At 42.2% G+C, this 142406-nt stretch overlaps 8 protein-coding genes, 5 long non-coding RNA genes and 1 pseudogene across 17 annotated transcripts in view; 5 read left to right on the forward strand and 9 right to left on the reverse strand.

Moving 5' to 3' along the window:
* Positions 1-11454: 11454 nt before the first annotated feature.
* LOC143524351 (zona pellucida sperm-binding protein 4-like) lies at positions 11455-13315 on the reverse strand. The gene is made up of 8 exons (XM_077018273.1): positions 12999-13315; positions 12735-12919; positions 12560-12657; positions 12327-12484; positions 12054-12246; positions 11831-11978; positions 11680-11755; positions 11455-11595 (listed from the first exon to the last, which is right to left on the reverse strand). The coding sequence occupies exons 2-8, from the start codon at positions 12735-12737 to the stop codon at positions 11510-11512; spliced, it is 762 nt and encodes a 253-aa protein (XP_076874388.1). The 5' UTR covers positions 12738-12919; positions 12999-13315; the 3' UTR covers positions 11455-11509.
* Positions 13316-17023: 3708 nt separating this feature from the next.
* LOC143524124 (CD209 antigen-like protein C) lies at positions 17024-29238 on the reverse strand. 2 transcript variants are annotated; one of them, XM_077018256.1, is made up of 5 exons: positions 28840-29238; positions 20406-20627; positions 19954-20096; positions 19706-19806; positions 17024-19521 (listed from the first exon to the last, which is right to left on the reverse strand). In XM_077018256.1, the coding sequence occupies exons 1-5, from the start codon at positions 29012-29014 to the stop codon at positions 19380-19382; spliced, it is 783 nt and encodes a 260-aa protein (XP_076874371.1). In that variant the 5' UTR covers positions 29015-29238; the 3' UTR covers positions 17024-19379. The 2 variants fall into 2 exon arrangements, with proteins under 2 accessions (XP_076874371.1, XP_076874370.1); XM_077018255.1 differs by having other exon boundaries at positions 19879-20096.
* On the forward strand, positions 22152-23010 carry LOC143524479 (uncharacterized). Its single transcript, XR_013133480.1, has 3 exons — positions 22152-22296; positions 22370-22501; positions 22590-23010. It is a non-coding gene; the product is annotated as an uncharacterized LOC143524479 (long non-coding RNA).
* A 1972-nt stretch (positions 29239-31210) lies between the features above and the next one.
* Positions 31211-33396, reverse strand: LOC143523726 (uncharacterized; annotated as a pseudogene). Its single transcript, XR_013133467.1, has 2 exons — positions 33212-33396; positions 31211-32544 (listed from the first exon to the last, which is right to left on the reverse strand). The product of XR_013133467.1 is annotated as an uncharacterized LOC143523726 (transcript).
* A 6445-nt stretch (positions 33397-39841) lies between these two features.
* LOC143524501 (uncharacterized) lies at positions 39842-56470 on the forward strand. 2 transcript variants are annotated; one of them, XR_013133483.1, is made up of 4 exons: positions 39842-40035; positions 42427-42513; positions 54069-54245; positions 54425-56470. It is a non-coding gene; the product is annotated as an uncharacterized LOC143524501 (long non-coding RNA). The 2 variants fall into 2 exon arrangements; XR_013133482.1 differs by lacking the exon at positions 39842-40035 and having other exon boundaries at positions 42388-42513.
* Positions 44127-63686, reverse strand: LOC143524166 (uncharacterized). Its single transcript, XM_077018259.1, has 8 exons — positions 63533-63686; positions 61923-62050; positions 61372-61713; positions 60921-61063; positions 60574-60674; positions 60431-60483; positions 59036-59140; positions 44127-44265 (listed from the first exon to the last, which is right to left on the reverse strand). Exons 2-7 carry the CDS (start codon positions 62044-62046, stop codon positions 59118-59120), a joined length of 786 nt encoding a protein of 261 aa, XP_076874374.1. The 5' UTR covers positions 62047-62050; positions 63533-63686; the 3' UTR covers positions 44127-44265; positions 59036-59117.
* On the forward strand, positions 63023-68198 carry LOC143524617 (uncharacterized). The gene is made up of 2 exons (XR_013133493.1): positions 63023-63997; positions 64547-68198. It is a non-coding gene; the product is annotated as an uncharacterized LOC143524617 (long non-coding RNA).
* Positions 68199-82502: 14304 nt separating this feature from the next.
* Positions 82503-84406, reverse strand: LOC143523806 (zona pellucida sperm-binding protein 4-like). Its single transcript, XM_077018235.1, has 8 exons — positions 84047-84406; positions 83783-83967; positions 83608-83705; positions 83375-83532; positions 83102-83294; positions 82879-83026; positions 82728-82803; positions 82503-82644 (listed from the first exon to the last, which is right to left on the reverse strand). The coding sequence occupies exons 1-8, from the start codon at positions 84354-84356 to the stop codon at positions 82559-82561; spliced, it is 1254 nt and encodes a 417-aa protein (XP_076874350.1). The 5' UTR covers positions 84357-84406; the 3' UTR covers positions 82503-82558.
* A 4888-nt stretch (positions 84407-89294) lies between these two features.
* Positions 89295-91209, reverse strand: LOC143523742 (zona pellucida sperm-binding protein 4-like). Its single transcript, XM_077018230.1, has 8 exons — positions 90837-91209; positions 90573-90757; positions 90398-90495; positions 90165-90322; positions 89891-90083; positions 89668-89815; positions 89517-89592; positions 89295-89432 (listed from the first exon to the last, which is right to left on the reverse strand). The coding sequence occupies exons 1-8, from the start codon at positions 91144-91146 to the stop codon at positions 89347-89349; spliced, it is 1254 nt and encodes a 417-aa protein (XP_076874345.1). The 5' UTR covers positions 91147-91209; the 3' UTR covers positions 89295-89346.
* Positions 91210-103632: 12423 nt separating this feature from the next.
* LOC143524550 (uncharacterized) lies at positions 103633-107615 on the forward strand. The gene is made up of 4 exons (XR_013133487.1): positions 103633-103724; positions 104574-104672; positions 106493-106600; positions 107023-107615. It is a non-coding gene; the product is annotated as an uncharacterized LOC143524550 (long non-coding RNA).
* On the reverse strand, positions 104338-108054 carry LOC143524182 (uncharacterized). Its single transcript, XM_077018260.1, has 5 exons — positions 107811-108054; positions 106346-106597; positions 104810-104952; positions 104563-104675; positions 104338-104485 (listed from the first exon to the last, which is right to left on the reverse strand). Exons 1-5 carry the CDS (start codon positions 107977-107979, stop codon positions 104344-104346), a joined length of 819 nt encoding a protein of 272 aa, XP_076874375.1. The 5' UTR covers positions 107980-108054; the 3' UTR covers positions 104338-104343.
* Positions 108055-123404: 15350 nt separating this feature from the next.
* LOC143524383 (CD209 antigen-like protein 2) lies at positions 123405-126262 on the reverse strand. The gene is made up of 5 exons (XM_077018275.1): positions 126014-126262; positions 125284-125469; positions 124831-124973; positions 124565-124677; positions 123405-124480 (listed from the first exon to the last, which is right to left on the reverse strand). The coding sequence occupies exons 1-5, from the start codon at positions 126183-126185 to the stop codon at positions 124339-124341; spliced, it is 756 nt and encodes a 251-aa protein (XP_076874390.1). The 5' UTR covers positions 126186-126262; the 3' UTR covers positions 123405-124338.
* A 6362-nt stretch (positions 126263-132624) lies between these two features.
* The window catches only part of LOC143524273 (uncharacterized), a 31705-nt gene continuing 21923 nt past the window's right edge, over positions 132625-142406 (forward strand). For both annotated transcript variants that reach the window (XM_077018266.1, XM_077018267.1), the window contains exons 1-5: positions 132625-132842; positions 133360-133536; positions 136950-137092; positions 137207-137313; positions 137667-137785. In XM_077018266.1, the coding sequence (XP_076874381.1) occupies positions 132683-132842; positions 133360-133536; positions 136950-137092; positions 137207-137313; positions 137667-137785 (706 nt within the window). In that variant the 5' untranslated portion in view covers positions 132625-132682. The remainder of the gene's footprint in view (positions 132843-133359; positions 133537-136949; positions 137093-137206; positions 137314-137666; positions 137786-142406) is intronic.
* LOC143524583 (uncharacterized) overlaps positions 136970-142406 on the reverse strand; it is a 17136-nt gene continuing 11699 nt past the window's right edge. Inside the window, exon 3 of the long non-coding RNA XR_013133490.1 lies at positions 136970-137106. This is a non-coding gene — a long non-coding RNA (uncharacterized LOC143524583). The remainder of the gene's footprint in view (positions 137107-142406) is intronic.

The raw sequence follows: 142406 nt of genomic DNA on the forward strand, positions 1-142406 counted from the left end.
AGCTGTTTCAACTTTATGTCACCGAACAGCCGGAAGTCACAGTGGAACTTTTTCTGTGGTGTCTGTCACTTTAAAAACAACTGTTGCCTAATCTCTTTACAGTATTTAGTGTACTTTAAATAAGATAAAATATGGCTGTTAATTTTAATTTGAATTTACAGTAATTTTCTCTCTGTCTTTCTCTCATTCTTTAAGTGTGTCAACGGGCGTGGGGGGTACACCAGTCGCCCTCAGGTCCCTTGTGTCCAAATACCTCACTTTTGGTTGTAGCGTTTTCTAATTGGAGTGCTGAGTTCGTGTCGGAGAGAGATCAGGAAGGGCTCGAAGGATACATTTTAAATCCCAAAGGGTATGTTTATTCACACAGCACATGTGGAAAAAGAAAAGAAAATCTTGTAAAAAGAGAAAACAAATGAAAGTAAAAATTTTGGGGAGAGGTTCAACAGAGGTTCATCTGCACCACCGCATGTTAAAGCATCCTCTCTGTTACTGACTCATTTCCACCAGTAAAGAAATGGGATTTTAATGCCCCAATGACGACTCACCCCGCTAGTCTCCTACCTACTCTAGAGACTAAACCGACCTCCATTCCTCACTGCACTCCCTATAAACCCATAACCCCGCCCTCTGTCTAATTGGACCAAACCAATTACTGACTGAGGTGCGTTCACAGGGATATGCAATAAAATAACTTTAACATAAACACATACATATGACATATAGTTACACATACACAACATAGGTACCTTCAAACAATATTTACATGTATATCCATTTTGTATCTTTTACCTTTGTGTTTTCTTTTCCAGGATGCTTCAGCTGCCCCCCCCCATGCTATATGACCATGGGCTCTTATGGCCTGCATAAAGGAAGCCCTGAGAGGTGCCTGCACTCCCTTGCATTTCCCAACACAGGTAAGTATACATTTCCCAAGTGCACATACATTTCTCCTTCAACACAATTCACAAAGCATACAACACCGTTAATTAATCAAATCACAGAGTCTTTGCCGTCATGGGGATGAGACAGGTTCTCTGACCTCATCACAAAGTGGTTTGCCATTTACTGGGGTTGTATTTATATAAGCTGGTCTGTCTACAGAAGATGACTGGTATGTTTGAGCTGAAGTTGAAATGCAATGTGTATTTAACATACAGAGATTGTGTTACTGATGCCCACAATAGACTGTGAGATTGTGACAGTCTCTGAGTGGGATGTTTCATGTAGTCATCTTAAATTTTTTTATTTCATTTATTTAGATAAATAGAGCATGGAGCAGATACCAGGAGACAGGCCAGTACACCAGGAGACATGGAGGAGGCTATAGGAGGTCAACAACCCAGCAGCAGGACCACTACCTCCTCCTTTATGTAAGGAGGAACAGGAGGAGCTGTGCCAGAACCCTGCAAAATGACCTCCAGCAGGTCCAGAAACAGACTCCATGAGGGTGTTATGAGGGCCTGACGTCCACAAGTGGGGCTTGTGCTTACAGTCCAACACCGTGCAGGGCGATTGGCATTTGCCAGGGAACACCAAGATTGGCAGATTTGCCATTGATGCCCTGGATGAGAGCAGGTTCACAATGAACACATGTGACAGACGTGACAGAATCTTTAGACACCATGAAGAATGTTCTGCTGCATACAACATCCTCCAGCATGACCTGGTTTGGCAGTGTGGCAGTAATGGTGTGAGGAGGCATTTCTTTGGAGGGTCGCACAGACCTTCATGTGCTAGCCAGAGGTACTGGGATGAGATTTGTTGTGATTGTAGTGGAGAAGAATGACAGAGCAAACACATATGCAGAAACACAGGAAACTTTTACTAACTCGTCTCAAGGCATGGTGAAGGAAGACTCCCACGCACACAATGGGCACACGTAATCACATCACTTCCTACGCAACATTTAGTCTGCTCCAATTCAACATCAAACACACTTATGCACTAGACACAACATCTTCCCTTTCTTAGAAGAATTCTATGCATTACATAGAAACATAATTATTATGCATTCAATGCAATTACCTATACTGTAATAATCGCAATAAGCACAACAGAAGAAACTTCAACACCTTAAATGAACATTAATTGCAACATGTTGAATAACAGCATTTGGTAGAGAACACAATAGTAACATGTGCTACATTAAGTCAAGTTATGTAGTCTTTTAGCCAGCTTGGCTTCCGAATGTCTCGTTTTGGTCTGGATATGTCTCCAGAGTCAGGTGGCATTGTTTCAACCTCTGTGGTACTGTCCATAGCATTCATTTTTGGGAAAGCAGTGAGGTGAGATGCATTCCAGATTTTTCCATTGCTCAGCATATATGTACCTTCTCCAACCTGCTCATGTATGGTTAGAGGGTCACTAAACCTTCTATCAGAGGTGGGGACTCGAGTCACATGACTTGGACTCAAGTCAGACTCGAGTCATTAATATTAAGACTTTTGACTTGACTTGAAAAAATATTCAGAGACTTAGACTTGACTTGGACTTTTACACCAATAACTTGGGACTTGAATTGGACTTGAACCTGTTTACTTGCAAAGAATTGATTTTTTTTTTACCCCAAATCTAAATTTTAAAACGCATATTAATATTTATAAAGTGCGTCCCATTAATTTCATTTCTGTCCTTCTGACGCAGACCGATGTTACACCAGATTGTGTGACCGTCGAGTTTTGTGACCACAGGGGGCGCTATTTCACAGTTTCTGTTCAGAGGCACAAATGCTTTACGAATGCTACGTAAACTACGCTGATGCACTTTCTTTACTCGTTTTGTTGGTGTCCACGAGCCAAAATATGACAGATGTTTATATTTACATTTATCGTCTCTTAATTACATAAATGTACTTAAACAAGATTTACCATCCCCTCACCATTACAGCCAACAAAGAAATCATGAATGGGATGTACAGGTGAGCCTTTTTAACTGGGGTCACCAATTCTGACGGCAGCCATCAGAATATGTGACCCCACTGAATCTCCAGGTAACAATAGTAGCCTACACCGTGACCCCACAATAACAGAAAACAATGAAAAAATAACCCTAACCTTTTATTAGTCTATATTTAAACATTTTATCCAAATGTTTAGAATAACCATTCGTAATGACAGCATCTTGATTACGATGAAGCTTGTTATTTTCGTGTAAAATGATGTAACGAAACATTCTTGTTTAAGTACATTTATGTAATTAAGAGAAGATAAAATGTAAATGATCTGTCATCTTTTGGCTGGCGGACACCAACAAAACGAGTAAAGAAACGCATCAGCGTAGCATTCATAAAGCGCTGGTGCCTGTAAAAAAAAAGACTCGAAAGGACTTGAAATTCCAAGTTTCAGACTTGGGACTTGACTTGACTGTTGCCTGTCTTGACTCGAGACTTGACTTGAGTTGACTGTCTTTGCTTGAGACTTGACTCGGGACTTGAGGATAAAGACTTGGACTTACTTGAGACTTGCAAAACACTGACTTGGTCCCACCTCTGCCTTCTATGTCCTTTATGTACATGTAGTGGGTTTCTCACACGCACTCTTTGAAATGAAGGAGAATGATCGCCCCCGTTTAGCATACGTGTATGCCTTCATTTTATCCTGTTTGTGTTGAACATGAGGACGTATGTCCACCCTTGTTCGCATTGAAGAATCAGGCGGCAGCAGAGACAACCTTGTATGCATTTTTCGTCCACAGAGCAATTCAAAAGGCGAAGTACCAGTAGTGGTATGTGGAGTAGCTCGCTAGACATGCAAGAAGTCAGTAACTGCTGGTTTCCATGGTTGGTGTTGCTGAATTGCAAGCTAAATCGTCTGTTTAAGCACTCTGTTGAACCTTTCTATGGCACCATTGGCAGCAGGATAGTAGAGAGAAGAGTGGTTATGACAGATCTGTCTTTCCTCTAGGAAGGCAGCAAAGGCTGATGAAGTAAACTGAACTCCATTATCTGTTACAATGCTTAGTGGATTCCCATGCTGACTAAACACAGAAGACAGGAATGTAATCACCGTCCCTGTAGTAACGTTATGAGCAAATGCAACTTCAGGCCATTTAGTGAAATAATCAACCAGTGTGATCACAAATCTGCATTCTGAAGCAGCTTTATCAAAAGGCCCTACGATATCCACGGCAACCTTTTGCCAGGGTCCATCCGGTAGTGGCTTCGCAGTTTTGTCATTTGTCTGGCAACAATGGCAAGAACTTATTGTACTGAGAACTTGTGCATCCAATTTCGGCCACCAGTAAAAGTCACACTGTCACGGTGACAGCTCCGGACCCTTCCCTGTGGGTGTGTCATTATGTCGTCTGCGTGCAGTTATGTCCATGTTTGTAGTTCCGTGGGTGTGGGTCGTTTGTGAGCGTGTTCATAGTATCACCTGTGCCTTGTCTCGTGATCACTGGGGAAGGTGTTCAGCACCTATTTAATGTGTGTTCGCGCAATGTCTCGTGCTCGTCTTTGTCTAAAGCTTGTGTCGTGTGAGTGTGCTTGTGAGAGTGCTTGTGCAATCCGCGCCGCACTCTGTTAATTGTGCCACATAATAGAGTTATATGTTGACGTTACCCGCTCGTGATGCCTGCCTCCTCCCTCCGTAACAAAGACGAGCCGGCAGGATGCCGGGATACGCTTTTCGGGCGAAGAAGGGAAAGAAGGGCAAACGTCGCCATTCATCCCACCCTGCACATGCCCGAGAGGAGTTGTTGGAGAGGGACGTCTTCTTCGAAGCGGCGTGGAGAGAGGGATACCGCGCTTTAGTGACGGATGGGTCCTTTCCCCCGGCAGACCTGGAGGAGGACACTAAGCCATTCATAGTGGGAACATGTGCGTGGGGTTTAACCCCCCCCCCCCCCCCCCCCCCCCGAGTATGAGTTTGGGAGCAAGGAGTCTGGAGAAGAGGAGCGTCCTCCTCCCTCTGAAGACTCAGAGGAGGAGACGGAGAGAGAAGCCAGCTCCTCTCTGTTGGAACACTCCACTCCTCCCATAACTACGGAAGTCAGCCCTCTGCCCTCTGCTCTGCCCCAACCGAGCACCACAGCGAAGGCGAGGACGTCTGCCACCCTCCGTCCGTTTACTTGGCCCTGACCGAGTATTACGGAGAAGAGGTGTTGTGTCTTTACTCCAACATAGTAAATAAATGATTCAACTCAGAGGTAGAACGAACACGACTTTACTTAGCTTAACGGTAGTCTCAATTTTTACACATATCACTGCACTGGCAGATAACCTATAGGTAAACTAGGTAGCTAGGGGAGTGGATCCGCTGAAGTAAATAGATCCACTTAATATACTACAAGAGGAATCCGACGTCAGTCCTCCCCCGTCCGTTTACTCGGCTCTGGCCGAGTATTACGTAGAAGAGGAGCATGACGTCAGACTCCCTCCATCCGTGTGCGCGCAACTCTCCGAGTCCGACAACGAAGGCGAGGAGGTAGCTAGCTCTTCCTCCTCTGTGCGGTCAGAGGTGACCGTTCGGTCCGAGAAGGGAGAGCAGGTGGAAGAGCCTTTTCTTTTAAAGCTCCACAACTGTGGAATAATCTTCCTGCCTCTATTCGGGACTCAGACACGGTCTCAATGTTTAAATCTTAACTAAAGGCTTATCTGTTTACTTTGGCCTTTGAATAATCTGTTACATATTTACCACATCACATATCTTTCTTCTCTGAGGTTCACCTGGGGAGTAACACTGCAGTCGGAGTCTACGATACCAGTATCATCGCTCCGACATGGAATGAAAACCTGGCGTTCATCACAAGACATTTACATTGACAATATCAACACCCAGAACTTTCATTCTAGTTACCTTATACTTAGTCTGATTGTGTGATTTGTGTGTGACTTGTGTATTCATCTGTATAATTTGATTTTGTGTAATTTGTGTGTTAACAGGCCACCCAATGGGGGATGGGTTCCCTTTTGAGTCTTGGTCCTCCCAAGGTTTCTTCCTATTCCCCACCGTCTAGGGAGTTTTTCCTTGCCACTGTCGCCTCTGGCTTGCTCATTAGGGATTTGGGCCCATACGATTGTTAAACTTGTAAATCCTGTAAAGCTGCTTTGTGACAACATGTGTTGTGAAAAGCGCTATACAAATATATTTGATTTGATTTGATCAGCCCAAGTTCAGTTTTTCTGACCATACAAGTCTGCACATCAAGTGTCATCTACATCTATTGTCACTTGTCTCCATTCTCTTCTGATCCTGTGAATTTGAATAACTTCAGATTAACTCATGTATCTCCTGTGTCTCCTGTATCTAATGTAGAATACACAAGAGCAATAACCACCCAAATCAAGCATTTGAGAAGACAGCCGACATTTGAGAAGTCGGTAGGCTATTTGTTGCCACCGTTGTTGTTGCCAATTCCTCTTAGCCTGCCTTGTTTAACCTGTCTCTCGTTTTCCCCTCATTATCATGTGTGAATTTAAACCCTTGTGTTTTGTCTTCGGCTGTTAGTTTTTGAATTGTCATTTGTCTTATCTTCTGTGTATTTGTATTTGTTGTGTTACAACCCCCTCAAGCTCTGTCTAGGGCAGGGGTCGGCAACCTATGGCACGCGTGCCACTGGTGGCACGCCGAGGGATAATCACTGGCACGCGCCACGCTGGACCAGCATCAGCAAAAAAATTATAATATCCTCCATTCGAAATCGCTCCTTAACGCTCTGCACTCAGCTCCCACCACAGACCCATGCTTAAATTTAGCCTAAATTTTGGCAAAATCAGACAGCCAACCTGATAGCGTTACAAGAGATGACAGAGCCTCCGGTTAAAAAAACAAAGCGAGGGCATTTCAACCCTGGACGGAAGACTATGGTTTGGTGTATGTCAAAGATCGTGCTGTGTGTACACTGTGCTATGACAACGTTGCGTGCCGAACTTCCAGCATTAAGAAGCATTTCAAGACAAAATGACAAGACGTATAAAGACCCCGCCGAAAGAGCAAACAGTCCAGCTCTCTTAAAGTAGGGTGACTAAACGTCCGTATTTCCCGGGACATGTCCGTATTTCACGTTCTGTCATGGGGTTTTTTTTAAGTGAGAAAACTTCCTGGTTTTTAAATTACATTCATTGGACCATTAAAATTTAAATTTACAGGTACTACGGCCGCACGGCGCTGCGTGTGACGTAATCCCTGAGCCGTGTCAAGGCTGGATTATTTATTATGAATTATACTTTCGCTGGGTGTAAAAGAAAGAACACAACATTTTATACATTATATTCATTATTTATAGCCCTACCCCCTTCTGTCTGTCTTGTCTCATGTTTCCTTGTGCTTCTGTTTTATTTTGGCCATGTACATTTGTTGTCATGTTACACAAACTCCTCAGATCTATCGCACTACTCAGTGTAGGAAGGAGGGGTTGGGGAATCCCCCTAGGCAGGAGTCCCAGGACTCTTCATCCCACGACCTACAGCCACACTCACATTTCACTCCTGCTTATGACCACAATTGTCTCCATTTCTCCAGGAGACACGTAGGACAGATAACACTGTCATGGAAATTTCCTGAAAATAGATTCAGGCGGCCCCACTCCTGTGTTTGGAGGCCATTCAAACACTATCTCAAAGGCGAGTGCGGCTCTGACACAATACCAGAGGCAGGCATTTTCACCCAGTATAGTCCTGTTTCCTGAGTCAGTTTAGAAAGCCCTCCTTTTATTGTGCCATTGGCTCTCTCTACTGCTCCTGTGCTGGCAGGGGGGAAGATGCGGTGCTTTCAATGTCTATTCCTATGTGTGTTGTGCACAGACTAAACATCATGTACAAAGAATTAAAATTTTGGTTGAGTGTGGTTACTCCTGGTGCATGCTAGTGCATGCCACTATCGCCCCTTTGCTCATTGTGACTCCTCCCATGAGCAATTTCTCATGTAGGCTGTTGGAAGACACGGCTTCCTTGTTTCTGTGTGTGCAGCACATTTGATTGCAATTTGTGATGGCAATTGCACAGCCTCCAATAATTGTGAAATTATTGTTTTTTATCTTTGACATTGAGCTCGTAATGGTGAGGGCTATCAGCTCAGCTGCTTGGGCAGAATAATGTGATGGGAGTGATCTTGTTTCCAAAACTTTTGTGTGGATAAATGTGCTACTTTCTGGTCCTGTAAAATTTGAGAAACTGCATGTTTGACCAAAGGTGTGAGTTGGGCGTACCCCACTACATCTCTGGATGTTACCAGTGACTTTTCTGCAGGTGAGGATCCAACTTGTAAGCTATGTGCAGGAAGTGGTACATTGAAGCACATCCTGTCGGCATGTAAGGTGAGTTTGTCACAGGGACGTTACACATGGAGGCATAATCAGGTCCTCAAATCATTGCGCTGGATAAGAAGCGGTTGGAAGTTAATGGCATGCCAGTTGCTAGTTCCAATAGAGTAATGATTTGGGCATGTGACCTATTGTAATGGATGAGTTAACTATATGAAGGAATATTATGTCTTTTATACTCATCATGTATTCAAAACCTTGTGAACATTGTGTCCTCTCCTATGTTCTCTGTGACCCTAGTCACCTCATTTTACCCCCCCTGTCTCACTGTATGTGAAAGGTCCTTTCACCTTGTATGTGAAAGCTCTTAGTATGCCAACGCAGGCTTATCATTTCCTTTCAGGTATTGTGCTTCCTGTCCACTATGCGACATGCAGAAGAATTATGCTCGGTCTGCAGAATTTTCTTGCTTGTGAGAAGAAGGTGTTATTTCCATATAGGGTAGAACTTATTACCTATGTTAGAATAGCAATCTTGAGCCCACCCTGCTGCTTGCGTGCACAGGGATGGTCTGTGTATGTATAAATGAGAGGAGCGCCCTCTCATCTTTGAACATTTGAGATACAGCCTGCCTGTGTGAATAAACTCCTCCTATTTCCAAGAGAGTTGTTTGTTCCTCAATTGTTCCGGGAGCTCCCTGCCACACACTTCTCTGCAGAGTGTTACACTCAATTGAAGATTAGTTTCAGGTGATCCTCCGTGACCCTCCGCTCATTGCCGAACACAAGAAGGTGCTTTCTACTGAGAAAGAGACATACCTTTACACTATAGTTAGAAGAGGTTCAGTTACCGCGGGTAATACCTCTTTTAATAACTTCGAGGGAACCGAGTCTAGTGTGCAGGTAGCACAATTTAAGGAAGAAATTATTTTCTCTAATTCTGATTGTGGGAGTGGATGAAAAGCATCAAGTTTGTAATTTAAATCAATATCAACCAAACCAGATGACATACCAGTTGTATTGCTAATAAAAGGTTTTATATTTTTTCCAATATTCTCTATTTTATTATCAAAGAAATCTATAAATACATTACTAGTGAGGTTTACTGGAATCTGAGGTTCTGCGCCTGCTTGATTTTTTGTAAGTTTGGAAATAGTATTAAAAAGAAATCTAGGATTGTTTTTATTTTTCTCTATCAGTGAGGCTAGGTATGCTGAGCGTGCTGTAGCGAGTGCCCGTTTGTAGTCAATAATGCTATCCTTCCAGGCACAGTGGAATACTTCCAACTTAGTAGATGGCCATTTCCGCTCTAATTTACGTGCTATTAGTTTTAAGTTTCTAGTTTGGTCGGTGTACCACAGGGTGAGCTTTTTAGATCTAGTCTTTTTATATTTGAGTGGAGCTACTATATCTAGAGCTGATCTGCAGGTATTCACTATGCAGCTGGTTATCTAACTCTCCTGGGTCGGATGGCGAGTGGGCTAGAGCAGTTAAATCAGGGAGGGCTTCAATAAACTGTGTTGCTGTTAATGAATTTATCGAGCGCTTTATACACTGCCGAGGAGACGGGCGGGTATTTATGCCAAGATGAATCTCAAATTGGACTAAATAGTGATCAGAGATAGCTACGGTTTGCGGGAGTATATTTATATTATCTACGTCGATACCCAGCGTTAAGATTAAATCTAGGGTATGATCAACTCAAATCACTGATCAACCACTGATCAAACTGATCATTCACAGTTTTTCTGCTAGGCGGAAGGACATGTACTAAATCATAATGATATGTGATCTTAAATGACCATTAGCAAATTTTCCTGACAACATACACAAGCATACAATTCCTGTTCAATGTAATGAGATATCGTATAACTAGTTTCTGGCTAAAAATCTACAGAGTCCCTGCTTAAAATGTTAGTCCAGAAACACTTCCGTTTCCAAAATGTAGCATAGGCAGTCATTTGCTTTGTGCATTTTCAGCACATTTCTTTTGCCACTGTACTATCCAACATGTGAAACAAGTCACATCCCCGAGTCATTTTAAACCAAAACCTTATGTAGATGGATGCTACCTAATTGACATTAGTTCAATACACAGCTCATTTCCTGCCCGTCATCTCCCTAACCATGCCACTGCTTACTTCAAAATAAACTCAGATTCAGTAAAAGTACCAATTTATCAGGAATAAGCAAGGCAGGAAATACATTATGAAGTGCATGCAAGCAAAATGGCACCGTCACGTGCCTCAACGATGTTCAAGTCTTGATTCAGCAAGCCATTAAAGCAGTAAGGATGAACACTATTGGAGTAGAATAATGCTCCAGAACACCTTACAAATAAACTGAAATATAACCCCCCCCCCAAACTCCAGCTGTAGTACAACTTGGAGAATAAGCTTCAAAAATGTATCACTCACTACCAATTGCCCAACTATTTTTGCTGTGCATATGAGCATACTAGCCTAAGTGCAGTTTTTCTGGACCTACAAGTCTACAGCTCAGTGTTCATATCCATTCTTACCATTGTTACATCCTGTGCTGCCGGATCCATCTCCTGATCCTCCGGGCCGGGACTTGGCTACCACCTCGCTCTGGCTCCACCCCTCCACTTAGGCCTTGTGGATAAAGAGGACGAAGATCCCAAGATGTAGGGAAGAGATTGAGAGGAGATAGAGAAGCTTTGTGTGTGATACTGCTGTTTGGATATTTTGTGCTAGCTCTTGTGTATAACTTTGTGTCTTGGTGTGTGTTGTCTTTGATAAGTATTCTGTCTCGTGTGAGCCCTGTGGGAGAATATTTGTGCTTAGATACTGGTTGTAGGGAGTGGTGCCTTTTTTTTGTTTTGTGATTGTTGTCAGTGTAGGTAAGCATTGTACTTTTGTTTTAGGGGTAGTTATATTATTTTTCAAGGGGGGGGGGGGGGGGAATTGTTATTTTGGCCTTGCCACTCCTGATGATTGCCAGTAAAACTTCTTGTTTCAGAAATCAGATAACTGTCCTGGATTTACATTTCTTCCATTATCCATATCAGTACAGATCATACACATACATACCGTTGCGGCCTTTACCTAGACAAGGGACGCAACACCATCTAAAGACCAAGTGTCTTCCACAGCCATTTCATTTACATGCAGTCACTCATCTCAATCTTCTGATCAGACAGTGAATTATTGAATAATTCTAGATTAAGCAGTTGTCAGTGGAAAATGCAATCTGCAGTATAGTAGAACACAAGAGCAATAACCACGGCCGATCAAGAATTTGAAAAAACAGCCTTTATTCCATAAGGGTTTGATCTGAGGTGGCGAGTTTCAGGCCATTTCTGTAAAGACAACTCTTCCACTGGACACCACAGCAGATTCAGGAGGAGCTTCCCAGTCTTCTGGCACATGTCTCTCTGGTGAGCAGTAAAGGAGAAACGAAGTTCAGACCATGTAGGCAACATGGGGAAACTGGGAACTGCACTGGGGATTCTACTCACTTTGCCTCCCACAGCTTGGCTCACAGCTGTCTGTTGCACTTGGATAACACACAGCTGTACTGCAGTGGATATAGACCTGGGAACAAAGTCAAAACTAAGCAAGGGCCAATGTGCATTGTACAAATGTCTGGGACAAGGTTAAAGCCATTACCTGGTTGTGCAAGGGAGCCATGGAGGTAGGATCCACAAAGGTGAACATCTTGAGGACAAAGCGCTTGTAATGGGTGGGGAACGGAACTGCAGACGACCCCTCAACTGGAACCAACTGTGTCAGGTAGCGGTCATCCTTGTAGGGGCACCTTTGGAATACACCAGGTCAACACCAGCCTCTACTGAACACTGCAATACCCATGGGAAGCAGTTTTGGAACCTACCCATTCACTAGAAGGTCCCACTCAGGAAGGCTGGAGGGGTTAGGGGAAGAGGTTGCCCAGCAACGTCCCAGGGTCAGGACAATATGGGGGTCAGACCTGTCCAGGACACGCACTTCCACATAGACCGGCTCCCTCAGCACCTTGGTCACAGGGTAATCAGCGTCCGTGTAGTAGGTGGTGTAGGCTGCCTGTGCTGTTGGCAGACAGGCAAAGTGGTTTTAGAATCCCTGCATAAACCAAGCTCATACCAGCATCCAGACTGAGGATACTCACCTTCCACACAGCCCTTTGTGGTGCACTGACCATTTGCTATTCTTAGTTCTACCCTGAGGGGTCCAGGAGCAACTACAGGTAGAGGCGGCTCGTTGGCATAGTGCTGAATAGGCAGTGTAGCAACACTCATACCGTAATACCTACACTGGAAGTAAAGCCTGGCAGAAGAAATACAAAAAGTGATGAGGACAAACCCTGCATGAAACTAAGCCATGCAGTCATGGTCAACTCACTCATAGTAGCTGTCCCTTGTGATTGCGCCAAGGGGACCAAATCCAACTTCATACGAAGAGGTCATCTTGTTCTCGTACACCAAGTAGTCACCCAGCTCCTGGAAGGAAGAAGGTTGTGAGGTTACATTCCAAAACATCCCACATCCAACCCAATGTAGAAGCATCAACCACTAACCATCACATGGGTACCACAGGCAGTTACAGGAAACTGGTAGATAGCAAAAACTGCATTGGAGTCTATTGCACCACAGGGTCCATTTTCTCCCAACAGGCTGACAGTTTCCAGGCTCAGTCTGGGCAGGGTTGTGTCCTTGGCCACCACCAATACGAACTGGCCATCTCTCGTGCACTAGACGGTCACTGCAATCAGGGAGAAAAGCAGACCAAGTTCACCTCCCAGTTTCAAAAGCAGCAAGGTTAAACAGAGGCAAACCCTTACCTGTTCTTCCATAGTAGCAACGTCGTCCATCAAAACAGCAGTTTATTTCTTCACAGTGGGTGGCATTTAAGCCAGGTTCACCACAAGCAATCTTGACAGACTCATCTACATTACATTTCTGAGAAGCTCCAGTCTTGGTCATCTGTTGCTGTTGGTCATGTACCTCAGGAACATGGAGCTGCAGAAGCTGGGAGTCTGTTGGTAGTTGTTTAGTCTCTTGTAGACTCCATGGAGATGCAGCTTCACTAGTCCAACAAGTTAAAGAAACACAAAGACCCACAGTGGCCAAAACTCCTGCCATAGCCTTTAAATTGCAGAGATCTGCAAGTAATTTTTCCCCCTCTCTGTGATCTTTTTATTTTGTCTTTCCTCCTAATTGTGACCAAGCCCTCCCCCTATTTTGTTAGCTGTTAATTATTTCCCAGCCGAGTTCAATCATGAATTGTTAGTTTCCGAGAAAACTCGGTGCTAATGGGGGCGGTCACCTGCGAGTCCTGCTCAACGTAATTTGTCGTTTGCTGGTTGAAGTAAGACCTTCAGGAGCTAACCGTTTAGATCTCCCCCTCAGGTGTGCCATCCTCAGTCGCGGAGTCCCATCTAAGGTTCCAAATTGTGGTTGAAATTCTGTAACCCTTAAATGGTGAGCACAATAAAAGTCAGAAGCAGTTGGGTAAGATAATAGAGTAAAATAAATTTATTAAGCAAGTATAGATTTAATGTCCACACCAAGAAAAAAATCAATGGAAATTTGTGTGTTTTTATGTATGTTTGGGGGCAGTAATAAAAACAACATTTCATTCTTTTTCACAGACCTTACAGTTTTTTAAAAATATGCCTCTACCAAATGGTTGAGATGGCAGTTTATGGTAAAAACCAAAACACAAGCAACATAAAAACTTTTTGGAAATGTAATATCATGGTACATTTTTAACTTGTGTAACATTTAAAATAGACAATTTTAAATAAAATAGACAATCATATGAGCTGTGGTGCAATAGCAGCAATGTTTTTTTCTGCATTTCTGTCAGCTTATCGGTGGTATGCTGTGAAGCATTGCTGGTTTCCATTTAGACACAAAAAAACATTGCACTTCTCACACTTCCATCTCGATACACCCTTTGGACATAGACTGCACCGTCCCCGCTTGTCACTATGGAGTGGCATGTGTCCACAGTGGTCATGGCGCACATCTGGTTGTGGTTCTGAGGGTCGTGGGATGTAGCGTTTTCTCATCATCAGTGGTGGAGAGCAGGATGGTGGTCGGCCAGCCTTGGATGTGGTCTTGTTGACTTGCTTCAATGTGTGAGCAACTGCCAGCCGGAATCTTTTGAGAGGCATTGGTTTCTCTTTCAGTACCTCACAGTCTCTCTTGTAGACCAGCCAGGAATTTGAGATGCACAGGTCAATGATGTATCCAAACAGGTGGAAGTACCATCGCCGTGACTTTGCAGGGGTCTTGTACATGTGTACCAGCATGTCAGAAAGATCAATGCCTCCCATATGTTGGTTGTAGGCATGAATAAGCGATGGGCAAGGGACAGCAATCTTTGCTCTGTGAACTTTGCTCCATCGTTTGACAGATGAAAGAGGTGTGATCCCAGAGGCATTGCTGAGAAGATTGACACATTTGTTGTCAAGCCATTTCACTGCGATCACTCCATCAGAGGCCCTGTAATCAAAACCTCCACGTCCTTTCTTCTTCAGCTGCTGGTCTGTTATCAAAGGTATTCCACTTATGCGGTTTGATCGTACAGTCCCAATGAACTTGACACCCAAGTTTGCATGCAGGTTCTGGATCAAGGTAAGACTGGTGAAATAGTTGTCACAGAAGACAACTGACAGTCGTGGTTGCACTATGGTTTTGCACAACACCGTCACCAGTTTGGCTCCTAGAGGTAGCTCCTGCTCCTGCTCACTGAGGACAGTGTTGAAAAATGTGGATGCCCCTTGGTAGAGCAGTAGGTCATGGATGATCCCAGATGAACTGGCCCTGCAGAACAATTTAAAGCCCCACTTGTCTGGTTTGTTGGCAATATACTGGCGGAGAGTGCCAGCCCTTGTACCTTTATATGCCACCATGACTTCATCAATGCTGTGTTTGTACGTAGATGGGATGAGGAGACACTGTTCACGAAGCATCTCAAAAAGGGGCCGGATTTTGAAAAATCGGTCAGGACTGTCATTCCATTGCAGATTATCATTAAAATGAATGAACCGACGTAACAGCCTAAATCTTCTCCTTGTCATGATATCAGCTATCACACTGAAACGTGACTCATGATGCCAGTAGTCCTCAATAGATGGGAAGCTGAATACACCCATGAATAGTAGTACTGCCAAGAACTCTTCAATTTCTTTTGGGCTAGTCTTGATTGGATCTCCCAGCTCTTGGGCAGAGTACAGATTGGTCTGTTGAGCAATATGTTCAATCATCTTGTCAGTGAAGAGAGTTTTGAAATACTGGTAGGGCGTCTTTAGAGCATCAGGGGGCTCGAACCTTGAATCAGGAACCTGGAAAGCCTCAATGTCCTCATGTTTCCAGATTTTCTCCCTGCCTTTGTTTAGGGATGGGGATGAAGAAGACTCACCATTGTCTTCTGGCTCTTCCACTGAAACTGTTTTTAGGGTGTTTTTCCCTTTTCTCTTCTTCTTCTGGAGTGGCGGTTTAGAAGAGCTTGTTGAGGGAAAATCGTCCTCATCTAAAGATTCAAAAGATGTTCCCCCAGCATCTTCTGCTTGCATAGGTGCATAATCAGGATCTCCTATTTGGTCATCTTCATCACTTAAATCAATATCAGAGTCTTGAGGATTTTCTGGTATAAAAGCCAGAACGGTCCGTGGTCATGCACAATAAAAGGTTTTAGTGTCCATCTGTTATTTATACAACAAAACACAAAATAAGTTAGAAATAATATAGTCTCAGTAGTTATATGTAATATGTCTAGTAATATGTTGGTATACCACTTATCTCACTTATTACCATTAGTAGTACTATATCCACATATTCACTCTAGATCTACTGTATTTACAGTAATATTATTCGGTTAGCATAGCTACCAATAAAAATCAAGTAATCTTACACATTATACATATATATCTGCAGTACTTTGTTAGTATTCTACATATGTAAATTCATACCATACTATTACTAGTAGTATTTCCACATATTTATTCTAGATCTTCAGTATTTGAGGTAATGCTAATAAGGTCTAGCAATCAGCATTGTTAATTTTACCATAAACGGACAAATCAACCATATGGTAACGCATGTTTTTCAAAAATTATTTTACCCATATAAGACTTTTTTTATTGTATAATGTTACATAATTCTGTTCTTCAAAGCCTTTAAAACTATAATATTACTTACAAATATGCTTACCTTGGAAAATTCCACCAAAATCGATCCTCATCTGAAGTGTGATTTACTTGTTGGTACTTTTCTCTATGGACGATAGCTAAAAGTGCCCATTATTAACAGCCACAGTGACCTCTGGTGGATTTTTTTAGTATAACATATGTCTACCGATTGGTAGAGATGGCACAATCAGGTTGAGCTAAATTCAACACGAACTCTAAAAGAAACAGTGACTCAAAATGTAGTCTACCAAATGGTTGAGCAGGACGTTTTAAGCAAGTATGGATTAGTTCCAGAGACCCCTGTTAGAAATGCACAAGGCGTGTGTCACAGAGAGCTAATTCCCCACTCCGAACTCTCATCTTTTATACTTTAATCATAAGCACACACGGTGGGGCAGTCATGGCCTGGTGGTAGGGAACTGGTCTTGTGACCGGAGGCTCGTGGGTTCGATTCCCAGACCTGAGGCCATGACTGAGGTGGCCTTGAGCAAGGCACCTAACCCCAACTGCTCCCCGGGCGCCGGGCTAGGGCTGCCCACCGCTCTGGGCACGAGTGATCCACAGCCCCCTAGTAATCACTAGTGTGTGTGTTCTAGTGTGTGTTCTAACTGCACAGAATTTTGATTGCGGTGTAAAAATCACAATTGACAAAATACGGCACATTTACACATTTATTTACATGTCCACGAGGTGAACATGAGGTGATCAACAGAATCTGATTGGGTAAACATGACATAATTAACACATGATTTGACAGATGCATATTGGCCTCTCCCCTCGCATGCTCCATCCACGCTCAGCATCCTCGTGATGGCATGATGGACTGAGTGCTGCCGTGGCCCTTCACAAGTTGAGATTAGGGGGGACCGGCCGGCGCCTCCAGCAAGGTCAGTTTAGGAACATCAGAGGAACATCAGATTAGCAATGAGCCGAGGCCATTCAGGGAGAAGACAAACATTTCTGAGGCCTACTGAAGTCATGAGGATTCAGTGCCATGATTAACACACATATATGGAAAGAGCCCTAACATATACATCTAATGTGTTAAATATATACTAAAAAAGCCTGGCATAAAGGGAAATCATAACATTTCCATCACAATCTCTAAATGTTTTGAGGGCACAAATGCACAATATCATGACGTTGGAGCATGACAGAATGTGGAAACAGGATTGTGAGCAAAGGCTTGATGGTTTTGCTAAGATTGTTCAATCAGAAGTCATCTTGGCTGGATGTCCATAGAAAAAAGAAATAAAACTGAATCGTGTATGCTAAAGGATAATGAACAGTATATATGTATATTTTCATGTAATACATGTTGATGGGAAATTCATGACAGAAGAGAAAATGCATAATTTTCATTGCTCGTATTCATGCGGCTGACCACATTGTATGTTTGTGGATCATAGATGTTCTGCTCAAGTTAGCAGGGCAAAGGATTCCTAGAGCAACTACAAGAACGTGAGTGGCTAGGACCATATAAAAATTAGGGTGTGTCTTTTTCGGGTAGACTTTAGGACCCAGCAGACACCAGTGATGTGGACATGGAACAGCTGACGGCTGCAAACTCACATTTGTCTGGGTTAGTATGAACAGTCTGATTGAAGTTTGAATGTGGGGATATTTTAGTAGTAAGTGAACTTCAGCATAATGTTGGGTGCCTGTTGGTTGGTAATACATGAGTAGTTTCTCTCTGTCGCAGGCTTTAAACATTGAGTGAATGACTCAGTTTCATTAATCTATAATGCTAAAATCTAAATCAGCCTTCTTTAACCTTCACAATGAAACTGGCTTGCTCAAGTTCATTCTCTGAAAAACATCTTCAGCTCCAGAACTCCTCCATGTGTAATGTATCATTCGTGTGTGTGTGTGTGTGTGTGTGTGTGTGTGTGTGTGTGTGTGTGTGTGTTTCCCCCTTAAGTCATCATACCCTGTATTAGCCCATCATCTGTAGCCCCTCACCTCAGTGTCACTCTGTTATCTAGTGTATTTAAGTCCTTGTATTTATTTTGTTGGTGTTTAACAGTTTGTGTGGTTTGTCTAACCTATCGTGCTTAATGTTCCTCAAATTTATTGATCATTCATTGGTACATACTGTACGGTCGTGTCTCCATCACCCGACCCTGGGAGGAGCACCTCACCTGGTGCACTTCACTCCAGAGCCTGTGTGCCCTCCACTGGCAGAACCTGAGCCAAACGTGAGCCCTTTATCTGGTGTGTCCCTCAGACAGAGGTGTCCCCACCACCTCGATCAACAAGGACTCACCTCAGCATCCTGCCTCTGCCTTTCACAACATCACACCTACAATCACCTTTACATTCTACTAATAAGAAAACCCAGCTCTTTCAAAATCATTTACCATATTTAATTTGTGTAGGTAGAACTAGCTGTATTTGTATCCCATCTGGTGAGTTTTATCTTAAAGTCTGTGTTGCTCTGCTGGTCTGATAAATATGGTGTATAAAGACATTTAGCATTTACAGAAATTTTTATTTGGCTGAGTACATAAACAACACATATTTTATGTATTACGACCAACAGAGGGCAGACATGAGCCATTATTTGGAACCAGAACTCCACTCTTGTACATCATAACCAAAACATTTAACGTCAAACACAACAAGAGCAGCAGGTTAATGATTCTAGTGCTCTCCCCATAATTATACAGCCTATAGAACTCACTTTGGTGCAAAATATTGCTGTGACTTCAGTGTAAGCATTTAGTCAAATATTGAATTAAAATACGTTAAACTACTATTTCTGTGCAGTGCAGCAGACCACAGAAGTTAACACTGTCATACGTGGCTCCTCCCTCACCTCCTTAGATCCTTAATCTGTCCCTGTTTTCTCTGTTTTGTGTTTTGGGCTTGGATAACATTACAACTGTTTTGTCCACATATGCTTCTGCTAATCTGAAAGTCATTTTCAGAAAATGACAGAAGGGAATCCAACATGCAGTTCAACATGTATTCTTCCAAAATAACACTGCCAGAAAAATATCAATTATTAATTCTAATACAAGTTCATCTAAAAATGCTCTTTTCACAGATCCAAAAAAAGGAGCGAATACATTGATAATCAGCCCAGTTTTGTACACTGTCAGAGCCATGGCCTGTAATGACACAGTGTTCATTTGGTCCATTGGGTTCCCCAGTGTTCCAGTATCTGAAAGAAACAATCAGACTGTTTTGTAGTGTAAGAGACATTAATTTTCAACAGGGCTCAGATCAGTGATATCTTCCACTGGGGTTCCAGTAGCTAAAAGAAACAATCAGAGTGTTTTGTCTGCATTGTAGTGTAAGAGTCAGTAATAACATCTTCAACAGGGCTCAGATCAGTGATATCTTACTTAGTCATCAGTGCTGTGCCATCCACCCACTTCCAGCCCTGGTTTGTGTTAGTCAGACCAATCCAAACTTGCTTATCTCTCCTCATCATGGAAACAAAGTTCTGTAGAAGTGTAACATTAATTTATATGAAACTACCACTTACATCACACCATCACAAAACATTCTGCCTCACCTGTTCCTCTCTGCTGTTTATGATCACCAGGTCTGCTCCTCTCTCTCTCTCTCTCTCACTCTCTCTCTCTCTCACCTGTTCCTCTCTGCTGTTTATGATCACCAGGTCTGCTCCTCTCTCTCTGCAGTCCTGTCTGCTCTCATTCCAGTTCTTCAATTCAGTAGAGATGTAGTAAAAACTGGAGCTGAAGCACATCCATCCCTGCTCAGTGGCCTTGTCTATTCAGATTATAATAAACCAGAGCAGATGCATCTGCAGCAACACAGCTGGTGCTACTGTAGTTCTCTGCAGCCTTGAGTCACTCTTACCCAGTGTTAACATTATGATCCTAAGTAGTTACAAGTATGATATATGTATCATAAATATCATCAAATATTTAGACATTATGGTACTTGATATGGCAGTCCTGCTATAAATGCAACATGCAGTTACATTATCCACACCATTACTGCCCTTTCTGCAATTATGTGCATATAAATTCCAGCATACATTTCTTAATGGATGTAAGAGGTTAATTAATCTCTTACCTATTTCAGAAAGCCTCAGCTGGATTCTGTCTCTGTTCCTTTGTACCCTTTCTCTCTCTATAGTCAGGTTATTGTATCTGGTCTGTAGGTGGTCTCTCTCTGCAGTGAACTTGACCCACAGCACTGTGATGACAGTCAGCAGGTGAACACACAGCAGGCCCAGACACACTGCAGTCATCTGCAATCTTCTTCTGGGTTTTCTTCTTTCTGTGGTGTCACCTTCTATTTGGTAATGCACAAAGAGAATCATGTGCCTTAATTTTATCTCCACATTCACAGCCAATCCCAGCATCATCGGGCAAAGGTAGGGAACACCATGGACAGGTCGCCAGCCGCCACATGGAGAACATGCAAACTCCACACAGAGTGGACCAGACCAAAACTCAAACCCAGACCACCTTGCGGTGAGGTTGGCTGACACCAGCGACACCCAGAACTGACGTCAGACTATACGCAGTTTTCTATATTACTACGTTTCATTGTTTGCACCTGTGTCCACCTGTTTATTTATAATCATTGTGTATCATAGATTCACCAGGACCTAGTCTTTCCTAACCAGAAAGTATCACCTTTGGAATTTGCAAACAGACCTATATCCAAGAATGCCAGAATTGACCATGATTCTTATAACCCTGTATTCTGGGATAGGTACTGGATAGGTACTGGATCCTAGTAATGTAATCTGGTTATTGTTACTACTGAGTTTATTACCTCCTCAGCTCCAGCATGGTGAGTTAAGGAAGCATGTTAAGTCATAGATGGCTTTGGACGTGTGAATACTAATGAAATGCCTTAACTAATGTATCCTGACAAACCAACTCTTCCTTATTCCTAAGTGATGTACCTGTAGAAAAAGTATACACTTTTCCATGTCTGTTGATATGTAATTTAACTTTCTCTATCTTTGTCATGGTTCTGTATCTTAGATGTTGCATTGCTTTTCTTTCCAACTGGAGGGAAATGCCTTTACTTTGAATATGCATAGGCATGACATTTAGTCCCTCCTTTCTCGCAACGCCCTTGGATCAATACTAAAACTCTGTAACGTAGTAAGAAAGTTAGTTGAAGTGGAAGTCGTAATTAGGAGTTGGAAAGAAGCCAAAACATGTCTACAAGAAATGTGCCTGGATTTCCATGAAAACGTCAATCTCACGGAATCCAAGAACGAAGTATATTAAGTAAAGCCTAACATTCGTTTAAACTCACGTAATTTGCTATAATGCGTGTTGCAAAGTTTTCTTGCTTCCCGTGTTCATTTGTGGAGTTGGGATTTGGTCTGTCTTTGGAAGAAATTAATGCAAATTCTGCAGTAGCACACAAAGACTGGCCAGCGAGCAGACCTGTCCAAGTCCAAGAAGGTCTGGATTACTCAACCAAGTGTATAGCGGTCCGGAACGGACTCGCTCATATGTTGTTGCTCAACTTCACCGAACAGCTGGGTCACTATGAGTGTGTGGCAGAGTGGGATATTTGGGCAATCTCACTAATTCCCCCCTAATTGTAAATTGCGGTGGAGCTGGGTAAGTCACTGGGCAGATTTATTCTGGCATTATAAATAACGGGGGTGTGGTTACTGGGGCAGACTTCCTTCTGTCGTCCTGTTTTCCCCGCACCTCAAACGGTGGCAAGTGTGATCGTTGTTGGGCCTGGGTTCCTTTGGTGAACTAGTGTAACAGGCAGAGCTGTCACAGGGCTGCCTAGTGGTTTCTGGGCTTGGGCAGCCACCGTAGTTAGGGAGTGGCTTCTCCCCCTCCCCTCTGTGTTGCGCGGGTTGTTTGGTCATTTAGCACCAGTATATATACACGGTGAGCACGCTTTGGGCTAAGCTCGTGCTTCCCTTATTATTTGGGCCGTGTTACTGCGGGACTTGCTGCTGAGACGGTGTGCTAAGGTATGTCTGTCGTTTCCGTGCCTTGTATATGTTTAATGTGCTTTTAAAGTGACGCGAACCCATTGATGTATAGGGGATTCTGCCGGAAAGCAGGCGTCCTCCCTCTGTTGTCGCACCACGCTGCTAGCCGTTAGCTGCAGCCTAAACGTGGAACGTCGCGTATAAAGTGGCCGTTTACATTGATGTGAGTGCTACTGGCTGAAAGGTAGGCATTTGGAGTTACTTTCCACCTATTTGTTTGGGATTTAACCATTATAGGATGTACAACTTACAGCGAGTTACGTCATGTTTAGGTATATCCCTTGGCGTGCTTGAAAACGGGTGTGTTTAGAGAACCGCGTCGTAAGGCACGGGAATCCTGGTTTTATTATCTCAGACACTGGAAGCATTGCAATTGGAGCAAGGGGTCCTATGTAATGGTAAATCAAGCTTGAAGGTATGTGGGCTCAGTAGATGTGGTTTTTCATATCACTTGTTTAAATATAGCTTATTTTTAATTTACTTAAAATGTTGTTTTTAATTAGGAGTTCTGGAGTGTCGCCACGGGAAGGGCCTAGGTGGCGCTGAGCAGAGCCTCCCCTAGTCTTCTGCTGTTTTGCCTTGGTTGTTTTTGTGGGGGTTAAATCAGCGTTATAATATTGTTTTAGTTATTTTGTTTATTTGATTATAATTAAACTTTTTGTGATTCTTCCGTTTATTTAGTTTAGTTCTCTTGATTTTGTTTCTTTTGAATTAACCCCCGAGCGGTTTTGGATTTCTTTTCTTTGTTCTATGTGAACTTGATCTCTCTTTTTTTTTTTAATTAACATTAGGGATACTGGCTGCAGTGAGTTTGAAGGTTATAATAGTGTATTAATCATTCATGTCTTTTATGACATGAATTTTTAGAATACTTTTAGAATACTTTTTTTTTAGAATACTTCTTTTTAGAATACTTCTGTGCACGGGTGTTTCCTGGATGGCTGGTTACCCTTTGGGGATAATCTTTTACCTTTACACTTTGGTCTGCTGTGGTTGGAGTCATCACCTTTTGAGGTTTTTGAAAGCTGGGTGTATGTGTGTGTGGTACAGTCGTTACCAGGATAATCATTGAAGGTCTGAAGCCAGTTTTAAGTATATGTATGATAATGCTACAATGAGACCTAGCACTGCCAGTACCCCTGTGTTGGTATTTTAACAATTTTTACTTTATTCTAAATTGTGATTTTCTTAAAACCAAGTTATTAATAAAGCTGTGCATTTTAATGTTATTTCCAATTTTACCTTTAAGTAAAAAGTTGTACACTGAACCAAATTTTACGTCTCTGCCCTTTTCTTTAAATGAACCTGTGTGCTTTTGGGTGATATTTCCTGGGGTGAAACTCCCCAGGTGGCGTAGTCGAGCTTACAGCTCACCTTAACAAGGGTCACACTAGCTTAATACCTTGGTATGGTGCTTCTTTTGGCGTCAGACTATTGGTTGGTGCTATGGGCTGAGAACTAACGTGCTCTGTTTCGTCGCAGTTCGGTGGGTGTTTCGTTGGAAATACTGTCCCGATATCTACCAATGGTGGGCTGTTGCTATTTGCACTTTGCGAACAGCCTTGTTAGGTAAGGTAGGCCTGCTTATTATCGACACTTTTAACGAAGGGATTTATTTTAAATTTATTCTCCTTTTTTAAGTCATCACGCTGTATGCTGAGGAATTCGCAGTGGCTGTTGGGAGCAATGAGCGGATCCCGGTCGCAAGGGGGAAGGAAGACAACAACTTTATAGACTTTTGCCCGAAAATAAAGTTTGCTGCATGGTTCCAGTAGCCGGCAGTGCTGCTGTTTTGTTTGGGGGTTGTTGATGATTCGCGTTGTCCGAGTGATTGTTCGTTTCGTGCCTTTTATTGGTTGTTCTAATACATTTTTATGCTTGGTTTGGCAGCGACTTTTTGTTTTGTATGTTGGATTTGATTGAGTGAGTGGTTTTTTAAATTAATTTTTTTCTTTTCTGTTTTTTTGCGGTGCGATTCCATCTGTCGTTTCTTGAATTGGTTTTGGTGCCAAACTGCGCTGCAAAGCGTTTAGTCTTCTGTGTTTTGTTTGAGGAGGGTGTTGAGTTGTGTTGGTGTATCTGTGAGGAAGTTTTCTTTTGTTTGTTTGTTTATTGGTCCTTCCTCAGTGTTTTGGTTTTGTTTAATTATTCATTTTGTGCAGGGCAGGAGCTGCAGGCCGGACAGAGGCAGATGTACCAGGTGGTGGAATCTCGTGTATGGGTTTGGTAGCGGGGAGTATTCTCGGTGTGAAGTGTGGTGTGGTCACGGTGAGCATGTAGTATAGGTGTGATCCCCTAGCTCCCCTCTTAATGACCAAGGCCGCAGCCCTGTTCCCTCTTTTGTTTTACTTGTTAATTGTGAGTGTCACGCCTGGCTCCGCCCCCTCTCTGTCTGTCTAGCTCTGCTCCTCCTCCTCTGGTCTTCAGTTCAATTCCGCCTCTCGTTTTGTTTCATTGGTGTCAGCTGTCGCTTGTTTGAGTGTTCGTTAAGGTTTGTATTTATTCCTTGTGTTTCAGGTATTCGTTGTGGGTCAATGTTCATGGTGAAGTCAGTGTCTCGTATGGCAGTAGTTTGTTTTGTTCCTGAATATTCATGTTGGAAGTCGTGCTTCAGTTTGAATCTTAGGTCTTGTTTATGTTTCAAGAACACGGTCGTTCTAGATGTTTGTCTGCTGTGTGTCACTTAGCTAGAGTCAGTGTGTAAGGTTTGTTTCTGTTGTCACGTTTCTCTTTATTGTGGTTACGTTTATTGCCTTGTGTTGTCCATGGTTAGTTTCTGATTCGTCACGTTATTGCCTGGTGTTGTCTGCGGTTTGTTGTCAATGTCGTTATATGTCTTTGTGTTGTAATCCAGCGGTGTATTGTCCTGAGAGTTTACGTTTGGTCTTGAGTAGCCTACACATTCTTTGTCCCCTGTGTCGGATTATATTACATGTATTCTATGGTCTACGTTTCTGTTTGGTTTGATTCTGTTTTGCGTTTACTCCTGGTGTCGTTTGTATTTCCTCTTGTCTTGTGTTTTGGTTTGTTGAAGATGTTCATGGTCATTGCGTGTTTTCAATAATTATAGTTTGTTCGAGTTCACCTGGTTTGTGTCACGTTCTCTTATTTGAGTAGTCGGTAGTCTGTGTCTGTTCCTTTATTCAATGCCACGTAAGAGTAGAGTGCTAAGTGCTAACTCGACACGGTTAGCCAGGATGGCTAAATCAAATAGCTTAGATTCCTGCTCTCCAGCGCCTGTGCGTCCGCCCCCTAGTCATGGTACCACCCCACCGTTACAGTGAGCCTGTGAAATTAAATTAAAATTATGGATGGGACTCGATAAAAAAAAAATTTATTATAAGCTTTGTAATTAATTATTCAAAATTAATCACATTTTAATCGCATTTCAGTATTTAACATGAGAAATATTAATTTAAGATTCAATGATGAATGAATCAATGAACATAAGCATAAACTTCAACATCTTGTTTATTTTTCCACCAGTCTACTACACAGACCAATAGATGAGTGCAGAAAACAGCAGTTTTCAGAACACTGGAAATTGTGACCAAAATGTTGTTTCATTTTGGGAGTTTTGCTCAGGACATTGGAAGAATAAGAAGAACTGAAGTAAATCAGAAGATGTTTTTAATACCATTTTAGACTTTTAGGAAATAAAACAGGTTATTGTGAAAAACGCCACAAATGTGGCTCAGACTGGGAATAACTGGACCACTGTTTGCTAACAATAACCTGTTTTACTTCCCTTTTCCCATCATATAGCTGCTGAATTTTCTTCGACATTGTCTTTCTAGATGGCAGTTCGTAACTTGCATCAGCTGCAATTTGCAGCGCTTCTTGTAAGCATTTATGTTCGACCACAGAGAGCGATCTACAGTCCACAGCAATCCATCTCGCCAGTGAATTGGTCAATTTGTCTGACTTGGACTTTGACATTTTGTTTCTTAATTTGAACCAGACATGTGGTTGAGTGTTGACTGGCTACACTGTTTGCTCGTACTAGGAAGACATTTATCAGCTAAGTTATCATTACTGACCTGCGCGTTAGCCCCAACATGTTTTGCGTTGAGGTGGTAACGAAGGGTGGAAGTGCTCCGGTGATAAGTGAACTTCTTCCTGCATAAAGTGCAAATAACACTATTTTTGTTTGTACTTCCATCTGGAAGTTTCTTATATTTAAATGTCCCATCCACCAGCATAGCGTCTTCAGTCATCTCCATCATGCTCATCTTGCTCATCTTATTGTGCGTCCGTCTGTATGCCTGGAACTCGTGCACTGAGAATCATTCCATGGTGCAAAAGTGTCTTGTGCGTTAAAATGCGTCAATTTTTTTTGTTCGTTATTTTCCCTGTAATTAATTATTTGAAATTAACGTGGTAAAGTCCCACCCCTAATTAAAATGTAAATGTGCCATATTTTGTCAGTTGTGATTTTTCACCACAATAAAAATTGTCCTCTGCTTTTTACCCATCTGTGCACTTAGAACACATACACACACACACACACACACACACACTAGTGATTACTGGGGGGCTGTGGATCACACGTGCCCAGAGCGGTGGGAAGCCCTAGCCCAGCGCCCGGGGAGCAGTTGGGGTTAGGTGCCTTGCTCAAGGGCACATCAGTCATGGCCTCAGGTGTGGGAATCGAACCCACGACCCTCCGGTCACAAGACCAGTTCCCTACCACCAGGCAATGACTGCCCAAAAATGGACCTACAAGGCATGAATGGGGAACGGGGCATTATCTACCAATCTACCAATGGTGGGCTGTTGCTATTTGCACTTTGCGAACAGCCTTGTTAGGTAAGGTAGGCCTGCTTATTATCGCCACTTTTAACAAAGGGATTTATTTTAAATTTATTCTCTTTTTTTAAGTCATCACGCTGTATGCTGAGGAATTCGCAGTGGCTGTTGGGAGCAATGAGCGGATCCCAGTCGCAAGGGGGAAGGAAGACAACAACTTTATAGACTTTTGCCCAAAAATAAAGTTTGCTGCATGGTTCCAGTAGCCGGCAGTGCTGCTGTTTTGTTTGGGGGTGTTTATGATTCGCGTTGTCCGAGTGATTGTTCGTTTCGTGTGTTTTAGTGGTTGTTCTAATAAATTTTTATGCTTGGTTTGGCAGCGACTTTTTGTTTTGTATGTTGGATTTGATTGAGTGGTTTTTTTAATTTGTGTTTTTTTTCTTTTCTGTTTGCAGTGATTTGCGGTGCGATTCCATTTGTTGTTTCTTTAATTGGTTTTGGTGCCAAACTGCGCTGTAAAGCGTTTAGTCTTCTGTGTTTTGTTTGAGGAGGGTGTTGAGTTGTGTTGGTGTATCTGTGAGGAAGTTTTCTTTTGTTTGTTTATTGGTCCATCTCAGTGTTTTGGTTTTGTTTAATTATTCATTTTGTGCAGGGCAGGAGCTGCAGGCCGGACAGAGGCAGATGTACCAGGTGGTGGAATCTCGTGCACGGGTTTGGTAGCGGGGAGTATTCTGAGTGTGAAGTGTGGTGTGGTCACGGTGAGCATGTAGTATAGGTGTGATCCCCTAGCTCCTCTCTTGAAATTATATTTTTATATTATTAAAGAAATAATTGGAACTACATCTCTGGTCCAGTGGTGTTGAACTTGCGCACATTTTTCTTTAATTGTTTTGTGCTGAGGCTTTTATTTGCCCCAATGTAATTCCTTGGGGTGAAATTCCTGTAGGTGGCATAGTCGTGCATTTCTTTCTTTTTCCTTTTTTGTTTTTGTTAGTCCTGTTTGCCACAAGTGCTTGGTACAACCTCGGAAAGTACGCATGGGTTCATTTTGGACCTCAAAATACCGCGTATTCCTACCGGCACCAGTGGACAGCCATCCGAGCCTGGAAGTCTCTAGCCCTGAGTAACACTGCCTTCATTCATATTCTCACTCGTATACTCACTATAGGACTAACATCTCTAACCAAGGTACCGCGATACATACTTTTTAGCCTGTTCTTACATTTCAGACCTAGCTTTCATCTAATTTTGCATAGATATAAGACACGCCAGTATCTTCCAGATAATAGCTTCATCCATAAGGGATTTTCCTCCATTTTAATTTACTTTAATCATTGTAGCTTTTGGGTTGGTTAACGTTGGTTTAAATTGTCTGGAGTTTTATGTTTCATAGTTAGTTTAACTTCAGTTGTTTTTTGCTTCCTCTGATTCAGTTAGTAGCTTGATTAATTCTCTGAACCTAAACCAAGTTTTCATCTATTCCAGTTATCAAATACACATTTCCCTAAAATTTCAGGGTGGTGCCCTTTATAATTATTCATAATCAATCAATATATCGCGACAGTTCTAACGTTGAACATATCGATATGTTGATTTTAATGTAGCTCTCGTCTCGGCATCCTGCTTCATTCCTCGCACAATACATAGTGTTGTGTAGTGCCGTATATAAAATTTACATTTAGTCTTTACATTTACATTTATCTTTCCTTTCAACTTTTATTAAACATCTCACCTTGCCTCAAATTAATTTGCATACAGAATTTATAACTTTACCAGAGGGTTGCGTCTGTAGTTTCTGGTCTGAGTCTGTGTCCTCCAGTTTTGTGCTGATGTCATGGTCTCTAACAGCGTCTGTACTCTCATAGATATCCACCGCCATCTCCACTTGCTCTCCTCTCTTGCTCTCTCTCTCCACAGTGTAGATCACATTATCATAAATCTGAGACATCACTGTGTTCTGAAGGATTCACTAAAACACTGAACTACTGTTTCTGTCTGTGTGTGAAGACACCAGATAGAGCTGCACCTCTTTACTCATGTGGTGTTTCCTGAGTTTAACTGAAGTACTGATGTCAGTTAAGGAAGTGACCAAGCAACAGTCTATAAATGAAATCTAAATGAACTTCTTGTGTCAGGGTGTTAAGTAAAACTGGTCCTTTTTTATGCTCACAAAAATTAGAACTTCTACTGGAACAGAAAAGCTACAGCTAAAAAACTCTGATTAACAGACACACCTGCTGAGTAGAGTTTGTAACATAATTTAATTAGATGGATACCAGTGTGCTTTGCTGCAGGAGGTCTGGGTTGTGCACAAAACTGCAACTAATGAAAACAGCTTGATTCAGGAGACCAAATCTCACCATGGGCGTGGTAGTGGGGGGAAATGTGGACCTGACTACCCAGGGCCCGAGTAGGGAGAGGGGCCCATTTTGCTCATGTGCCTCATTTACTGGCATTTATAGGGGCCCACTGACATTGAGAGTGTACAGAGCCCAGAATTTGCTGCTACGCCCCTGAATCTCACACATGATATTTTCAGTGTACTTAACATGTTCTCAACATGTATATGTCTTTGATTACATTAAAGACATTATTTTTAACAAATGCTGTTGACACACACACTGTGAGCTTGTGACTTGTCTGTCATTAATAGAGTGTCAATGATGACAGAAGAATATGTGGTTGAGGTGTGAAGTCAACACCCAGCCCACTTGCCCTTGCAAACTCATTGTCTCACTTGAGCTTGAGCAGACTAGACACTTGTTTCATTAACGAAACAAAGATAGTAAAGGAATAAAGGACAATGATCCTCTTTTGTCCTCTCCCTTCCTTTATTTTAAATTCCCTCTCTGTTTTGAATGTTTCATTTTCAATGTATGTGTTGTGGCTAGGACCATTTAAACATTAGGTTGTGTCTATATCGGGGAGGCTCTAGGACCCAGAGGACACCACTGATAGTGACAGCAGTCATTTAGAGTAGCCGTAGTATTAGTGTGGAGTAGCGAACGTCTGAAAACTCACCTTATCCGCTTGTTAAGTGTGACGACAAGTGTGACGACACGCGTGACGTTTCAGCCGCTTCCGGGTCCAAACAAACAAGGATGGCGGAGCCTGTAAACCTGTTTACGATAACTTCGTTCTTTAGTGAGGCACCATTGAGGGTTAAAAAAGGTCTAAACTCTTTCAACTCCAATAGAGTACTAAGTGTATCTGTTCTCCCAGGTGGTATATTTAGGGGTAGAGTCCAGGCGTCCATGAAAAAGACGATTTACGAGGTTGAGGTGAGTTGAGGTGAATTGAGGTTGAGGTGTGGTGACTGAAGTGAGTATGGGTCAAATAACGTTTAATACAGGTACACGTTGAGGGTCAGGCAGTGAGGTACAGCAGCTGCGTTTGCCCAATCGGTAAAGACAAGTGCCATCATATGGCAGCCTTGTTGATTTGGGTGGAGAAAAACGTGTCCCGCACCGATGTAGAATGCGTGTGGAAAAGGGCGAAGACACCGAAAACGGACGAAATTGCAGCCAAGAGAGTATCTGAGATGGCCCCATCCACATCACGAGGTTAGTAAATAATTTGCAATTGATGTCAATGTTGCATGGTTTATTAGCTTAACGCTATGCAGTTTTAAGCTGCGGTTTCCAAACCTGGAAATCTTACCCCCCTTCCTTATTCAAAACACTGCTTGGCCAGTACAACCTCAAAGAAGGATCTAAAGTAAGTTGTGGGTCTTCATGAATATTTCAACTTAAGTTATGTGTATCTAAGAGTAAGTGACTGTGTTTTTATTAAAGGCATGTGATTGGGGAATCCTACATGAGTCGCGGGCAAAGCAGCAGTACACAGCGGACGCTGGTGTGGTGATCCAGGAGAGGGGATTGTTCCTGTCTGACAGTGGTCTACTTGGTGGATCTCCAGATGGGACAGTGTCTGATGACTGCATCATTGAGGTGAAATGCCCATGGTCCGCCAGAACTAAGACTGTCCAGCAGGCAGCAGAGAGTAAGAGAGACTTTTTTCTAGAGCTGGATGAAGAGACAAGTTCCCTCAAACTAAAACAAACTCACCACTATTGGCATCAGATCCAAGGCAACCTACATCTGAATGTACATTTACCTGAATGTAAAAAAGACAAACATTTTAATCTGGTTTTACTTTTTTAATAAAGGTTTTCTGCAAAGTTGTGTAAATCATTCTTCAGTCACAATAATTGTAAACATGTTTTAATTTGCCACTGTCCTGCTAACTGATTTACATACATCAGATATTTCATTGAATTTCACGGAGAATTGGGGTTTGCAAATTTGTAAGACACACATACTTTCAGTATCTTGTTAACATTTTTCCTGTACTGGTAAGGGATGTGGTCCAAAATGCAAAACAGTTTCAGCCTCTGAATAGACCGCTCCACATGTATCCTTGCACAGGAGATAAGTCTGTTATTGTTTACTTCCTCCTGTGTAAACTGTCCGTTGAGCAAGAAAGACGGGGTGTTAAGAAGAACTCCCTCTGGCAAAATGTCCCGAATTGTGAAGCCCTTGTCTGCAATAACCAGATCACCTGCTTGTAGATGTTGGAGAAGTCCACTGTCAGCTGTTATTGACTTGTCTGAGGCGCTCCCACCGTACAGGTTACTGGCAAAAGTAATCACACCATTGGGAGCCACACCAATTAGAGCCTTTAGCGTGGTCCGTCCTTTGTAGTGGCTGTACAAATGACACTGTGTGTCAAGCCTCTCTGTGTTGGAGACAGCAACCTCTGTGCAGTCAAGGACTATTCTACAGTTAGGAAAAGGTCGGAAGCAGTCTGGCAGCGAAGTCTGATTCTTGGCCGTGGAGGGGATGTTTTCAAGTAGACCGACATACAAAATATCATACAGAGCACAGATGATGGTGGTAAAGATGTTAGTTACAGTTGCTGTGCTACAATTAAACCTTGTTGCAAGGTCTACATGGCCACAATTCAATTTAAGCTTCATCAAAGTAAGGAGTAACTGATCAATAAGGGGCATAATTTGGACAGTCCAATCAGAATGATACTGTAGCTCAAATCTAGAAAGAAGTGCTTCCAAAAAAAATACTGTGGCAGCATCAGGTAATCCAGTGTAGTATTGGACTTTGTTAGGATGGGAGGAAATCTGACTGAAAGAAAAGGTTTGCTTTTGTTTCTCCAACTGTTCTTTCAATTTTTTGTTCTCTTCTCTAAGCATGTCATTCTCAACCTCAAGCATGACAAGACTTGGTTGGGATGTAGTAGGGGTTTGTGGGGTTGCCATGTCAGCTGTGTGTCCTGTGTCTGTTGCATCATCACTGGAAGGGACAATCTGCTTCTTCTGCTTAGGGGGATTGCTGGGGGTGGTCAGGAAAATGAAAAGCCTTTCCCTGGTTCCAAGCGAATCGCGAAGGTCCAGCAGCTTTGCCATTGGGAAAGTGCCAACTACACACCCTGGAGTTGCAGTTTGGGGTGAAGTTTTCACGTCTGTAAAAGAAGAAAAAATTATCATTAATCATTAGTCACAGCTTACTTGGGTTCCTCTAACAAAGTGCTAAAGAAATAAGGACCTTATAAAATTGTGTGTGTATATATATATATATATATATATATATATATATATATATATATATATATATATATATATATATATATATATATATTGCAATAAAATGTGAGAATTATGTATGGTAAGTGTACGGCAGTAATAAACTAATGGAAACGGGCTAAGCAGTAATGTATATGCATACTGAAAAAGGTAAATATAGGATGCAACAGTAGCATCAGCGGTATTTTTACGGACACTCCTGATCAGCTAACCGTTGTGTGTGTATCCATACAATATATCAAGGATATCCAAAAAGATATCCTGGTGTTGCCTTTTACGAGCTAGCTAATCTAGCTAGTGTTAGCGCCACTAGCTAAGTTAACCAGAGCTATCTTTACTTTAGTTTTACTTTAGCTGGACAACAAATAAAACAAAACAAGAACTAAAATATCTGTATGTGGCAAGAAACATTGTATTAAACCCATAGCTAGAATATCAAGCAATCCAAAAAGGGGCAAGTTGGCTTTTTTTTCTCTGTGGGGTTAGCTAGCTAGCATTAGCGCCCACGGAGGCACTGTCAAGATTTTTTTTAGAAATAGAACTTACCTTATCAACTGCACCCATTTTCTTCTCTCTTTCTCATTGCAAGGAAAGCGGTAGAAAGACAAAAGGGTCGTTGTTTTAGACTCGGATCTGTTAAAACAGCAGGGCACACAGCACTGCGGCATATTAAGGGACTCAATGCAGCGAGTGTTTGGACCCGGACGTGACGTTTCGCAAAGATGATGCGTCACAGCTTAACAACCCCATAGAGAATGGGAATCTACGTCACGATGCATTGCATGCTGGGTAGTTGCCGCCATATTTTAGGACACGGATCCAAGAATAAATGAACCGTGTAAATAGTAAACGCGATTTTGCTTATCGCGACAAGTTAAATACAGAATCAATATATGTATTATTATAGAGAATGGGAATGTGACGTCAGCAGACACGAAAGACGCAATGCATTGTAGACACAATTGTATTTTTTTGTAGGTTTTGCACTCTCAGCACCTCAGGGAACGTCCGCTCAAACCATGGGTGATCATCAGTTCTATAGTCCCTGACATAAGTTCTGTGTTCATTAAATGATCAATATTTCTGCAGTAAAGCAAATTTATTTGCGTAAATTAAATCTCATTTGGGAGGGTTTCAGCTTTCATATGAGTCATTTCTAAAACCAGGTTATAATTTTTTTTTCCACAACATGGATAAGCGACAGAACTTGTGTCAGGGACTGTAGTGGTCAGGTGGACTGCGCACACTGCACCTGCATGGCTGGTGTCACAGAGTCCTGTACACATATTGGGGCTCTGCTGTTTAAGATTGATGCAGCAGTGCGGATACGGGTGACCAAAACGGTCACTGATGTTCCAGCCTACTGGATGATGCCTACCAGAGGTGGGGACTCGAGTCACATGACTTGGACTCGAGTCAGACTCGAGTCATTAATATTAAGACTTTTGACTTGACTTGAAAAAATATTCAGAGACTTGGACTTGACTTGGACTTTTACACCAATAATTTGGGACTTGAATTGGACTTGAACCTGTTTACTTGCAAAGACTTGATTTTTTTTTTACCCCAAATCTAAATTTTAAAACGCATATTAATATTTATAAAGTGCGCCCCATTAATTTCATTTCCGTCCTTCTGACGCAGACCAGTCCTCTGCTTTTCCACACTCTGTACGTGTGTGTGTGCATGAGCTGCAGCACAACCAATCAAATGGGGGTTGGCGAACGTAAATTTTTACCGGGCGGGGTGTAAAATGGACACAAATTAAGTATTATATCGCGATCGATCGATCGCCAGTGGTTGGTGCCAGAGCGAACTAGTAACTCATTGAATCATAGATGTGGATCAGAGGTAAATAAACTAGATTTTTTTCCGGCGTGAGAAATCGGATGTGTGGCGTGAGAGCGTGTGAAGACGGTCAAATGCGTGTGTCTCACGCTCAATGCGTGAGAGTTGGCAACCCTGGGTTCTGTATCTGAACTCGGGGAAGAGAGCCTCTCTCTGTCACCATCATAATATCCAGTTCTATCTCAGCATGGATTGTGTATTTGAAGACATCTACGTCGAGAAAAAAATATATTGACAAAAGTGGAGTGAGTTTTCAGCTATGGGGACATCATTCATCGTGCACAAATGACATACAGACTTTTGGCCAGCAAATGCAATGCAGAATAGTTTACTGAAATGTCTAAAGTTGCAGATTCCTGTTAATTGTTCAGTTCTTATATTTGTTTGTCTTGTGTCACTCACACATTTTCTCCAAGAAACCAGATAAGAGAACAGAGGGAAAATGCTGTTATGGTTCTTTGTATTGTACTGTGAAAATATCAGCACTTTTTATTTGAACATGGAGTTCTACTTATGACTTTTTCACAGAATATTTATTTATGGAAAATTGTAGTTTAAAGTATGAATATTTTTGCAGCTAAGTTGAACAAATTGAACTGTGCAATAAAGAGGTGTAATTTTAATTTTTTTTTATACTTCGTGTTTTCAGTTGCACATGTTTTATCAAGATTTGAGGAGAATACAGATTTAAAAAAGAACGCATGTCTGTTATTTACATTTAAAATATACCTGCAACATTGTTAAAAAAAAAAGACTCGAAAGGACTTGAAATTCCAAGTTTCAGACTTGGGACTTGACTTGACTATTGCCTGTCTTGACTCAAGACTTGACTTGACTTGAGTGTCTTTGCTTGAGACTTGACTCGGGACTTGAGGTATAAAGACTTGGACTTACTTGAGACTTGCAAAACACTGACTTGGTCCCACCTCTGATGCCTACTAATGTTGACAAGGTTCAAGCAGAGGTGGCTCACAAGATTGACTTCTCCACTGGTGCAGGTAAGAGGAAGGCACTTGACAAGTGCATCAGAGGAGAGAAAATTAAGCCGGGTATACATACTCGTGTCGGTTCCAGAAATGTGTGAGCATAAACCCACACTCTCTGATTTGTCTCCCTTGCCTCAGCGTTTATACACTCATAGCAAAGCTGTTTGTGTTTCTGGGATGGAGGACTACTACCATCATTATGCAGACCCTGTTAAGCCAGTGGTAGTGAGGAAGTCATTATTGCATCTTCATGACCACGTAAAGGATGGATGTGAATTGTCTGTTCTGCAGCAGCACTGTGAGAATCTTACACATCTGGTAGTGTTAGTGTTATGGTTAGCGCTAACAGAGGATCAGGCAGCGGCAGTGCAAGTTCAGACCAAACAGCAGCATCGATCAGTTTCAGCAGGAAGACTGAAATAACATACTCCATTTTTTGTTTCCCTCCCCCGTCGTGAGAACGATTGTGGCACTTGAAAACACAGCAAGCATTCACCATATTATCATAATTCGTAACTCTAAATTTGAAAACTGCCTCGTAGTTAACCAGTCACTACTGTAGCTTCTGTGTCCTAAACTCCAGTAATGCATTGCGTCTTTCGTGTCTGCTGATGTCACATTCCCATGCTCTATTCTGGGTTAGTGTAAACTTCCTGGTCGACGTTTGACTGTTTTAGTAGTAAGTGAACTACTAAACAATATAATATTGGTTGATACTACATGAGAAGTTTCTCTTTGTTGCAGGCTTTAAACATTGAATGAGTAATTCAGTCAGTAACCTTATATGCTAAAACTTAAATCAGCCGTCTTCAACCTTCACAATGAAACTGGCTAGATGTGTATTCATCAAATAATTTCGGAGATACAGAAACACTGGTTCATTCTTTACAATGCATCTTCACCTCCTGGACTTCGCCACGTGTAATGTGTCATTGGTGTTTGTGTGTCTTTGCCCATTAGGTCATCATCTGTTGCCCTTCACCCCAGGGTGATTCCTTGTTACCTAGTGTATTTAAGTCCTTTTTTAATTTTTTTGGTGTTTTACCCTGTGTATACTGTGCCTTACTCGTGGTGGATTGACTCAGTGGTGGACTTAGCAATTTGGGGCCTCAAGGCGACTTGCGAGAAATAAGTCAGCTAATCAGGGGCCCCTACAGTGGGCTGCAGTGGGAGGGGCCCAAGGCAGTTGCCTAGCCACGCCTCTATGCAAAGACCGGCTCTGGATTGACTGACCTGTCATGCTTTATGTGTTTAATGTTTGTCAAATGTCAAATGTGAAGTTTGTCAACAATCATTCACCGTTTCCCTTCGTGTTTTGGTTTCAGTTTGTAACATATTGAATAAATGTCTGTGTGTAAAGAAGAATCACGTTGACATCCAGCCTCTGCCACTTCACAACTTTACATGAATGTCAACCACTGAGGAACACCACAAGAGGAAGGAGAAAAGGGAACTGACAAAGCCACCTCAACCCAGTCCGCGTGGTGGAACCCTTTATGCTAGTGAGTGCACGTTGTCCCTGACTGAAGGACCAGGGATCCCCTGGGAAGTTTTAAGAGGGGCCTGATGATCTGGGGTGGAGCCTGGTGATTCAGAGTGGGACCTGGTGATTCAGAGTGGGGCCTGGTGATCCAGGGTGGGGCTGTGCAGGATCTTACCTGCTCTCCTTGTATTGCTACAGAGACAGCGTTGAAGAGGGTCATGGCTATGGTGAAGAGTCTGATGACCTCTACAGCTCAGGTTCAGACGTGGAGTCTGATTACTCAACGGACTCCCACAAGGACCTCGAGGAGACCCACTGTGAGGGTTCTCATCCGACCGTTGAATACAGGGTCAGAGCAGGGACGTCCTGTACGGTGGTGTCTCCAGCGCCCAAGCCATGGAAGAACACCTCACCTTGTGCACTTAACTCCAGAGCCCATGTGCCCTCCACTGGGAGAGCAGATGCATGAACAGAGCCTGAGCCCAAGGCGGGCGCTTCGTCTGGCGTGCGCCCCAGGCAGAGGTGCCCTCACCACCTGGGTCAACAAAGACTCACCTCCACATCCTGCCTCCACCTCTCATAACCTCACACCTACAATCACCTTTAGTTCTCCTAATAAAAAAGACCATGCTCTTTCAAAATCATGTCATATTATACATTAAAATGTATAGGTAGTCCTAGCTGTATTTGTGTCTCCGTTTGAATGTTTATTTTATTTTTATCTGCTGAGGGAGCCTTATCTGTTGTTGCGTATTTTTGTTAGAGCAGCAGCATTTGATACATGCACATTACTGTTGTTCAGCTGAGCAAAGGGGGAGTAAAGAGTGTTACGGTGGGTCAGCCTGGAAGCCACCAGAGGGCGCATGCGTGCTGACTCACAGACACACACGCCAACTTCAACCAGACACATGCCCTCAGGCACCAAACCACTCCGCGGTCCCAATCACCTCATTATTGACACCTGTTCCCTATTTCACTCACAGCACTTAAGCCCACAGATCTTGCAGGTCAGGGCTGCACATTGTTGAGCCTTTGCCTCACATCTCAAGACAATATTAAGCATTTTCAGAAAATTGGAAGTTTTATTTGGCTGAGACCAGCGACAACACGTTTTATTTATGACCAGCAGTGGGCAGACATGAGCCCTCATTTGGAACCAGAACTCTTATACATTATGAGTGCAACAGGTCAATGATTCTAATGCTCTCTCAATGATTATACAGCCCATTGCAGCTGCTTCAGTACACTTGTGTACAGTATTCACTGGCCACACCCATTACTGTCCTCACATGTACTATCACTGGCTACACCCCTCACTTTGCACATGTGTGTACTTTAAAAAAAAAGGGAAGAGATTTAAAGAAACCATGTATTTTAATACTGCTATACACCTGTGTACTAATCACTGGCCATACACCTCTTTGTGCACACCTGTGGACTAGTATCACTCCCTGTAACGTCCGGGGTGTCAGTGTGCGATGAGGCAGACGCATGTGCTGAGTAGAGGGAGGTTTATTAAGGGCAGATCCATAATCAGAGTCGGGGTCACGATCCAGGGTCGACAAGCCAAGACGGATATCCATATCAGAACAAACAAGAGGGAAATGAAGCAAACAGCAATGATTACAGACTACAAATATAAACTAACAAACAGGGATTAAACAGAAGCAAAATCCCTCATTTCCTCCATGATTAATAAAGTATATTGTATTCTATTCTAAAATACAGACAGGGATCCACAGAGTCCAGAATCACACAAAGAATGATTCACAGTTTACAGATCACAGAGATACATCATAACAGCAACAATCAATACAGTATCCAGCCCTGAACAAGGAAGGAACAGAGCTTAAATAGGGCAGACTAACAAGGGGATCAGACTGGGAACAGGTGGGCATAATATCAGAGGGCGGAGTCACAGATCACAAGGAGGGACTGACAGGAACAGAAAAACATGGGGAAAGAAACAAGGAAGTGCTAGGAATAGCTGGAAGGAGCTAAAAGGAACCAAACAACAGTGACAAGAGGGGGTGGGAGATGCGTGACACTGTTTACAATCCCTTTTCACAAACACCTTAGTGCAATGTCTATTGTATAGCTGAGTTCCTGATGTTGTTTTTCGAGCTGTAGTTATCACTCCTGTGGACCTTGTTTTGACCTGTTTGGTTGATCCTGCATTAACATATTGTCTGCTGCTCCTGATCGATCTGGTTACTCTGCCTGTCTGATGATGATTTTTCAGATCCTGGTTGTTTCTTTCTGTTAAAACTATTTTGCCTGACTAATATTTTGTATTTTATATATTGGGCTTGCTGCACATTACAACTGTGGTGGTGCACATTACAACTTGATGTTTTGCCTGCACATACTTGCACTAATGGTTTAAGTCCTCACACAGAAATTTCACTTCAGAGGGTTGACTAAAATACATAATAATTATATGAGTCATTTTCATTAAAGGACAGATGGGAATCCATATGCATTTTTACATTTATTCTTCCAAAATAATAACACTGCCAGAATGAACACCAAACATTAATTCTAATTCAGGTTCATCTAAAAATACTCTTTTCACAGATCCAACCAAACTGGTCACTACAGTGAAAATCAGACCAGTTTTTTACACTGTCCGAGCCATGGCCTGTAATGACACAAAGTTCATTTAGTCTGTTGGGTTCCCCAGTTTTCCAGTAGCTGAATCTACAAAACACAATTTGCTCAAATTTGGTTCAGTTTTTTTTTTTCAAAACGTTATTGCTGTGTAATGCAATATCTTTCTGTGAGCATAAAACTTTCCAACTGAATTTTTCCTTTCTGTTTGAAGAAGACCTTGTTGATGTCACGTCTGGCTCCACCCCCCGTCTGCCAGTCCCATCTGGATCGGTCTCTCTCCTGTCTGTCAAGTCTTTTGTGTTGAGCCTGGTATTTTGTAACCCCGCCCCTTGTAATTGTTCCCATGTGTTCCTTGTTTAGTTTCTTGTTAGTATCTTATATTTTAGCACTGTGTTTCCCATGTTTGAGTGCTGGTCTTTGTTTAATGTACAGCTGCTCAGGTCAGTATTTCCCATGTCAATGTATATTGTAGTTAACATCCCTAACCCTGTCATTTGAGTAAATCGTGTCTCTCTCTGGACAACGTGGATTTTCACTCTGGAATTTTTAAAGGATGGTGATTCTGGATTTGCCCCAATTATATCTCACTCTTCTTAGCACTTGTGTCCACCTCCTATTTGCTCCATCACACCATTGGTGTCACAGTTGAAATGACTCCTCACTTTGTATGGTTGTACAGCCAAAAGGTTTTCTGTTTTTGGAACCACACTGATCTAAGTCTTATAGTCAATGTAATCTAATGGATATTAGAGCTCTTTAGCTATTATTATCTACCTACATTCATATATGGTTGAATAGAGAATTTATAACATTACCTGTGGGTTGAGATTGTAGTTTCCTGTCTGAGTCTGCATCCTCCAATTTTGCATGTGTGTAATGGTCTCCAACAGCGTCTGTACTCTCATAAATAACCACCACCATGTCTTCTTGATCTCCTCTCCTCAGCTCCTCCATGTAGCTCACATCATAAACACTCTTAGACATCTCTGACCTGTGAAGGATTCACTAAAACACTGAACTACTGTTTCTGTCTGTGTGTGAAGACACTACAGCAATGCTGTGAAGTCCTCCATCTCTGAGTTGGGGTCATGACCTCTAACAGTGTCTGCACTTTCATAGATATCAACCACCATCTCCACCCGCTTTCCTCTCTCCAACTCCAGAATACCATTAACATCATGAGAAACACTCCAAGACATGTCTAATCTATTACAGACTCAATCAAACACTAAACTCTAGTGTATCTGTGTGAAGACACTACAGTACAGCTGCTCCTCTTTACTCATGTGATGTTTCCTGACTGAGTTTAATTAATGTGCTGCTGCCAGGAAGTGACAAAGCAGCAGTCTTTATAAATATAAATAAACTTCTCATTTAACTCCACAAAGTTTTGAACTTCAGCTGGAACAAAAATGCTACAGCTAAAGAGCTCTAATAACAATAAAAAGAAACAGCTTGATTCAAAAGACCAAATCTCACACTTTTTTCAGTTTATCTAATATATTATTAGTATGTTTAACATGTCTGATTAAAGTCAATCTCTTTGACAAATACTGTTAACATCCACTATGGACATGAAGTAGTGACAGATATAGAACAGCTTGTGATGTGTCTTGTCATGAACATGGTTTCTAAGAGGGCAAAAGTGCAACCTGTGGTTGAGGTGTGAAGTCCACAGTCCACTTACTATCACAGCAGGCATGTCACACTTGAGCTTGAGCAGACTAGAGACTTGTTTCATTAACGAAACATAGATGGTAAACCAATACAGCGCAAATAATCTTCTGTTGTCCTCTGCTTTCCTCTTTTTTTAAGTGCCTCTCTGTTTAGTGTGTTTCAAGTCTTATCCCCAATATATATGTAGTGGCTAGGACCATATAAACATTAGGTTGTGTCTATATCGGGTAGACTTTAGGACTCAGCGGACACTAGTGATGGTGACAGCAGTCGTTTGAAAAAGTAGGGCTTAAGGACCCAGCAAGTAGGCTAGTAAGAGTATGGAGCAGCTAATGGCTGCAAACTCACATTTTTCTGGATTAGTATGAACGGTCTGACTGAAGTTTGAATGTGGAGTTACTTTTAGTAGTAAGTGAACTTCAGCATAATGTTGGCTGCCTGTTGGTTGGTAATACATGAGTAGTTTCTCTCTGTCGCAGGCTTTAAACATTGAGTGAATGACTCAGTTTCATTAACCTAACATGATTACATCTAAATCAGCCTTCTTTAACTCACCTGGTGCACTTCACTCCAGAGTCTGTGTGTCCTCCACTGGCAGAACCTGAGCCCAACGTGAGTCCTTCATCTTGTGTCCCTCAGACAGAGGTGTCCTCACCACCTCGGTCAACAAAGACTCATTTCAGCACCCTGCCTCTGCCTTTCACAATGTCACACCTACAATCACCTTTACATTCTACTAATAAGAAAACCCTGCTCTTTCAAAATCATTTACCATATTAAAATCGTGTAGGTAGAACTAGCTGTATTTGTCTCCCATCTGGTGAGAGAGTTTTATCTCAAAGTTTGTGGGACTTTATGGAAGTGCATATGTTTGTTAGAACAGCAGTAGTTGATCCATGTACATTACTGTTGCTCAGCTGGTCTGGTAAATATGGAGTATAAAGACATTTAGTGTCTTCAGTGTAAACATTTATTCAAATATTGAATTAAAATAAGTGAAACTACTGATTCTGTGCAGTGCAGCAGACCACAGAATAAAGTGAGTGTGATATGATAGTGTGATGTGAAGTGTGATATGAATATATTATTGTGTGTTAACACCATCATACTTGGCTCCTCCCCCACCTGTCATTCTTATGTGTGTTTCTCCTTAGTTCCTTAGTGTCACGGTAGGCGTGGCACCTCAGGGGAGACGCCCACTTCTGCTCACTCCACCTCCTGTACTCCATGTGTTAACCCTGGTATGTGTTAGTTCCTTACTTTGTATGGTTTGTTCTTTACTTTTGTTTGTTGTTCTTAGTGTTCAGTACAAATACAATCCTATTGAGTTTACACCATTCTTCCCCCATATTCTCATTATTTGGTTTAGTGCTGCGTTCGTGTCAGTGTCTGTTTTAGCACCAGCATGCCTCGTAAGTCTCATGTTCTCCGTGTTCACACCATAAAACTAACATACCTCACTGCACACCTGTGAACTAACATCTCTGACTGTTTAGAAACCCTCGTCACGAACACCTTAGCGTAAAGTCTATAGTCTAGCTGAGTTCCTGATTGTTTCTCCAGCTGTTATCAGTCATATGGGTCTTGTTTTCACCTGTTTGGTTGATCTTACATTAACATACTGTCTACTGTTCCTGGTCAACCTGGTTACTCTGCCTGTCTGATGATGACTCTGGGATTCCTGGTTGATCTGTCCCTGTTTTCTGTTTTGTGTTTTGGGCTTGAATCACATTACAACTGTTTTGTCTACATATGCTTCTGCTAATCTGCAAGTCATTTTCAGAAAACGACAGAAGGAAATCCAACATGCAGCTCAACATGTATTCTTCCAAAATAACACTGCCAGCATAAATAACAATTATTACAAGTTTATCTAAAAATGCTCTTTTCACAGATCCAAAAAAAGGAGTGAGTACATTGATAATCAGCCCAGTTTTGTACACTGTCAGAGTCACGGTCTCTAATGACACAGTGTTCATTTAGTCCATTGGGTTCCCCAGCTCTCCAGTATCTGAAAGAAACAATCAGACTGTTTTGTAGTGTAAGAGACATCAATTTTCAACAGGGCTCAGATCAGTGATATCTTACTCAGTCATCAGTGCTGTGCCATCCACCCACTTCCAGTCCTGGTTGTTCCCCTTGTCTGTGTCAGAAAGACCAATCCAAGCTTTCCTATCTCGCCTCATTGTGTTAACAATTTTCTGTTGAAATATAACAACCGATTGTACATTTCTATGAAACTATCACAGATGCACTCACACACAGATATATGATACTTACATCACACCACATGGTACAACATTCAAAAACATTTTTGAACGTATTTGTTAATCAACCCTCCAATTTTCTCTCACCTGTTCCTCTCTGCTGTTGATGATCACCAGGTCTGCTCCTCTCTCTCTGCAGTCCTGTCTGCTCTCACTCCAGCTCTTCTCTTCAGTAGAGATGTAGTACATACTGGAGTTGAAGTACCTCCATCCCTGCTTAGTGGCCTTGTCTATTCAGATTAACACAAAATAAACCAGAGCTGATGCATCTACAGCAACACAGTCTGGTACTACTGTCATTCTCTGCAGCCCTGAGTCAGTCTTACCCAGTGTTGGATATCTATCATTAACATTATGATCCTAAGTAGTTACATTTATGATAAATGAGTCAAATATTTACAGACATTATGGTCCTTGATATGGCAATCCTGCTATAAATGCAACATGCAATTACATTATCTGCACCATTATAGCAATTATGTGCATATAAATTTCAGCATACATTCCTTAATGGATGTAAAGGGTTAATTAATCTCTTACCTATTTCAGAAAGCCTCAACTGGAGTCTGTCTCTGTCCCTTTGTACACTTTCTCTTTCTGTAATCAGGTTGTTGTATCTGACGGACAGCACTGTGATGACCAGCAGGAGAACACACAGCAGCCCCAGACACACTGCAGTCATCTGCAATCTTCTTCTGGGTTTTCTTCTTTCTGTAGTGTCACCTCCTAGTAGATAATGCACAAAGAGAATCATGTGCTTTAATTTAATCTCCACGACAGCCTCATCATGCCACTTTAACTCTTGTACATTAATTTTCCTCCCACTGCATCCACTTCTTTACCCCATTCATCCATAATCTCTACATAATTCTAATCTTTCATTCTCATCCTTCTCAAAGCTACAGCTCCACCCATTCACCACTGTAAAAGTCCTCCTTGTATCTCCTGTCCCTCATCTTGTTAATGTTATGCGCTGCCCTTGTGTCTTCTTTAAGTGTGCGTGTTGTCTAGCGTCCTTGTCAGTTCTTATTTGACTTCGTAGCGCTGTTTAATGTTTGTCGTGCTTCACTGTTTATGTTCTAACATTGAATGTAGTGATGTGTTGATATTAGTGTAGCTCTCATCTCAGCATTCTGTTTCTTTCCTCGCACGTTACACAGTGTTGCTGTGTAGTGCCGTATATAAAATTTACATGGTTACATCTTTCCGACTTTTATTCTCCATCTCACCTCCCCTCAAATTAATATGTATATGGAGATAATAACTTTACCGGAGGGTTGCGTCTGTAGTTTCTGGTCTGAGTCTGTGTCCTCCAGTTTTGTGCTGATGTCATGGTCTCTAACAGCGTCTGTACTCTCATAGATATGTAGCCGATGCAACCCAAACGAATGTAAACTACGCCACTCCCGAATTATAAAAGGGGGGGGGGGAAGCCCCATCCAATCGTAATGGTTCCCCGTGATGATCCCCATACAGTGATCACACAGCTGTAGGTACGATAACACTTTTATTATAACAAATGTAAAAGGAGGAGCGATGACATCACAACCCCAAGGTTAAAAGACTCTAAGATAGTAACACTAGGTACAGCCTCAAATGGGTCCCGTGGGTGGCAGCTACGCATAGCCCAGGTACAAGAAAATAATCACTGCAACCATTAGCTGCGTCCTCCAATTTGGACACACACCCAAGTGCGCAATGCCACTCCCCAGACTTTCAAACGTAAACTGTTTCAAACACCCCAAGCACAGCACACAACCCTGGGCTAAAGTGAGCTGCCAACCACCAGACAACCCAAAAAAAAGGGACCCAGCTATAGAGTCTTACATAAAAAGGGGCTGTTAAAATACAACAATTACAGCTGGTTATTTAAAATAAAATACAAAGCAGATAGAGCTCACCTAACTGGCAATGCAGAACTATGACTGATTTAAATCAACAATAATGCCCAATATAAAGTAAAAATCTGTAGAGTTCGTTGTAGGTGTTGTACTACACACCACAAACACAAATCAAGGTGGAAAAAAAACAGCGGCTGCACCACAGGCGCGTCTCCACTCCTCTGCAGCCTCCCCGGACAACTAAACAAAAATATTAGAAATAATTAATATATGTAAACGAACCCAGCAGTTAAAACAGGACCGTACCGAGTCACTCCTTAACAGAATTCAGTCCCCTTCTTCAGGCCGTATCCAACTTTGCCACAAAACAGCATAATTACCTGCACTTCCAATCCTCTCCCCCAATATCAATGACTGTGTCAGCAGCCCAAACTCTCCGTACTGCATCCAGCTATAAATGAACAAGCCAGCCCATTGAGTCAATACACCGGCATCTGCACTACTATTTACACAGACACACACACCCAAAGCATTCACATACCGTTTCTCCTGCGTACAAGCGATCAACCCACGAACCCGGCAAAGTCGGCAACTCCAAACTCCGTTCGCGTTCCGAGCACACGTTTCCACAATGGCGGCACCTCACGGGTATCGAGGGAGCTCCTTATATCCACATTACGTGATTACCAAAACGCTGATGCTTCCTGCTGGGTCCTAGTGCCCCTCCATTTCCTTCCCCACTGGGACTAAGTCCCACAGGCTACATCCACCCCCACGTAAGAAGTCGCCGTCCCGGCGGCAACTAGTCTAACACCATGGTCTAAAATAGGCTTGAATAGTATCTACCTGAAGGTGAACTGCAGCCCCCACCTGCCCATTACCGTGGGCCGCAAAAGCCCGAGGTAGGTGGTGCGGGTTAGAGTGGAGTCCAGCCGTTGCTCTGCCAGTCCGACGGACGGGGCCAACGGTTGCTGGGGGAGCACAGGAAACTGGGGTCAACTCAGCTGTTGGTCTAACGGCTGGAGCGGAACTGCGCTCCTCTCTTGCTTCCCCAGGTTCAGATGATGGTGCTGGGGGCCTTACAGTCGCAGGTTGCACTCTTAGGTCTGCATCACGAGGTGCCACTACCACTACTGGGCCACTCCAGTCATCCTCTTCATCCTGATCATCCTGGGCCTCGGTCCTACTCACTGGGCAAGGGACCCGTTCCTCTCCTTCGCCAAGGACCACCTGAGGTGTTGGCCCTGGAGCCACTCGTAGTTCTGTCCGATGAATATTATGCCTCCTGCCCTCACCCTCAACAGGTGTAATTGTGTACACCCGTCCCACATCATCTAGGCACTTCACTATCACATACTTCTTAGCGTCCCACACATCTTGAATTTTATGCCTACCCAACACATGGTTCTTCTTGTACACTATTGTACCTGGCGGCAGGAGGTCAACATTTCCCGTGGGCTGTTGCTGTACTCTTTGGGCCGCTGCCTCTTGCAGATGGCGGCCTGCCAACTCATAGGCTGACCGAAGATGTTCCTGGTGTCTTGTAATCCAGTCCTCCACAGGGACCTCAAGCTGACCTTCTGGATGAGTTCCCAGCAATGCATCAACTGGAAGATGTGGTTTTTGTCCAAACATCAACTCAAAAGGACTGTAACCTGTGGAGGAGTGCACAGTGGTGTTATACGCGAACAGCACATGGGGCAAGTGTTGTGGCCATTTTCGCTTCTTCTCTGGAGGAAGAGTTCGTAGTAGGTCATGCAAGGTGCGATTGAATCTCTCGCACTGCCCATTTCCTTGTGGTCGATAGGGTGTGGTGCGGCTTTTCTCAACCCCATACAGTCTGCATAAGCTTCGCAAGAGGTCCCCCTCAAAGTTCCGGCCCTGATCAGAATGTAACCGCTGGGGGGCACCATAGACATAGAACCACTTTTCCGTAAGTATGCGAGCCACTGTACTTGCTTTCTGATCTGCGGTGGGATATGCCTGAGTAAATTTTGAAAAGACATCGGTTACGACTAGTACATTCTCTCTCCCGTCACTTGCTCGTTCTAGGGTCGTGAAGTCAATGGCCACCACCTCCAATGGTCGAGAAGCCAACAGGTTGCCTGGGAAAGTTCGTACTTTGGGCTGAACCGCTTTGGCTAAGGAGCAACGCTCACACTCCTGACACCACTTCTCAATGTCCTTCCTCATGTTCGGCCAATAGCACCGTTGCCTCACCAAACTTGTAGTCCGCTCACATCCTTGATGGCCTTGGTCGTCATGTAGGGCTACAAGTACTTCATTGCGCAGGGAACGGGGTAACACTAATTGCCATGAAGGTCTGCCCCCCTCTGGTGGCTGCACATGTCGATATAAAACTCCATCACGATCTCCAAGCCTTTGCCACTGTCGAACCAGCTCTAGGACATCGGCGGAAACTTCCTTCCGTTCCATAGAAGTTGGTAATTGCCCCCTCCGCCAAAAATGTAGAAAGGATCCTATAACAGGATCGGCCTCCTGTAGAGTCTGTAAATCAGCCCTTTCCCGTACTGGAAGAGCATCAATAAGAAAACAAGGGGCTTCTAGTACCTGACTTCTAGCCAACGGACCCATGGACAATGGGCCCGAAATGCCTGGGGCAACTGCTGCCATTTCCTTGGGGGATGCAGGACAAGGCAGCCGGGAGAGTGCATCTGCATTACGGTTCATGGCCCCTGGGCGGTACTTGATGTCAAAATTGAATAATGCTAATTGAGAGGCCCAGCGCTGCTCAACCGCCCCAAGCTTGGCAGTCTGTAAATAGCTAAGGGGGTTGTTGTCCGTATAGACTGTAAACCTGGCACCCAACAAGTATTCTCGGAACTTCTCTGTGACCGCCCATTTCAAGGCAAGCAATTCCAGTTTCATGGAGCTATAATTGGACATATTACGTTCCGTTATGGAAAGACCCCGACTGGCAAATGCAACTGGCCTTCTCCCTTCTCCATGATCTTGTGACAGAACTGCTCCCAGACCTGCATGGCTAGCATCAATCTCAACAGAAAATGGCTTGCTGAAGTCGGCATACCCCAACACTGGAGAAGCCACTAATTTTCGTTTCAACTCTTGGAAAGCTTGTTCACAGACACTATCCCAGTGTTCGTTGAGGGAGTTCCCTCCCCTGGGTGTACGTTGACTCTGAAGAACCCCAACCAACTTATGCAGGGGAGCTGCCGCCTTGGCAAAACCCTCTACAAACCGCCTATAGTATGAGGCAAAGCCAAGAAATGAGCGAAGTTCAGTCAAAGTGGTGGGTTGCTTCCACTCTACCACCGTCTGGATCTTGTCCGGGTCTGTCATAACCCCAGCGGCTGAAATCACGTGCCCCAGATACTTAACTTCAGACTGGAAGAAGCGACATTTCTTCAACTTTAACATCAGATTGTATTGCTTTAGTCGGGCCAAAACCACCTCTAACCGCTGCAGATGACTCCCAAAATCAGAAGAAAAGACGACAATATCGTCGAGATAAAGTAGCAAAGATTGGAACCGCTCATCCCCAAAAATGCGCTCCATCAAGCGCTGAAACGTACTCGGTGCGTTGCACAGACCAAAGGGCATCCTGTTAAACTCAAAAAGACCAAATGGTGTACAGAATGCGGTCTTGGCCTTGTCTTTGTCTGCCATAGGCACCTGGTTATACCCACTGGTCATGTCAAGTGTTGAAAACATGGTGGCCCCGGCCAAAGCGTCCAATGATTCTTCTATACGAGGGAGGGGAAAAGCATCCTTCCTGGTCCTAGAATTAAGTTGCCTATAGTCTACACAGAGGCGAATGGTGCCATCTTTCTTCTGTACCACGACAATAGGGGAGGCATAGGGGCTACAGCTCACCTGCACTACTCCCTGATCCAGCAGCTCTCCAATGTGTGTCTTGACCACTTCATACTGTGAGGGAGGGAGGCGGCGATATCGCTGCCGTACGGGTGCGTCCTCCAGCAAAGGTATTTCATGCTCTATGAGATTGGTACAACCCAAATCTCCATCCCTACAAGAGAAGACGGAGCTATACTGCTGAAGGAGGGCCTTACTGCTCTGTTCTTGTGCAGGACTGAGATTGGACCAAGAGATATCAGACAGGTCAAGAATGTCCTTTGGAGTCTGGACGGACTGAACTTGCACTGTACACTGGGCATTAGTTTCCTCTCCGAACACCACCATGTGGCCACTGGCTGGCTGTACCTGAGCCATAAATAATGCACCCAGAACCACTCTGCGGGGAAGCCAGATATCCCTGGTTTCTACATTTACAATAGGCACAGAAACTTCTCCATTATCGATAGTCACGAAAGACCTAGAGGCTAATAGACCAGCGGGCATTTTCCCACAGTTTGGTTCATACAGTACATGACGGAGAGCCTGACCAAATACCTTAGTACAAGTAGCAGTAACTGTTTGTATGGACCCCGCAGGGATGCAAACCGCAGCCCGGCCTTTAGACCTCACCTTGCCCAAATATCCTGAAGAAGGCAAACCGTCAAGTTTCTGACATGTTAATAAAGCTTCCTTCCATGCCTCACTAGCCCCCCGAGCTGGACCAGAAGTAAACAGAGCAGACCCATGTTGGCGGAAAAGTTCATCGTAGCACTCACTGATCACATTCATCCCCAGCAAACCCGGCGCCTGAAGAGTTTGACTACTAGCCAGCGGGCCAGCGGGGTCCTTTACTACTAAAACCCCCATTCCAGAAAGAGTCTTACCTAAAATCAGCATATCAAGTTCCATATAGCCTAGGTATGGGATCTCTAATCCATTGGCAGCTCGAAGCTGCAACCAATTACACTCCTGTAACTTACCACCAACCCCAGGCTGGAAGTGTTGTCTAAAAAAACTTTCTGGAATGGTGGTTACCATTGACCCGGTGTCAATCAAGCAAGAAACCTTCATGCCCCCCATACCAACTTCCACCAAAGGTCGAGTCCCCACCAATTTCGAGGACTGTTTTACCGGAATAGCTGAGCCCCCTAAACCCCCCTCTGACGTTGGGCTCCGTTCGCCAGGGGGTACTAGTTTCCCTGTTGTTGGGAAGCATAACCCACCACCCCCGGGTGTTGACTCTCCCCGACCACCCCTTCCGGTCTGGGTACACTAGAGCTAGTTCCCATATGAGTACGGCAAAATCGAACTATGTGGCCCGGTTGTCCGCAACGATGGCAAATAGGCTTTCCATCTGGTTGGAAACGGTATGGTCTACGACTTACGCTACCATTACCCGTGCTGAAAGAGGAACCTGGAGGACATGTACTTAACTGTTTTAAAATAGCATCCAATTGCGCTTGTTGTTTGCGCAAACACGCTTTTACCTCCACCAGCTCATCTTTAGGGCCGGCATTGACAGCGCAATCGTCCACCACATGAACCCTCGAATCGCATGAATAAGCTCTAGTCCTAGGGGCCGGCACATGCTCTCCCTCCTCAACCCAACGAACCGCCTCACCCCGAACTGTTAAAAAAGAAGAATCAGGGTTACATCTAACAAAACGTTTCAATTCGCGTCGCAACATTCCATCCCTTGTATGCTCAATAAATTGATCTCGTACCAGAATATCTGACTCTGGAACACCCCCTGGTTTAATTTGCATGATTGCCCCCATCAGAGACAGTAAAGCATGCGAATATTCACGCACAGATTCTCCCTCTCTCTGTTTGCGTTGAAAGAACTGTTTCTGCAAAGAAACAAATGACTGGGAGGCCCCATAGGTCTCTGATAATATATTAAAGATTTTGTCTGCTGTATCCCTATGGGACTGTGCCCGGAACTTGACTTCATTCTTGGCCTCACCCTCTAAATGATCAAACAAAAATAAAACTTGTTCGCATTGAGGCATATGGCGTACACTCAAGGACTGACGGGCCTCTTCAACCCATTCCTCTACAGGTAAACTGCTAGTGTTGCCAGAGAATTTGGGGCATTTTCTTTCTCTGGGTACATAAACATAGCAATCTGGTCTATTTGGAACTGAAGGCACAGAACTACTAGATTCTGCAGCATCTCTTAACCTTGCATTATCTGCCTCCAACTGTTGAACTTGGGCCAATAATGCCCTTAGCTGTTCCTCCATACTTTCCCTTACCGCCCCGGGTTCAGTACCAGTAGACATTACAATAAACAAAACGCAACCACCAAAAAATAAGTAGCCAATCAGAGGCAAGCCTCCACGATTCTTGCTGAACTTTGGTTTCCCCTTCCAATCCACTGCAACCACTGTTTTTTTTTCCACTTCCAACACAACCAAAACTCTAACTTTCCAACAGTTAAGAAAACCAGCTGTGTGATCCTGCCGACTGCGCCAAAATGTAGCCGATGCAACCCAAACGAATGTAAACTACGCCACTCCCGAATTATAAAAGGGGGGGGAAAAGCCCCATCCAATCGTAATGGTTCCCCGTGATGATCCCCATACAGTGATCACACAGCTGTAGGTACGATAACACTTTTATTATAACAAATGTAAAAGGAGGAGCGATGACATCACAACCCCAAGGTTAAAAGACTCTAAGATAGTAACACTAGGTACAAAAAAAAGGGACCCAGCTATAGTCTTACATAAAAAGGGGCTGTTAAAATACAACAATTACAGCTGGTTATTTAAAATAAAATACAAAGCAGATAGAGCTCACCTAACTGGCAATGCAGAACTATGACTGATTTAAATCAACAATAATGCCCAATATAAAGTAAAAATCTGTAGAGTTTGTTGTAGGTGTTGTACTACACACCACAAACACAAATCAAGGTGGAAAAAAAACAGCGGCTGCACCACAGGCGCGTCTCCACTCCTCTGCAGCCTCCCCGGACAACTAAACAAAAATATTAGAAATAATTAATATATGTAAACGAACCCAGCAGTTAAAACAGGACCGTACCGAGTCACTCCTTAACAGAATTCAGTCCCCTTCTTCAGGCCGTATCCAACTTTGCCACAAAACAGCATAATTACCTGCACTTCCAATCCTCTCCCCCAATATCAATGACTGTGTCAGCAGCCCAAACTCTCCGTACTGCATCCAGCTATAAATGAACAAGCCAGCCCATTGAGTCAATACACCGGCATCTGCACTACTATTTACACAGACACACACACCCAAAGCATTCACATACCGTTTCTCCTGCGTACAAGCGATCAACCCACGAACCCGGCAAAGTCGGCAACTCCAAACTCCGTTCGCGTTCCGAGCACACGTTTCCACAATGGCGGCACCTCACGGGTATCGAGGGAGCTCCTTATATCCACATTACGTGATTACCAAAACGCTGATGCTTCCTGCTGGGTCCTAGTGCCCCTCCATTTCCTTCCCCACTGGGACTAAGTCCCACAGGCTACAGATATCCACCACCATCTCCACTCGCTCTCCTCTCTTCTCTTCCTCCTCAGTGTAGATCACATCTTCATTAATCTGAGACATCACTGTGTTCTGAAGGATTCACTAAAACACTGAACTACTGTTTCTGTAGATACAGCTGCATCTCTTTACTCATGTGGTGTTTCTTGAGTTTAACTCAAGGACTGATAGCTGGTCAGGAAGTGACCAAGCAACAGTCAGTGTACTGAGCAGCATCTCAATGAACTTCTCATGTCATGGTGTCAAATATAATTGGGCAGATAATTGGGTGCCAAAAACATTTGCACCCAATTATACAAAAACACTCTCGGTCTCGTGCGTTCAGTATTTGTTGGTTTCGCTCCGATCCGGTGTGCGCGTGCGAGCATGAGTGGTCGCGAAAAGAAGTCAGACCCCAGCACTTCTTCAAAAAACGTCGTCATAAACGAGATGGGATCTGACCCCTCCAAATTCTCCGGAATGCCCACAACTCTCAGATTAGATCTCCTCGATCGGTTCTCAAGATCATCTATTTTTTCTTTCAGCCAGGAGTTTTCTTTCTGTAGATTTGAAATGGCTTCCTCTGCGCTCACCAGTCGGTCGCTTTGGTCGTTCAGGCCGTCTTCGAGTCCGCGAATGCGTTCATCGTGCGATTCATAATATGATTTAACTAACTCCAAAGCTGAATTAATCGGAGTCAGTTCTGTTTTCAACACGGATTGGATAGTGTGAGTCATATCTTCGAGAAGTACTGAGCGCAGTTTGTTCAAATCTTCTGGTAGCATGAGCGGTAATGGCGTTTCCGCTGCTACTTTTTTACTGCTGGTTTTCTTGTTCACCGCTTCTGTTTCTTTCTCACCCTGTTTATGTCGGAGGTGCATTTTACTCGTCATCTCGTCAGTTAATAGTTCTCAAGTCGGTATATGATTTCGATGTAGATTCTGCTCTCAAGCTAACAGGTAGTTAGAAAAATTGGGAAAATAAAATGGGAGCTCCTCTCACATGCGTCCACTCACTCCATGCTAAACCGGAAGTCCCTTTTTAAATTTTGTTGGTGTTTTACCCTGTGTATACTGTGCCTTACGCATGGTGGATTGACTCAGTGGTGGACTTAGCAATTTGGGGGCTCAAGGCGACTTGCGAGAAATAAGTCAGCTAATCAGGGGGCCCCTACAGTGGGCTGCAGTGGGAGGGGCCCAAGGCAGTTGCCTAGCCACGCCTCTATGCAAAGACCGGCTCTGGATTGACTGACCTGTCATGCTTTATGTGTTTAATGTTTGTCAAATGTCAAATGTGAAGTTTGTCAACAATCATTCACCGTTTCCCTTCGTGTTTTGGTTTCAGTTTGTAACATATTGAATAAATGTCTGTGTGTAAAGAAGAATCACGTTAACATCCAGCCTCTGCCACTTCACAACTTTACATGAATGTCAACCACTGAGGAACACCACAAGAGGAAGGAGAAAAGGGAACTGACAAAGCCACCTCAACCCAGTCCGCGTGGTGGAACCCTTTAAGCTAGTGAGTGCACGTTGTCCCTGACTGAAGGACCAGGGATCCCCTGGGAAGTTTTAAGAGGGGCCTGATGATCTGGGGTGGAGCCTGGTGATTCAGAGTGGGACCTGGTGATTCAGAGTGGGGCCTGGTGATCCAGGGTGGGGCTGTGCAGGATCTTACCTGCTCTCCTTGTATTGCTACAGAGACAGCGTTGAAGAGGGTCATGGCTATGGTGAAGAGTCTGATGACCTCTACAGCTCAGGTTCAGACGTGGAGTCTGATTACTCAACGGACTCCCACAAGGACCTCGAGGAGACCCACTGTGAGGGTTCTCATCCGACCGTTGAATACAGGGTCAGAGCAGGGACGTCCTGTACGGTGGTGTCTCCAGCGCCCAAGCCATGGAAGAACACCTCACCTTGTGCACTTAACTCCAGAGCCCATGTGCCCTCCACTGGGAGAGCAGATGCATGAACAGAGCCTGAGCCCAAGGCGGGCGCTTCGTCTGGCGTGCGCCCCAGGCAGAGGTGCCCTCACCACCTGGGTCAACAAAGACTCACCTCCACATCCTGCCTCCACCTCTCATAACCTCACACCTACAATCACCTTTAATTCTCCTAATAAAAAAGACCATGCTCTTTCAAAATCATGTCATATTATACATTAAAATGTATAGGTAGTCCTAGCTGTATTTGTGTCTCCGTTTGAATGTTTATTTTATTTTTATCTGCTGAGGGAGCCTTATCTGTTGTTGCGTATTTTTGTTAGAGCAGCAGCATTTGATACATGCACATTACTGTTGTTCAGCTGAGCAAAGGGGGAGTAAAGAGTGTTACGGTGGGTCAGCCTGGAAGCCACCAGAGGGCGCATGCGTGCTGACTCACAGACACACACGCCAACTTCAACCAGACACATGCCCTCAGGCACCAAACCATTTCGCGGTCCCAATCACCTCATTATTGACACCTGTTCCCTATTTCACTCACAGCACTTAAGCCCACAGATCTTGCAGGTCAGGGCTGCACATTGTTGAGCCTTTGCCTCACATCTCAAGACAATATTAAGCATTTTCAGAAAATTGGAAGTTTTATTTGGCTGAGACCAGCGACAACACGTTTTATTTATGACCAGCAGAGGGCAGACATGAGCCCTCATTTGGAACCAGAACTCTTATACATTATGAGTGCAGCAGGTCAATGATTCTAATGCTCTCTCAATGATTATACAGCCCATTGCAGCTGCTTCAGTACACTTGTGTACAGTATTCACTGGCCACACCCATTACTGTCCTCACATGTACTATCACTGGCTACACCCCTCACTTTGCACATGTGTGTACTTTTCAAAAAAAGGGAAGAGATTTAAAGAAACCATGTATTTTAATACTGCTATACACCTGTGTACTAATCACTGGCCATACACCTCTTTGTGCACACCTGTGGACTAGTATCACTCCCTGTAACGTCCGGGGTGTCAGTGTGCGATGAGGCAGACGCATGTGCTGAGTAGAGGGAGGTTTATTAAGGGCAGATCCATAATCAGAGTCGGGGTCACGATCCAGGGTCGACAAGCCAAGACGGATATCCATATCAGAACAAACAAGAGGGAAATGAAGCAAACAGCAATGATTACAGACTACAAATATAAACTAACAAACAGGGATTAAACAGAAGCAAAATCCCTCATTTCCTCCATGATTAATAAAGTATATTGTATTCTATTCTAAAATACAGACAGGGATCCACAGAGTCCAGAATCACACAAAGAATGATTCACAGTTTACAGATCACAGAGATACATCATAACAGCAACAATCAATACAGTATCCAGCCCTGAACAAGGAAGGAACAGCTTAAATAGGGCAGACTAACAAGGGGATCAGACTGGGAACAGGTGGGCATAATATCAGAGGGCGGAGTCACAGATCACAAGGAGGGACTGACAGGAACAGAAAAACATGGGGAAAGAAACAAGTGCTAGGAATAGCTGGAAGGAGCTAAAAGGAACCAAACAACAGTGACAAGAGGGGGTGGGAGATGCGTGACACTGTTTACATTCCCTTTTCACAAACACCTTAGTGCAATGTCTATTGTATAGCTGAGTTCCTGATGTTGTTTCTCCAGCTGTAGTTATCACTCCTGTGGACCTTGTTTTGACCTGTTTGGTTGATCCTGCATTAACATATTGTCTGCTGCTCCTGATCGATCTGGTTACTCTGCCTGTCTGATGATGATTCTTCAGATCCTGGTTGTTTCTTTCTGTTAAAACTATTTTGCCTGACTAATATTTTGTATTTTATATATTGGGCTTGCTGCACATTACAACTGTAGTGGTGCACATTACAACTTGATGTTTTGCCTGCACATACTTGCACTAATGGTTTAAGTCCTCACACAGAAATTTCACTTCAGAGGGTTGACTAAAATACATAATAATTATATGAGTCATTTTCATTAAAGGACAGATGGGAATCCATATGCATTTTTACATTTATTCTTCCAAAATAATAACACTGCCAGAATGAACACCAAACATTAATTCTAATTCAGGTTCATCTAAAAATACTCTTTTCACAGATCCAACCAAACTGGTCACTACAGTGAAAATCAGACCAGTTTTTTACACTGTCCGAGCCATGGCCTGTAATGACACAAAGTTCATTTAGTCTGTTGGGTTCCCCAGTTTTCCAGTAGCTGAATCTACAAAACACAATTTGCTCAAATTTGGTTCAGTTTTTTTTTTTCAAAACGTTATTGCTGTGTAATGCAATATCTTTCTGTGAGCATAAAACTTTCCAACTGAATTTTTCCTTTCTGTTTGAAGAAGACCTTGTTGATGTCACGTCTGGCTCCACCCACCGTCTGCCATTCACATCTTGATCGGTCTCTCTCCTGTCTGTCAAGTCTTTTGTGTTGAGCCTGGTATTTTGTAACCCCGCCCCTTGTAATTGTTCCCATGTGTTCCTTGTTTAGTTTCTTGTTAGTATCTTATATTTTAGCACTGTGTTTCCCATGTTTGAGTGCTGGTCTTTGTTTAATGTACAGCTGCTCAGGTCAGTATTTCCCATCTCAATGTATATTGTAGTTAACATCCCTAGCCATGTCATTTGAGTAAATCGTGTCTCTCTCTGGACAACATGGATTTTCACTCTGGAATTTTTAAAGGATGGTGATTCTGGATTTGCCCCAATTATATCTCACTCTTCTCAGCACTTGTGTCCACCTCCTATTTGCTCCATCACGCCATTGGTGTCACAGTTGAAATGACTCCTCTCTTTGTATGGTTGTACAGCCATACAAGTCTTATAGTCAATGTAATCTAATGGATATTAGAGCTCTTTAGCTATTATTATCTACCTACATTCATATATGGTTGAATAGAGAATTTGTAACATTACCTGTGGGTTGATATTGTAGTTTCCTGTCTGAGTCTGCATCCTCGAATTTTGCATGTGTGTAATGGTCTCCAACAGCGTCTGTACTCTCATAAATAACCACCACCATGTCCTCTTGATCTCCTCTCCTCAGCTCCTCCATGTAGCTCACATCATAAACACTCTTAGACATCTCTGACCTGTGAATGATTCACTAAAACACTGAACTACTGTTTCTGTCTGTGTGTGAAGACACTACAGCAATGCTGTGAAGTCCTCCATCTCTGAGTTGGGGTCATGACCTCTAACAGTGTCTGCACTTTCATAGATATCAACCACCATCTCCACCCGCTTTCCTCTCTCCAACTCCAGAATACCATTAACATCATGAGACACACTCCAAGACATGTCTAATCTATTACAGACTCAATCAAACACTAAACTCTAGTGTCTCTGTGTGAAGACACTACAGTACAGCTGCTCCTCTTTACTCATGTGATGTTTCCTGACTAAGTTTATTTAATGTGCTGCTGCCAGGAAGTGACAAAGCAGCAGTCTTTATAAATATAAATAAACTTCTCGTTTAACTCCACAAAGTTTTGAACTTCAGCTGGAACAAAAATGCTACAGCTAAAGAGCTCTAATAACAATAAAAAGAAACAGCTTGATTCAAAAGACCAAATCTCACACTTTTTTCAGTTTATCTAATATATTATTAGTATGTTTAACATGTCTGATTAAAGTCAATCTCTTTGACAAATACTGTTAACATCCACTATGGACATAAAGTATTGACAGATATAGAACAGCTTGTGATGTGTCTTGTCATGAACATGGTTTCTAAGAGGGCAAAAGTGCAACCTGTGGTTGAGGTGTGAAGTCCACAGTCCACTTACTATCACAGCAGGCATGTCACACTTGAGCTTGAGCAAACTAGAGACTTGTTTCATTAACGAAACATAGATGGTAAACCAATACAGGGCAAATAATCTTCTGTTGTCCTCTGCTTTCCTCTATTTTAAAGTGCCTCTTTGTTTAGTGTGTTTCAAGTCTTATCCCCAATATATATGTAGTGGCTAGGACCATATAAACATTAGGTTGTGTCTATATCGGGTAGACTTTAGGACTCAGCGGACACTTGTGATGGTGACAGCAGTCGTTTGAAAAAGTAGGGCTTAAGGACCCAGCAAGTAGGCTAGTAAGAGTATGGAGCAGCTAATGGCTGCAAACTCACATTTTTCTGGATTAGGATGAACGGTCTGACTGAAGTTTGAATGTGGAGTTACTTTTAGTAGTAAGTGAACTTCAGCATAATGTTGGGTGCCTGTTGGTTGGTAATACATAAGTAGTTTCTCTCTGTCGCAGGCTTTAAACATTGAGTGAATGACTCAGTTTCATTAACCTAACATGATTACATCTAAATCAGCCTTCTTTAACTCACCTGGTGCACTTCACTCCAGAGCCTGTGTGCCCTCCACTGGCTGAACCTGAGCCCAACGTGAGTCCTTCATCTGGTGTGTCCCTCAGACAGAGATGTCCTCACCACCTCGATCAACAAAGACTCATTTCAGCATCCTGCCTCTGCCTTTCACAACATCACACCTACAATCACCTTTACATTCTACTAATAAGAAAACCCTGCTCTTTCAAAATCATTTACCATATTAAAATTGTGTAGGTAGAACTAGCTGTATTTGTCTCCCATCTGGTGAGAGAGTTTTATCTCAAAGTTTGTGGGACTTTATGGAAGTGCATATGTTTGTTAGAACAGCAGTAGATGATCCATGCACATTACTGTTGCTCAGCTGGTCTGATAAATATGAAGTATAAAGACATTTAGTGTCTTCAGTGTAAACATTTATTCAAATATTGAATTAAAATAAGTGAAACTACTGATTCTGTGCAGTGCAGCAGACCACAGAATAAAGTGAGTGTGATATGATAGTGTGATGTGAAGTGTGATATGAATATATTATTGTGTGTTAACACCATCATACTTGGCTCCTCCCCCACCTGTCATTCTTATGTGTGTTTCTCCTTAGTTCCTTAGTGTCACGGTAGGCGTGGCACCTCAGGGGAGACGCCCACTTCTGCTCACTCCACCTCCTGTACTCCATGTGTTAACCGTGGTATGTGTTAGTTCCTTACTTTGTATGGTTTGTTCTTTACTTTTGTTTGTTGTTCTTAGTGTTCAGTACAAATACAATCCTATTGAGTTTACACCATTCTTCCCCCATATTCTCATTATTTGGTTTAGTGCTGCGTTCGTGTCAGTGTCTGTTTTAGCACCAGCATGCCTCGTAAGTCTCATGTTCACACCATAAAACTAACATACCTCACTGCACACCTATGAACTAACATCTCTGACTGTTTAAAAACCCTTGTCACGAACACCTTAGCATATAGTCTATAGTCTAGCTGAGTTCCTGATTGTTTCTCCAGCTGTTATCAGTCATGTGGGTCTTATTTTCACCTGTTTGGTTGATCTCACATTAACATACTGTCTGCTGTTCCTGGTCAACCTGGTTACTCTGCCTGTCTGATGATGACTCTGGGATTCCTGGTTGATCTGTTTTGATATGTTTTGGGCTTGAATCACATTACAACTGTTTTGTCTACATATGCTTCTGCTAATCTGCAAGTCATTTTCAGAAAACGACAGAAGGGAATCCAACATGCAGTTCAACATGTATTCTTCCAAAATAACACTGCCAGAAAAAATATCAATTATTCATTCTAATACAAGTTCATCTAAAAATGCTCTTTTCACAGATCCAAAAAAAGGAGTGAGTACATTGATAATCAGCCCAGTTTTGTACACTGTCAGAGCCACGACCTGTAATGACACAGTGTTCATTTGGTCCATTGGGTTCCCCAGTTCTCCAGTAGCTGAAAGAGACAATCAGAGTGTTTGTCAGCATTGTAGTGTAAGAGTCAGTAATTACATCTTCAACAGGGCTCAGATCAGTGATATCTTACTCAGTCATCAGTGCTGTGCCATCCACCCACTTCCAGTCCTGGTTTGTGTTAGTCAGACCAATCCAAACTTGCTTATCTCCGCTCATCATGGAAACAAAGTTCTGTAGAAGTGTAACATACATTTATATGAAACTATACCACTTACATCACACCATCACAAAACAATCTGCCTCACCTGTTCCTCTCTGCTGTTTATGATCACCAGGTCTGCTCCTCTCTCTCTCTCTCTCTCTCTCTCTCTCTCTCACTCTCTCTCTCACCTGTTCCTCTCTGCTGTTTATGATCACCAGGTCTGCTCCTCTCTCTCTCTCTCTCTCTCTCTCTCTCTCTCACTCTCTCTCTCTCACCTGTTCCTCTCTGCTGTTTATGATCACCAGGTCTGCTCCTCTCTCTCTGCAGTCCTGTCTGCTCTCATTCCAGTTCTTCACTTCAGTAGAGATGTAGTAAAAACTGGAGTTGAAGCACATCCATCCCTGCTCAGTGGCCTTGTCTATTCAGATTAACACACAAAATTAACCAGAGCTGATGCATCTACAGCAACACAGTCTGGTGCTACTGTAGTTCTCTGCAGCCCTGAGTCACTCTTACCCAGTGAGGGATATCTATCATTAAAATTATGATCCTAAGTAGTTACATTTATGATATGAGTCAAATATTTACAGACATTATGTTACTTGATATGGCAGTGCTATAAATGCAACATGCAGTTACATTATCCACTGCCCTTTCTGCAATTATGTGCATATAAATTCCAGCATACATTTTCTAATGGATGTAAGAGGTTAATTAATCTCTTACCTATTTCAGAAAGCCTCAGCTGGATTCTGTCTCTGTCCCTTTGTACACTTTCTCTCTCTATAGTCAGGTTATAGTTTCTGGTCTGTAGCTGGTCTCTCTCTATAGTCAGGTTATTGTTACTGGTCTGTAGCTGGTCTCTCTCTATAGTCAGGTTATTGTTACTGGTCTGTAGCTGGTCTCTCTCTATAGTCAGGTTATTGTAACTGGTCTGTAACTGGTCTCTCTCTGCAGTGAACTTGACCCACATCACTATGATGACAGTCAGCAGGAGAACACACAGCAGCACCAGACACACTGCAGTCAGTCTGGAACATCTGCTCACTGCAGGTTTCGATCCTGAGCCTAGAAGATAAGTTGTATTTTTAAGAATTTAAAAAATATATCAATATATCACACTGTTCACATGTTAAACTTCAAGAAATAATTAAGGCCACATTAGGGTATTGAGACATATATATGTATGTAGTGATAGAGAGAGAGAGAGAGAGAGAGAGAGAGAGAGAGAGAGAGAGAGAGAGAGAGAGAGAGAGAGAGTATATGAGTGTACTGACCTGAATTGTCACTTTCCTTGTTTCTGGTCCTGAGAGTCTCCAGCCCATTGTTCTTGTCTTCTGGATCGGACATGTTGTATCCAGTAGGATCTGTATTTGCAGAGATTTTCCCACTCATCTCCATCAATCTGTCTCAGTGAAGTGTGAGTAAGTTCAGACAGATGAATCAGTTTTTACTCAAATAATTTTTGATGGTCAAATTCACTGATATGATAACAAGCACCCTGGACACAAAATCCACCTGAGAGAGGCTTTATTATTAAGACAAATGATGATGAATATGATTCACAAAAGCTGTGTGGGTCAGGCAAAGTTTCCAGAGCAAAGTTCCAGTTTCCAGAACAAAAACTGGTGCCATAATGTGGTCAGGAGTAGGTGCAAAGCTGTTTACCACATCTTGTGATGCACATAGGAAGTAAACTATCTGTCAATCCCATAATTAGAACAGCACGCCATCCTGTTTATTGTTGTGTATGTCTTGATGCATTATTATCAGTATTATAAATGCAGCACAGCCAGGAACACTGACCAGCTAATCTGTGGAAATATCAGAAAAGTTAAACTACTTTGTGCATATTTAATGACCAATTATATATACATGAATATGCATGATCGTTTTTAGATTCACTTTCAGTTTCGCTATGATACATTTGACGAGAGGCCTTTAATTTGTTGTCAGAGGGAGAACGTACTGAGGACTGCTGCTCTCCATCCATTATCATGGAATGGAAATCCATATTAGGTGACAATGTTTTAATTATAATTTTGATACAACCTTTGCATGATCACATAAAATATGATCATACAAATCGGGAAAAATATTTTGATTTAAATAAATAAAGCAGTGAAATGTATGTGTAAATGAAATATGAATAGATGTCTACCAAATTGCAAATGGAATTACTGCATTTGAATTTTGAATAAAAGATGCTTGCATGAGCAGAACATGTACATGCAAATTTAGGATTACATTTCGATTTTGCTTATTACATTTTAATTTTAATTTTGAGACCAATTTACTTGATCCAAAGCATACTTACGATATACTAAATTTCCTTCGGGATCAATAAAGTATCTACCTACCTACCTACATACCTACTTCCATCTGCTCCACTGTCTCTGTGGTCACTCTGTGGTAATTACTGTTAGTTCACTCACAAACATTTACATTTATGGCATTTAGCAGATGTTCTTATCCAGAGCGACTTACAAAGTGCTTTGCATCCGATCACAGAACACAGAAGTCAAGGAAAATTTCATAATGTACATTACAAATCAAAACTTAATTTTACAGTCTCAATTAGTCCTTCCTCTTTATTTCTACACACAAGCAAATATCCCACTGCTTTATGTGGCACAGAATAATGTCTTAAGCATAATAAAAAAAAAAACATACACATTCCCCCAATCTCTCACTACATATACAGATACAATCCCCCCTAAACCTGGATACTGTCTCTATAGGCCAAACAATAGAAAACCTTTTGGACTGGAAAATGACAGACACACAATAGTTTTCATACTGCCAGCTACACCAACATTTGTGCCCTCGACTTGTAAGTAAATGGTAATCTTGAGTGGAAACTTTAAGTCCTTTTTCTCTTTCTTACCTTTGCTGTGAGGAACAGTCTTCTCTTGGGTCTTGGGTTAAGAGTTCTGGGGTGAAGAGGTTTCATTTGGTGTATTGTTCTTCAAGAGGTGAAAGCTCCTTTTGCAGGAAGTTATCCTAAGTGTGGTCTTCCTGTTTTTTCTTTTGCCTCTGGAGAGAAATTACTCACTTTTCCTTTAATCACGCATAGCTCTTGTGTGGTGTAATGGTTATGACGTGATGGTGTTTGTTCCCAGTGATTCTTGTGATGCAGCCCCCTGTTGACTTGGACCTTTTGACACTGTATGGGAAGCCAACAGTTTCTAACCTGGGTTTTAAGATGGACAGTAATTTTAAATTGGATCACTGTAAAGATTCATAAGGGACATGAAGGAGTGACAGATCGAAAGAGGATGTAGAAAGCAACACAATGACAAGGTGACTTACTGAAGATGGGTTACACAGGATATGTGGATACGATTGGCAGGTGGGTGGAGTAGCTGAGGTAGCTGGTGAAGATGAAGATTCTTCTACACGAGCACTTTCAAACAGCAATCCATGCCTTCATCACGTCTAGGGTGGATTACTGTAATGCACTTAATTTTGGAGTTAGCCAGTCCACACTCAAACGGCTCCAGTTAGTGCAGAATGCTGCTGCCCGACGTTTAACTGGTTAACACAAGAGAAAGCACATATCTCCTATTCTAGCCTCCATCCACTGGCTGGCTGTGCATTTGTAGCCGGGTGGTTTAGTTTTAATAAGATTAATTCCTGATCAAATCTATTGGTGGTAATTTAATTACTACATATAGTTTATTGGTTCTTTTAATTGCGAAGCTCCTATAAAAGGGGCTTGATTGAGGCCATCAGGACTGCTCTGGGTTCTCCCCCTCCCCTTCCGGGTCGCTGCTTTGCTCCGAGAAAGTCTGTCGTTACCGTGCGCTCTGAGGTGTGTGTGTGTGCGTGCGTGCGTGCGGGCGGTTGGGGCGCAGGTGGTAGCTGGCGTTCAGAATGTTTATTTTATTTTTCTATTTAGAAAGTCTGTCGTCACCACACCATACCGTGTTTGCCACTATCTGAGCCTGGTTGGCCTGGTTGGTCTGCCCTCTGCTCTGCCCCAACCGAGCACCACAGCAAAGGGCGAAGACGTCTGCCACCCTCTGTCCGTTTACTTGGCCCTGACCGAGTATTACGGAGAAGAGGTGTTGTGTCTTTACTCCAACATAGTAAATAAATGATTCAACTCAATCTGGTGATTCAATCTGTTGATTATTTATCTCTAAACGAAGCCACTCCTGTGGGATATAGTTATATACATAAACCTAGATTGTCAGGCAGAGGAGGAGGAATATGTATAATATATCGTGATTGTTTAGAAATTCATCAGAAATACTTGGATATCTTTAATTCATTTGAGATGCTGTCTATTAATGTAATTAGTCCATCTGAAAATAAAAGTTCATTTTCCCTAACAAATGTATATAGACCACCAGGGCCTTACTCAGATTTCTTAAAAGATTTCACAGATTTTACAGCAAATTTAGCAGTTAGTAGTGACAAAATAATAATGGTAGGAGACTTTAACATACATTTTGATAATGCGGAGGATCCACTGACGAGGGCTTTTACTTCTATATTGAACTCTGTTGGCATTACACAAAACGTTGTAGGACCCACACACTATCAAAATCCTACCCTAGATTTAATCTTAACGTTGGGTATTGACGTAGATAATATAAATATACTCCCGCAAACCGTAGCTATCTCTGATCACTATTTAGTTAAATTTGAGATTCATCTTAACATAAATACCCGCCCATCTCCTCGGCAGTGTATAAAGCGCTCGCTAAATTCATTAACAGCAACACAGTTTATTGAAGCCCTCCCTGATTTAACTGCTCTAGCCCACTCGCCATCCTATCCAGGAGAGTTAGACAGTCTAACCAACTGCATAGAGAATACCTGCAGATCAGCTCTAGATATAGTAGCTCCACTCAAATATAAAAAGACTAGATCTAAAAAAACTCGCTCCGTGGTACACTGACCAAACTAGAAACTTAAAACAAATAGCACGTAAATTAGAGCGTAAATGGCGATCTACTAAGTTGGAAGTATTCTACTGTGCCTGGAAGGATAGCATCATTGACTACAAACGGGCACTCGCTAAAGCACGCTCAGCATACCTAGCCTCACTGATAGAGAAAAATAAAAACAATCCTAGATTTCTTTTTAATACTATTTCCAAACTTACAAAAAATCAAGCAGGTGCAGAACCTCAGATTCCAGTAAACCTCACTAGTAATGTATTTATAGATTTTTTTGATAATAAAATAGAGAATATTAGACAAAATATAAAACCTTTTATTAGCAATACAACTGGTATGTCATCTGGTTTGGTTGACATCGATTTAAATCGCATACTGGGAGAAAAACTTGATGCTTTTCATCCACTCCCAAAATCAGAATTAGAGAAAATAATTTCTTCCTTAAATTGTGCTACCTGCACACTAGACTCGGTTCCATCAAAGTTATTAAAAGAGGTATTACCAGCGGTAACTGAACCTCTTCTAACTATAGTTAACTCATCCATTACAATAGGTCACATGCCCAAATCATGTAAATTAGCAGTTATTAAACCTCTGATTAAGAAACCAAATCTTGATCCTACTAATTATAGACCCATTTCAAACACATCATTTATATCTAAGATCATAGAAAAAGCCGTTGCCCAGCAATTATGCCTATAATCTGCATAGGCATCACATATTTGAAAAGTTCCAATCTGGTTTTAGGCCCCATCACAGTACTGAAACAGCATTAGTTAAAGTAACAAATGACCTCCTCCTTGCTTCAGATCAAGGTTATGTATCGCTGTTATTGCTTCTTGATCTTAGTGCAGCTTTCGACACAATTGAGGATCTTGCTAGAAAGGTTAGAACGCTGGGTTGGAGTCTCTGGCACAGCCCTTTCATGGTTTCATTCTTACTTAACAAATCGCTATCAGTTTGTAGAGCTCAATAATATTCCATCCAAACGTACAAAAGTTAAATATGGGGTCCCGCAAGGCTCCATTCTAGGACCACTATTATTTACATTATATATGCTACCATTGGGCACAGTTATAAACAAACATGGTGTCAATTTTCACTGCTATGCAGATGACACTCAACTTTACATATCAGCCAAACCTGATGACAAACTCAGTTTAAGAAAAATTGAGGCCTGTGTAAAAGATATTAAATGCTGGATGTCTCTAAACTTCCTCCAACTTAATGAGGACAAAACAAAAGTTCTCCTTCTGGGCCCTAAGGCCTCAAAACAGAAAATTCCAGATCTAATGCTTAATCTCGCAGGCTACCCCATTACACCTGGCACAGTAGCCAAAAACCTAGGCGTCATACTCGACTCTGACCTATCATTTGATAAATACATAGATAATACTACTAGGATAGCTTTTCTACATCTCCGTAACATTGCTAAATTAAGAAATGCATTATCACAGGATGATGCGGAAAAATTGGTGCACGCCTTTGTTAGCTCTAGATTAGACTACTGCAATGCACTACTGTCAGGATGTTCAAATAGGAATCTAAATAAACTTCAAATAGTTCAAAATGCCGCAGCCAGGGTTCTGACCAGAACTAGAAAATTTCAGCATATCAGTCCAGTCCTATCAGCCCTGCATTGGCTCCCAGTTAAATTCCGTATTGACTTTAAAATTCTTTTATTAACTTATAAAGCATTGCACGGGCTTGCTCCTGAGTACCTTCAGGAACTTATTTCCTATTACGAACCCCCACGCCCACTAAGATCACAGGGTGCTGGTCTTTTATTAGTTCCAAAAATTAATAAGGTAACAGCAGGGGGAAGAGCCTTTTCTTGTAAGGCCCCCCAGCTTTGGAATAATCTTCCTAAATGCGTCCGGGACTCCGACACAGTCACAATCTTTAAGTCTAGGTTGAAAACCCACTTATTTAGTTTAGCGTTTGATAATTAATATCCCCCCTTAGATAAAAGTACAGATCCAGGGGTTCATAGACGAAGGGTTTTATGGTAGACTGGGGCGCTGGTGCTGTCGTCCTGTCACTGCTCGTGGTCACTCAAGTTTGTTGACAGTGCAGTGGAGGGATGCCATTGTCTCAGAATGCCCCCAAGCCTATGTTACCTTCTGGTTCTGCCTTTTTAGCTAGGCTGTAATAATTTAACTAAATGCCGGAGTTGCTGCCACACTCCGGAAATGTTTATAATTTTACCTGTCCTGTATATGTCCTCATACAGAGCTAATTTTCCCTGTTTCATTTCTCCACATGGCTGCCCGCCTGCTTGAGGAATAATGAGATGAGGAGACCAGCGATCCATCCTGAGCCAGCCACCTCCTGCCTAACCGGATGCATACATCATGATGGACATTATTACATATTTTTCCTTTTCTTTCTCTTCTTTCTGTCTAAATTGTTGTTGTTGTTGTCATGGTGACCAGTGTCGGCCAGAGGAGGATGGGTTCCCCCCCTGAGTCTTGGTTCCTCTCAAGGTTTCTTCCTCATGCAAAAAAACTAGGGAGTTTTTCCTTGCCACTGTCGCCTTTGGCTTGCTCACTGGGGGCTAGGACTCGGCACTTGTAAAGCTGCTTTGTGACAACAACTGTTGTAAAAAGCGCTATATAAATAAAATTTGATTGATTGATTGAACTCAGAGGTAGAACGAACACTACTTTACTTAGCTTAACGGTAGTCTCAATTTTTACACATATCACTGCACTGGCAGATAACCTATAGGTAAACTAGGTAGCATGGGGAGTGGTTCCGCTGAAGTAAATAGATCCACTTAATATACTACAAGAGGAATCCGACGTCAGTCCTCCCTTGTCCGTTTACTCGGCACCGACCGAGTATTACGGAGAAGAGTACTCAGACGTCAGTCCTCCCCCGTCCGTTTAATAGGCTCTGACCGAGTATTACGGAGAAGAGGAGCATGACGTCAGACTCCCTCCATCCGTGTGCGCGCAACTCTCCGAGTCTGACAACGAAGGCGAGGAGGTAGCTAGCTCTTCCTCCTCTGTGCGGTCAGAGGTGGAAGAGCCTTTTCTTTTAAAGCTCCACAACTGTGGAATACTCTTCCTGCCTCTATTCGGGACTCAGACACGGTTTCAATGTTTAAATCTTAACTAAAGGCTTATCTGTTTACTTTGGCCTTTGAATAATCTGTTACATATTTACCACATCACATATCTTTCTTCTCCGAGGTTCACCTGGGGAGTAACACTGCAGTCGGAGTCTATGATACCAGTATCATCGCTCCGACATGGAATGAAAACCTGGCGTTCATCACAAGACATTTACATTGACAATATCAACACCCAGAACTTTCATTCTAGTTACCTTATACTTAGTCTGATTGTGTGATTTGTGTGTGACTTGTGTATTCATCTGTATAATTTGATTTTGTGTAATTTGTGTGTTAACAGGCCGCCCAATGGGGGATGTGTTCCCTTTTGAGTCTTGGTCCTCCCAAGGTTTCTTCCTATTCCCCACCATCTAGGGAGTTTTTCCTTGCCACTGTCGCCTCTGGCTTGCTCATTAGGGATTTGGGCCCATACGATTGTTAAACTTGTAAATCCTGTAAAGCTGCTTTGTGACATGTGTTGTGAAAAGCGCTATACAAATAAATTTGATTTGATTTGATTTGACCAGCCCAAGTTCAGTTTTTCTGACCATACAAGTCTGCACATCAAGTGTCATGTACATCTATTGTCACTTGTCTCCATTCTCTTCTGATCCTGTGAATTTGAATAACTTCAGATTAACTCATGTATCTCCTGTGTCTCCTGTATCTAATGTAGAATACACAAGAGCAATAACCACCTAAATCAATAATAATAATAATAATAATAATAATAATAATCTTTATTTGTATAGCACCTTTCATACATACATGTAACTCAAAGTGCTTTACAGTATAAATAAAAGAAACATTAAAAGGAGATAAGACAAAGACAAAAAGACAAAAAGAAAATGTTAAAAGAAATTAAAGATAAAAATATTAAAATAACATAAAAAGTAAAAAGTGAAGTAAGATAATAAAAAGTAAAGTAAATAAGATAAAACTATTAAGATAGAGTTTCTTAACTAAAAGCGGATCTAAACAGGAATGTTTTGAGACTGCTCTTAAAACTATGCAAGGATGAAATGCCTCTGAGCTCTTCAGGAAGAGAATTCCAGAGCTTTGGGCCATAGTGGCTAAAAGCACCCTCGCCAATCTTTAATCGGCTTTTAGGAATCACCAGTAGATTACTGTTTGAAGACCTGAGAGACCTGACTGGAACATATCTAACCATCATTTCACTTAGGTAAAGAGGGGCAAGACCATGAAGACATTTAAAAACCATGACTAGAACCTTAAAATCTATTCTAAAGCTGACAGGTAACCAGTGCAGTGAGTGGAGTGCAGGTGTAATATGATCTCTCTTTCTCCTGCGGGTCAGAACCCTTGCAGCCGCATTCTGAACTCGCTGTAGGTGCGAAATAGAGCTCTTTGGAAGAGCAGATAGAACAGCGTTACAATAATCTAACCTTGATGTGATAAATGCATGGACAAGTTTTTCACTGTCAGCAGGAGAGAGCATATCTCGGACCTTAGCGATGTTCCGAAGATGAAAGTAAGCTGTCTTGCATGTAGTCATGATGTGTGATTTGAAGCTGAGCTCATTATCAAAGGTGATGCCCAGGTTCTTAACACATTGTCTGGCTTTCAGATTCATTTGATTTAAATAAGTCTGGACATCATTCCTTTGTGAATCACTGCCAAGAACAAGAACCTCTGTCTTTTGTTTATTTAACTGCAGAAAATTGTCCATCCAATTGTGACATCCATGTCTGTATATCATCTATGCAGTCAAACAGTGAGCAAATTGATTTTAGGGCTTTAGGTTCTAGCGAAATATAAAGTTGAGTGTCATCTGCATATTGATGATAACTAATACCATGTTTATTAATGATGTGTGGTAACGGAAGCATATATAGGTTGAATAGTAACGGCCCAAGAATTGATCCTTGGGGGATGCCACAAGTTATTTTTTGATGTGTGGAGGAAGAGGTACCTAATGCTACATAGTAATCACGCCCAGTTAGGTACGATCTAAACCAGTCTAAGACTAAGCCACTAAGGCCTACCCAGCTCTGTAGTCGATCAAGAAGTATTTCATGATCAACGGTGTCAAAAGCGGCGCTTAAATCTAGCAGAAAAAGGACTGAGAGTTTGCCTGCATCCTTATTCAATCTTAAGTCATTTACTACCTTAACTAGGGCTGTTTCAGTGCTGTGGAGAACTCTGAAACCAGATTGAAAAGTGTCATTTATTTGATTTACTTTGACATAGTCATTCAACTGGATTGACACTACTTTTTCAATGATTTTGCTAAGAAAGGAAAGGTTAGATATAGGTCGATAATTATTAAGAATTGTGGGATCAAGATTTCTGTTCTTTAATAGTGGTTTAACCATTGCAGTTTTAAAAATTTTAGGGAATTCTCCCAATTGCAGAGACTGATTAACAATCGTTAGAACTTCATTTGCTAATGAGCTCAGAACCTGCTTGAAAAAGCTTGTTGGTAAAGGGTCCAGTTCACAAGTAGAGGATTTTAGTGATGAAATCACATCAAGTAGTGTTACCATGTCAACTTCTTGGAAATAAGACATATTAAAGTTAGGCTGAGTAACTGATATAAGGGTGGATGGTCTATTAGTGCTTGTTGCTATGTTCTGCCTTATACTAGTAATCTTGTCCCTAAAAAATATAGCAAACTCCTCACATTTTTCAACTGAAACAGTCTCAGGGAAGCCACAGGAGGTGGGGTTTACTAGCTGATCTTTGCTTCTGAACAAGACAGCTGAGTTATTATTGGATGAATTGATTAAGGTAGAGAAATAGTTTTTCCTTGCTGATTTCACTTCACTGTTGTAATTCTGCAATGTTGTTTTATAAATATCAAAATGTACTTGCAATTTTGACTTTCGCCAATGTCTCTCAGCCTGCCTACAATCTTGCCGAAATTTTACAATAGATGGAGTGTTTCTCCAGGGCATCTTAATTTTACCAGAGATTATTTTAGTTACCTTTGGTGCCACAGCATCAATACAGTTCCTAACTCTGTGTGTGAATGTTTCAACTAGCTCATTCCCATTTTCTGAGAGGGGAGGGAGGGACTGTATCATGTCTGTGAAGGCCACGGCACTGCCAGCACTGAGATAACGCTTGGTTATTGTACGCTTTTCACTGAGTGTTCTAGTAGATAATGACATGTTGAAAAATACACCAAAATGGTCAGAGATTGCAACATCAGTAATTTCAGTATTATTAACCTCTATACGTTTAGAAATGACCAAATCTAAGATGTGGCCATGCTTATGAGTTGGGCCAGATACATGCTGTATGAGATCAAAAGAGTTAAGCATCCTCATGAATTCTGAAGTGATTGGATTTGTGGATATATCCATGTGAATATTAAAATCCCCAGCAATTAAAACATAATCAAAATCAATTAAAATCCTTGAAAGCATTTCTTCAAAATCTTCAAGAAAATCTGCATGTAGTCTGGGAGGATGATAGATAGCAATCAAAAGAACTGAATAAGTACTGTTGAGTTGTACTGCCAGATATTCAAACGTAGGATGTTCCCCTAATGAGATCTGCTTACAGCGGAATGCTTTATGGTAAAAACATGCAACACCACCACCTCTCTTATTTACCCTGGAGACATTAAAATAGTTAAAGTCAGGAGGTGAAGCTTCATTTAGCACTATTGCGCCATTGCTATCAAGCCAAGTCTCTGTTAGAAAAAGAAAGTCCAGACAGTAATCTTCAATTAATTTAGCTATTACAAAAGACTTGTTTGTGAGTGAGCGGACGTTTAGTAAGGAGACTTTGAAGACTTGATGTGTTTGATCAGCATCGCTTACATCACTTGTGCATTTCACTGGGATCAATGAAATGGGATCAATGAAATGATCCTCAAGCATTTGAGAAGACAGCCGACATTTGAGAAGTCGGTATTTGTTGCCACCGTTGTTGTTGCCAATTCCTCTTAGCCTGCCTTGTTTAACCTGTCTTTCCTTTTCCCCTCATTATCATGTGTGAATTTAAACCCTTGTGTTTTGCCTTTGGCTGTTAGTTTTTGAATTGTCATTTGTCTTATCTTCTGTGTATTTGTATTTGTTGTGTTACAACCCCCTCAAGCTCTGTCTAGGGCAGGGGTCGGCAACCTATGGCACGCGTGCCACTGGTGGCACGCCGAGGCATAATCACTGGCACGCGCTACGCTGGACCAGCATCAGCAAAAAAATTATAATATCCTCCAATCGAAATCGCTCCTCAACGCTCTGCACTCAGCTCCCACCACAGACCCATGTTTAAATTTAGCCTAAATTTTGGCAAAATCAGACAGCCAACCTGACAGCGTTACAAGAGATGACAGAGCCTCCGGTTAAAAAAACAAAGCGAGGGCATTTCAACCCTGGACGGAAGACTATGGTTTGGTGTATGTCAAAGATCGTGCTGTGTGTACACTGTGCTATGACAACGTTGCGGGCCGAACTTCCAACATTAAGAAGCATTTCAAGACAAAATGATAAGACGTATTTATAGCCCTACCCCCTTCTGTCTGTCTTGTCTCATGTTTCCTTGTGCTTCTGTTTTATTTTAGCCACGTGCATTTGTTGTCATGTTACACAAACTCCTCAGATCTATCGCACTACTCAGTGTAGGAAGGAGGGGTTGGGGAATCCCCCTAGGCAGGAGTCCCAGGACTCTTCATCCCACGACCTACAGCCACACTCACATTTCACTCCTGCTTATGACCACAATTGTCTCCATTTCTCCAGGAGACACGTAGGACAGATAACACTGTCATGGAAATTTCCTGAAAATAGATTCAGGCGGCCCCACTCCTGTGTTTGGAGGCCATTCAAACACTATCTCAAAGGCGAGTGCGGCTCTGACACAATACCAGAGGCGGGCATTTTCACCCAGTATAGTCCTGTTTCCTGAGTCAGTTTAGAAAGCCCTCCTTTTATTGTGCCATTGGCTCTCTCTACTGCTCCTGTGCTGGCAGGGGGGAAGATGCAGTGCTTTCAATGTCTATTCCTATGTGTGTTGTGCACAGACTAAACATCATGTACAAAGAATTAAAATTTTGGTTGAGTGTGGTTACTCCTGGTGCATGCTAGTGCATGCCACTATCGCCCCTTTGCTCATTGTGACCCCTCCCATGAGCAATTTCTCATGTAGGCTGTTGGAAGACACGGCTTCCTTGTTTCTGTGTGTGCAGCACATTTGATTGCAATTTGTGATGGCAATTGCACAGCCTCCAATAATTGTGAAATTATTGTTTTTTATCTTTGACATTGAGCTCGTAATGGTGAGGGCTATCAGCTCAGCTGCTTGGGCAGAATATTGTGATGGGAGTGATCTTGTTTCCAAAACTTTTGTGTGGATAAATGTGTTACTTTCTGGTCCTGTAAAATTTGAGAAACTGCATGTTTGACCAAAGGTGTGAGTTGGGCGTACCCCACTACGTCTCTGGATGTTACCAGTGACTTTTCTGCAGGTGAGGATCCAACTTGTAAGCTATGTGCAGGAAGTGGTACATTGAAGCACATCCTGTCGGCATGTAAGGTGAGTTTGTCACAGGGACGTTACACATGGAGGAATAATCAGGTCCTCAAATCATTGCGCTGGATAAGAAGCGGTTGGAAGTTAATGGCATGCCAGTTGCTAGTTCCAATAGAGTAATGATTTGGGCATGTGACCTATTGTAATGGATGAGTTAACTATAGTTAGAAGAGGTTCAGTTACCGCGGGTAATACCTCTTTTAATAACTTCGAGGGAACCGAGTCTAGTGTGCAGGTAGCACAATTTAAGGAAGAAATTATTTTCTCTAATTCTGATTGTGGGAGTGGATGAAAAGCATCAAGTTTGTAATTTAAATCAATATCAACCAAACCAGATGACATACCAGTTGTATTGCTAATAAAAGGTTTTATATTTTTTTCCAATATTCTCTATTTTATTATCAAAGAAATCTATAAATACATTACTAGTGAGGTTTACTGGAATCTGAGGTTCTGCGCCTGCTTGATTTTTTGTAAGTTTGGAAATAGTATTAAAAAGAAATCTAGGATTGTTTTTATTTTTCTCTATCAGTGAGGCTAGGTATGCTGAGCGTGCTGTAGCGAGTGCCCGTTTGTAGTCAATAATGCTATCCTTCCAGGCACAGTGGAATACTTCCAACTTAGTAGATCGCTATTTCCGCTTTAATTTACGTGCTATTTGTTTTAAGTTTCTAGTTTGTTCGGTGTACCACAGGGCGAGCTTTTTAGATCTAGTCTTTTTATATTTGAGTGGAGCTACTATATCTAGAGCTGATCTGCAGGTATTCACTATGCAGCTGGTTATCTAACTCTCCTGGGTCGGATGGCGAGTGGGCTAGAGCAGTTAAATCAGGGAGGGCTTCAATAAACTGTGTTGCTGTTAATGAATTTATCGAGCGCTTTATACACTGCCGAGGAGACGGGCGGGTATTTATGCCAAGATGAATCTCAAATTGGACTAAATAGTGATCAGAGATAGCTACGGTTTGCGGGAGTATATTTATATTATCTACGTCGATACCCAGCGTTAAGATTAAATCTAGGGTATGCTCAACTCAAATCACTGATCAACCACTGATCAAACTGATCATTCACAGTTTTTCTGCTAGGCGGAAGGACATGTACTAAATCATAATGATATGTGATCTTAAATGACCATTAGCAAATTTTCCTGACAACATACACAAGCATACAATTCCTATTCAATGTAATGAGATATCGTATAACTAGTTTCTGGCTAAAAATCTACAGAGTCCCTGCTTAAAATGTTAGTCCAGAAACACTTCCGTTTCCAAAATGTAGCATAGGCAGTCATTTGCTTTGTGCATTTTCAGCACATTTCTTTTGCCACTGTACTATCCAACATGTGAAACAAGTCACATCCCCGAGTCATTTTAAACCAAAACCTTATGTAGATGGATGCTACCTAATTGACATTAGTTCAATACACACAGCTCATTTCCTGCCCGTCATCTCCCTAACCATGCCACTGCTTACTTCAAAATAAACTCAGATTCAGTAAAAGTACCAATTTATCAGGAATAAGCAAGGCAGGAAATACATTATGAAGTGCATGCAAGCAAAATGGCACCGTCACGTGCCTCAACGATGTTCAAGTCTTGATTCAGCAAGCCATCAAAGCAGTAAGGATGAACACTATTGGAGTAGAATAATGCTCCAGAACACCTTACAAATAAACTGAAATATAACCCCCCCCCCAAACTCCAGCTGTAGTACAACTTGGAGAATAAGCTTAAAAAATGTATCACTCACTACCAATTGCCCAACTATTTTTGCTGTGCATATGAGCATACTAGCCTAAGTGCAGTTTTTCTGGACCTACAAGTCTACAGCTCAGTGTTCATATCCATTCTTACCATTGTTACATCCTGTGCTGCCGGATCCATCTCCTGATCCTCGGGGCCGGGACTTGGCTACCACCTCGCTCTGGCTCCGCCCCTCCACTTAGGCCTTGTGGATAAAGAGGACGAAGATCCCAAGATGGAGGGAAGAGATTGAGAGGAGATAGAGAGGCTTTGTGTGTGATACTGCTGTTTGGATATTTTGTGATATTGTGTGCTAGCTCTTGTGTAGTTGTATAACTTCGTGTCTTGGTGTGTGTTGTCTTTGATAAGTATTCTGTCTCGTGTGAGACCTGTGGGAGAATATTTGTGCTTAGATACTGGTTGTAGGGAGTGGTGCCTTTTTTTTGTTTTGTGGGTTTGTGATTGTTTGTTGTTAGTGTAGGTAAGCATTGTACTTTTGTTTTAGGGGTAGTTATATTATTTTTCAAAGGGGGGGGGGGGGGGATTGTTTGTTATTTTGGCCTTGCCACTCCTGACGATTGCCAGTAAAACTTCTTGTTTCAGAAATCAGATAACTTTGTCCTGGATTTACATTTCTTCCATTATCCATATCAGTACAGATCATACACATACATACCGTTGCGGCCTTTACCTAGACAAGGGACGTAACAGATTGGGGGCTCGTCTACTTTTTTTTCTCCTCTCCTTGGATTGGTTTTTTTTTTGGCTTTCCGTTTTGGGTTGGTATGGCTGTGTTTTGGGTTTGGCTGTTTTTTTTTTTGTGTGGTGGGGGTGTGGTTTGCAGCTTGGCTGCATTGGCATTAGTGCTTTTGTGCTATCATGTCGGTTGTCTTTGATTTGGCTAACTTTAATGTGTATCCCTCATGGGAGCAGGTTGACAGATGCCATAAGGTTGACCTATTGTTGATAGCGGATTTCTATAGTGTGGAAGTATCACACTCAGCTCCGAAACGTGAGATTAAGGTTGCTTTGGAGGCTTGGTTGGTGAAAGAGGGAGTGCTTCCACCTAGAGTTAGTTCTTCTGCGGTTGTTCCTGAGAAACCGCAGGAACCAGATCCTGCCAGCATTCCGACTACTCCTGAAGGTAAGGCAGGGTTAGATGCAAGTGGGTTCAGAGCTGTGGAACATGATCAGATACTGGCAATTAAACTTAAAGAACTGGAGTTGGAAATTCGGAGACAGGAACATGAGACCGAGCTCTTACGAGTACGTGGGATTGAACTGGAGGCAGACAAAGAGATTGCTATGGCGAGGATGAGCAGGGGTTTGGAGAAGCCTGTGTCCGTTCCTCCCGAAGCAATCTCAGAATCGCCAAAGCCTGCCTTGCAAACCAAGGCTCCAGTCAAAACCAGTCCCTCTGGTCATCTGACTAGTTCGGCCAGTTCCTTTGCTGACTCCACGACTTTTGATGCCAGTAGACACATAGGTTTGGTTCCGATATTTAGGGAGCATGAAGTAGACGCCTACTTCCCTAGTTTTGAAAGTATTGCTACTACTCTGAACTGGCCACCTGGTGTTTGGTCGTTATTGTTGCAGTGCAAGCTTACAGGGAAGGCACAGAAGGTATGTTCTTCCTTATCTTTGGAGCAAAGTTTGGATTACCAATGTGTGAAAGCCACAATTATGAAAGCATATGAGTTGGTACCCGAAGCATACAGGCAAAAATTCCGTAATCTGAAGAAAAAACCCAGCCAGACTTATATAGAATTTGCACGGGAGAAATTTAGTTCCTTTGATAAATGGTGTATGGCTAGTAAGGTGTCTACCTTCGATCAGAGCTAGACAGTGTAGGTAAGCATTGTACTTTTGTTTTAGGGGTAGTTATATTATTTTTCAAAGGGGGGGGGATTGTTTGTTATTTTGGCCTTGCCACTCCTGATGATTGCCAGTAAAACTTCTTGTTTCAGAAATCAGATAACTTTGTCCTGGATTTACATTTCTTCCATTATCCATATCAGCACAGATCATACACATACATACCTTTGCGGCCTTTACCTAGACAAGGGACGTAACAGATTGGGGGCTCGTCTACTTTTTTTTTTCTCCTCTCCTTGGTTTGGTTTTTTTTGGCTCTCCGTTTTGGGTTGGTATGGCTGAGTTTTGGGTTTGGCTGGTTTTTTTTGTGTGGTGGGGGTGTGGTTTGCAGCTTGGCTGCATTGGCATTAGTGCTTTTGTGCTATCATGTCGGTTGTCTTTGATTTGGCTGACTTTAATGTGTATCCCTCATGGGAGCAGGTTGACAGATGCCATAAGGTTGACCTATTGTTGATAGCGGATTTCTATAGTGTGGAAGTATCACACTCAGCTCCGAAACGTGAGATTAAGGTTGCTTTGGAGGCTTGGTTGGTGAAAGAGGGAGTGCTTCCACCTAGAGTTAGTTCTTCTGCGGTTGTTCCTGAGAAACCGCAGGAACCAGATCCTGCCAGAAGCCTGTGTCCGTTCCTCCCGAAGCAATCTCAGAATCGCCAAAGCCTGCCTTGCGAACCAAGGCTCCAGTCAAAACCAGTCCCTCTGGTCATCTGACTAGTTCGGCCAGTTCCTTTGCTGACTCCACGACTTTTGATGCCAGTAGACACATAGGTTTGGTTCCGATATTTAGGGAGCATGAAGTAGACGCCTACTTCCCTATTTTTGAAAGTATTGCTACTACTCTGAACTGGCCACCTGGTGTTTGGTCGTTATTGTTGCAGTGCAAGCTTACAGGGAAGGCACAGAAGGTATGTTCTTCCTTATCTTTGGAGCAAAGTTTGGATTACCAATGTGTGAAAGCCACAATTATGAAAGCATATGAGTTGGTACCCGAAGCATACAGGCAAAAATTCCGTAATCTGAAGAAAAAACCCAGCCAGACTTATATAGAATTTGCACGGGAGAAATTTAGTTCCTTTGATAAATGGTGTATGGCTAGTAAGGTGTCTACCTTCGATCAGCTTAAAGAGTTGATATTACTAGAAGAATTTAAAAACTGTTTGCCTGAGCGTATGGCAGTCTTCTTGAATGAGAAAAAGGCAAAGGATTTGTATGCCGCTGCTACCTTGGCGGATGAATTTGTTCTAACCCACAAGACTGTTTTTAATCCGATTTCCCGAAAGGACAGGGCTGACGGTATAAAATCCCGTGAAACAGGACATGAGACCCCAGTATCAAGTGGGAACACAAGGACTCCAGATGACGCCGTAGCGGAGACGCGTGAGTGTTTTTATTGTCACAAATCGGGTCATATTGTAGCTGGTTGTCCTGCCTTGCAGCGTAAGAACGCTCGCATGAAAACTGTCATTAGGAAGGTTAATACATATCGTAAGGTAGCTCTAGACATGCCGAATGTCATCACGGATACTGTTTCAGTCGACCCTGTTTTTGATCTTTTCATACTCCATGGAACAATAGCTTTGTCTAGTAGTGGTGATCAGAAACGTTCGATTAAAATACTGAGGGACACAGGAGCTGCCCAGTCATTTGTGTTGGATGGTATACTACCGTTTTCTGGTGATACGTATTGTGGCAGTGACGTGCTTGTGCAAGGCATTGAGTTAGGGTTTCGGAGGGTCCCTCTGCATTATGTGTATTTATGCACAGATGGGAATATGAGGTTGGTTAAAGTGGCTGTTAGCACAGCGTTGCCCATGAAAGGGATTTCGTTTATTTTGGGTAACGACATCGCGGGAGGTTCTCTTGTTAGCCTCCCTGAAGTGGGAGACAACCCTGTGGATTCACCTGTTTTGTCTAGCCCAGGGATGGAGTCAGTATTTCCTGCATGTGTCATGACTCGTGGGCAAAGACAGAAGCTGGATGAAATCAGTCTGGAGGAGACATTTATGAATAATGACTCGTGTGCAGAATTACCTACTAAAATGATGGAGCAAACTATCCTCATACCAGATCCTTCATCTGGTAAGGACTCTGTGAGTCGTGCTGCCTTGGTTGCTGCTCAGAAGGCCAATGCAACACTTGTGCCTTGTTTTGAGTTGATCACTGACAATGTCTTTCTGACTAGGTATCACATTGTAGATGAGGTACTCATGAGGACATGGTCTCCGACTAATGATAAGGTAGGGGCTGAGGAGATAAGCCAAATAGTTGTTCCGAAGCCCTACCGAGCACATGTATTGGCCTTGGCTCATGATCATTCATTGTCTGGTCATTAAGGAATTAAAAAAACTATGGGTCGGATATTGCAACATTTCTTTTGGCCTGCTATGCGAAATGATGTAGTTACTTATTGTCGTTCTTGCCATACATGCCAACTTGTTGGTAAACCCAACCAGGTAATTCCCCGTGCTCCGTTGCATCCTATTCCTGTGATAGGTGAACCTTTTGAGAAATTAATCATTGATTGTTTAGGCCCTTTGCCTAAAACTTCTTCAGGCAATAGTTATTTGTTGACTCTTATGTGTTCCTCTACTAGATTCACTGAGGCTATTCCTTTAAGGTCACTCCATGCCAAAACCATCAACAAAGCCATGGTAAAGTTTTTTACTACGTTTGGCCTACCTAGAACTGTACAGTCTGACCAAGGGTCTAATTTCATGTCTAAGCTTTTTGCTCGGGTTATGTCTGAATTAGACATTAAGCACCAAACATCTAGTGCATATCACCCGGAAAGCCAAGAGTCCTTAGAACACTTCCATCAGACTTTCAAGAACATGCTTCGCTCATATTGCTTGGACTCAGGGAAAGACTGGGATGATGGTGTCCCTCTGCTATTATTTGCTATACACTGTTCATGAATCGCTAGGATACTCTCCAAATGCTCTTGTGTTTGGTCAAACTGTATGTGGATCACTTAAGATGTTGTATGACTCTTGGTTAGCTCCAGTGTCAGCCACATCTGTGGACAAGTATGTAAGTACGCTTCGGGCGCGTTTACAGGCTGCTCGTGCAAAAGCCAAACAATACCTTGGAACAGCCCAAGTCTCCATGAAGGCGACTTATGATCAAAAAGCAGTTGATCGTTCATTCGAGCCTGGAGATCAGGTTTTAGTGCTTTTACCTGTGGCGGGTTCTGCTTTGAGTACACGTTTCTCTGGTCCTTATGAGATCCAAAAGAAATTGTCTCCTGTGAACTATATTCTGAGTACTCCGGATCGTAGGCTAAAAACACGTCTGTGCCACATTAACATGCTTAAGCCGTATATTGTACACCCACAACCCATGCCAGTTACAGCCATTACCTCCCAATCCACTATTCAACCAGTGATGTCATCCTACTCCCCAGAGCAAGATGATCTCAATCTAGGCAGGAACTGTGTGCCTACGGCTAGACTTCCCAACTCTGAAGCCTTACAAGGTCTGTGCACTAAACTCTCCTACTTACCCCTAGCTGCCCAGAAGGATATTAGTACATTGATAGATTGGTTTCCTTCTCTCTTTGTGGATGTACCTGCTCGGACTCATGTCCTCACACATGATATTGATGTAAAAGGTCATCCTCCCATTAGAGTAAGCCAACAAAAACGTTTACGGCTAAGTAAGGAAATAGATTACCTGTTGGACAATGGTTTTGCCACACCCAGTTCCAGTGCTTGGTGTTCACTATGTGTGTTGGTGCCTAAGCCTGATGGGACATATCGTTTGTGTACAGACTATCGCCGTGTTAACGGTACCCTATTGGTGTTTTTAAGCCGAATGTCCAATTCAAACCAACGCCTGATGCGCTGGTCATTGATTGATTGTACAAGGATTCCACCTAAAGATTGTGCACAAAAAGGGATCTGACAATGTGATGACTGATGCGTTGTCTCGGTGCTGATAACTCGTGGTGTGTAGTGGATGATTGTGTTCTCCCCAGGTCTCTGTTTTTAAGGGGGAGGGTGTTACATCCTGTGCTGCCGGATCCATCTCCTGATCCTCGGGGCCGGGACTTGGCTACCACCTTGCTCTGGCTCCGCCCCTCCACTTAGGCCTTGTGGATAAAGAGGACGAAGATCCCAAGATGGAGGGAAGAGATTGGAGATCCTGCTGTTTGGATATTTTGTGATATCTCTTGTGTAGTTGTATAACTTTGTGTCTTGGTGTGTGTGGTCTTTGATAAGTATTCTGTCTCGTGTGAGCCCTGTGGGAGAATATTTGTGCTTAGATACTGGTTGTAGGGAGTGGTGCCTTTTTTTTGTTTTGTGATTGTTGTCAGTGTAGGTAAGCATTGTACTTTTGTTTTAGGGGTAGTTATATTTTTTTCAAAGGGGGGGGGGGGGGGATTGTTATTTTGGCCTTGCCACTCCTGACGATTGCCAGTAAAACTTCTTGTTTCAGAAATCAGAACTTTGTCCTGGATTTACATTTCTTCCATTATCCATATCAGTACAGATCATACACATACATACCTTTGCGGCCTTTACCTAGACAAGGGACGCAACACCATCTAAAGACCAAGTGTCTTCCACAGCCATTTCATTTACATGCAGTCACTCATCTCAATCTTCTGATCAGACAGTGAATTATTGAATAATTCTAGATTAAGCAGTTGTCAGTGGAAAATGCAATCTGCAGTATAGTAGAAAACAAGAGCAATAACCACTGCCGATCAAGAATTTGAAAAAACAGCCTTTATTCCATAAGGGTTTGATCTGAGGTGGTTAGCTTCAGGCCATTTCTGTAAAGACAACTCTTCCACTGGACACCACAGCAGATTCAGGAGGAGCCTCCCAGTCTTCTGGCACATGTCTCCCTGGTGAGCAGCAAAGGAGAAACGAAGTTCAGACCATGTAGGCAACATGGGAAACAGGGAACTGCACTGGGGATTCTACTCACTTTGCCTCCCACAGCTTGGCTCACAGCTGTCTGTTGCACTTGGATAACACACGGCTGTACTGCAGTGGATATAGACCTGGGAACAAAGTCAAAACTAAGCAAGGGCCACAATGCATTGTACAAATGGCTGGGACAAGGTTAACGCCATTACCTGGTTGTGCAAGGGAGCCATGGAGGTAGGATCCACAAAGGTGAACATCTTGAGGACAAAGCGCTTGTAATGGGTGGGGAAGGGAACTGCAGACGACCCCTCAACTGGAACCAACTGTGTCAGGTAGCGGTCATCCTTGTAGGGGCACCTTTGGAATACACCAGGTCAACACCAGCCTCTACTGAACACTGCAATACCCATGGGAAGCAGTTTTGGAACCTACCCATTCACTAGAAGGTCCCATTCAGGAAGGCTGAAGGGGTTGGGGGAAGAGGTTGCCCAGCAACGTCCCAGGGTCAGGACAATATGGGGGTCAGACCTGTCCAGGACACGCACTTCCACATAGACCGGCTCCCTCAGCACCTTGGTCACAGGGTAATCAGCGTCCGTGTAGTAGGTGGTGTAGGCTGCCTGTGCTGTTGGCAGACAGGCAAAGTGGTTTTAGAATCCCTGCATAAACCAAGATCATACTAGCACCCAGACTGAGGATACTCACCTTCCACACAGCCCTTTGTGGTGCACTGACCATTTGCTATTCTTAGTTCTACCCTGAGGGGTCCAGGAGCAACTACAGGTAGAGGCGGCTCATTGGCGTAGTGCTGAATAGGCAGTGTTGCAACGCTCATACCGTAATACCTACACTGGAAGTAAAGCCTGGCAGAAGAAATACAAAAGGTGATTAGGACAAACCCTGCATGAAACTATGCCATGCAGTCATGGTCAACTCACTCATAGTAGCTGTCCCTTGTGATTGCTCCAAGGGGACCAATTCCAACTTCATACGAAGAGGTCATCTTGTTCTCATACACCAAGTAGTCACCCAGCTCCTGGAAGGAAGAAGGTTGTGAGGTTACATTCCTAAACATCCCACATCTAACCCAATGTAGAAGCCTCAAGCACCAACCATGACATGGGTACCACAGGCAGTTACAGGAAACTGGTAGATAGCAAAAACTGCATTGGAGTCTATTGCACCACAGGGTCCATTTTCTCCCAACAGGCTGACAGATTCCAGGCTCAACCTGGGCAGGGTTGAGTCCTTGGCCACCACCAACACGAACTGGCCATCTCTCGTGCACTGGACAGTCACTAACATCAGGGAGAAAAGCAGGCCAAGTTCACCTCCCAGTTTCAAAAGCATCAAGATTAAGCAGAGGCAAACCCTTACCTGTTCTTCCATAGTAGCAACGTCGTCCATCAAAACAGCAGTTTATAGCTTCACAGTGGGTAGCATTTAAGCCAGGTTCACCACAAGCAATCTTGACAGACTCATCTACATTACATTTCTGAGAAGCTCCAGTCTTGGTCATCTGTTGCTGTTGGTCATGTACCTCAGGAACATGGAGCTGCAGAAGCTGGGAGTTTGTTGGTAGTTGTTTATTCTCTTGTAGACTCCATGGAGATGCAGCTTCACTAGTCCAACAAGTTAAACAAACACAAAGACCCACAAGGGCAACAGTGGCCAAAACTCCTGCCATAGCCTTTAAACTGCAGAGATCTGCAAGTAATTATGTTCCCCTCTTTGTGATCTTTTTATTTTGCCTTTCCTCCTAATTGTGACCAAGTTCTCCCCCTATTTGGTTAGCTATTAATTATTTCCCAGCCGAGTTCAATCATGAACGCTGTGCTGTGTTCATACTTTAATGGTAAATTTGACTGGACTGCTTTTGGTTTTCCCCAAAATGTTAAATCTCCAGGATTTATGAACAACTTTAAGATTTCAATTTCATGAATGCTTTACAAAAGTCTTTTAAATCTCTAATTGTTTTGAGTGCACAAATGCACAATATCATGACATTGGAGCATGACAGAATGTGGAACCTTAGGACCCAGCAGACTCCAGTGATGGTGACAGCAGTCATTTGAATTAGTAGGGCTTTAGGGCCCAGCAAGTAGTAATAGTATGAAACAGCTGACAGCTGCAAACTCACATTTTTCTGGGTTAGTATGAATGGTCTGACTGAAGTTTGAATGTGGAGTTATTTTAGTAGTAAGTGAACTTCAGCATAATGTTGGCTGCCTGTTGGTTGGTAATACATGAGTAGTTTCTCTCTGTCGCAGGCTTTAAACATTGAGTAAATGACTCAGTTTCATTAACCTAACATGATAAAATCTAAATCAGCCTTCTTTAACCTTCACAATGAAACTGGCTTGCTCAAGATCATTCTTTGAAAAACATCTTGACCTCCTGGACTCCTCCATGTGTAATTTATAATTTGTGTGTGTGTGTGTGTGTGTGTGTGTGTGTGTACAGTGGCGTGCACAGACATTTTGGGGGGCAAGTGCTTGGGGGGGTGGGGGAGTCACTGATAAAATCCATATCCTATATTATATATACTATATACAGTTTTTGTTATGTCCTTCAGTTAACTTCTGTTTACCCTCCACTGTCTGCAGGCATATTTTGGAATTAGTAAATCAATATAGGCCTACAATTAAGACAGTAAAAAGACCAAAAAGTAGGAGAAAGATTTATAAGCTACTGAGTGTTTTCATTACATGAATGCAGATGGGCATTTTTCACAGGTAATGGGGAACTTCCCGTTTCTTCTTTCACAAACCAATGTGTTAATTTATCACTGATCTGAGCCCTGTTGAAGATGTAATTACTGACTCTTACACTACAATGCTGACAAACACTCTGATTCTCTTTCAGCTACTGGAGAACTGGGGAACCCAATGGACCAAATGAACACTGTGTCTCTACAGGCAGTGGCTCTGACCTGACAGTGTACAAAACTGGGCTGATTATCAATGTATTCGCTCCTTTTTTTGGATCTGTGAAAAGAGCATTTTTAGATTAACTTGTATTAGAATTAATAATTTATATTATTATAAGAATAAGACTACCAGTCGGTGGTGGTAGAGGGAGAATTTTTAATGCTGAACAGGAGGCAGTCGTTGTCAACATGGTTCTGGCAAATAATGCCATTAGGCTGCGTGAAATCAAGGCAGCAGTGATTGCTGATCAAGGAGTATTTAGGAACATCCATACTGTGAGTGAGGCCACAATTGACCGCGTCCTCAGAAGGAATGGCCATGAAACAGCTCTATAGAGTTCCTTTTCAGAGGAACTCTGAAGCTGTGAAGGAGGCCAGATGCCAATATGTGGAGGTAAGGAAACACAACAGTACTATACTCGTATGCCTTGTTATATCATGCAGTTACTGTAGAGTGAACTGGAGTCACTTTGACATAATTGTAATTTTGCCTAGCGAATAATGGAGCTTGAAGCTGAGGGGGCACATCATATCTTCATTTATGTCGACGAAGCCGGCTTCAATCTTTGTAAAGTAAGGAGACGAGGAAGGAACCTCATTGGGAATAGGGCCACTATTACTGTTCCAGGGCAGAGGGGTGCCAATATAACTATGTGTGCTGCCATCTCCAATGATGGCGTCCTGTGCCATATTCCTACCATTGGCCCATACAACACTGAGCGTCTCATAGCATTCCTGAATGCCCTTTATGACATCCTGATCCCACCTCAGGAGCGAGGCCTGTTGAGGCCTGGCATGCCACGGTTCGTGATTATCTGGGACAATGTGGCGTTCCACCACTCTCGTATTGTGAATGAGTGGTTTGCAGTGCACTGTCGGATGATGGTACAATTTCTTCCTCCATACTCTCCGTTTTTAAATCCCATAGAGGAATTCTTTAGTGCATGGAGATGGAAGGTATATGATCACCGACCCTATGGACAGATGCCCTTGCTCAATGCAATGACTGCTGCTGCCCAAGATATAGATGCAGAGGCATGTCAAGGATGGATCAGGCATGCTAGACGATTTTTCCCTTGGTGCATTGCACGAGAGAATATTGAATGCGATGTGGATGAGGCCTTGTGGCCCAGGCTTCAAGAAAGAGGAGACTAGAAGAGACAGAAGACTATCACTTGTGGCTATCGCTTATACTCTTATAGTATAGACCTACTATAGTTTTTCGTTGTTTACTGTAAAATTCTGTGTTTTTTCATAATTTCTTACACAGTAATGGATTTTATTTTTATTTCCATGTATTTCTCTGTTGGAATATTTCATTTGTCAGCCACAGTCTAAAAAAATTAAGCATTTAATTAATAAAATTTGCATCAAAGCATATCTGATTCTGGATGCTTTTTTTTTGCTAGAGGGTAAATTTGACTACATACAGTCACATATAGACTACAATGACAAGCAACGGTCACTGATTCACACATGAGTGCTTTATTTTGTATTTTGTTGCCCAATGTGTAATGATTGATTGGAGGTGTTTATACACTTGTGTCAAATGTGAGATGTTTGAAGGCTAAATTTGCTTTTGTTGCATATTTTAAATGTTTTGACACAGGTTTGGCCTTTTGCAAACAAAATGTGTAATTTTGAACACTGTGTCACTGTTTAGGTCTCTGTGTTAACTGTTTTGAAAAATGTGAATTTGAGTCGACGGCAGCGTCAAAACAACCAATAAAAACTGTAAAACTGCAGAGGACCAAAATCGACTTTTGAAAAAGTCCCCCCCAAATTACATCCGTGAGGTTAAATGTACTAAATGTTGGCTTACATTTCAAATATCATGTTTAGCTGAATAAACATGTTATCAACCCCTTTTAATGTACAGTATGTAGGCTTACAAATTCATGTTTAACTGAATAAACCGTTGAACACGAGTAGCCTACATTTTATTGAGCATGTTTTTTTTTCTTCAAGTATCAAAGTAGAACAGCTTTCTCAAGCAGTCATTGATGCATTTTGGAAACAGGAGATGAGCCCCTGGTCTAATGCACCCTCTGTATTAAGAAACCCTATCTCAAAAAACTGACTTTTAGTCATTACTTGGGTAGCACGCATATGAGCCATTTTAATATAGATTAATCTAGATTAATTTCAGGATTTCAGTGAGATTAATCTAGATTAAAAAATTAAATTAATATATGCCCACCCCTAATTAAGTTTTATATGTAAATATATGTATTGCTGCTCAACGTGTTAATAAGTGTACTGTCCCTTTAAGGAAAAACGGGAATGTGTCGGAACATGTTTAGACATGTTAGTAGAGTGAGCTGCATAGGATGCTCGTAGCAACACAGTTTTCTTACCGTGTTTGTGTTAGGGTATAATGTTAATGTACATGTTTTTCTACCATAGTTTTGAAAGTTTTGACTTTGTTTTTCATCATCCTGTAATAAACAGTTAATTTTGTTCACTTTTACACAGAGTCCTGTGGAAGTAACTTTTCTAATGACGCAGACAGGAGTAAAGAAGTTGCTTCGGCCGCTACTCAATGTTACAGCTCACACACCAGCCACTCTCATATCCTCTACCACTGCATCCATAAACCTCCTCTTAGGTCTACCTCTCCTCCTCTTGCCTGGAAGTTTCATCCTCAAGACCCTCCTTCCAATATACCTCTCCTCCCTCCTCTGTACATGTCCAAACCATCTCAATCTCGCTTCTCTAACTTTATCTCCAAAACATGCTACATGTGCTGATCCTCTAATAAACTCATTTCTGATCACTCCAAATGAGAATCTCATCTCAGATACTTCCATCTCCCTCACCTGTCTCTTTGTCAGTGCCACTGTCTCCAGTCCATACAACATAGCAGGTCTCACTACTGTCCTATATATATATATATATTTCCTTTCATTCTAGCAGACACCCTTCTATCACAGATCACCCCAGACACTTTATGCCATCCACACCACCCTGCCTGCACTGTCTTTACCTCCTCCATTACTCTGTACCCTTGACCCCAAGTAGGTAAACTAGTCAACCTTCACCAAATCAACTCCTTGTAATGGGACCTGTCCATGGTCTGCCCTCTCATTCACACACATGTACTCCGTTTTACTCCTGCTCACCCTCAGTCCCCTGCTCTCCAAAGCATATCTCCATCTTTCCAAGCTCACCTCCACCTGCTCCCTACTCTCACAATGTCATCAGCAAACATCATAGTCGTGCCTAACCTTGTCCGTCAGTCTGTCCATGACAATTGCGAACAGGAAGGGACTCGGGGCTGATCCCTGATGTAGTCCTACCCCCACTTTAAACTCGTCTGTCATTCCTACCGCACCTCTCACTGCGGCCACACTGTTCTCATACATATCCTGCACCACCCTCACATTTTTCTGCTACTCCCATCTCATCTCCTAATTCAAGAATAAACTACAAATATGTAATACTCCCACAAGGCTGTTTAATGCCAGACACTGGCTGTGCATATGAGTACACAGACCCAAGTTCAGGTTTTCTGGACAGACGAGTCTGCACGCACATCAAGTGTCTTCTACATCTAGTCACTCATCTCCATTCCCCTTCTGATCCTGTGAATTTGTATAACTTCAGATAAAAGCAGTTTAATCAAACTTCCAATGGAAAAGACAACATCTCCAGTTTCCAATATAGAATTCACAAGAGCAATAACCACCCCAAGCGTTTGAAAAAGACAGCCTTTATTTCATAAGGGTTTGATCTGAGGTGGTGAGCTTCAGACCACTTCTGTAAAGACAACTCTTCCACTGGATACCACAGCAGATTCAGGAGGAACCTCCCAGTCTTCTGCCACATGTCTCCCTGGTGAGCAGCAAAGGAGAAAGGAAGTTCAGACCATGTAGGCAACATGGGGAAACAGGGACCTGCACTGGGGATTCTACTCACTTTGCCTGCCACAGCTTGGCTCACAGCTGTCCGTTGCACTTGGATGACACACGGCTGTACTGCAGTGGATATAGACCTGGGAACAAAGTCACACCTTAGCAAGGGCCACAGTGCATTGAACAAATGTCTGGGACAAGGTTAAAGCCATTACCTGGTTGTGCAAGGGAGCCATGGAGGTAGGATCCACAAAGGTGAACATCTTGAGGACAAAGCGCTTGTAATGGGTGGGGAAGGGAACTGCCGACGACCCCTCAACTGGAACCAACTGTGTCAGGTAGCGGTCATCCTTGTAGGGGCACCTTTGGAATACACCAGGTCAACACCAGCCTCTGCTGAACACTGGAATACCCATGGGAAGCAGTTTTGGAACCTACCCATTCACTAGAAGGTCCCACTCAGGAAGGCTGAAGGGGTTGGGGGAAGAGGTTGCCCAGCAACGTCCCAGGGTCAGGACAATATGGGGGTCAGACCTGTCCAGGATACGCACTTCCACATAGACCGGCTCCCTCAGCACCTTGGTCACAGGGTAATCAGCGTCCGTGTAGTAGGAGGTGTAGGCTGCCTGTGCTGTTGGCAGACAGGCAAAGTGGTTTTAGAATCCCTGCATAAACAAAAGTTCATACCAGCATCCAGTCTGAGGATACTCACCTTCCACACAGCCCTTTGTGGTGCACTGACCATTTGCTATTCTTAGTTCTACCCTGAGGGGTCCAGGAGCAACTACAGGTAGAGGCGGCTCGTTGGCGTAGTGCTGAATAGGCAGTGTTGCAACACTCATACCGTAATACCTACACTGGAAGTAAAGCCTGGCAAAAGACAGACAAAAGGTGATGAGAAAAAACCCTGCATGAAACTATGCCATGCAGTCATGGTCAACTCACTCATAGTAGCTGTCCCTTGTGATTGCTCCAAGGGGACCAATTCCAACTTCATATGAAGAGGTCATCTTGTTCTCGTACACCAAGTAGTCACCCAACTCCTGGAAGGAAGAAGGTTGTGAGGTTACATTCCTAAACATCCCACATCTAACCCAATGTAGAAGCCTCAAGCACTAACCATGACATGGGTACCACAGGCAGTTACAGGAAACTGGTAGATAGCAAAAACTGCATTGGAGTCTATTGCACCACAGGGTCCATTTTCTCCCAACAGGCTGACAGTTTCCAGGCTCAGCCTGGGCAGGGTTGAGTCCTTGGCCACCACCAACACGAACTGGCCATCTCTCGTGCACTGGACAGTCACTAACATCAGGGAGAAAAGCAGGCCAAGTTCACCTCCCAGTTTCAAAAGCATCAAGGTTAAGCAGAGGCAAACCCTTACCTGTTCTTCCATAGTAGCAACGTCGTCCATCAAAACAGCAGTTTATAGCTTCACAGTGGGTAGCATTTAAGCCAGGTTCACCACAAGCAATCTTGACAGACTCATCTACATTACATTTCTGAGAAGCTCCAGTCTTGGTCATCTGTTGCTGTTGGTCATGTTCCTCAGGAACATGGAGCTGCAGAAGCTGTGAGTTTGTTGGTAGTTGTTTATTCTCTTGTAGACTCCATGGAGATGCAGCTTCACTAGTCCAACAAGTTAAACAAACACAAAGACCCACAAGGGCAACAGTGGCCAAAACTCCTGCCATAGCCTTTAAACTGCAGAGATCTGCAAGTAATTATGTTCCCCTCTTTGTGATCTTTTTATTTTGCCTTTCCTCCTAATTGTGACCAAGTCCTCCCCCTATTTGGTTAGCTATTAATTATTTCCCAGCCGAGTTCAATCATGAACGCTGTGCTGTGTTCATACTTTAATGGTAAATTTGACTGGACTGCTTTTGGTTTTCCCCAAAATGTTAAATCTCCAGGATTTATGAACAACTTTAAGATTTCAATTTCATGAATGCTTTACAAAAGTCTTTTAAATCTCTAATTGTTTTGAGTGCACAAATGCACAATATCATGACATTGGAGCATGACAGAATGTGGAAACAGGATTGTGAGAAATGGCTTGATGGTTTTGCTAAGATTGTTGCTTAATGTTTCTCAACTTTATTGATCATTCATTGGTACGTCCTGTACGGTCGTGTCTCCATCACCCGACCCTGAGAGGAGCACCTCACCTGGTGCACTTCACTCCAGAGCCTGTGTGTCCTCCACTGGCAGAACCTGAGCCCAACGTGAGTCCTTCATCTGGTGTGTCCCTCAGACAGAGATGTCCTCACCACCTCGGTCAACAAGGACTCATTTCAGCATCCTGCCTCTGCCTTTCACAATGTCACACCTACAATCACCTTTACATTCTACTAATAAGAAAACCCTGCTCTTTCAAAATCATTTACCATATTAAAATTGTGTAGGTAGAACTAGCTGTATTTGTCTCCCATCTGGTGAGTTTTATCTTAAAGTCTGTGTTGCTCTGCTGGTCTGATAAATATGGTGTATAAAGACATTTAGCATTTACAGAAAATTTTATTTGGCTGAGTACAGAAACAACACATATTTTATGTATTATGACCAACAGAGGGCAGACATGAGCCATTATTTGGAACCAGAACTCCACTCTTGTACATCATAACCAAAACATTTAACGCCAAACACAACAAGAGCAGCAGGTTAATGATTCTAGTGCTCTCCCCATGATTATACAGCCTACAGAACTCACTTTGGTGCAAAATACTGCTGTGACTTCAGTGTAAGCATTTAGGCAAATATTGAATTAAAATAAGTTAAACTACTATTTCTGTGCAGTGCAGCAGACCACAGAATAAAGTGAGTATTGTGTGTTAACACTGTCATACGTGGCTCCTCCCTCACCTCCTTAATATGTCCCTGTTTTCTCTGTTTTGTGTTTTGGGCTTGGATAACATTACAACTGTTTTGTCTACATATGCTTGTGCTAATCTGCAAGTCATTTTCAGAAAATGACAGAAGGAAATCCAACATGCAGCTCAACATGTATTCTTCCAAAATAACACTGCCAGAAAGAATATAAATTATTAATTCTAATACAAGTTCATCTAAAAATGCTCTTTTCACAGATCCAAAAAAAGAAGCGAATACATTGATAATCAGCCCAGTTTTTTACTCTGTCAGAGCCACTGCCTGTAGAGACACAGTGTTCATTTGGTCCATTGGGTTCCCCAGTTCTCCAGTATCTGAAAGAAACAATCAGACTGTTTTGTAGTGTAAGAGACATTAATTTTCAACAGGGCTCAGATCAGTGATATCTTACTCAGTCATCAGTGCTGTGCCATCCACCCACTTCCAGTCCTGGTTTGTGTTAGTCAGACCAATCCAAACTTGCTTATCTCTCCTCATCATGGAAACAAAGTTCTGTAGAAGTGTAACATACATTTATATGAAACTATACCACTTACATCACACCATCACAAAACAATCTGCCTCACCTGTTCCTCTCTGCTGTTTATAATCACCAGGTCTGCTCCTCGCTCTCTGCAGTCCTGTCTGCTCTCACTCCAGGTCTTCTCCTCAGTAGAGATGTAGTAAAAACTGGAGTTGAAGCACATCCATCCCTGCTCAGTGGCTTTGTCTATTCAGATTAACACACAAACTAAACCAGAGCTGATGCATCTACAGTAACACAGTCTGGTGCTACTGTAGTTCTCTACAGCCCCGAGTCACTCTTACCCAGTGTTGGATATCTATCATTAACATTATGATCCTAAGTAGTTACATTTATGATATATGAGTCAAATATTTACAGACATTATGGTACTTGATATGGCAGTGCTATAAATGCAACATGCAGTTACATTATCCACACCATTACTGCCCTTTCTGCAATTATGTGCATATAAATTCCAGCATACATTTCTTAATGGATGTAAGAGGTTAATTAATCTCTTACCTATTTTAGAAAGCCTCAACTGGATTCTGTCTCTGTCCCTTTGTACACTTTCTCTCTCTATAGTCAGGTTATAGTTTCTGGTCTGTAGCTGGTCTCTCTCTACAGTCAGGTTACTGTATCTGGTCTGTAGCTGGTCTCTCTCTGCAGTGAACTTGACCCACAGCACTATGATGACAACCAGCAGGAGAACACACAGCAGCCCCAGACACACTGCAGTCATCTGCAATCTTCTTCTGGGTTTTCTTCTTTCTGTAGTGTCACCTCCTAGTTGGTAATGCACAAAGAGAATCATGTGCCTTAATTTTATCTCCACATTCACAGCCAATCCCAGCATCATCGTGCAAAGGTAGGGAACACCATGGACAGGTCGCCAGCCACCACATGGAGAACATGCAAACTCCACACAGAGTGGACCAGACCAAAACTCAAACCCAGACCACCTTGCGGTGAGGTTGGCTGACACCAGCGACACCCAGAACTGACGTCAGACTATACGCAGTTTTCTATATTACTACGTTTCATTGTTTGCACCTGTGTCCACCTATTTATTTATAATCATTGTGTATCATAGATTCACCAGGACCTAGTCTTTCCTAACCAGAAAGTATCACCTTTGGAATTTGAAACAGACCTATATCCAAGAATGCCAGAATTGACCATGATTCTTATAACCCTGTATTCTGGCATAGGTACTGGATATGTACTGGATCCTAGTAATGTAATTGTCACGGAGACAGGTCCGGACCCTTCCCTGTGGGCGTGTCGCTATGTCGTCTGCGTGCAGTTATGTCCATGTTTGTAGTTCCGTGGGTGTGGGTCGTTTGTGAGCGTGTTCGTAGTCTCACCTGTGCCTTGTCTCGTGATCACGAGGATATGTGTTAATCACCTATTTAATGTGCGTTCGCGCAATGTCTTGTGCTCGTCTTTGTCTAAAGTTTCGTGCTTGTGTGAGTGTTGTCTTTTTGTTTGCCCTCCGCTTCACGTGTTTTTGTTAATATTAAACGTTTTGTGTTGCACTGTTCGACGCTCGTCGTGCCTCCTCCTTCCAGCGTCACAGTAATCTGGTTATTGTTACTACTGAGTTTCAGCTCCAGTATGGTGAGTTAAGGAAGTCTGTTAAGTCATAGATGGCTTTGGAAGTGTGAATACTAGTGAAATGCCTTAACTAATATATCCTGACAAACCAACTCTTCCTTATTCCTAAGTGATGTACCTGTAGGAAAAGTATACACCTCTCCATGTCTGTTGATATGTAATTTAACTTTCTCTATCTTTGTCATGGTTCTGTATCTTAGTTGTTGCATTGCTTTTGTTTCCAACTGGAGGGAAATGCCTTAACTTTGAATATGCATAGGCATGACATCTAGTCAGAATCAGAATCAGAAAATGTTTTATTGCCATTGTCAATGAACAGGGTTCGCAGACTAGGAATTTGTTTCGGCATTAAGGTGCAACATAAAAACAAGTAATAATAAGGGAATATAAATAGAATGTATAAGTGAATAAAAGATGAATAAAAATACAAAGGGCATAAAAATACAGAGGCAGAATGTGCAACAACAGTACTATGTACAGCAGTGCATGTGGAGTAGTGCATGTGGAGTAGTGCATGTGGAATAGTGCATTCCAAGTAAAGTGATGAAGGTAGGTTGTGCGGGATAAGTAACATGATTATGTGCTGTTCTTGAGTCCAATGGCAGAGGGAAAGAAATTGTTCTTGTGGCGGGAGGTTCTGGTCCGAATGGACCGCAGCCTCCTGCCCGAGGGGAGTGGATCAAATAGTCCGTGTGCGGGGTGAGAAGGATCTGCTATGATCTGATCTGCTCTCCCCACAGTCCTGGAGACGTACAGTTCTTGGAGAGATGGGAGGCTGCAGCCTATCACCTTCTCAGCAGAGCGCACGATGCGCTGCAGCCTTTGTCTGTCCCTGGCTGTGGCCCTGGTGTACCACACCGTGATGGAGGAGCTGAGGATGGACTCAATGATGGCCGTGTAGAACTGTGCCATCAGCTGGGCCGGCAGTTTGGCTTTCCACAGCTGCCGCAGAAAGTACATTCTCTGCTGGGCCTTCTTGATGAGGGAGCTGATGTTCAGCTCCCACTTGAGGTCCTGGGTGATGGTGATGCCAAGGAACCGATAATAGTCCACAGTGGTGATGGGGGTGTCGGTAAGGATAAGGGGGGACAGGGGGCTTGTGGCTTTCCTGAAGTCCACAGTCATCTCCACTGTCTTCTGGGCGTTGAGCACCAAGTTGCTGTTGCTGCACCAGGTCATCAGCCGGTCCACCTCCCTCCTGTAGGCAGACTCATCACCGTCTGAGATGAGTCCAATGAGGGTGGGGTCGTCCGCAAACTTAATCAGTTTGACAGAGTCACGGATGGAGGTGCAGCAGTTGGTGTACAGGGAGAAGAGCAGAGGGGAAAGTACACAGCCCTGGGGAGATCCTGTGCTTAAAGTCCGCGTGTTCGAGACTGTCTTCCCCAGCCGTACTCGCTGACTGCGGTCTGTGAGGAAGTCTGTGATCCACCTGCAGGTGGAGTCGGGCACATTAAGCAGAGAGAGCTTGTCCTGGAGCAGAGTGGGAAGGATAGTATTGAATGCAGAGCTGAAATCCATAAACAGGATCCTAACGTAGTGTAGCCGGGTGGTTTAGTTTTAATAAGATTAATTCCTGATCAATTCTATTGGTGGTAATTTAATTACTACATATAGTTTATTGGTTCTTTTAATTGCGAGGCTCCTATAAAAGGGGCTTGATTGAGGCCATGAGGACTGCTCTGGGTTCTCCCCTTCCGGGTTGCTGCTTTGCTCCGAGAAAGTCTGTCGTTACCGTGCTCTGAGGTGTGTGTGTGTGTGTGTGTGTGTGTGTGTGTGTGTGTGTGTGTGTGTGTGGCGGGCGGGCGGGGCACAGGTGGTAGTTGGCGTTCAGAACGTTTATTTTATTTTTCTATTTAGAAAGTCTGTCGTCACCGCACCATACCGTGTTTGCCACTATCTGAGCCTGGTTGGCTTAGGCGTTAAGGTAAAGACACACTATGAGAAGACCTCCTTCTACTACTGTTGTACTTTGTCTTTAATTCGTGATTTTCCGTGCGAATTATAGTGGGACTGCCGGCGTTTGGACCAATCGAAAACCTGCCTGCGCACATTTGTTTTGTGCCTCCGTGGAGCTAGTTGTCGCTGTGAGTGATACCAGTGGCTGTTCCAGCACAGCCATCCAGCCTTGGGGGAATAAGCTGCCGTTTTGCCTCAGAGAAAAGTATTTTAGCAGTGTGTTTGTCCACAGTTGATCCGAGGCGGTTTACAACTGTGGCGTTATTGTTTGTCTTCCATGTGTTGTATGTTTCTTTCGGTTTGGCTGTAAAGAGCAGGAAACTAGAGTACAGCGGCTATCTACGACGGTGAAGCAAACTCCGTGTCAAGTTAGTGGTGTATATGAATATCAGTGTGGTTGCTATTGACTTGTTTTACTTATTTTATTTCTTTTATTACAAAAGGGAGGTGCGGAGGTCTTCAGAAGGTGAGGTCAGCCTTTGATTCTGTTCACTTTGCTGTGGGGAATTTGTGATTGTGTTTTCTTTTTATGTACACGTGTGAGTGATTTTTATTTATTTGATTTAAGCTGCCTCACCGAGTGTGCTCCTCTGCTTTTGCTGTTCTCTTTCTTTTATGATTCTTGTCAATTAGCAGCCAAGAGTTTCTGCTGGAAGCTGAGCCAAGTCGTTTGTGTTTTTTTTTTTTTTTTTATTTTATTACTTGTCATTGTCCATCTTCATGCTTGAATAAAATTGTCATTTTTAAATCTCTCTTTGTCCCGTGGTACCCATGGACCTGTGATAATTCTCTGGGTGTAATTCCCAGGGTGGCGTAGTTGGTCATAACTTTAATATTTGATTTTTAATAAATTATTAGATTCCTCTATTCCTCTCCCGTGCGCCACGTCACAGTAGGTTCCTGGGGAGTCCAGCTGCTGCAGGATGAAGTGGAGGGCCAGGTTTATGGCATCATCTACAGACCTGTTGGCCCTGTAGGCAAACTGCAGGGGGTCCAGAAGAGGGTTGGTGATGGACTTGAGGTGGGATAGAACCAGACGTTCAAAGGTTTTCATGACTACGGACGTCAGGGCCACAGGCCTGTAGTCATTAAGTCCTGTGGCGCGTGGTTTCTTGGGGACAGGGACGATGATGGAGGACTTGAAACAGGCTGGGACATGGCATGACTCCAGGGAAGAGTTGAAGATTCCCGTGAAGACTGGAGCCAGCTCATCAGCACAGTGTCTCAAGGTGGCAGAGGACACTGAGTCAGGGCCCGAAGCCTTGTGTGGATTAAGCCTTTTAAACAGCCTGTTCACATCCCCCTCCTGGACTGAGAGGGCGGCAAGGGCAGGTGGGCAATCCAGAGTGATTGATTGTATTGTGGTGTGGGGGGAGGAGGATGGAGGGTGTGAATCCATGACTTCAAAACGTGAATAGATGTCGTTGAGGTCGTTAGCCAGCTTGAAATCTTCTGAACATTGAGGTGCTCTAGTCCATTCCTTCTCTAGACACCCTTGGATCAATACTAAAACTCCGTAACCTAGTAAGAAAGTTAGTTGAAGTGGAAATAATAATTAGGAGTTGGAAAGAAGCCAAAACATCTCTACAAGAAATGTGCCTGGATTTCCATGAAAACGCCAATCTCAGGGAATCAAAGGACTAATTAAGTAAAGCCTAACATCTGTTTAGCCGTGAGTTTGTTTAAACTCACGTAATTTGCTATAACGCGTATTGCAAAGTTTTCTTGCCTCCTGCATTTGTTTTTAGAGTTGGGATTAGGTCTGTCTTTGGAAGAAATTTATGCAGATTCTGCAGTAGCACATAAAGACTGGTCAGCAAGCAGACCTGTCCAAGTCCACGAAGGCCTGGATTACTCAACCAAGTGTACAGCGGTCCGGATTGGACCTGCTCATACATTGTCGCTCAACTTCACCAAACAGCTGGTCACTGAATGCTTGGTACAACCTCGGAAAGTACATGTGGGTTCACCGCGTATTCCTACCGCACCACTGCACAGCCATCCGAGCCTGGAAGTCTCTAGCCCTGAGTAACACTGCCTTCATTCATATTCTCACTCATATACTCACTATAGGACTAACATATCTAACCAAGGTAGTGTGATAAGCTACATACATTTTAGCCAGTTCTTACATTTCAGACCTAGTTTTCATCTTATTTTAGCACAGATATAAGACACGCCAGTATCTTCCAGATAATAGCTTCATCCATAAGGGATTTTCCTCCATTTTCATTTACTTTAATCATAGTAGCTTTTGGGTTGGTTAACATTGGTTTAAATGGTCTGTGGAGTTTTTTGTTTGATAGTTAGTTTCACTTGAGTTGGTTTGCCCTTCCTCTGATTCATTTAATTGCTTGATTAACTCTCCTGAGTTTAACTGAAGTACTGATGTCAGTTAAGGAATTGACCAACAGAGGTGTCAATTAAAGATTCAGAAAGTAACAGTCCTCACCAGGATTTTGCTCAGGCTTCCTGGATTGTGTTGATTCCACTAATTTTACCTGGATTGCACTAATTAGAACATCTAGCAAGCTTGAGCAAAATCCTGGTGAGGAATTTTACTTTCTGACCCTGCAATTGACACCTCTGGCCAAGTAACGGTCTATAAATAAAATCTAAATGAACTTCTTGTGTCAGGGTGTTCAAGTCCAACTGGGCCTTTTTTAAGCCCACAAAATTTTGAACTTCTGCTGGAAAACAAAAGCTACAGCTAAAAAACTCTGATTAACAGACACACCTGTTGACTAGAGTTTGTGGCATAATTTAATTAGATGGATACCAGTGTTTACTGCAGGAGGTCTGGGTAGTGCACAAAACTGCAACTAATAAGAATAAAAAACAGCTTGATTCAGAAGACCAAATCCCACACATATTTTCAGTGTACTTAACATGTTCTCAACATGTATATGTCTTTAATTACTTTAAATTATTTTTTTACAAATGCTGTTGACACTCACTGTGAGCTTGTGACTTGTCTGTCATTAATAGAGTGTCAATGATGACAGAAGAATATGTGGTTGAGGTGTGAAGTCAACACCCAGCCCACTTGCCCTTGCAAACTCATTGTCTCACTTTAGCTTGTGCAGACTAGACACTTGTTTCATTAACGAAACAAAGATAGTAAACGAATACAGGACCATGATCCTCTTTTGTCCTCTCCCTTCCTCTATTTTAAATTCCTTCTCTGTGTTCAGAAAAGTTTTATTTGGCTGAGAACAGACAACACATTTTATTTATGACCAACAGAGGGCAGACATGAGCCCTCATTTGGAACCAGAACTCTTATACATTATGAGAGCAGCAGGTCAATGATTCTAATGCTCTCCCAATGATTATACAGCCTATAGCAGCAGCTTCAGTACACTTGTGTACTAATCACTGGCCACACCCATTACTGTCCACATGTCTGTACTTTAAAGTGATTTAAAGAGAAACCGTGTATTTTTATACAGCTGCTGCACACCTGTGTACTAATCACTGGGCATACACCTCTCTGTGCACACCTGTGGACTAGTATCACTCCCTGTAATGTCTGGGGTGTCAGTGAGCGATGAGGCAGACGCGTGTGCTGAGTAGAGTGAGGTTTATTAAGGGCAGATCCATAATCAGAGTCAGGGTCACGATCCAGGGTCAACAAGCCAACACGGATATCCATATCAGAACAAACAAGAGGGAAACGAAGCAAACAGTAATGATTATAGATTAGAAATATAGGATTCAAGGGTTCAAGGAGACTTTATTGTTATTCACATCACATGTGGTACATGAGGTGGAACGAAATTAAGAACCCAGGGTCCCAGTTTTTACCCTGGGTATATTTTAAAATATAAACTAACAAACAGGGATTAAACAAGAAGTGCTAGGAAAGGAGGTGCTAGGAAAAGCTGGTCGGAGCTAAAAGGAACCAAACAACAGGAGGGGTGGAGCTATGCGTGACACTGTTTACAAACCCTTTTCACAAACACCTTAGTGCAGGGGTCGGCAACCTTTGAGACATGGAGTGCCATCTTTAACATGTCTAGTCAATGAGTGTGCCACGAGATTAAATTGTTGAGTTGTTGAGTTAAAATTTTTTTTTTGCTGATGCTGGTCCAGCGTGTCGCGTGCCACTGATATTATGCCTCCGCGTGTCAATGGTGGCACGCGTGCCATAGGTTGCCAACCCCTGCCTTAGTGCAAAGTCTATTGTCTAGCTGAGTTCCTGATGTTGTATCTCCAGCTGTAGTTATCACTCCTGTGGACCTTGTTTTCACCTGATTGGTTGATCCTGCATTAACATATTGTCTGCTGCTCCTGATCGATCTGGTTACTCTGTCTGTCTGATGATGATTTTTCAGATCCTGGTTGTTTCTTTCTGTTAAAACTATTTTGCCTGACTAATATCTTGTATTTTATATATTGTGCTTGCTGCACATTACAACTGTGGTGGTGCACATTACAACTTGTTTTTTTTTTCTGCACATACTTGCACTAATGGTTTAAGTCCTCACACAGAAATTTCACTTCAGAGGGTTGACTAAAATACAAAAGGACAGATGGGAATCCATATGCATTTTTACATTTATTCTTCCAAAATAATAACACTGCCAGAATGAACACCAAACATTAATTCTAATTCAGGTTCATCTAAAAATACTCTTTTCACAGATCCAACCAAACTGGTCACTACAGTGAAAATCAGACCAGTTTTTACACTGTCCGAGCCATGGCCTGTAATGACACAAAGTTCATTTAGTCTGTTGGGTTCCCCAGTTTTCCAGTAGCTGAATCTACAAAACACAATTTGCTTAAATTTGGTTCAGTTTTTTTTTTTTCAAAACGTTGTTGCTGTGTAATGCAATATCTTTCTGTGAGCATAAAACTTTCCAACTGAATTTTTCTTTTCTGACTGAAGAAGACCTTGTTGATGTCACGTCTGGCTCCACCCACCGTCTGCCATTCACATCTTGATCGGTCTCTCTCCTGTCTGTCAAGTCTTTTGTGTTGAGCCTGGTATTTTGTAACCCCGCCCCTTGTAATTGTTCCCATGTGTTCCTTGTTTAGTTTCTTGTTAGTATCTTATATTTTAGCACTGTGTTTCCCATGTTTGAGTGCTGGTCTTTGTTTAATGTACAGCTACTCAGGTCAGTATTTCCCATGTCAATGTATATTGTAGTTAACATCCCTAGCCATGTCATTTGAGTAAATCGTGTCTCTCTCTGGACAACTTGGATTTTCTCAGCATTTGTGTCCACCTCCTATATGCTCCATCACGCCATTGGCGTTACAGTTGAAATGACTCCTCACTTTGTATGGTTGTACAGCCAAAAGGTTTTCTGTTTTTTGACTATAAGACTGTTCCAAGTCTTATAGTCAATGTAATCTAATGGATATAAGAGCTCTTTAGCTCTACCTACATTCATATATGGTTGAATAGAGAATTTATAACATTACCTGTGGGTTGAGATTGTAGTTTCCTGTCTGAGTCTGCATCCTCCAATTTTGCATGTGTGTAATGGTCTCCAACAGCGTCTGTACTCTCATAAATAACCACCACCATGTCCTCTTGATCTCCTCTCCACAGCTCCTCCATGTAGCTCACACCATAAACACTCTTAGACATTTCTGACCTGTGAAGGATTCACTAAAACACTGAACTACTGTTTCTGTCTGTGTGTGAAGACACTACAGCACTGCTGCACCTCTTTACTCATGTGATGTTTCCTGACTGAGTTTAACTGAAGTGATGCTGACAGGAAGTGACCAAGCAGCAGTCTTTATAAATATAAATAAATTTCTCGTTTAACTCCGCAAAGTTTTGAACTTCAGCTGGAACAAAAATGCTACAGCTAAAGAGCTCTAATAACAATAAAAAGAAACAGCTTGATTCAAAAGACCAAATCTCACACTTTTTTTTCAGTTTATCTAATATATTATTAGTATGTTTAACATCTGATTAAAGTCAATCTCTTTGACAAATACTGTTGACATCCACTATGGACATAAAGTAGTGACAGATATAGAACAGCTTGTGATGTGTCTTGTCATGAACATGGTTTCTAAGAGGGCAAAAGTGCAACCTGTGGGTGAGGTGTGAAGTCCACAGTCCACTTACCATCACAGCAGGCATGTCACACTTGAGCTTGAGCAAACTAGAGACTTGTTTCATTAACGAAACATAGATGGTAAACCAATACAGGGCAAATAATCTTCTGTTGTCCTCTGCTTTCCTCTATTTTAAAGTGCCTCTCTGTTTAGTGTGTTTCAAGTCTTATCCCCAATATATATGTAGTGGCTAGGACCATATAAACATTAGGTTGTGTCTATATCGGGTAGACTTTAGGACTCAGCGGACACTAGTGATGGTGACAGCAGTCGTTTGAAAAAGTAGGGCTTAAGGACCCAGCAAGTAGGCTAGTAAGAGTATGGAGCAGCTAATGGCTGCAAACTCACATTTTTCTGGATTAGTATGAACGGTCTGACTGAAGTTTGAATGTGGAGTTACTTTTAGTAGTAAGTGAACTTCAGCATAATGTTGGCTGCCTGTTGGTTGGTAATACATTAGTAGTTTCTCTCTGTCGCAGGCTTTAAACATTGAGTGAATGACTCAGTTTCATTAACCTAACATGATAAAACCTAAATCAGCCTTCTTTAACTCACCTGGTGCACTTCACTCCAGAGCCTGTGTGCCCTCCACTGGCTGAACCTGAGTCCAACGTGAGTCCTTCATCTGGTGTGTCCCTCAGACAGAGGTGTCCTCACCACCTCGGTCAACAAAGACTCATTTCAGCATCCTGCCTCTGCCTTTCACAATGTCACACCTACAATCACCTTTACATTCTACTAATAAGAAAACCCTGCTCTTTCAAAATCATTTACCATATTAAAATTGTGTAGGTAGAACTAGCTGTATTTGTCTCCCATTTGGTGAGAAAGTTTTATCTCAAAGTTTGTGGGACTTTATGGAAGTGCATATGTTTGTTAGAACAGCAGTAGTTGATCCATGTACATTACTGTTGCTCAGCTGGTCTGGTAAATATGGAGTATAAAGACATTTAGTGTCTTCAGTGTAAACATTTATTCAAATATTGAATTAAAATAAGTGAAACTACTGATTCTGTGCAGTGCAGCAGACCACAGAATAAAGTGAGTGTGATATGAATATATTATTGTGTGTTAACACCATCATACTTGGCTCCTCCCCCACCTGTCATTCTTATGTGTGTTTCTCCTTAGTTCCTTAGTGTCACGGTAGGCGTGGCACCTCAGGGGAGACGCCCACTTCTGCTCACTCCACCTCCTGTACTCCATGTGTTAACCCTGGTATGTGTTAGTTCCTTACTTTGTATGGTTTGTTCTTTACTTTTGTTTGTTGTTCTTAGTGTTCAGTACAAATACAATCCTATTGAGTTTACACCATTCTTCCCCCATATTCTCATTATTTGGTTTAGTGCTGCGTTCGTGTCAGTGTCTGTTTTAGCACCAGCATGCCTTGTAAGTCTCATGTTCTCCGTGTTCACACCATAAAACTAACATACCTCACTGCACACCTGTGAACTAACATCTCTGACTGTTTAGAAACCCTCGTCACAAACCCCTTAGCGTAAAGTCTATAGTCTAGCTGAGTTCCTGATTGTTTCTCCAGCTGTTATCAGTCATGTGGGTCTTATTTTCACCTGTTTGGTTGATCTTACATTAACATACTGTCTGCTGTTCCTGGTCAACCTGGTTACTCTGCCTGTCTGATGATGACTCTGGGATTCCTGGTTGATCGGTTTTTGATATGTTTTGGGCTTGAATCACATTACAACTGTTTTGTCTACATATGCTTGTGCTAATCTGCAAGTCATTTTCAGAAAATGACAGAAGGAAATCCAACATGCAGCTCAACATGTATTCTTCCAAAATAACACTGCCAGCATAAATAACAATTATTACAAGTTTATCTAAAAATGCTCTTTTCACAGATCCAAAAAAAGGAGTGAGTACATTGATAATCAGCCCAGTTTTGTACACTGTCAGAGCCGTGGTCTGTAATGACACAGTGTTCATTTAGTCCATTGGGTTCCCCAGCTCTCCAGTATCTGAAAGAAACAATCAGACTGTTTTGTAGTGTAAGAGACATTAATTTTCAACAGGGCTCAGATCAGTGATATCTTACTTGTTCACCAGTGCTGTGCCATCCACCCACTTCCAGTCCTGGTTGTTCCCCTTGTCTGTGTCAGTCAGACCAATCCAAGCTTTCCTATCTCCCCTCATCATGGAAACAAGGTACTGTAGAAGTGTAACAACTGGTTGTACATTTTTATGTGAAACTACCACAGATACGCCCTGCTTACACAACATCAGACGGCACAACATTCAAAAACATGTATTTGCTAAAAATCAACCCTCCAATTTTCTCTCACCTGTTCCTCTCTGCTGTTTATGATCACCAGGTCTGCTCCTCTCTTTCTGCAGTCCTGTCTGCTCTCACTCCAGGTCTTCTTCTCAGTAGAGATGTAGTAAAAACTGGAGTTGAAGTACATCCATCCCTGCTCAGTGACCTTGTCTATTCAGATTAACACAAAATGAACCAGAGCTGATGCATCTACAGCAGGGGTGGCCAACCCGCGGCTCGCGAGCCGCATGCGGCTCTTTGCCTGGTTTCATGCGGCTCCCCAGCCGGTCCGCGGGCTCACCTGCACAAACGGGGCGACACACTGCTACATTTTCGTGGTGCGCGATTAGTTTACAAGCCTAGCGAGCTGCTAATACTTTTAAAACCGGCGTAGTGGAAAACACGCATTTGACTGTCTTCACAGCTAATAATTTACACTCGCCACCCCCCCGCTCAACAAATTACACTCGCCCATGTACGATGTGGCTCTTTGCCGTAACACAGTAAGAAAAGTGGCTCTTGGTCTATGACGGGTTGGCCACCCCTGATCTACAGCAACACAGTCAGGTACTACTGTCATTCTCTACAGCCCTTAGTCACACTTACCCAGCGCTGGATATCTATTAATAAAATTATAATTCTAAGTTATGATTCAAGTTTGTGGTACATGGTTCAAGCTCTTGCAGACATTATCGTCCTTGATATGGCAGTCCTGCTATAAATGCAATTATGTGCATATGAATTCCCAGTGATGTCAGTAACACGTAACTTAGTAACTAAGTAATCTTATGACTTTTTTCAGTAAAGAGTAGTATAACGAGTTACTATTTCCAGTCCAGTAATCAGATTAAAGTTACTTATCCAAGTGACTGTGCGTTACTATTTTTATTTTCCTTAGTAAAAATATATGTTTTTTCTTCTTGGCAATACTGTTGCATCTGATCGTAGTGCTTGACTCCGCACACTGCGCGCGAACCTGTGAGAGCGCGAGTGCGTTCACGTCATTCTGTGCAGTGTTCTCTGTAACGATATGTGGTAATGTAAAGAAACACTCCTCAAAAACAGGGGAAGGAACATTTATCTGACGAATTTTAATGTTGCATTGTATTTTTTTGTAGGTTTGAAAAGTGCTGGAATTTTGGCTAATGTAGCCTACTTAAAAATGCTTGAAATTGTAATGGTATTTCGTTTCACAACAAATAGGTGTCTGACTGAATAGTTTGCTTGTATTACGTTTACAAATATATTTACAAATAGTACTGCGCAGCAACACAAACGTAATGTCAGGAGATACATTATTTAAATGTCAGGAGATTGTTACTGTTAAAATGCACTTCCAATAAAGTGAGTATTGGAAAAACTCATTTTGCTGCTGAATGTGACTACTAAAGTAACTTGTAAAAAACTCGTAGTTACTTTCAAAATCAAGTAATATGTAACGTAAATAAGTTACTTTTTAAAGGAATAATCAGTAATCGTATTACTTTTTCAAGGTAACTAAGCCATCACTGTGAATTCCAGCATACATTTCTTAATGGATGTAAAAGGTTAATTAATCTCTTACCTAATTCAGAAAGCCTCAAATGGAGTCTGTCCCTGTCCCTTTGTACACTTTCTCTCTCTGTAATCAGCTTGTTGTATCTGCTTTGTAACTGGTCTCTCTCTATAGTCAGGTTATAGTTACTGGTCTGTAACTGGTCTCTCTCTGCAGTGAACTTGACCCACATCACTGTGATGACAGTCAGCAGGAGAACACACAGCAGCACCAGACACACTGCAGTCAGTCTGGAACATCTGCTCCATGCAGTGTCTCCTCCTGGTGGGTAATACACACAGAGAAACACATATGAACTTTAGGTTCATATTAGCTGAATATTCCCATCAAGATATTTTTTAGAATTATCTGACCTTGTAATAACCATAAAAATATATATTCCTTTTCAAATAAACATACACAAATGTGCGGTGTGTGTGTGTTGAGTTTGTGTGTTTTTGTGAGTGTAGGTGATTAGACTCTACCTCTCTACTGGTTTGCACTAACAAATGATTGTGCTAATATGTCAAAGTCTCAGTCACTTTGTGTTGCCAAATTATCCAAATATATACTTTCAAATGTAAACATGTAAATATGTAAAAATTTAACAAATATGCAAACACGTAAATATGTAGTTGGCCTTTTTCTCAGAGGGACATGTTAGGAACTTTGGGATCAATAAAGTTTATTCTATTCTAAAACTCCAGGGAGGACCCACCAACAAACCAGCCTAAGACGTCCCCCCTGGGAGGACAAGGGGAGACACTGACTGCACCATCTCCATCTCTGACTCAGAGCAGCCAGAGGACTCCCTAGTGTCATAACCAAACTCCTCACAGCTCTCCCACTACTCAGTGTAGGAAGGAGGCATTGGGGAATCCCCCTAGGCAGGAGTCCCTGGACTCTTCATCCCACAAACACACTCAAAACTCACTCCTGCGTATGAATACAAAAGCCTCTGTTGATGGGACAGATAACACTGACATATATACACACATATGCACAAACAGACACACACGAGTGTAGACACAGACAGAGGGAGGAGACGAGCCGAAATCATGACACAGAAACATTGAGACTGCAGCTCTAATGTACATTTGGACAACAACATTGTATTCTCTGTCTCAGGCTGTTTAAAAAGTAGTAAAAAACAATCCCTCTCTCTAAATATAGCACTGTATATAACACTCTATTGTTGTTTATTCGAACGGTCTTCAATTTAACTCGGTTACACCATTTTCGGGGACGGTGACACGCAAAAACACAAAGTGGATTCCCAGGCAACATGCTGGAACCACAGCACCCATCAGAGGGTCCTGGCCCACAGAAGCAGCCACAGGCTCCCTGGTTGTCCTGGTCTCTCTGGTCCCTCTGTTATTAAAATACTTTGAACTACTCCCTAGTTCTGAATTACCAATTCAAACTTTCATGACATGGAAAAAGAACCCATAGCATCATCCGGCCCTGTTGAAAATGTAAAATAAAGTTTATGCACCTGTATGTTGAGTTGATATATTCCTGTTTGTGAAGTCCTCCATCTCTGTGTTGGGGTCATGACCTCTAACAGCGTCTGCACTCTCATAGATATCAACTACCTTCTCCACCCGCTCTCCTCTCCCCAACTCCAGAATACCATTAACATCATGAGACACAATCCAAGACATGACTAATCTATTACAGACTCAAACACTAAACTCTAGTGTCTCTGTGTGTGAAGACACTACAGTACAGCTGCTCCTCTTTACTCATGTGATGTTTCCTGACTGAGTTTAATTAATGTGCTGCCAGTTAAGGAAGTGACCAAGCAGCAGTGGTGTTTTCTATAAATAAAATGACTGTCGTCAAAGTGTGAAAACAACAGAGCTCTGATCCTCTTATGAACCATATACCATTATCATTTATAACCAAATGTTGTGCAGATTCAACTATGGATGAACTATTATTCAATCCCCCAGTCAGTTTATGTGGCTTCATGCTCTTTCTGGCCATCCTGAAAGGATTTTTCTCAGTCACAAAAATCCCTTCATATATTATCATCTGAATCTGTTTTGATGTCTCAAGTACTTTCTGAATTTTCATTAATATCTTCCCTAATCTCCATTCTGCTATGATCAGGGGTGTAGTGGGGGCGGGGGGGGGTCGTGGGGGGACACCGACCCCCCACTTATTTTAACAGGGGGGATGCATCCCCCCAGTGGTGTAGTGCAGGGGTGGGCAATTAATTTTTACAAGGGGCCTCATGAGAAACCTGAATTGTGTCAGAGGGCCACACAAACAATAATGATGTCATCACAGTGGCTCCGCCCACCTCACGCAAACTTCCTCGAGTGTTCTCCGAAACGATGTGTGTTGGCATGGACGTAATTTTGAATTCAAAAGTGGGGGGGACATGGATTCGTCGCTATTTAAATATTTGGTTTTAACCGTAAAAACTGGGGGAGGGGCCAAAACCGGCTTTTGAAAAAGTCCCCCCCGCCCCCCCCCCAAAAATCCGTGTGTTGGTATAAAGAAACACCCCTCAAAAACAGGGGAAGGAATATTTACCTGACCAATTTTAATGTTGCTTTTTGTTTCAGATTAGAAAAGTGCTGGAATTTAGGCTAAATACTTGAAAATGTTTGAAATTGTAACTACTTCGTTTCACAACAAATAGCCATCTGAATGAACAGTTTTTTTGTATTACGTTAACAAATACGAGCTTCTTGTAATTCCAGGACGAAACATGAGAGAACGTGAAGACGTTAAGATTGGGCGTTTTGAAAATAAACAACAATTAAATAATGTGAATAAAAAAGCGAATCATTTTGGATCATTTCGAATATATGTATAAATATTTAACTTAATTAAGTTTAACGTGCTGGGAAATATTGAAATGGACATTGAAAGTGACATTAATTCCACCTTGTAAAGGTGTATGAACCCTGCAAACATGACTTTGTTCATTGCGCTGAAGCGCGGCGCGCGCACAAAGTTACAAAATTCGAGAGGTGCACGACCTTGCGAATCGACAGGGCGTGAGCCCCTCCGCCACCGCGATTACATAATTTTCGCCGCGCGGACCCTCGCGCCGCGTCAAGTATAAACCAGGCTTAAACCTAGCTTTAAAGCAATTCTACGGCACTTTCAATGTCCATTTCAATATTTCCCAGCTGACTCAGGTTCTCTCTAAGCTCGGTTTCTGGAACAGAAAACCTGAGCTTTCGTTAACTCTGAGTTTACTTACCCGCTTTCTGGAATACCCCCTGTTCAGTCAGCTATTTGTTGTGAATTGAAATACAGTTACAATCAGTGATGGCTAAGTTACCTTGAGAAAGTAATCCGATTACTGATTAGTGATTACTCCTTTTAAAAGTAACTTAGTTACGTTACATATTACTTGATTTTAAAAGTAACTACGTTAGATTACAAGTTACTTTAGTAGTTACATTCAGCAGCAAAATAATTTTTCCAATACTCACTTTATTGGAAGTGCATTTTTAACAGTAACAATGTATTGAAGCAGGTTCGGTAACCGAGGCAGAAACTGCTTAATCCAAAAATCCCGAGGAGGGAAACTTTATTGATAACGCAACCCTGGTGCGCGCAGGCTCCGCCCCCCAGTGTCACTTAAAGGGCAAGACTCGCCGTGAGGAGTAGTAGTCGCTACAGTATCTCCTGACATTACGTTTGTGTAGCTGCGCGGTATTATTTGTAAATTTATTTGTAAACGTAATACAAGCGAACTGGGGTGGGTTTCCCGAAACGTTCGTAGCGCCAAGTACTTCGTAACCTCGTATGAAGCTACGAACGTTTCGGGAAACCCACCCCAGTTCAGTCAGACAGCTTGTGAAACGAAATACCATTACAATTTCAAGCATTTTAAAGTAGGCGACGTTAGTCAAAATTCCAGCACTTTTCAAACGTGGAACACAAAGCAACATTAAAATTCATCAGGTTAATGTTCCTTCCCCTGTTTTTGAGGGGTGTTTCTTTATACTACCACATATCGTTACGGGAGGACACAGCAAAGAATGACTTGTAAAACGTGCTCGCGCTCTCACAGGGTCGCGCGCAGCGTGCGGAGTCGAGCGCTACGGTCAGACGCAAAAGTAGAACTGAGCCAAGAAGAAAGCAAAAATTTATATTTTACTAGGGAAAATATAAATAGTAACGCACAGTTATTTGGATAAGTAACTTTAATCTGATTACTGGACTGGAAATAGTAGCGCGTTATATTACTCGTTACCGGAAAAAGTGGTAAGATTAGAGTAACGCGTTACTAAGTAACGCGTTACTGACATCACTGGTTACAATTTCAAGCATTTTCAAGTACTTTAGCCTAAATTCCAGCACTTTTCAAACCTGGAACACAATGCACAATTAAAATTCGTCACGTAAATTTTCCGCCGTTTGCGGAGGTTCGCGCGAGGTGCAACGTTCACTCCCGAAAGTATAAATTCAGCCTTAACTTGTCGCTGATCACCTACAGCAGGGGTAATCAATTAAATCTTTCCGCGGTCCATTTTTGGCAGATAGCTCAAACCTTAGGTCCGGGTCCGCGGTGGCGAACGTAACACTCAAATGGGTGGTGAACGTAACACTCGTCTGAAAATAAATTCTCCGGTTTAAAATATAGTCTCCCGTTAAATTTTTTTGGCATTTGGTTCCGTATCCAGTTAATCAGGAATGTGATTGGGTCCGGACAGAACGGCGTTCGGGTCCGGATCCGGACCGCGGTCCGCCATTTGGTGATACCTGACCTACAGTGTTTCTCGCACAGCTCACACACACACACGCAGGTACGTCCACACGGAATTAACGCAAACGTAGCGCTTTCAAAATAAAAGCGTCACAGTTGTATTGCACGCACGACATAGATATTTGTTTCATTTATGATTGGCCTCTCGCGGGCTGGACAGGGACGCACAACGGGCCGGATGTGGCCCGCGGGCCGTTGTTTGCCCAGGTCTGGTGTAGTGGGAATGTGTAGCGGGGGGGAACAGCGACCCCCCACTTATTTTAACTGGATGTTGCTCTTTCTTTACGTCAAATGCTAGGTTTATACATGATACGCAGGGGTGGAAAGTAACTATTACATTTACTCACATTACTGTAATTGAGTACTTTTTATGAGTACTTTTTAATTTTCTGAGTAGTTTTTGAAATATGTAATTTTTACTTTTACTTGAGTACATTTTGACCCAAGTAGTTTTACTTCACTACATTTGAACGCCCTCACATTACTGAGTAAAAAAATATTGATGGTGAAAAATTAAATGCGGGTAGAAATTTAAACTTCTTAATCCCAGAACTGAAGGCCAATTGCGTGACCTTGCCTTGCGCGCGCCCTTTCTATTGTCTCATTGTCACCAGAATACTAGCACCTGTCTCTAATCAGCTGGGGTGTATTTATTCCCACAGGTCGCGCCGTCCAGTGCTGCGCATTCACCTGGCTACCCCGTCTCGCTCCGTGGGAGAGAAGAGTATTACTCACCTACTCATTACTCGCCTTAGTCTTCGTTGCTCGCTTGTCTTCTATATTTCTTTTTGCTTTAGGCCTACTGTTTCTACTGCCGTGGTGCCTGAGTTCCTAAGTTTCTATGGAGAATAAAACAGGTCACCCTCAGCCTCTGCCTCCTGCTGCTTCTGTCCCAGCGTCACACTCATAATCAGGTCGTAATCTGGTGCACTTTTTTTTCCAAAAGGATGAGATTGTCAGGTTCTGGGGGATCCTGTGGACATTTTATTGTGAAAAGTGGAATCCTGTGGGCACTGTATTTTGAATAGTTGGATCCTGTGAGCGTTTTAAATAGTGGAATCCTGTGCACATTTTGTTTTATTTTGAGATGTGGGATCCTGTGGTCATTTTATATTTTATTTTGAGTTGTGGCAACCTGTGGGCATTTTATTGTGAATAGTAGGGTCCGGTGGGAACTGTATTTTGAATAGTTGGATCCTGTGAGCACTTTTAAATTGTGGGATCCTATGAGCATTTTTTAATTTTTGATGTGGGATCCTGTGGGCATTTTATTGTGAGTAGTGGAATCCTGTTGCATTTTAGTTTGATTTGTGGCATCTTGTGGGCACTTTTGTTTATTTTGTTTTTTGAATAATTCGTAATTTAAATTTCTTTATTCTTATCATAGTGTTGTCCGTTGGACAATAGGACTGAAAATAGTTTGCACTTTATGGTACAGGTTGTGACTGTCCTTGTGCTGTGAGGAAGGTGAGCTGAGCACAGCTGATCTTTTTGCAAGTGTGGATGTGCACTTAAATACGCTTTGAAATTGATTAAAACAACTTGTGCTGAATTTGGTTCATGATTCATCCATGCATTAAATAACTGAAAGTAACTAAGTAACTTTTACTCAAATTACATTTTAAATGAAGTAATTTTGTACTTTTACTCGAGTAAATTTTGAGATGGGTAATTTTACTTTTACTCTGAGTAGATTTTAGTCAAAGTAATGATACTTTTACTCAATTACAATTTTTCAGTACTCTTTCCACCTCTGATGATACGTTAGTAATTCGCCAACTCCTGGCGATCATCCCCCCCCCCCGCCACGCTCAACAACTTACGATCTCCACACCCCCCCCCCCCGCCTGCTCAACAACTTACGATCGCTACACCGCCGACACCAAAAACGACCCCCCACTTATTTTTTTAGGACTACACCACTAGCTATGATACTGTTATTAATTTCAGGTTTGATTAAGATGTGAGCACAGAACAAGCTTCAGCTCTAAAATAATTCTGTGGCTGTTTCAACTTTATGCCACCGAACAGCCGGAAGTCACAGTGGAACTTTTTCTGTGGTGTCTATCACTTTAAAAACAACTGTTGCCTAATCTCTTTACAATATTTAGTGTACTTTAAATAAGATAAAATATGGCTGTTAATTTTAATTTGAATTTACAGTAATTTTCTCTCTCTCTTTCTCTCATTCTTTAAGTGTGTCAACAGGCGTGGGGGGTACACCAGTCGCCCTCAGGTCCCTTGTGTCCAAATACCTCACTTTTGGTTGTAGCCTTTTCTAATTGGAGCGCTGAGTTAGTGTCGGAGAGAGATCAGGAAGGGCTCGAAGGATACATTTTAAATCCCAAAGGGTATGTTTATTCACACAGCACACGTGGAAAAAGAAAAGTTAAAATTTTGGGGTTACCAACAGAGGTTCAACTGCACCACCGCATGTTAAAGCAACATCTCTGTTACCGACTCATTTCCGCCAGTAAAGAAATGGGATTTTAATGTCCCAATGACGACTCACCCCGCTAGTCTCCTACCTACTCTAGAGACTAAACCGACCTCCATTCCTCACTGCACTCTGTCCCAATAAACCCATAACCCCGCCCTTTGTCTAATTGGACCAAACCAATTACTGACTGGGGTGCGTTCACAGGGATATGCAATAAAATAACTAACATAAACACATACATATGACAAATAGTTACACATACACAACATAGGTACCTTCAAACAATATTTACATGGATATCCCTTTTGTATCTTTTACCTTTGTGTTTTCTTTTCCAGGAGGCTTCAGCTGCCCCCCCCCCCCCCATGCTATATGACCATGGGCTCTTCTGGCCTGCATAAAGGAAGCCCTGAGAGGTGCCTGCACGCCCTTGCATTTCCCAACACAGGTAAGTATACATTTCCCAAGTGCACATAAATTTCTCCTTCAACACAATTCACAAAGCATACAACACCGTTAATTAATCAAATCACAGAGTCTTTGCCGTCATGGGGATGAGACAGGTTCTCTGACCTCATCACAAAGTGGTTTGCCATTTACTGGGGTTGTATTTATATAAGCTGGTCTGTCTACAGAAGATGAGTGGTATGTTTGAGCTGAAGTTGAAATGCAATGTGTATTTAACATACAGAGATTGTGTTACTGATGCCCACAATAGACTGTGAGATTGTGACAGATAGAAAAACAGTCTCTGAGTGGGATGTTTCCTGTAGTCATCTTAAAATGTTTTATTTCATTTATTTAGATAAATAGAGCATGGAGCAGATACCAGGAGACAGGCCAGTACACCAGGAGACATGGAGGAGGCTATAGGAGGTCAACAACCCAGCAGCAGGACCGCTACCTCCTCCTTTATGTAAAGAGAAACAGGAGGAGCTGGATGCTGGAGTGGTCCACGCCTTGACTACAAACAAACAAATAAAAATAACCAGATACTGGACATAAAAGATCTGTGCAGGACTATCACAGCTGTTACTGTTATGCTACAAGCTTAACCCCCAAAAGACTATACAGTAGCCGGTGTGGCAGCAGATATACTCATAGCGCTACGCAAAGTAGCACAGGCTTAACCCCCAACAGACTATAAGATAGCTGGTTTGGCAGCAGATATACTCGTAGCGCTACGCAAGTTAGCACAGGCTTAACCCCCAAAAGACTATAAAATAGCTGGTTTGGTAGCAGATATACTCATAGCGCTGCATACATTAGCACCTTGTCGTGAACCTCAATCTCTTAAAATGCAGCAAATAATTAAAAATATTGGGTAGGGAAAAACAGTGGCCTGCAAGCACCCCAACTGCAGCTCAACTCCGTTCAAGATGAAATTGTTCACTCTGCCCTTAGAGGCTTACTGGCTCCGTAGCCAGTAGATACGCAGGCAAAGCTCAAATCCACACCCATTAGGTCACTGTTGATGTCAACGCTTCGCAATCGGTTGAATCCGCTATGTATAACTCTCCACTTCTCAATTGGATGGCCACCAATACAGTCTCAGTTCTTCCAGGCATGATGTTCACAGTCCAGACAACATGCAAGGCCTTCGTGTACCCAGACAGGAAGTGAATACACCATGGTGTGCTCCCTTTTATCGCCCCCCTTTGGTGCCAAGCCTCACCTACAGTGGGCGTGATGGTATTGCGCTCAAGGTACACTTACAACCATGCCACAGTAGTAAGAAAGTTAGTTGAAGTGGAAGTCATAATTAGGAGTTGGAAAGAAGCCAAAATATGTCTACAAGAAATGTGCCTGGATTTCCATGAAAACGTCAATCTCATGGAATCCAAGAACGAAGTATATTAAGTAAAGCCTAACGTTCGTTTAAACTGACGTAATTTGCTATAATGCGTGTTGCAAAGTTTTCTTGCTTCCCGTGTTCATTTGTGGAGTTGGGATTTGGTCTGTCTTTGGAAGAAATTAATGCAAATTCTGCAGTAGCACACAAAGACTGGCCAGTGAGCAGACCTGTCCAAGTCCAAGAAGGTCTGGATTACTCAACCAAGTGTATAGCGGTCCGGAATGGACTCGCTCATATGTTGTTGCTCAACTTCACCGAACAGCTGGGTCACTATGAGTGTGTGGCAGAGTGGGATATTTGGGCAATCTCACTAATTCCCCCCTAATTAATTGTAAATTGCGGTGGAGCTGGGTAAGTCACTGGGCAGATTTATTCTGGCATTATAAATAACGGGGGTGTGGTTACTGGGGCAGACTTCCTTCTGTCGTCCTGTTTTCCCCGCACCTCAAACGGTGGCAAGTGTGATCGTTGTTGGGCCTGGGTTCCTTTGGTGGACTAGCTTAATACCTTCGAGGTATGGTGCTTCTTTTGGCGTCAGACTATTGGTGAGTGCTATGGGCTGAGAACTAACGTGCTCTGCTATTTCGTCGCAGTTCGGTGGGTGCGTCGTTGGAAATACTGTCCCGATATCTACCAATGGTGGGCTGTTGCTATTTGCACTTTGCAAACAGCCTTGTTAGGTAAGGTAGGCCTGCTTATTCGCAGTGGCTGTTGGGAGCAATGAGCAGATCCCAGTCGCAAGGGGGAAGGAAGACAACAACTTTATAGACTTTGGCCCGAAAATAAAGTTTGCTGCGTGGTTCCAGTAGCCGGCAGTGCTGCTGTTTTGTTTGGGGGGTGTTTGTGATTCGCGTTGTCTGAGTGATTGGTCGTTTCGTGCGTTTTATTGGTTGTTCTAATACATTTTTATGCTTGGTTTGGAAGCGACTTTTTATTTTGTATGTTGGATTTGATTGAGTTTTGTATTTTTTTTTTATTATTTGTTTTCTGTTTGCAGTGATTTGCAGTGCGATTCCATTTGTCGTTTCTTTAATTGGTTTTGGTGCCAAACTGCGCTACAAAGCGTTTAGTCTTCTGTGTTTTGTTTGAGGAGGGTGTTGAGTTGTGTTGGTGTATCTGTGAGGAAGTTTTCTTTTGTTTGTTTGTTTGTTTATTGGTCCTCAGTGTTTTGGTTTTGTTTAATTATTTGTTTTGTGAAGGGCAGGAGCTGCAGGCCGGACAGAGGCAGATGTACCTGGTGGTGGAATCTCGTGCACGGGTTTGGTAGCGGGGCGTATTCTGAGTGTGAAGTGTGGTGTGGTCACGGTGAGCATGTAGTATAGGTGTGATCCCCTAGCTCCCCTCTTAATGACCAAGGCCGCAGCCCTTTTCCCTCTTTTGTTTTACTTGTTAATTGTGAGCCTGTGAAATTATATTAAAATTAGGGGTGGGACTCGATTAAAAAAAATTAATCTAAGTAATTATTCAAAATTAATCGCATTTCAGTATTAACATGAGAAATATTAATTTAAGTTTGAATGATGAATGAATCAATGAACATACAAGTTCAAACAAGTTTGTTTATTTTTCCAGCAGTCTACTACACAGACCAATAGATGAGTGCAGAAAACAGAGCAAACAGTTTTCAGAAAACTGGAAATTGTGACCAAAAATGTTTCATTTTGGGAGTTTTGCTCAGGACTTTGGAAGAATAAGAAGAACTGAAGTCAATCAGAAGATGTTTTTAATACCATTTTTAACTTTTCGGAAGTAAAACAGGTTATTGTGAAAAGCGCCACAAATGTGGCTCTGACTGTGGATAACTGGACCACTGTTTGCTAACAATAACCTGTTTTACTTCCCTTTTCTCATCATATAGCTGCTGGATTCTTCAACATTGTCTTTCTGGATGGCAGTTCGTAACTTGCATCAGCTGATGCAATTTGCAGCACTTGTAAGCATTTATCTTCGACCACAGAGAGTGGTCTACAGTCCACAGCAATCCATCTCACCAGTGAATTGGTCGATTTGTCTGACGTGGACTTTGACATTTTGTTTCTTAATTTGAACCCAACATGTCGTCGAGTGTTGACTGGCGACACTGTTTGCTCTTACTAGGAATACATTTAGCAGCTAAGTTATCATTACTAACCTGTGCGTTAGCCCCAACATGTTTTGCGTTTGTGTGGTAACGAAGGGTGGAAGTGCTCCTGTGATAAGTGAACTCCTTCCTACATAAAGTGCAAATAACACTATTTGTGTTTGTACTTCCATCTGGAAGTTTCTTATATTTAAATTTCCCATCCATCAGCCTCTTCAGTCATCTCCATCATGCTCATCTTACTGTGCGTCCATATAATCTGTATGCCTGGAACTCGTGCACTGAGAAACATTCCACGGTGCAAAAGTGTCTCGTGCGTTAAAATGTGTGAATTTTTTTGTTCATTATTTTCCCTGTAATTAATTAATCGAAATTAACGTGTTAAAATCACACCCCTAATTAAAATGTAAATGTGCCATATTTTCACCGCAATCGAAATTTGTCCTCTGCTTTTTACCCATCTGTGTAGTTAGAACACACACACTAGTGGTTACTAGGGGGCTGTGGATCACACGTGCCCAGAGCGGTGGGCAGCCCTAGCCCAGCGCCCGAGGAGCAGTTGGGGCTGTGCCTTGCTCAAGGGCACCTCAGTCATGGCCTCAGGTCTGGGAATCGAACCCACAACCCTCCGGTCACAAGACCAGTTCCCTACCACCAGGCCATGACTGCCCAAAAATGGACCTACAAGGCATGAATGGGGAACGGGGCAATATTTTTATATTGCCTATAAAGAGTTGGTAAAATTATATTTTTATATTATTAAAGAAATAATTGGAACTACATCTCTGGTCCAGTGGTGTTGAACTTGCGCACATTTTTCTTTAATTGTTTTGTTTTGTGCTGAGGCTTTTATTTGCCGCAGTGTAATTACTTGGGGTGAAATTCCTGTAGGTGGCGTAGACGTGCATTTCTTTCTTTTTTTCCTTTTTTTGTTTTTTGTTAGTCCTGCTCGCTACAAGTGCTTGGTACAACCTCGGAAAGTACACGTGGGTTCATTTTGGGCCTCAAAATACCACGTATTCCTACCGGCACCAGTTGACAGCCATCCGAGCCTGGAAGTCTCTAGCCCTGAGTAACACTGCCTTCATTCATATTCTCACTCATATACTCACTATATGACTAACATCTCTAACCAAGGTACCGTGATACATACATTATAGCCTGTTCTTACATTTCAGACCTAGCTTTCATCTCATTTTTGCATAGATATAAGACACACCAGTATCTTCCAGATAATAGCTTCATCCCTAAGGGATTTTCCTCCATTTTAATTTACTTTAATCATCATAGCTTTTGGGTTGGTTAACATTGGTTTAAATTGTCTGTGGAGTTTTATGTTTCATAGTTAGTTTAACTTCAGTTGGTTTGTCCTTCCTCTGATTCAGTTAATAGCTTGATTAACTCTCTGAACCTAAACCAAGTTTTCATCTATTCCAGTTATCAAATACACATATACCAAAAATGTCAGGGTGGTGCCCTTTATAATTATTCATAATCAATCAATATATCGCTACAGTTCTAACGTTGAACATAACGATGTGTAGGTATTAGTGTAGCTCTCGTCTCGGCATCTGCTTCATTCCTCGCACGATACACAGTGTTTTTGTGTAGTGCCGTATATAACATTTACATTTAGTCTTTACATTGACATTTATGTCTTTCCTTTAAACTTTTATTAAACATCTCTCCTCCCCTCAAATTAATTTGCATATAGAATTTATAATTTTGCCAGAGGGTTGCATCTGTAGTTTCTGGTCTGAGTCTGTGTCCTCCAGTTTTGTGCTGATGTCATGGTCTCTAACAGCGTCTGTACTCTCATAGATATCCACCACCATCTCCACTCTCTCTTCTCTCTTGCTCTCTCTCTCCACAGTGTAGATCACATCATCATAAATCTGAGACATCACTGTGTTCTGAAGGATTCACTAAAACACTGAACTACTGTTTCTGTCTGTGTGTGAAGACACCAGATAGAGCTGCATCTCTTTACTCGTGGTGTTTCCTGAGTTTAACTGAAGTACTGATGTCAGTTAAGGAAGTGACTAAGCAACAGTCTATAAATGAAATCTAAATGAACTTCTTGTGTCAGGGTGTTAAGTAAAACTGGTCCTTTTTTATGCCCACAAAAATTAGAACTTCTACTGGAACAGAAATCTACAGCTAAAAAACTGATTAACAGACACACCTGCTGACTAGAGTTTGTAGCATAATTTAATTAGATGGATACCAGTGTGTTTACTGCAGGAGGTCTGGGTTGTGCACAAAACTGCAACTAATGAAAACAGCTTGATTCAGGAGACCAAATCTCACCATGGGCGTGGTAGTGGGGGGAAATGTGGACCTGACTACCCAGGGCCCAAGTAGGGAGAGGGGCCCATTTTGCTCATGTGCCTCATTTACTGGCATTTATAGGGGCCCACTGACATTGAGAGTGTACAGGTGCTACGCCTCTGAATCTCACACATAATATCTTAACATGTTCTCAACATGTATATGTCTTTGATTATATTGAAGAGATTATTTTTAACAAATGCTGTTGACACACTGACTTGTCTGTCATTAATAGAGTGTCAATGATGACAGAAGAATATGTGGTTGAGGTGTGAAGTCAACACCCAGCCCACTTGCCCTTGCAAAGTCATTGTCTCACTTGAGCTTGAGCAGACTAGACACTTGTTTCATTAACGAAACAAAGATCGAATACAGGACAATGATCCTCTTTTGTCCTCTCCCTTACTTTATTTTAAATTCCCTCTCTGTTTTGAATGTTTCGTTTTCAATGTATGTGTTGTGGCTAGGACCATTTAAACATTAGGTTGTGTCTATATCGGGGAGGCTCTAGGACCCAGAGGACACCACTGATAGTGACAGCAGTCATTTGGAGTAGCCGTAGTATTAGTGTGGAGTAGCGAACGTCTGCAAACTCACCTCAATATATGTATTATTATAGAGAATGGGAATGTGACGTCAGCAGACACGAAAGACGCAGTGCATTGTAGACACAATTGTATTTTTTTGTAGGTTTTGCACTCTCAGCGCCTCAGGGAACCTCTGCTCAAACCATGATCATCAGTTCTATAGTCCCTGACATAAGTTCTGTGTTTATTAAATGATCAATATTTCTGATCTAAATTTGCTTTTTAAAGCAAATTTATTTGCGTAAATTAAATCTCATTTGGGAGGGTTTCAGCTTTCATGAGTCATTTCTAAAACCAGATTATAATTTATTTTTTTCCACAGCATGGATAAGCGACAGAACTTGTGTCAGGGACTGTAGTGGTCAGGTGGACTGCGCACACTGCACCTGCATGGCTGGCGTCACAGAGTCCTGTACACATATTGGGGCTCTGCTGTTTAAGATTGAGGCAGCAGTGCGGATACGGATGACCAAAACGGTCACTGATGTTCCAGCGTATTGGATGATGCCTGCTAATGTTGACAAGGTTCAAGCAGAGGTGGCTCACAAGATTGACTTCTCCACTGGTGCAGCTAAGAGGAAGGCACTTGACAAGTGCATTAGAGGAGAGAAAATTAAGCCGGGTATACGTACTCGTGTCGGTTCCAGAAATCTGTGAGCATAAACCCACACTCTCTGATTTGTCTCCCTTGCCTCAGCATTTACACACTCATAGCAAAGCTGTTTGTGTTTCTGGAATGGAGGACTACTACCATCATTATGGAGACCCTGTTAAGCCAGTGGTAGTGAGGAAGTCATTATTGCATCTTCGTGACCACGGAAAGGATGGATGTGAATTGTCTGTTCTGCAGCAGCACTGTGAGAATCTTACACATCTGGTAGTGTTAGTGTTATGGTTAGCACATCTGGTAGCACTAGGGTTAGGGTTAGGTTTAGGGTTAGCGCTAACAGAGGATCAGGCAGCGGCAGTGCAAGTTCAGACCAAACAGCAGCATCGATCAGTTTCAGCAGGAAGACTGAAAAAACATACTCCATTTTTTATGTTTCCCTCCCCCCTGTCGTGAGAACGATTGTGGCACTTGAAAACACAGCAAGCATTCACCATATTATCGTAATTCGTACTAGATTAAGGTAAAGAAAACTGAGCCTCGTAGTTAATCAGTCACTACTGTAGCTTCTGTGTCCTAAACTCCCGTAATGCATTGCGTCTTTCGTGTCTGCTGACGTCACATTCCCATGCTCTATTCTGGGTTAGTGTAAACTTCCTGGTCAACGTTTGAGTGTTTTAGTAGTAAGTGAACTACTAAACAATATAATATTGGTTGATACTACATGAGATGTTTTTCTTTGTTGCAGGCTTTAAACATTGAATGAGTAATTCAGTCAGTAATTCAGAGTGTAATTTGTTGAGCGAGCTGGGGGGGGGGGGGGGGGGGATGGCGAGTGTAAATTATTAGCTGTGAAGACAGTCAAATGCGTGTTTTCCACTACGCTGGTTTTAAAAGTATTAGCGGCTCGCTAGGCTTGTAAACAAACCGCGCACCACGATAATGTAGCAGTGTGTCTCCCCGTTAGTGCAGGTGAGCCCACGGACCGGCTGGGGAGCCGCATGCGGCTCGCGAGCCACGGGTGGGCCACCCCTGACCTAGTGTATTTAAGTCCTTTTTTAATTTTGTTGGTGTTTTACCCTGTGTATACTGTGCATTACGCATGGTGGTTTGACTGACCTGTCATGATTTATGTGTTTAATTTTTGTCAAATGTGTTCATCATTCATTGTTTCGCTTAGTGTTTTGGTTTCGGTTTGTATCATGTTCAATAAATGTCTGTGTGTAATGAAGAATCACGTTGGCATCCAGCCTTTGTCTCTTCACAACTTTACATGAATGTCAACCACTGAGGAACACCACAAGAGGAAGGAGAAAAGGGAAATGACAGCCACCTCAACCCAGTCCGCGTGGTGGAACCCTTTAAGCTAGTGAGTGCACTTTGTCCCTGACTGAAAGAGCAGGGATCCCCTGGGAAGTTTTAGGAGGAGCCTGGTGATCCAGGGTGTGGACTGGTGATCCAGGGTGGGGACTGGTGATCCAGGGTGGGGCCTGGTGATTCGGGGTGGGGGCGTGCTGGATCCTACCTGCCCTTCTTTTATTGCTACAGAGACAGCGATGAAGAGGGTCATGGCTATGGTGAGGAGTCTGATGACCTCTACAGCTCAAGTTCGGACGTGGAGTCTGATCGCTCAACGGACTCCCACAAGGACTTTGAGGAGGCCCACTGTGAGGGTTCTTGTCCTACTATTGAATACAGGGTCAGAGCAGGGACGTCCTGTATGGTGGTGTCTCCAGCGCCCAAGCTTTGGAGAAACACCTCACCTTGTGCACTTAACTTAAGAGCCTATGTGCCCTCCACTGGGAGAGCAGATGCATGAACAGAGCCTGAGCCCAAGGCGGGCGCTTCGTCTGGCATGCCCCCCAGGCAGAGGTGCCCTCACCACCTGGGTCAACAAAGACTCACCTCCACATCCTGCCTCCACCTCTCATAACCTCACACCTACAATCACCTTTAATTCTCCTAATAAAAAAGACCATGCTCTTTCAAAATCATGTCATATTAAATATGTATAGGTAGTCCTAGCTGTATTTGTGTCTTCGTTTGAATGTTTATTTTATTTTTATCTGCTGAGGGAGCCTTATCTGTTGTTGCGTATTTTTGTTAGAGCAGCAGCAGTTGATACATGCACATTACTGTTGTTCAGCTGATTGAGCAAAGGGGGAGTAAAGAGTGTTACGGTGGGTCAGCCTGGAAGCCACCAGAGGGCGCATGCGTGCTGACTCACAGACACACACGCCAACTTCAACCAGACACATGCCCTCAGGCACCAAACCACTCCCCGGTCCCAATCACCTCATTATTGACACCTGTTCCCTGTCCCTACATCTCAGGACAATATTAAGCATTTACAGAAAATTGGAAGTTTTATTTGGCTGAGACCAGAGACAACACGTTTTATTAATGACCAGCAGAGGGCAGACATGAGCCATCATTTGGAACCAGAACTCTTATACATTATGAGAGCAGCAGGTCAATGATTCTAATGCTCTCCCAATGATTATACAGCCTATAGCAGCAGCTTCAATACACTTGTGTACAGTATTCACTGGCCACAAAATACAGACAGGGTCGACAGAGTCCAGAATCACAAAGAATGTTTCACAGTTTACAGATCACTGAGATACATCATAACAGCAACAATCAATACAGTATCCAGCCCTGAACAAGGAAGGAGCAGCTTAAATAGGACAGACTAACAAGGGGATCAGACTGGGAACAGGTGGGCATAATATCAGAGGGCGGAGTCACAGATCACAAGGAGGGACTGACAGGAACAGAAAAACATGGGGAAAGAAACAAGTGCTAGGAATAGCTGGAAGGAGCTAAAAGGAACCAAACAACAGTGACAAGAGGGGGTGGGAGATGTGTGACACTGTTTACAATCCCTTTTCACAAACACCTTAGTGCAATGTCTATTGTCTAGCTGAGTTCCTGATGTTGTTTCTCCAGCTGTAGTTATCACTCCTGTGGACCTTGTTTTCACCTGTTTGGTTGATCCTGCATTAACATATTGTCTGCTGCTCCTGATCAATCTGGTTACTCTGCCTGTCTGATGATGATTCTTCAGTTCCTGGTTGTTTCTTTCTGTTAAAACTATTTTGCCTGACTAATATTTTGTATTTTATATAGCCTATTGGGCTTGCTGCACATTACAACTGTAGTGGTGCACATTACAACTTGATGTTTTGCCTGCACATACTTGCACTAATGGTTTAAGTCCTCACACAGAAATTTCACTTCAGAGGGTTGACTAAAATACATAATAATTATACGAGTCATTTTCATTAAAGGACAGATGGGAATCCATATGCATTTCTACATTTATTCTTCCAAAATAATAGCACTGCCAGAATGAACACCAAATATTAATTCTAATTCAGGTTCATGGAAAAATGCTCTTTTCACAGATCCAAACACACTTGTCGCTACAGTGAAAATCAGCCCAGTTTTTTACACTGTCAGAGCCATGGCCTGTAATGACACAAAGTTCATTTGGTCCATTGGGTTCCCCAGTTTTCCAGTAGCTGAAAGAGAATCAGAATGTTTTGTCAGCATTGTAGTGTAAGAGACAGTAATTTTCAACAGGGCTCAGATCAGTGATATCTTACTCAGTCACCAGTGCTGTGCCATCCACCCACTTCCAGTCCTGGTTGTTCCCCTTGTCTGTGTCAGTCAGACCAATCCAAGCTTTCCTATCTCCCCTCATTGTGTTAACAATTTTCTGTTGAAATATAACAACCGATTGTACATTTCTATGAAACTATCACAGATGCACTCACACACAGATATCTGATGCTTACATCACACCACATGGTACAACATTCAAAAACATTTTTGAACGTATTTGTTAAACAACCCTCCAATTTTATCTCACCTGTTCCTCTCTGCTGTTTATGATCACCAGGTCTGCTCCTCTCTCTCTGCAGAACTGTCTGCTCTCACTCCAGGTCTTCTTCTCAGTAGAGATGTAGTACATACTGGAGTTGAAGTACCTCCATCCCTGCTTAGTGGCCTTGTCTGTTCAGATTAACACAAAATAAACCAGAGCTGATGCATCTACAGCAGCACAGTCAGGTACTACTGTCATTCTCTGCAGCCCTGAGTCACACTTACCCAGTGTTGGATATCTATCATTAACATTATGATCCTAAGTAGTTACATTTATGATAAATGAGTCAAATATTTACAGACATTATGGTCCTTGATATGGCAATCCTGCTATAAATGCAACATGCAGTTACATTATCTGCACCATTATAGCAATTATGTGCATATAAATTTCAGCATACATTCCTTAATGGATGTAAAGGGTTAATTAATCTCTTACCTATTTCAGAAAGCCTCAACTGGAGTCTGTCTCTGTCCCTTTGTACACTTTCTCTCTCTGTAATCAGGTTGTTGTATCTGACGGACAGCACTGTGATGACCAGCAGGAGAACACACAGCAGCCCCAGACACACTGCAGTCATCTGCAATCTTCTTCTGGGTTTTCTTCTTTCTGTGGTGTCACCTCCTAGTAGATAATGCACAAAGAGAATCATGTGCTTTAATTTAATCTCCACGACAGCCTCATCATGCCACTTTAACTCTTGTACATTAATTTTCCTCCCACTGCATCCACTTCTTTACCCCATTCATCCATAATCTCTACATAATTCTAATCTTTAATTCTCATCCTTCTCAAAGCTACAGCTCCACCCATTCACCACTGTAAAAGTCCTCCTTGTATCTCCTGTCCCTCATCTTGTTAATGTTATGCGCTGCCCTTGTGTCTTCTTTAAGTGTGCGTGTTGTCTAGCGTCCTTGTCTGTTCTTATTTGACTTCGTAGCACTGTTTAATGTTTGTCGTGCTTCACTGTTTATGTTCTAACATTGAATGTAGTGATGTGTTGATATTAGTGTAGCTCTCATCTCAGCATTCTGTTTCTTTCCTCGCACGTTACACAGTGTTGCTGTCTAGTGCCGTATATAAAATTTACATGGTTACATCTTTCCGACTTTTATTCTCCATCTCACCTCCCCTCAAATTAATATGTATATGGAGATAATAACTTTACCGGAGGGTTTCGTGTGTAGTTTCTGGTCTGAGTCTGTGTCCTCCAGTTTTGTGCTGATGTCATGGTCTCTAACAGCGTCTGTACTCTCATAGATATCCACCACCATCTCCACTCGCTCTCCTCTCTTCTCTTCCTCCTCAGTGTAGATCACATCTTCATTAATCTGAGACATCACTGTGTTCTGAAGGATTCACTAAAACACTGAACTACTGTTTCTGCAGATACAGCTGCATCTCTTTACTCATGTGGTGTTTCTTGAGTTTAACTCAAGGACTGATAGCTGGTCAGGAAGTGACCAAGCAGCAGTCAGTGTACTGAGCAGCATCTCAATTAACTTCTCATGTCATGGTGTCAAATATAATTGGGCGGATAATTGGGTGCCAAAAACAAATAAATAAATAAAAGGAGACCCAGTCTCACACATGATATTTTTAGTGTACTTAACATGTCCTTGATTGGATTAACGACATTATCTTAGATGAATACTGTTGACATACTGTAGACATGCACTGTGTACATGAAGTAGTGACAGATATAGAACAGCTTGTGATGTGTCTGTCATTGTCTTAGTGTCTCAGAGGGCAAAAGAGCCTGCTCGTGGTTGAGGTGTGAAGTCCCCATGACATTTCCACTTGTATGTCAAACTTGAGCTCATGCCACATACAAACTTCAAAAAAAGGGGAGGGGGATTATGCCAGATTATTATTGTTATTGAAAAACAATATTCAAGTATTCAAGACAGTGGTGAAGTTCATCATGAACTTCTGATGAACTTCACCACAGTCTGGAATATAGTTATGCAAAATGGTATTTTAATTATAAATATAATTATATAGGGAGGCTGAGGTCCAATGTAATGATGTTGTTAGTACGCTCCCCCCAGTTCAGCCAAAAATGACTCCCACAGAAGCAAATATTAAGCACTCACACAAACAAAGCATTAAAACATGCAACCCTACAACCCTACACTTGCACCCAATTAAATGTCCCTGTGTGCCTCTTACATCCTATGTGCCACTAGGTGGTGCTGTCGATGCACACCAGACATCATTTCTCAAACAGATATTCAACTGGAGTACGGCTGAAATTAAGTCAGCAGAGGATCTTCTATAAAATAACCGTAACCAAGGCAACCTAGTCAATAAGGACCACAAAGGGCTAAGTTTTTTGTTTGTTTGTTTATTTATATAGCGCTTTTCACAACACGCATTGTCACAAAGCAGCTTTACAATCGTATGGGTCCAGATCCCTAATGAGCAAGCCAAAGGCGACAGTGGTGAGGAAAAACTCCCTATAGGGTGGGGATTAGGAAGAAACCTCGGGAGGACCAAGACTCAAAAGGGAACCCATCCTCCATTGGGCGACCCGTTAACACAAGTCCGTGGTCGCAGGGTGGTTTCAAAGTTCTACAGCAACAATCCAGGCTCCTGTTCCCCGGCCAAGCAGCCTCAGTCCCCTCGGTGCAGGCGGTGGGCCTCAGGCGGGCCAGCATCAGCACGACCCCTCGTGGCAACGGCTCATCCAACCCCGGCATCAGCACATCCACCGGCAAGCCAGACCATCCCCCAGGTGCCTGCAGGTGCCTGTATCCAATCGTCTTGGTTGGAGGCATGCAAGAAGATAGAAATACAGACTGAGTGGACCTGAATTTAAACCACCATTGATTTAAATGTACATAACTCACGTGCCAGTGATGAGCATGTGGCTCCGGCAGACTAATCTATAGCAGCATAACTAAAGGGAGGGGTTCAGAGGTGACCACAGGCATGAGGGCTCACTGAGACATTGCTTTCCAGTCAAGTCATTGTCACAAATTGAGTGATGCCATGACACAGCTGGATGACAGCATCAACATCTCAGATCACCAGAAACCTCAAGTTTGAATGCAAAGCCCTGCACCTGTCATGACCACTCACATGACCACTCACATGACCACTCAGATTATGGCTCAGATAACCCAGGCAGTAATTATTACCCTGATTTTAAAAATCACACTAAACCTTTTATCTGAGCAGCAACTCTTTAGTCCTACACGTTATAATCTTCAGTTGTCCCAGATCTCACCTTCAGATCCAAAAGTGGAGGAGGCTTCCACCATTTCCCCACACTGCTGCCTACAATCACTCAACCAACACTCAATGAAAGAGCTCAATGCTCAATCATCACGTCTCCGCCCCCTAGCCACCTAGTATATATGAGCATGTCTCCGCCCCCTAGCCACCCAGTATATATCAGCATGTCTCCGCCCCCTAGCCACCTAGTATATATCAGCAGGTCTCTGCCTGAGAGACAGTGGAGACTAGTGGCGCATTTCCACTAGGGCCTGCTTGGTGCGGTACGGTTCGATTTGCGACGGTTTGTGAGTGTTTCCATTAGTACCAGGACCCGTTTAGCCGGTACTTTCGGGTACTATTTTCGTACCTGCTCGCTCGAGGTTCTAACCGTTCCGAAGCGGTACAGTTCTGTGACGTGGAGGAACAGCATGACACTGATTGGCCAGGGAGTGTCGTCACAGGTTGCGTCAGGAGAGCGACTCCTCCGCTATGCTATGGACTCCTCAGCCATTTTTAAAACCCAAGGAGCGAAGTCTGTTCCCTGGTCAAACGCCGAGGTACAAACCTTTCTGTTAATAATCAGCGATCAAAAAATCCAGGGCGAACTGGACGGGGCCACTAGAAATGTAAAGGTTTTTAGCGAGGTTTCCGCGCTAATGGCCACTCATGGCTACCAGCGGTCCATTCAGCAGTGCCGGTCGGTCCAAGCTAAAAAAGGTAAACGCTATTACCGGGCGGTGAAGGACCATAACGGACGCAGCGGAGCAAACCGCAAAGACTGGAAATGGTTCCAGCAAATGGATGTCATATACGGTCACCGGCCAGCCAGTAATATTTTTTACGTTCAAGATTCCCCTTCCACTGACGAGGCGAGCGGAGTTGGCGGAAAATGTTTCCTTCAACCGGGCTTTCCTCGGGGTGCTTGACGAACTTGTGAACACCATGCGAGACAGACGCCAGTAAAAGCACACAAAATGTTGCTTGTAGTACTATAAATATTTATTTCATATAAAGCTATATGTATATATTTGCTTTTTGCACTTTTTTAAACTATAACTATATTATTTACATATGTTGTACTTTAAATATCTATATTTCATAATAAAGTTTGATTTCATTTGATTGTATGACTGATGCTTTTTATGCAGGGTGTGTTCAGCCTGTTTGAGTAATACCAAATTATTATCAATAATTAGAGCAACCACATACAATAATGAAGATAAAGATAAATAAGATACAATAATGCTATGTGTTAAGGGGCATCGACCGGTGTTGTGGTCGCATACAAATGATGTCACGACACTACAACCCGCGCGCCAACAGCGACTCCACCCACATTGGGGTGGTTCACCATTGTAATGGAAACACAACGCGACCGTACCGTTCCGTTGCGACCCGTATCGGACCGTACCGCGCCAAGCAGGCCCTAGTGGAAATGCGCCTGGAGACATCACCGTTTAATTAAACATCATCCTTATTAATATTTAATTTTCAGTAAAATTATTTACTGAATACATATTTTATAGATTTTATACATATTTTATTATATATCAGTGGGGAACCGTCAGGGCCCTCTACGCCCTCTCAGAGGGCCTAAAATATTCTTAAAGCATTATATATATAATTATCCAATTTTATTTTATCTACTTACAGTTTGACATTCGACATCTAAACAATTACAAAAATATAAGCAAATAAAATATTCACCCGTGTCTATTCAATCTGTGTTGGAAGGTGAGGGGTTGAGTGGAAGCCTGTGAGCCTGTGTCTCCCCCTATCAGGACTGTGATGTCCGCTGTTCGTTTACAGCAGGGGTGCTCATTACGTCGATCGCGATCGACCGGTCGATCGCGAAGGAAGTGTCGGTCGATCGCGAAGGAATGTGCGTAGATCGCGTCACATAAAATAGTAGTAGATGAACCGCACATCTGCACTGACGGTTGTATTTTGATTGACATTCACGGTAGCCAATCTGCAATCCACTCAACAAATTACGTTCGCCACCCCCCCCCCCCCCCGCTCAACAAATTACGTTCGCCGCCACCCCGGTAGATCTTTCTGACTTGGTCATCTTATAAGTAGCTCGCAAGCTGAAAACTGTGGGCACCCCTGGTTTACAGAGGGCCTGGCAGTTATAATTCAGCGCAATACCAGTCTCAAATGACAGCAAAATTGACCAATCATATCTTCTCTCTAAGTGGGCGGGCTTAACTGTATGATAATTTCCGCCCGCTGTGGCGACGCTAGCTGTCGTTAGCACCATCGCTAGCTAGTTTCGATTCATCCCTTTGACGTCCTCGTGCGCGTTGTTTACATATTCCGCTTCCGAGAACCACGGAGCTGTGAACCTTATTTTGTTTGGAAACTTATTTTGCTTAAGATGTTATCTAGTACAGATATTATTGTTTATTGCGTTTTTAAAGCTGTACTGTCGTCTCAGTTTTTCTTTATTTAGTTTATTAAGAAAGGAAAAAAAAAATTCGGGGGGGAGGGGAGGGGGGGGTAGCGGGCCCAGGTTTAAAGGTCACGGTTCGCTACTGATATATATATATATATATATATATATATATATATATATATATATATATATATATATATATATATATATATATGTCACCATATAGCCCCGATATACCATGCTTCTGAGGTGTCTCACCATGCTTCTGAGATGGTTGTTGAGACATCACTTGCTCCTGTCTCACCACACTTCTGAGGTGTCTCACCACGCTTCTGAGATGGTTATTGAGACATCACTCGCTCCTGTCTCACCACACTTCTGAGGTGTCTCACCACACTTCTGAGATGGTTATTAAGACATCACTCGCTCCTGTCTCACCACACTTCTGAGGCGGTTAGTGAGATGCCACTCCTGTCTCACCACTCTTCCACTGAGGCAGCATTATTCATCACACCTGTTCTACGAGGCCACTCCTGGCTGTTAAAGTCAGGGATGATATCACAGCAGAATTATAGGCCAGCTCATCCTCACACTGCTTAGTGTAGTGTCCTTCATGACACCCCTACCTTTGGTCAGAGTTATTGTCTAGTAAAAGTCAGAAAGAGGAATTGGGAGCAATGTGGCAAGAGGGAAAACTCCCCTTTTCAACACCAGTGACCTCACTGACAAAGGATATGATTCATAGCTGATTATGGTCACTAGACACACAGTAACATCATTGCTATATTGCGCCTTCCTACAGTGGAGAAATCTCCAGTGTTCATTCCACAAGTTCAGTTCATTCTGAGTCCTGAATTCTGAATTCAGTTTCAGTTGCTAGGCTGCTGGAGGGATTATTGAAGTCACAGTTAGTGTTGCTTTTACTGGGATGGAAAGAGGCCTGAGAACCAGACATACTACTGGATGTCAACAGTGGAATAAAGTAAAAGTGGTCAGTGTACTTAAGGCAATACACTACAGTGTGCATTTAAGGAGGAATACTGCGACTGGATCATGTGATTTTTACACACTATTTCATATATTTCATGTCTTGTCTTTAGCATGTGTTCCTTCCTCATGTGATGTCAAAATACAGACACCACTGGCCCCAAACTGAAGAATGGTGCAAAGGATTTTGAAACCTCCGAACAACTCAACTACAATGCGTGTGTTATTGTCAAGAGGCAGATATGACAAATAGCTTTGAAGCATAACCAGTGCATAAGTGAGATTACATTGGATGTTCTGTATTTTAAGGAATTAAGGAGGTGTTCAACAGCAAGTGACCTGGAGATGTGTGGTATTACAATTCTGACCACGAGAAGCTTGTTTAAAGAAGAATCCATTACTGCTATGTCTCTTCCTTTATCAACAGTGCCACCATGAGATTGCTACCACCGATTGTGTCTTGCTATGATGGGTTATGAAAGGTTGTGTAAGACAAACATATTGCGGGTTACCAAAAAGGCACCGCATCTCACAGAAGAGTCTGAGCTGAGACTCTTAAGAGAGGAGAGCTGTTAGGAAAACACATGCAGGGTCGAGGGTCAGTGTCCATTCCCAAATCAGAATCAATTAATTCAGCAGTATTTGTCACATGCAATAATTTTATTTGGTTCATTGGCATTTCCCTAAATTATGATTTAAACTGAATTTCCCACTCGTGGGATCAATAAAGTTAATTCAATTCAATTCAATTCAAACCACATCTCACCTAATGTGTGAACTCCTGACCTCCTGAGAGCACCACATGAAAGCAATGTCTCAGCGAGCCCTCACCACTGTGGTCACCTCCAGGCCCCTCCCTTTAGTTATGCTGCTATAGATAAATCCTATAATGGTGCTATAGCTTGTTGTAAAAAGCGCTAAATAAATAAATTAGACTTTGACCATTTGGACCCCATGAGTTCATCGTTTTGCTGGACATTGTTTAGACTTTACATCACAGCCTATGGACTTCTTTCCCTTTCAAGTCACATGCAGTTTAGCTTCTACTCTCCAATTTTCCCTTTTTAGAGCGCAATTCGCCGACTTTGTATTGTTCTAGAAAACCAGGAAGGAAAACTAGTAAATGAGGAACTATGTTTTTAAAGCACAGATGATCACTTCGTGAGCTTTATTTCATCAAGCCACTTGCTGTGACTGCCGTGCAGAATTCAACCATCTGAATTAGGCAGAATGGAAATGAGAGGCAATTTATATGAAAACTCAAACGTTTTCAGCACAGGCAACAGGCCGTATTCAGAAGCCAGTGAGTATTCGTATGATGATGTTTATGTGAATGAACAGAATGCGGAGACTGACCAGACCAGAAGCACCAAGAAACCCATGAAAACAGGTGCAGCACATGTTCATTCTCTTTTATCCAGTAAACTTTGCACTATCTACGTTTTTCTAACAGTGCCCAAAATATGTGCCTATGATGTCAGTTTTTTATCTGTAATTACAATATGCTTATGAATATATTGATTCTAAGAGAAAATTTACTTATATATTATAACTGACAAACATAAGGAGGATTCATCTTGGTAAATGTATTTATTTTTTATACATTTAACCTTTATAAGGTCTATGGGTCTGTGGGACCCATTTTTTAAAAATCAGCTTAAAAAATTATAATTATATTATAATTATAATGTTTTTTTTTTTTCAAACTGAGATTCAGTTTTTCAGTCTACCTTCATATGTGTTCTGGAATACGTAATGAGTTCAAATTACTCAGGTATGATATGATTAAATTTTAAAGAATGTGGTTCAAATGTTCACAAATCAGTCACTCATTTTGCAACTTAGTTTAGTATCTGAACAACTGATACAATTAAAAAAATGTTTTAGCATTCATGTGCATCTTGTAGCTTCAGGAACCAACACTTCAGGGAGCAGATGTTCCAGACTGACTGCAGTGTGTCTGGGGCTGCTGTGTGTTCTCCTGCTGATTGTCATCATAGTGATGTGGATCACGATCACTGCAGAGAGAGACCAGCTATGTACCAGATGCAATGTTACAAATCAGGAAAAGCTGTCTGCTATAGGTGAGTGAGTACACACACACACACACACACACACACACACACACACACACACACACACACACAAGTAAGAAGCCTGTGCGTTCACCATGCAAGTTTTAGAGCATGTAGTCAAAAGCAAAAAAGCAAAAGTGTTTCCATCCACTAGTTATATGAAGAAACTTTACCATGTCCAAAAAATCCAATAAAGCCAAAACCAGTCAAGACAGAGAAAACAATAATATAAATGCTTGGTATGCACTGTATTAGTGTAATATGGGACCAGAGGGCTGCACTAAAGACCCTTCATGACTTCATTCTTTTGAACCTAAGTGCTAATGTGACGGCATTGTGCTCACCCTTATGAAAGGAATAACCCCACTTCAGACTACACCACCTCAGGAATCTCATCTGAGAAAAAAGATCAAAGTACAACTCAAACTCCCCCCTAAGCCTCCCTGCCCAATGGAATAATGACCTACAGAGACGTGTATCTCCAGGACAAACCAGTGCTGATTTATTCATGATTCTATTAAATGCAGCAAAATAGACACATCTTTATTAATCAACAGTAAACACCAATGGCTAATAAAAAAGCAATTACACATAATATCTGGGCATGTCATACAATGTAAATTCAATGCAGCAATGTCCATTTCCATGATAGACACATTACAGCTCAGTAAATAAGGAATAAAGAGACAAAGGAGCGTAGCGAGTTCTCAAACTCGTCTCACACAGTCACTAGAACTCCGGTTAGATGACAGTAGAACAGCGGCGGACCCCCAGCAGGTCTGGAAGGCACCAGGAATACACAGCACTGACCGCACGGACCTGTGGGCACAGAAAGGGAGAGTGTGTAATGAGGGACAGGTGTGGCTGATTAGTATGATGGCGATTGAGACTGAGGGAGTGAACAGGAGGTGGAGTGTTGTGAAGTGGGCTGCTTTTGCTTTCTGAACCTGGAATGTCCACCTCTGACTAATATTATGACCTGCACAGAGCCCTGACCACAGCGTCACCAAAAAAACACCATCATGTTTGTTCTTGTGACATGCAGCTTAAATGCACAAATGCAATTCAAGTAATTGCATTAAATTTTGACACATTAATTTGACATTCTTACTTAGCTCCTGATTGATTAAGCTTGTAACAGGTGTAACAAATTTAACAATTTTTGCCTTCTGTTGCTTATGGGTGTTGATAGAATATATTTGACTGATAATATAAAATGACCATATCTACGTATTATAAAAATAGAAATTAAGTTAAATTAAGATCAATGAAGCCTCCTCCAGTTATTGACTGAGATAGTCTTAGCCCATAAAAGCACTAAATTAGTTTTCAGAGACAAAATATCACCCAGCAGGCAAACCATACAGCACTAGTAAATGAAACTGTGCCTTGCATAACACAACACAGAAAAATACATTTTTCCACTTCAGCATTATCAATGACCAGTGTTGGGAACGTTACTTTAAAAAAGTAATTAGGTATAGTTACTCACTACTTGTTCAAAAAAGTAACTGAGTTAGTAACTGAATTATTCTATAATAAAAGTAACTTGTTACCAGGGAAAGTATCTATTTGCATTACAGTAAAAAAAAAAAGTTATATGCCAATGAATAAGGATCTACTCATCAGTTGAAATGAGTAGATCAGAAAGGTGTTTAACTTTTGATATTTATTGCACATCACCAGACCAGTGCAGGCTAAAATCCTTTAAAATCCAAAATCTTTGTTAAAAAAAAAAAGGCAAAGTAAACAGTTACACTATATAAAGTGCATATACATTTATCAAATTAAAATTCTCTCAACCTGAGACAACTGGTTTGTTCAGAACAGAAGTAAACTTAACAATAAAACCTCTATTCTTAATTAAATAAATCTGTCACGTTGAGGACCCCGGCCCCTCCCTTTTGGGCGTGTGTTTACGTAGTCTACGTGCATCGTCTGCGTCTATGGATATCCGTGGTTATGGCATGTCGTGTGGATAATCCGTCTCACCTGTGACTCGTCTCGTAATCACGTGGGGCTAATGTGGTTTGTCTATTTAATGTGCGCTCGCGCAGTGTCCTGTGCTCGTCGTTGTCTAAGTCTGCACGTTGTGAGCGTCGTCTATGTTACTCGTGCGCTATTGCGCAATACCTGTGCACTTAATAAAGTGACCGTGAGTGAAACGGAAGGATTCTGTGTCTCGTCCGTCTGCCGCCTCCCGCGTCACATTATCAAATACCCAGTCTGGTAGACATTCAGGAACTTCAAGTATTTTTTAAATAATTTTCATATCGCCACCTTGAAAATGATTATTTTTCTTCGGCTTGCTCCTGACTCGCCATTTCTGCCTCTTCTCCGCTTGTGTCAATTCACTGGAGTGCTTCGGCACGCGTGTAAAATCACTAGCTCTGATTGCTACCATAACGCTGCCTTAAAAAGTCAGTAAGCGATTGGCTAAGTTAAACAGGTGTTACACCGAGAACTGTGACCTATCGAGATCTGTTACTCCTCACTAGTCTGGGCAGCGATTCGCTCGCATTACTGTTAGTATATCAATATATAGTAACGCACCGCTTTTAATGACCAGTAAGGTCAACGGCGTTGTAACGACAGGAAAAGTAATTAATTATATTATCCCGTTACTGACAAAATGACGCCATTTCCAAACTCGGATACTGGGAAAAACTGGGATAGTGGTAAACTGGTAAAGCTTTGTTCTAGGCCTACCTACTTTCCACTACCTGCAATTTCTTAAAGATCCAGAAAAAAGGATCTTCTGTAAATAGCATTGGTCATAAAACACTAAAGGGTAATTCTAACCTTCCTTTTATAGATATTGAAAAGCTTATGCTCACTCAGATTCATAATTTCTTAAGGGCACAAGTGAGGCTAAGTTGGAGGCATGAACACGCACATTTACAGATATACATTGTGTCCCAGTATAACCCCTGACCCCTCCCTTTGGGCGTGTCTGTGTGTGTGGATTTATTCTAGTGTTTAGATGTTTGGCTACATAACTTGGCTAGAAAATCCCTCGCGAACATCATAACATGCAATGACAGGATGGTGTTATGTCAAATTAGCCATCAGGGTAGCCATTAGCCATTTTTTTAATACTCTGTAGTCACAAAACAACAAGAACTTTCTTATAATAAAAGTAGCCAGACTAACTGTAGGTGTGTACATGGGTCTGATATTTGACAGGTTCTGGTCAGGTTCAGGACTCCTTTTCCTGTTTTATGTTATTGGATTTCCACTGCATATATTTTTAACAATATAGATAACAATATAAATGCATATTTTATTGTATGAAATGTTATTTTAAAATATGATCACTTATCCAATTCCACAAACATAAATACAAAATGAATATGTTGTCATGGAAATCTACTGAGATGTTCTCTACTTAATGTTTTATCTCTTATCTTTTGCATTAACAGAATTAAACGCCAGACAGGGATGGGTTTACTTCAACTCCAAATTTTATTACATTTCTCCTATAAACAAAAATTGGACTGACAGTAGAGAGGAGTGCAGAAACAGAGGAGCAGATATGGTGATCATAACCAGCACAGAGGAACAGGTGAGAGAGAGAGTCTGCAAGAGAGAGAGAGAGAACAACTTTTTGATGCTTTTTTCTGTTATGTACTTTATGTTAATAACTATTTTCTGTCATTTTCATGATTTGCATTTACAGATATTCACAGCTGCTTTGACAGGCAGCAATACAGCTTGGATTGGTTTGACTGACACAGAAGAGGAAGGAGTCTGGACATGGGTGGATGGCACTGCCCTGACCACTAGGTAAGAGACCTCAGAACCAAACCAGAGTGTTTAGAAACATGGGTGGATGGCACAGCACTGACCACCGCGTAAGAGAACGATTTACATTTATACCAAATGATTGTCCCCTTCTTGTTAGTTCTTTCCCTTATCATTTGTCACCAATGACGAAAAACATGCTAATATATATTACCATGACTTCATCTCTTGAAGATAAGATAAACCTAAGATAAAACCATTTATGGTTTAAAATCTTCAAATATCTACACAGACATGTTGGTAAAAATTGACTGAGATGATGGCCTGATGGCGAAGACTGAACGTTTGATAAGGACACTTGATCAGATCCTGGTTCTGTATTCTCTGTATTTCAGGTACTGGAATGAAAATGAACCGAACAACCTAGGTAATAACGAGAACTGTGCTGAGACCGGTTCTTCAGAAAAGAAGGGATGGAATGACGCATCATGTTGTGCAGAACGAATGTGGATCTGTGAGAAAATGGCTTTTTAGTTTTATTAATAGTTAGTTTTATTAAATGTACTAGTCATAAAATCTGTTGAGAATAAGTACATATGTATCCTAATAGGTACATTTTTAAAGAGTTTGATTAGGCAAAATCAAGGCACGGGTGCGAACAAAAAAGGGTGGGGATATATAAAATATAAGACTGTAGCGATATATTGATTGATTATGAATAATTATATGGGTCACCACCCTGAAATTTCAGGGAAATATGTATTTGATAACTGGAATAAATGAAATTATGATATCAGGCTCATTATTTAAGGTGAAGTTCGAAGTCTGTGCAGTGACCCAATACCACTGGTTGAAATATATTTGCCACAGTAGTTGGTTTAATGAACAAATGCCAATTTTATTGATCAATAGATATCAACTATTTAACATTATGATGTATGCAATGCATAAGGTCGAAAACGTTGATTAGGTTCAGAGTTAATCAAGTTATTAACTGAATCTGAGGAAGGACAAACCAGCTGAAGTTTAATTATGAAACATAAAACTCCAAAGACCATTTAATTCAATGTTAACCAACTCAAAAGCTACAATGATTAAAGTAAATGAAAATGGAGGAAAATTCCTTATGGAGGAAACTATTATCTGGAAGATTTATTTATTTATTTGCCTTTATTTAACCAGGTTAGTCCCTTGAGATACAAGATCTCTTTTCCAAGAGAGACCTGGCCAGGAGAGACCGAGCAGCAGCACAAATTACAACATTCAAGATACATTCAAAACCTCACATAAAATTTATTAAAACACGCACACACAGATGATCTGGACCTGACTGATTTTATCAGAGTCTTAAATCTGTTCAAAGAAACAAGGTCCTTGATTTTTATATCAGCCTGTAACCGGTTCCATGTGTATGGAGCAGCAAAACTAAAAGCAGTCTTTCCTAGCTCTGTTTGAGCTCTAGGAACAGCAAGTTGCAAAAACTCACTCGAACGAAGACTGAGCAGACTTTGCCTTCTGTTCAGAAGACAACATAAATGATTAGGCAAATTCCCAATTAGTGCTTTGTAAATAAAAACATACCAATGTGCAAAATGTTGTGCCTGCAACGAAGTCCAATTCACTTTTGTATATAACAAACAATGATGAGTAAGAGGTCGACAGTTTGTTATAAATCGCAAAGCACTATGATACACACTGTCCAGTATGCTCAAACAGTGCACAGGAGCATTCATATACAAAATATCTCCATAATCTAATACAGGCATGAACGTTGCTAACTTCTTTTTTACAATAAAAGAAAAACAAGATTTATTTCTATAATAAAAACCTAACAAAAGTCTAAGCTTTTTAATTAGATGTTGAATATAAGGTTTAAAAGATAACATCATCAATTAAGAACCCCAGATATTTAAAACTAGACACTAGTTCAATCTGTTAACCCAGTTTAGTACAGATAGACACATTAGCTGTTTGTGCTTTTGACAAAGAAAAAAACATAAGTTTAGTTTTTTCAGCATTTAATACAAGATGCAGATGGGATAATTGTTCTTGTATTTGATCAAAAGCTGACTGAAGATATTGCGAAGCCTCTGCAGAATTTGGTGCAGAACAGTAAATAACTGTGTCATCTGCATATAAATGTAATTTAGCATTTTGAATATTTTGGCCAATACTGTTTATATAAAGGGTGAAAAGTAAAGGATCAAGGATGGAACCCTGTGGAACTCCCTTGTACAGCTGGAGCTCCTCAGAAGCATCAGCCTCTAATTTAACTCTTTGAGATAGTTTTTAAACCAACCTACAGTCTGTTCTGAGAAGCCAGTTTCCAAGAGTCGGTCAAAATAGAATAGTCAACAGTATCAAATGCTTTTGCAAAGTCAATAAAAAGTGCAAAACAGCAGTGCTTATGGTCAAGAGCCTCAATAATATCATTCAAGACTTTCATGGTGGCTGTAATATGTTTCTATCTGAACCCTGATTGAAACTCAGATAATATTGAATTTGAAATAAGAAACATTTTTACTTGATCATTGACCAAGGCTTCAAGTATCTTTGCCACAACAGAAAGCTTTGAAATAGGTCTATAATTATTTAAATCAGCAGGGTTTCCTCCTTTTAAAAGTGGCAACACCATTGCCGTCTTCCAATCCTTGGGAATTTTATTTGTCTCCAATGTGAGATTAAAGATACAGCACAAGGGTTCTGCAATAAAATCAGCTGCAAGTTTTAGAAAAAATGGTTCTAGACCATCTGGACCAGCAGGTTTACAAGATTTTAACTAGTAAGTAAAGTAAGTAAAATTTTATTTATATAGCACCTTTTCAAGTCAACCTACAAAGTGCTTCACAAAAAATACAAAAATAATTAAATAAATTCCAATCGATTTCAAAAAATAAAAAGATGGCTTACAAACTCAAACCCACAATTTGAGAACAATACAATAATTAAAATCATAAGCACATACAAACAGCGATCAGAACGATTTTAGTTAGCAAACCCCTTCAAAAGCTAGAGTGTACAGATGTGTTTTTAGCCTTTTTTTGAAAAGGCTAAGGGACTCGGCAAGCCTTATCGCCAAGGGCAAATTATTCCACAACAGGGGAGCTCGAACGGCAAACGCACAATCCCCCTTCCTTTTTCGCTTTGTTCTAGGCACTACTAAGAGCCCCTGGCCGGAGGACCTTAGCGTTCTACTATTAGAGTAAGGGACCAGCAAGTCAGTAAGATATTCCGGAGCATCCCCTTTAAGTGCTTGGAAGGTTAAAACCAACAATTTAAAATCAACTCTAAACTTAATGGGGAGCCAATGAAGCGATGCTAAAACAGGAGTTATATGCTCCCTTTTTTTAGTTCTAGTAAGTAGACGAGCAGCCGAGTTTTGGACTAACTGAAGCTGTGCCATTGTGCCTTGGTTTAAGCATGTAAATAGCCCGTTACAATAATCTAGGCGAGATGAAATAAAAACATGGATAATTCTTTCCAAATCTTTAAAAGGTAATATATGTCTAATCTTAGAAATATTTCGTAATTGTAGATATGAGGATTGAACAAGCCTTTTGATATGCTTTGAGAAAGTAAGCTTCCTATCAAAAATAACCCCCAAATTACGAGGATAAGGATTTATCCTTAGGGCCAAACAACCAAGGTCTTGTAAATTAACAGTGGTATTGTCATCTCCTAAAATCAAAACCTCTGTTTTACCTTCATTTAGGTGTAGATAATTACATGACATCCACTCTTTTATAGCTTCCAGACAATCAGTTAAGAGCTTTAATTTACTTGAGTCATTTCGTTTAACAGAAAGATAGAGCTGAATATCGTCTGCAAAAAATTGATAAGAAATATTAAAACGACTGATCAATTTTCCCAATGGAAGCATATATAATAAAAACAAAATAGGACCCAAAATGGATCCCTGAGGTACACCATATACAAGGTCAGCGCGTGAGGATATTTTTTTAACTGCTTTAAAGCTTTCCTTACTTCAGCTGTTGTAAATGGTCTAAAATTGAAATCCTCAGTAATTTTGTTTCTAGTAACAACAGGTTTAATTTGACAATTTTGTGATTGGGACAAGCAGCCAGATGTAACAAAATGCATATTGAATTGATTTAATATTTCTGTTTTGTCTGCAATGTTTTTCCCACCCACCACAACTTTTGAAGGCAATTTCACACAATTATTAGATACAGATAGAGACTTGATTTCTTTCCAGAACTTTTTAGGATTAGCTAGATTTTCAGTTTAATTCAGTTTAGTTCAGTTTAATTGCTTAAAAAGAAGCCAGTCCTTAGGGCATTTTGACTTTCGTGCCTTACCCCATGCCGCATTACGATCATGGAGCAAATCTGATAATTCATTTGTGAACCACGGATTTTCCCGCCGCTTCACTCTAAATTTTCTATGGGGTGCATGTTTATTTATGATCTTTGTAAAGCTTTGAAGGAAATAATTCCAAGCTAGTTCTACCTCATCAAACAAGGCTATTCTGTCCCAATTAAACCAATATAGATCATGCAAAAAAGCTTGTTCAGAAAAATTCTTCTTGTTGCGTTTTATTACAACTCGGGGTTCACTTTTCAGGATTTTTGTATCTTGTATCACTGCTATTGCACAATGATCACTCATATAATTGGGAAAAATCCCTGTTGCTGCAAATTCAAAAGGCATATTTGTTAGAGCCAAATCAATGAGTGATGATTTTTCAACAGCCTTTAAATTAATTCTTGTAGGAGAGTCAATCAACTGAGTAAGATTTAAAAGATGACATTGATTTTTCAGTGCATCAGAAGCAGATGTAAGCCAATCAATATTTAAATCTCCAACAATCAAAATTTCACTATATTTTAACTGCGATAAAAGATCCACTAACGTAGCCAGATAATTACTAACAGCTGATGGGGGCCTATAACATCCTACCACCATGATATGCTGATTATTAGATATTTTAACATCAATGGCTAAAAATTCTAGTTCTTTACTGACAGATTTTGATAGGATTAGATCAGCTGGAAAACAGTTCTTGATATAGATTGCCACCCCTCCACCTTTTTTCTCTCTATCTGTACAATATACATTATAGCCATCAATGTTAATTTCACTATCCTTAATAGATTTCTTCAGCCACATTTCTG

Source organism: Brachyhypopomus gauderio, chromosome 1, assembly GCF_052324685.1.
Source record: "Brachyhypopomus gauderio isolate BG-103 chromosome 1, BGAUD_0.2, whole genome shotgun sequence".
Lineage (NCBI taxonomy): Eukaryota > Metazoa > Chordata > Actinopteri > Gymnotiformes > Hypopomidae > Brachyhypopomus > Brachyhypopomus gauderio.

Excerpts from the sequence above, each read along its gene's own strand:
- LOC143524351 (XM_077018273.1), bottom strand. Across the intron at positions 11,979-12,053 it reads TGGGACCTTCTAGTGAATGG|GTGCCCCTACAAGGATGACC; the intron begins GTAGGTTCCAAA and ends TGTATTCCAAAG. Across the intron at positions 11,756-11,830 it reads TGGCTCCCTTGCACAACCAG|GTCTATATCCACTGCAGTAC; the intron begins GTAATGGCTTTA and ends CTTTGTTCCCAG.
- LOC143524124 (XM_077018255.1), bottom strand. The coding sequence starts at position 29,014 with ATGTCTCAGATTTATGATAATGTGATCTACACTGTGGAGAGAGAGAGC. Across the intron at positions 20,628-28,839 it reads ACTACAGACGCAACCCTCTG|AAGGTGACACCACAGAAAGA; the intron begins GTAAAGTTATAA and ends ATTACCAAATAG. Across the intron at positions 19,807-19,878 it reads TAAACAGCAGAGAGGAACAG|AACTTTGTTTCCATGATGAG; the intron begins GTGAGGCAGAAT and ends ACACTTCTACAG.
- LOC143524166 (XM_077018259.1), bottom strand. The coding sequence starts at position 62,046 with ATGGAGATGAGTGGGAAAATCTCTGCAAATACAGATCCTACTGGATAC. Across the intron at positions 61,714-61,922 it reads CAAGGAAAGTGACAATTCAG|GCTCAGGATCGAAACCTGCA; the intron begins GTCAGTACACTC and ends CTTATCTTCTAG. Across the intron at positions 61,064-61,371 it reads GCTGAGGCTTTCTGAAATAG|ACAAGGCCACTGAGCAGGGA; the intron begins GTAAGAGATTAA and ends TAATCTGAATAG.
- LOC143523806 (XM_077018235.1), bottom strand. The coding sequence starts at position 84,356 with ATGGCAGGAGTTTTGGCCACTGTTGCCCTTGTGGGTCTTTGTGTTTGT. Across the intron at positions 83,968-84,046 it reads TTGCTACTATGGAAGAACAG|TGACTGTCCAGTGCACGAGA; the intron begins GTAAGGGTTTGC and ends CCCTGATGTTAG. Across the intron at positions 82,645-82,727 it reads GCCAAGCTGTGGGAGGCAAA|GGAGACATGTGCCAGAAGAC; the intron begins GTGAGTAGAATC and ends GCTGCTCACCAG.
- LOC143523742 (XM_077018230.1), bottom strand. The coding sequence starts at position 91,146 with ATGGCAGGAGTTTTGGCCACTGTTGCCCTTGTGGGTCTTTGTGTTTGT. Across the intron at positions 89,816-89,890 it reads TGGGACCTTCTAGTGAATGG|GTGCCCCTACAAGGATGACC; the intron begins GTAGGTTCCAAA and ends TGTATTCCAAAG. Across the intron at positions 89,593-89,667 it reads TGGCTCCCTTGCACAACCAG|GTCTATATCCACTGCAGTAC; the intron begins GTAATGGCTTTA and ends CTTTGTTCCCAG.
- LOC143524182 (XM_077018260.1), bottom strand. The coding sequence starts at position 107,979 with ATGTCTTGGATTGTGTCTCATGATGTTAATGGTATTCTGGAGTTGGGG. Across the intron at positions 106,598-107,810 it reads TATATCAACTCAACATACAG|GAGGAGACACTGCATGGAGC; the intron begins GTGCATAAACTT and ends ATTACCCACCAG. Across the intron at positions 104,676-104,809 it reads TAAACAGCAGAGAGGAACAG|TACCTTGTTTCCATGATGAG; the intron begins GTGAGAGAAAAT and ends ACACTTCTACAG.
- LOC143524383 (XM_077018275.1), bottom strand. The coding sequence starts at position 126,185 with ATGTCTCAGATTAATGAAGATGTGATCTACACTGAGGAGGAAGAGAAG. Across the intron at positions 125,470-126,013 it reads ACTACACACGAAACCCTCCG|GAGGTGACACCACAGAAAGA; the intron begins GTAAAGTTATTA and ends ATTATCTACTAG. Across the intron at positions 124,678-124,830 it reads TAAACAGCAGAGAGGAACAG|AAAATTGTTAACACAATGAG; the intron begins GTGAGATAAAAT and ends ATATTTCAACAG.